This window comes from Sander vitreus, chromosome 4, assembly GCF_031162955.1.
Source record: "Sander vitreus isolate 19-12246 chromosome 4, sanVit1, whole genome shotgun sequence".
NCBI classification, from domain to species: Eukaryota; Metazoa; Chordata; class Actinopteri; order Perciformes; family Percidae; genus Sander; species Sander vitreus.
Window position 1 is genome coordinate 20,438,369 of NC_135858.1, and position 102,042 is coordinate 20,540,410.

Consider the following 102,042-nt stretch of genomic DNA (forward strand, 5'->3'; position numbering starts at 1 on the left):
AATGATTGTGTTGCTAAAAAAAAGGAATGAAGGACATGGTGGAATGGTTTTAATTAGTGTGAATTTTATTGAAAAGCTGAATAACACCAGTCATGTAAAAAGATGTGGAATATTTAAAGTTTTTTTGAAAAGCAAAATTATTGGCTTTAAAAGTTCAATAGTGCCAAAAGATGTAGAACATTGTATGGTTTGAATTCATTTTTTTGCTGAAATATGACATATGAGCATATGTCAGTAAAAGTCATAGTATAGTATGTCCAAAAAGTCATAGTATAGTATGTCGAAAAAACTGATAAAAAAGTCATGGTACAGTATGTCGAAAAAAGTCATAGTATAGTTTGACTTCTTCGATATACTATAATATGACTTTTTTCATAGTATAGCATATTGATAAAGTCATAGTATAGTATGTCAAAAAAAGTAATTAAAAGTCATAGTATAGTATGTTGAAAAAGTCATAAAAAAGCCATAGTATTTCGAAAACATCATGAATATTCGCAAACAAGCTTCTGTTTTCCAAACATTCTCTTAACAACTCGTGCTATCTGACTTGACACAGCTTTATGTTGTGGTTATATCACTCTTTTTCATTGTGTATATTTGACCTCAAAACTCACTGCAACATGTAAGGTTTGAACACACAACTTTCAGTCTTCAATACATTCTCCTAGCACCCTCAGCTATCTGACCTGACATACATGATCATGGTGTCTTTGCTATTTGACTTCTTCAGTTAAGGCTCACTGCTATTTACTATAGTAATTCATAAAAAATGTCAGTAAAAGTCATTGTATAGTATGTCCAAAAAGTCATAGTATGTCGACAAAAGTGATTAAAAAAAAGTGATAGTACAGTATGTTGAAAAAAGTCATGAATAAGTCATAGTATAGTATGTCGAAAAAGTCGGGGAAAAAGTCATAGTATAGTATGTCGAAAAATGTGATAAAAGTCATAGTATAGTATGTCGAAAAATATTATAAAAAAGTCAGTATACAGTAGTGTGTCGAAAATGCCAAAAACATCTTAAAAAGTCATAGTATATTATGTTGAAAAAAGTGATGGTCATTGTATAGTATGTCGAACAAAGTCATATTATACTATGGTGAAAAAAGTCAGTATAGTATGTCAAAAAAGCCATAGTATAGTATGTTGAAAAAAGTGTTAAAAAAGTCATAGTTTAGTATGTTGAAAAAAGTATTAAAAAAAGTCATAGTATAGCATGTTGAAAAAAGTGATAGTTATTGTAGTGATAAACCACTACAGTGATAAAAAAAAGTGATAAAAAGTCATAGTATAACATGTCAAAGGAAGTCATAGTATAGTATGTCGAAAACAATTATAAAAAATCATGGTATAGTATGTCGAAAAAAGTGATATAAAAGTCAGTATACAGTAGTATTTTGAAAATGCCAAAAACATCTTAAAAATTCATAGTATAGTATGTCGAAAAAAGTCATATTATATTATGGTGAAAAAGTCAGTATAGCATGTCAAAAAAGTGTTGAAAAAAGTGTTAAAAAAGTCATAGTATAGTATGTCGAAAAAGTCATAGTACAGTATGTTGAAAAAGTCATGAAAAAGTCATAGTATAGTATGTCGAAAAAGTCGGGAAAAAGTCATAGTATATTATGTCGAAATAAATTATAAAAAAGTATGTCCAAAAAAGTGATTAAAATCATGAAAAAGTCATAGTATAGTATGTCAAAAAATTTGTGAAAAAAGTGATAGTATAGTATGTTGAAAAATGTGATAAAAGTCATAGTATAGTATGTCGGAAAAAATTATAAAAAAGTCATAGTATAGTATGTCAAAAAAAGTGATAAAAAGTCAATATATTAGGTCGAAAAAAGTGATAGGATGGTATATCGAAAACAGTGTAGTCATTGTAAAGCATGTCGAAAAAAGTCATAGTATAGTATGTCGAAAAAGTCATAGTATAGTATGTCAAAAAATTATAAAAAAATGTCGAAAAAAAATGATCAAAAAGTCATACTATAGTATATAGAAAAGAGTCATAGTATAGTATGTCGAAAAAAGGGATATAAAAGTCATATTATAGTTTTTCGAAAAAAGGGATAAAAAAGTCATAGCATAGTATGTCGAAGAAATTGATAAAAAAAAGTCAGTATAGTATGTCAAAGAAAGTCAAACTCCAAACTCCACACATAAAGTCTAAGACACACAACACACATTATAAGCACAGCAGCAGCCTGAATAAACAGTGATAACACAAATACTGTAAAGATATCAAAAAGCTGAATGACATCTGTAGGTGAAAGTATGTGGGAGGAGTAGCATTTCAAAGAGGAAGAAGCCTGAAGAGGATTTGAAGATTGCTCCACTGACTTCAATGTAAATTTTCTTTTGAAAAAAAAGCCTAATATTTAAAAATTTGTAAAAAATAGCAGAAGAAAAGTTGAATAGTTGCCATCATGTTCTTAAGGAGCTAACCATTTTGGTATTTAAATGTTTTTTGTAGCTCAACGTATGCAGACTTTAGAGGCGACGACAAGAAGTTGAAGAATAAAGAATCAGATAACAATACTGGGAATGCTGCTGAATCAGTATTAACACAATAATAAAGCCCAACAGGGTTCCAATCCTTGGCCGGCCATTGAATGTAAATCTTGTTCTTTGATCGTATAGTTCCAGATTTGATTAAAAATGTTGCCAATTTTAGACCATTTCATTTAGGCAAAGTTGTTGTATGCCTGCTTGTGTTTTTATGAACATTTATGATTTGAGAACTTTGGCTCTTTAGAAAAACTGAAACTCTGTTAAACCCTGTCATTTGCATCGACCAATTTCCAAAGTTCTAGTCAGTCAGTGGGGTTACATAATATAATGCATCACATACTGTACATGATAAAATTCAAATCATTTATTTTTTTCTGCCAGTTCCTCCTCCCTGTCCAGCGAAGACCTTCTGAAGAAACTTGGTGACCTCCGACCTGCTTCTGTCATCTCATCTGGAAGTTTTATTATCAGGCCCTGATGTTGGTGATGCATCCCAGATGGATTGACGGAGGCTAAGAGAGAAATAGAAGGAAGTAGGTCTAACTCAGTTTCCAGGGCCAGGCTCAGGCTGGAGTTTTTGCCCAGTGCTGGGCTCTAAATAGTCTTGCTTTGACAGTCCTTCATCCACAGCGCTGCGGAGGAGGGTCTGGCTAGTCCACACAGCATTCTGGGATGGGAGAAAAACATACTCTGGTTTATTGGCATTTCTTTTAACCAATCACAATTGTCATGGGCAGTGCTAAGCACCCGGCAGAGCCACGGTGCCGCTGCAAAACAGCCTCGGGAAGGAACTTGTTTTGGTGGAACGTGTACTTTCAAAAGGTGTTCTAGTTGTGTAACAGAAAACTCAGATTTGACAGATAGTCTAGCTAGCTGTCTGGAGTTACCCAGCAGAGATCTGAGGAGCAGTTAACCATTCCCCTCATAAATCAACGTTTAAAATTCCAACACAAAGAAAGCAGAAGGACATCCGGCCGCAAAGAGAGTCAAATCTAGCTGAATTTCTGGCGGCAACGGAGCAATCCCGGAAGTGGAACGCTGTGGACATAGACTACGCTCTAAACCAACCATCCAAACAACCCAACTTTATATTGAGCAGCTTCATAATAGAACTAGTTTAGTAGAACAAGTATCTATCTTGCCAACAAGTAAGTACATCAAGTACAACAAACACATTAACTTTTAAATTAAATGGACTATTTGCAGACAGAAATGTATCATATATGTCTAGATTTAAATCATCCCATTTAAGTGGGAAGACGCTGTACTTTATATCTTTATCAGTCAGGAGCACACTGCTTTATGATTCGGAACCATTTCATCCCAAATGTGACCTCCAACCTGCAGCTGCTTCTCCTTCATGTGTCCACTTCCTCCCAGCTGTCAGCATGCACACATACTGGATAAGGAAGTGTCTCATCAGCTCACTCAGCACTGAAACACAGAGGCCGCACATGCAGCAACAGCAACTGTCTAACTATACATCGGCAGACTTATATATTTATACTACACTGTTGTATTTTCATCCTTTATGTGACTCTCAGAGTGTTATGACTTGTTTGGTAACCCTAACCTTTAAAAACATTTAAACTACCAAGAAAAGACAAAACATAATTGTCTGTTCAATAAAAACACTCTGATATTATAACTTGTGCTATGTTTTTATCATAGATGTCATTCCAACACACACTGCCAGTGTTTGGTTGTAAACAGAAACTGCTAGGGCTCCCTGCTGTCTGGGCAAAATAACATAAGGGATTTAACCTAACCTATGAGGTTTAGGAAATAATGAGTTGACTCATTTTGTCCAAGAATAGAAAAAGTATCCTCTGCTTTGCTTTGTCAACCCATCCCAAATAATACTCCCGGTTAGAAACTTAAAAAATGTTGTATTTTGAAATCAGTAGTTATGCATGTGGGTCCCTTTGCACCAATTTGCAACATTTAAACTATGATTTGTAATATAGGGTGATTTTAACGTTCATTTTGACACGTTTCACTAAAAAAATGAATCAGAACTTGCGTTTCATGCATGAGCATGAAAGAGCCCTGTAGGACTCGCAAATTGATATGCAATTTGCAAGCGGCAATCATTTGTGAAGCCTGATGCCGCTATCTGTGTGAAGGCAGTGCTCGCAAATCACTTTCGTGAAACAGGCTTTTGAGCGTTAGTTTAGTTTTTAGGAACCTTCCCCAATTTCAAAATGTGAAGTTATCACAAAGTAATGTGTCAATTCACCAGCCAGAGTCAATCCGTGTGAACTGAGGGGTAATCGTGACTTCAGGACTAGTCAATCATATTTAAAGGAAATCTAAATTGTGCATCAGGTCTGTTGATCGTCTTAGTGTACACATGAGTTATATCTTGGTGTTATATCACGTCTCTGTACTGTACCGGACCAGGCACTGTGATGATGCAATGTCTTCCAGTTAATGTATTAACAGTAATTCCTAAACTGTATAATATGCAATAACACCACATCAGTCTCCTGAACTGTCAGGTGATGTGTTTATATTATCCTGTTACATAAGCCAGTAACTGTTCACACTTCACACAAGGAGATTGATAAAAGATATGATAATGGGAAGAATAAGAGGAATCCAATAACTTGAGTTATTGGTTTATTACTCAGTACTTTTTATTTATCAGTCAGACATAACAGATTCCTTGTGAGGTGGCAATAGTTTATAATGCAATGTGTTATGTGTACACAGCCAATATTTATTGATAATTGACCTTTGGTACAAACATTTTTTTTGTCCCTTTTAAAGCAGACTTAATAGTCTGCCAAATATGTTAGTACACTGCCATCTAAAGGACAGCATGTGTCACCACAGGACTTGCAGTAATAGGTGTTAAAAGTAGCTTTTACAAGGCATCCTGGTGACCTACAGTATAGGTTAAAGGTGCTGTCCATGAACTGCATCTTTGGTTTGAATTGGTCATTCCCCTCCTAGCGGCCCTCATTTCCTGTCACATCTCTACTGTTATTTTTCAAATAAAGGCATTAAAAAGTCACGTTTGCAATGCATTGTGATACAGAGTGGCAGCTGTTTGGTGAGCATTGGAACAGGGATTTTTTTATTTTTATTATTATTATTTTTTTTTTTACATGTAGTAACAGAGAGACAGTTTTGAGTCATCCTCACATCATTCTAATCATATATTTCTTTGCCTCTTCACTGTATCAGGAAATAATATTTCAGGGATTTTATTGTGAAACAGCAACTAATAAAGGTTATAGAAGTTTAGAGATATAGAACATACAGTATATCATTTGAGCAAAAATTCAAGGGGGGGAGGGAGCTGGATGTGTGGGTTTTTATCTCCAAACTGAGTTAGTCATTGTCTGTTTGAGTCATCCAGTCCTTATGTGTGAGGATATGAGCCAGACGACCACTAATAATGGGTAATAAGCTGTGAAAGATCAGGGTCACTTATGTGGGCAGGAATGAGCTGACAGTGAAACACCTGGTTAAATACATGAGCGTGGAGTTTCAGAGGTGTGTCATAACTTTGTTTGGACTTTGTGCATCATATTATGTTACAGTTTTTAAATGTTGTTTTTGCTTGGTGCTCTACATTTTTGCCCTTTGCTAAGCTGTGTGTTATAACATAACTAGTTTGGTCATATAGTGTTTCTCTATTTTGTGGCTGCAGTTTAAACATTTATTTTTTTTAAATCAAAGTGAAGTTATCCGTATTTCAATACAATAACTTTCTGTATATGCGTAGGTGGGGGCATATATTTGTGATTATTCATTGAAATTGAAAAGATTATTGTATTTCTGTTGTTCAAAAAATGACAAGCGTATGTGTTAGTAAAGTTAAAAAAAGGTCATTATAAAGTTAAAACATAAAATATGTACTTCAATTTTGTTTTCTGGAAGAGAAAATGTAATTTAAGTCCTGAAACTGATTATATTTTCCAATGTCACTCATCATAATCTCCCTGTTTAGAAGTTTTAAATTTTACCCTTGACGTAGTTTTGAAATGAGATGAATGATACCAAAGTCAGTAACGTAAAGTAGCAATTGTTATCTTGAAAAATTACCATTCCGGCCTGTTGCATTTAGACACATTGGGGTTGGATGTAATCACTTAATAACTCTCCTATTGAACTAAATGTCAGATTACTCAGACCTTTAAATTCAGTAACGATAAAAAAAAAAAAAATCAATACTAGTGTACTCTCAACAAAAGATAAAATGTGAGTTATGCTGCCATCTAGTGAGACACGTACAGATGTGCAGATAGGCACATATATTGGTCAGTAACGGTTTATTGATGTGGGACCTAATGTTGCAACAAAAAGCCTAAAAAAATAATTTTCAGGGATATTTATATGTGAAGCAGATATATTGTAGCCTATATTCAATCTCTCCAATATTTGTGGACTTTTAATGCAGGGGCTCAACACTATGAAATGTTTTTTGTTGAATTATGAAAAACATGACTGAAACAGAAAATAAGATATGCCTTACCTCACAATGTTAATGCAGTGTGAATCTTCCCATTCAGGAACTATTTTTTCCAATTATTTTAACATCACATGAATGCAGCACAAACGCCCTATCTTGCAATGTTGACTTAAGTGAAAAAATAATTTGTGCATCCATCTCGCGAATGGGATCCGCTCCAAAGTGTAATGGGTTCTTTCTTCGCCTATGCTCAAGTCTCATGACCATTGGGCCAGTATTTTTTCCGTAATCCTGCTGATAGACAAATAAACAAACAAACTAACCATCAAACGGACAAACCAAGCCGAAAACATAACCTCTCTGGTGGAGGTAAATCTACATTTCCATGTTGGTGACAGGAGGGAGAAGAAAGACAACACGTGGTTGTTGTGGCAGATTTTAATTCTCATCTGACACTTCATAGCTGTTATAACAAATAAACTGACAGAAACTGTAAACAGCAAACAGACAGAAAAGCTCAGTTCAAAAGAATAAAAAGATAGGAACAACACAAACAGCAATGCCAAGACTTTTAAAAAATTGACCCACACAATGCCTTTTGAAATCCATCATATAATGACAACAAGGAATCATCATACAGTGTGAACAGTGCTTTCAGTTGTTGAAGCATGGTGATGATCTATGATACTGCAAAAGCCCATGTGTAGTGTCAACCAAGATCTGAGTTATGAACACCACAACAGAGCGGGCGCTTGTTATTTTTGCATTAACAGTGAGGAGAAATGATCTACAGGGTTTTTTTTTAGTTTTTTTTTAATATATAGCAGCATAAAGAGTACCACTTACAGAGGCTGGAAAAGTGACCCTTTTGGCACAAATACGTTCACCTCGGTTTGAAAACGTGACAAAATACAGAATGCAACACAAAGTATACAGATACAGCCACTTGGTGCTTCATGATTGAAAAACACATTCGTAGTTTCCACTTTATCAAAACAATGGAGGCAAATAAACACATTGTTTATTTTATACAGATAACCATAGCACACTTTGCAAGTAGTAACACACTTTTCCAAACAACAGGCGTCTATCAACTTCAAATGAACAACAATGTGGAGCAGGTAGGTATATAAACAATATTAATGCTGGAGATAAGGCCATAAACCATTTTTAATCTATTTTGTTTCAATGTTAGAATGCATTATTGCTGCCATCTTGTGACCATTTTTGAGATTATCATGATTGAGCTGCTTATTAATCGCCTATCCTTAAGCTTCAAAGTTTTTAACTGACCTCAGAAATAGTTTGACAGAACTCAGCTCAAGGTCCTCTTCATGCCTTTTGCTGAGGCATTCAACCATATCACATGGTCTTCATGAGCAGATGGAGTTTGCTCAGTTGTCATAGAGCTTGATGGCATGCTCTGTAGCTGTTATTTCATCCACAGAACTTGTCTTTTAGGACCTATTGTCCATGCTGTTTTAGAAAATTTTATGCATGTCAACATATCCGTCTCCATGACAACTAAGCAAACTCTGATCTGCAGATGAAAAAACATTATACGGTTGAAAGCTCTGGGAAAGCCGGGAGCAGGGAGGACCTTGAGTTGGGATTATTCTGTCAAACTAGCGTATTCCTGTGTATTATTATTATTATTGGCTTTCTTTTAAAGTACATTTAAAATTTAGAAATAATTATTTAAAAGGGAAACATTTTAAGTTGCCACCTCATGAACACACTGTAGTCAGCTGTGAAATAATATCTTTTCATTGATTGTTTAACTCAAGACACAAAGTGGGACAACTGAAGGCAAGCAACTTGGGCTTTGTTAGAAGTTATTGAAAGGAAAAAGAGACAGAGGATGACAAAATAAGATTTCCAGCCAAAACAAGAGTGACGGGATTCCCCTAAAACCATTTTTGTATTTGCATATTTTACCCTTTTTCTCTCGATTTTAAATATCTACAAATAATAATCAGGTTTTCATGTAGCTTTTTAGTTTCAGTTTTAGCTTAAAAAAAATTGGATTGAACATGAATTGGCTGTCTTCCTGTAATGTTCTAGGGTGGTTTGATATGATACTGGTGATCAACATTTTTGGCATTCAATACCTAAAATGCCCACTCACGCTCATGTACAATACACACATTACCTGTTTTTCATCTCCCTCTCAGCCTCTGACACTATGCGAGTAGAGGCAGCATAACAGCTGCAGCTTTTACTTATTCCTCAGAACAAAGAGTCTCACATGTATATACACAGGATCACATAGTAAAAATACTGTACGTATTTCATTACTTACTAAGGGGTTAAGGCTGGAAATATTCTCTATTTTTCCCAACAAATCTAATTAAATGACCAAAATCAACAATGATTCGATCCTCCTAACAAATATTGCCTGTGTAGACCAAAGCCTGATATAAACCTTGATAAAAACACATCAGTGAGCCACACTGGATGACATGATCTTTCATTTCATCAAAATACTCCCAAAGAACTGAAATGTTGGAGCAACATTTGTTTGACACTGCAGTGCCACAGAGAGGGTGAGAAGGTGAGACAGTTTTGAGAGACAGGCTGACACACTGCTGTGATCTTTTCATGTGATTTGTTGACACTAAGAAAAAATAGAAAATAAAGATGGCCTTATTCTTTAATCCAAAAAATAAAACCTTTACTTGTAAGTCATTTTGTGGTCAGCTGGAGGGTTATCAGGTTGAGAACTACTACTTTGTCTCACCTCAGTATTAAACCTATAAGTCATGAAGACAGTGACAGTCAGGCTCACATCTTGTAGTCAATCTCCAGTCACAAATTTTAACAGGAAGCAAAAAAAAAAAAAGCACAGTTTGGTTTGAGTCTTTGATATGATGAACAGATACAGTTTTGAAAAAAAAAGAAAAACACACTCTTTTTAGTCTCAGACACATCAAACTCACATTTGAGCGACATATTAGCAGCATCGTAGGTACTGTGACTTTTCAAATGATGCTGTAAAAATTTTTTTTTTCATTTCTTTTTTTTACCTTAAAATACTTAAGACAAACAACACATAATGCAAACGAGACCCATCAAATTCAAGTAAACAGATTAACACTTGTCTTCATCCTTCTTCAAACACATTTAAAGTGAACGAAATATTCTTTTCACTATTTCACTGCAAATTCACTTTAAATTTACTGTGAATTTCTGGTACGTTGAACAGCATCTGCTGATGTATGGATATGCTAATTGCACAATGTCTTTCAATCTTTTCCATGGTACTTGCTGTAAAACATCTGTACTGCTGTTAGAAACTATTAGAAATGCAGCGGCTCTGTCCGTATCTACAGCACATACACAACATGACGAGTGCGTGATTCTCGGTTCACATATCTACAATCGTCTATCTCCACATCATCTCTGGAGTACAGTGCTCTTCCTGTTGACCCTGTGAGATGGGACATGGTGCGTCCATAAAGGTAGGGTAACCTGCTTCGCCTTCTCCTCCTCCTCCTCTTCTTCTTCTTCTTCTTCTTCTTCTTCTTCTTCTTCTTCTTCTTCGTTTCTCTACTCCTTACTCTGTCAGCCAGAGAGTCACAGTGCAGAGACTTTGACAATGTTGGTGCCAGCTGAGCTTGTTGTGGTCTGGATGTTCAGAGCTGCAGGGTGACCTGGGGGTTGGGGTGGCCTCCTCTGTGGGGGCCCGCGGAGGCCATCGCCATCAGGGGTCAAAGCGGGGGGTGATGGGAGGCTGATGATCGCTGTGGTGATCCGGCCGCCTTTGCAGTTGATCCTGCCGCTTTCATTGGTTTTCAGGTTGAGGTTCGAACGACTAGAGGCAGAGAAAAATAGAGAAAGAGAGACTATATACAATTTTATAATATACATCTACGCAGACTTTGTGCAGTCAGTGAACGCAGCATGTAATCTCGAACACTGTCTACAAAATGAAGTACATAACAGGCATATTTTCCCCCAGACTTTTCCATTAAACACATCCCATTTGAGCTATCAACAAATAATAATAATAATAATAATGATAATAATAAAAATCACATATTCTACAATTGATTTCATTCATCTTTCCCTCAATTAAAGGAGGGTGGACAGACAACATCCTCTACTGTTCATTGAGTAAACTCACTATTCCACAGAAGCCACCTCATGGGATTTATCTCATTTCAACATTTCTAACCAAAGAAATACAGTTGAATAACCAGAGTTGGGATGTCGTTTCTGAAAAAGACACACTACTAATTAGGTTGTCAAACGTGACTTTTATGTTTCATATTCTCAAAACCTTGGCACATAAAAAAGCTTCTGCATGCTTTACAGCCCTTGGAGCCAATGAGAAAATCTGTCTTTTTGTAATTTGGGTAAACTGACCCTTTTAAGTGGAAATATTGTAAGCAGCTAAATTGTAAACTATTTCCCCCTCACTAAGTTGGCAGAATTCAGCGAACAACCGGGATACCATGTCTCCGTCTCCCCTCTGATGCTGCTGTGTGTTTCTGCTGTGCTTTACTTTTACCTGGCAGTGTGTGACGATGGGTCACCACACTGTATGTGGATGGCACTAAGCTCCTGCAGGGGGCACTGGTTTGACGGGACGGGGTAGGTGGAGGGCAGGCTGGTGTTGGGCAGAGGAGTGTTTTTCTTTACCCTGCAGCCACAGCAGGTGCCCACAGAACTGGATATGGAGGGGCTGGGTGAGGGGTAGGTCTGTAGCACTGTCTCTAAAGAGTTCTGCTCATACATCTGCTCGTCCACAAACTCATGAGCCTGGAGAGAACAAACAGGATGGTGGTTTAAATACACAGGGAGGGATTGGTGCACAGAGAAAGGTAAACAGAATAAAGACAGACTCATGGGACTTAATCAGCATATCCAAATCACTGTGCAGACTAATTATAATTAATTCATTACTTGATTAACCTCTACTTATATAAAATGTCTAGTGAAAAGTATGTAAACGTTTTGAGGCTTTTTTTGCCAAGAAGTTGTTTCTTTTTTCCAACTGATGTTAATCACAGATAAAGAGGGAAAACATTACTGTCCCAGTGATAGACATCTTGCAAATAAATTCCCTCGAGACTGTTAGATGTGCTCTGGAGGATTTGGGAGCTACAGGGTAAGTCAGTGTCAAGTACAATCTTCTGACAAGGCAACTTTTGAGAGAGATTATAAAATGTTACTCAACCCGCAAAAATACAAAAAAGAGCAATACGTTTCTTGCAGCAGGACAAAAGTTTATATAGTAATTAATAATGGGTGTGTAACGCTTGACCACATCAGACAATCAATATAGGTTCAAATGTCATAACAATATATACAAAATACAATAGAGCAATACAGATAGGAAAGTAATACAAATAATTATAACATTTTGTGGGTTGAGTATGCGGTTCCCAGTAGTGGAATGTAACCACATTTATTCAACAGCTTTAGATACTAGTTACTTTACAAATTAAGATTTTTGGACACAAAACATTTAAAAATATACAAGAACAGCTGAAACAATTAGTCGATTAATCATTTGACATAAAATGAATTGCCAACTATTCCAAACTATTACAACAAAAACATGTCATGTTTCCAGCTTCACAAATGTGAGAATTTGCTGTATTTGCTTTTTAATTATTTTAATACTTTAATTTATTTTTAATAATTTTGAGATTTTGGACTATTTGCTGGACATAACAAAGCATTGTGTGAAGGATAATTGTGACGGGCATTTATCAAATTTGAACACACCAAACAATTACTCAATTAATGGAGAAAATAATCATCAGATTAATCCATAATGTAAATAATGTTAAATGGTAGTCCTATACAAAATAGTTAATAATTAATTCCACCTCAACCAACTACAAATCAAAGTTTTTTTTGTCTTTTTCACTGGTGAAACATTATTATCATCATGATTCAATCCTTAAATGACAATTAACAAGTGTTTACAACCTCATTAATGTAGGTGGTGTGGTAGATCTTTAATGCGAAAAGTGGAATCAAAGATAGAGAAGTGTTTGAGTGTACTACCCACAGTGGTTTTCTCCAGACAGTGCAGTAGGTGGTGATGTTGGCTCTGCAACAGAGAGGTGGACTTAGTCCGCTTCTGCTCATCCTCTTCTGTGTCCTTAGTCCACACACACACACACACACACACACACACACACACACACACACACACACACACACACACACACACACACACACACACACACACACACACACATATTAAAGTTGATGAGTGTTGACAAATGATATTGTTGGCGTATCCTCTTCACTCATTAAAGCCTCTCAGTCTGAGTTCCCAAAAAGACTCATGGATATAAATTTCGTGGTCATCCGTAATGAAAAGTCCAACGTGGCTCTTTTATTCTGCTTCGTGTCTACCAATTTAAACTGGACTATTTTGGTTTGTGCTTGTTGATGTCACCCTCATTTCCATTATGAGCGGGTAGCCAACAACTCCTTCTGTTTGCTTTCAAATAACTTACCAGCCAATTAGTTACAGAGTGCACCACATATCTGCTTGGTGTGAATTGATCCCTAAACGTTAGCAAGTGGTTCATTTATAATTAATTGTCTCCATTGTGCATCCTTTGTGTACAATAGTGTAATTGCCTTTAGTTTGGTTCATTATGTAAGCAGGCTGGAAAATAACTTCCCCTTTAAGTTGACTGAACTAAAACAATTCTAAAAACTGCGTTTGTTGTCCGCTCTCTTACTTAATTATCTAAGAAGGTAACACTGAGCGTCATGTGATGCTCCAGGCAGCTGAACAGTTTGTAATGTATGAAGCTTCAGAAAGAGGAAAAAAAGAGTTGAGAAAAACAGAAACAGAAACTTATGGAACCATTTTTGGTATGTCTCCAAACAGGACTTTGTTTCAAAGCTCAAGCTCCAATAAAGCTTAGTCTCAAAGTCATCACAAATGCCAAAAAAACAAATTAATTCCCTGCCCACAGCGCACATTGTTACTTAAAGGATTTGGGTGGGTGGCGAGCCAGCCCAAGGACTCTCATTCAGATTCCAGACACATGAACAATATTGCGATGTGGGCAGGAGAAAACTACGCCTTCTGATGGTTCAATGTGTTGATCGTCCCTGTGGCACAGGCCCTATCAAATACATTGTATCTCTAGAGACTGAAATGTGTGTCAAGTTTATTTTCATGTGACCAAAGAAGGTGATTTGATACAATGCATCTGATATGTGACCCTGATAGTGTTAACCTCACTGAGGACATTTCTTATCTTGTATCTTGCATTATATCTGAAGTGAAGAAAGAAAGTCAGTTTACTCAACTGCTGATGGAGAATGACTGGCTCTTTACTTTCACCTAATAATGTGAATAGGAGCAGCTGATATGGATAAAATGTATCATGGTTTATGAAATTTACTGCAGAATTACCTCCGCCAAGTGGGCTATTTCTTTGGCTTGGTTTGTCTGTTGGTTTGTTTGTCTGTCAGCAGGATTACGGAAAATCTACTTGCCCAATGGTTATGGTGGAACGGTGCAGCATGGGCAAAAGAAAAAGCCCTTACATTTTGGAGAGGATCCGAATCATGGGGCGGATACAATTCATTAACCGGCTTTTCCCAGCTTTAAGAAGATTACCATCCAGTGAGTTTGTACTTTCTAAAGGCAAATTTTATGAATAGATCTGTGACTGAATGTTTAATTGCGATAAATAGATCCTAGATCAGTGTTATTTATCAGATATGTTGTAAATGTAAAATGAAATCCCATATTGCCATGGGTCAGGCCTGCTCATTGATTTGTAGCACTACCCACAATGAGACACAATAGGGACCTTGTTATAGAAAATGGCTGACATATTTCTATTGTCTTATGACACTTCTCATGATGTTCTGGAGCTGTTATTTCTGTGAGTGAACTTACAACAATCCATTAGGGGTGGGTGATAAGACAATATATTCTGTGAGATGATATAAATGTGGTCATACAGTGCGGTGTCATACTGTGGTACTGTAGGTTCATCTCTAGGTGTATTTAGACCCTTGTGGCAATGTTGCAAATCAATGAAGCACAACTGCTTCATAGTTGTATTGGATTTGTATATGATTCCTGTATGAATGTGTTAAATTCACTTTTATTTATCAATTAATTAATTAGCTGTATTCATCGAAAGCAGACATTCACATCAGTTTCTCAATTGATTTTCTAGAAAATGCATTACTTAATGATATACATTGATAAGTCAATATGACAAAGATCTGATTGGTTCTGTTGTCAATGAAAACAACTCAACACTTGATTAAACTGCTGGAAAAAATAATGCGATGTGGACAGTGATTGGGCATTAACCATGAGGGCATATCACAACAAATCCTGTCACTCCTGTCAAGTGAAAATTAAGTTAACAGTACCTAAAGGGATAAAGCTGTAAGGTCTTTCTATGCAAGGTTATAATAAAACTTGACAGGATTATCAATAAATCACCCTCTATGATAATGAGCCTGTGATCTGGGTAACAAATAAATGGCTTTCAGAAAATTAAAACGCCTTCAGGGGAAACTGACAAAAAACAGAACTTCTAATCCAACTATAGGCTGTGAGAGAGTCTTTTTGTCATATAAATCACCACTCACTCCCACACCAGACCCAAGCAGTGCTACCGACTGACTGACAGCAGTGACACCACCGTAATTTGATGCGGCAGGACTCTGGCAGCCTCATCACACACATGCAGAGGATGCAGAGGGATGTGGGTCGCTCAGCACTCACAGATGGCATTTATATGATAATTCTAACCAGTTCCAGACACCCATGCACTTTCACACTGGACTTGATTAAATCCAAATGCATTTTAGCAACCATCTGCAAGGAGGGGAGTGTGTCACTGAAAGCAAGAGTGATGGACTGGATGGGAAGGATATAGGCAATTTGCTCATGCATTACCAAACGCATTTTTCCATGGCAGTGATGAGTTGAAAAAACGAGTAAAAGTGGAGGAGAATGTATGGGCGGATTCTTACTTTAAAAAGTAGAAAGTTGGTTGATGTCTGTCAGTGGAGATAAAGAGGACATGTAATTCAAATGAATAGATAGAGGTGTTAAAGAATTACACTCTTTTGCTTTCTTGCAGAGATTTCGATAAGAAGATCAAGACATCTTGTCTGTGTATTAAGGCAAGGTATAGAGCTAGAGACAGGAGGTAGCTTAGCTTAGCAAAAAAACTTAAAGCGGGGGAAAACAGAGCCTGGCTCTGCCCAGAGTAAAACAAATACCTAAAAGTTAACACCTGAAATCTACTAATATTGTATCGCTGTTGTTTAATTCATACAACAGAAATATATTTAAAAAAAGTTGTGGTCTTACTCTATTTGCTGTATTATTTGTGTAGACTTACTCGTTGCTTAGCAACATAATGGTAATCATATCTAACTCCCCGTAAAACTACAACTTTAAAAAACAAAATTGTGTTTATGTACAAAATAAACATAAGATATGTTTAATAGTGCGTTAGTGAGCTAGTGAAAGGTGCTGGTATAGGCTTATTTTGGAATTTAGGAGAGAACCAGGTTAGTGGTCTCCCCTTGTTTCTAATCTGTATAAGCTAATTGCCTAGCTAAGGTTCTATACACAGACATGAGAGTGGGATCGCTCTCATTTAATTCTAAGCAAGAAAGCGAATAAGCATGCTTCTCAAAATGTTGAACAATTTCTTTAAAGTGACTTCAATGTATGTACGATACCTGCTTAGAACCAAATAGCAGACAGACAAAGTTAGGGAGCATTTAGCAGCTAAACTGCTAAAGCATTAAGCAGCTAAAGAGCCAGATATTTCCATCAGGAGAAGGTACAGACCAAAAACAGAGCTAAAAGGAGAGTGAATGTACATTACATTTGCCAGGTGGTCAGAAACATGACTTAAAAGAAATGCTAATGTAGCTTTGTGTCTGCTGGATGTGTAAATACGCAACTGATTGCTACTGTAACAAGTTCACCATATCAACTCTACATTATTCCTTACATAATATGTCAGTGTTGTGTTTACAACTTTAACAAATTACAAATTATTGCAGGTTTAAGGTATGGTCATGTTAAGACTAGAACATAACAACACTGCAGTTGTCTATAATTACAGAGAGGAGGAAAGACTGAAACATTTTGTACCTTTTGTAGGAACAGGAGTCTGTGAGTGTGGGATTTGAGTGCCCCATTGTTCACTGCTGCAGTTTTCAAGCCTCTTTTTTTAATGTGCTAACCATCTAATTATCACCAAGAGCGACACAACAAGCAAGCAAAGTAAAAAACAACCTCTGTTGTCTGACATTTCCAGTTTTACAGACGTGGATTAAATCAAGTCTATGACTGAAAGACAACTAAGAAAAGTCAATTGTGTGATTACACTGAATGCCTGCATGGGGGATTATTGGCATAACTCCTCAGCTACCACCCCTGCCCCGTATAACAACCAGGCTGTAATGACTCCAACTTCTGCCTCTAAATGACTTCTAAATTGTCCTTTGCTTAATTATAGCAGTAATTGTTTGTCATTTTGTGTTTGTGTGTGTGTTTATGTGAAGTAGCTGCTTCCAAGCTATTGAGTTGCAGTAAACTGAAATAATTAGCAGAAGGGTGTTTGACAAGGAACACAATGATTAATCTCTCATATAATGAATTACAATCTGCTGACATTTTATGTCATTTTTAATGAACACATTTGAAATTACTTCCCAGTAATCATCGCAAACACTTTGCTGTTGGTGGTTCTGCGTGGTCAGAGGGTCAGGAGTTGTTCTCACCGTCAGCTCCAGCAGTTCATTGAGCAGTCCGTTGCGTTTGTTGTGGAGGAAGGTGTTGGTGCTGCCAGACTTGGATATCCTTATCCTGGCTAGTCTGGCTTTCTGGGCGTGGGAAGAAGAAGAGGGCACAGCATTAGACAGGGGTGCTGGCGGGAGGTTACAGAAGATGACTAATGCAGTATTTATTGGTGAGCCAACTCGTCACCTAAGCTCTGCGGTAATTTTTTACAGCTACTACTGTAATTCTTTAACCATCACAATTTCAAATTTCTTTCATAAAGACTTTCTTTATGTATAAGAACAGAACTATAGATACTACTCACCAACATACATGGCCAACAGTATGTGGAAAGACAGGACTCTCGGCAGAACCTATCCCACACCTTGTTTCTAAGCGTGAGCTTTGTCATGTTGAAACAGCAAAGGGCCTTACCCAAACTGTTGTCAGGAAGGTGGAAGCAAACTATTGTCTAAAATATCTATATTATAGGATTTCGCTTATTTGTAATGGCCTAGCCCAACCCATGACAAAGAGCGCCTGACCAAAAGGTACACAAGAATACGAGGAGCTGAAACAGCTAGTCTATTAATCAATTAGTCGATCAACAGAAAATATATAAATAAAGTTCTTTTTCAAGCAAAAGCACAATATACTAACTACTATACTAACAACTTTTCCAATGTGAAAGCTTTTCTGCTTTCTGTTGTCTTGTGTTTTAGAAAACTGAATATCTTTGGGTTATAAACTGTTGGTTGCACAAAACAAGACGTTTGGAGATATCACAATGGGACTTATAAACTATAAACTTTTTTTCACTATTTTCTCACATTTTCTATACAAAACAACTAATTGAATATTCGTCAATCAGATTAATTGATCATGAAAGTAATTGTGAGCTGTAGGAGGGGGGTGTCCACATACTTTTGGCCAGATATAGTACAGAATCAGAACAAAAGCTGATTTTTCCTTCATAAACTCACTGAAACAAAATACGATTAATCTCACATAGATGTAATTAGATGTGATTTAAGATTTCTGCCTTTTCTTGTTTCATTGATACCGTGTTATTCTAAATTTCTGTTTATTACTATCAACTCCAGGAAGGGAAACAACCATTTTGTGGAACTAATGAGGGTCCAAATAAACAATAAAAAAAGAGAGCCTCTTTGAGTCCACAGTCTAAATCATTTCAGTTTGATTCTTTCAAAATAGGATAATGAAGATTTAACCTAAACCATAAACTATCAGAAAAACACAATTAAAAAACAACAACGCTAAAACTTGGAAAAATATAACTGAAAAATGAAGCAAACTCAACCAATGGATTCTGCCCATACAACAATGCACCTGTCTGCTAATTAAAAAATGTGTTCAATTTCAAAGCCTGTTTGCCAGCTCCTCTTTGTCTACAATGAAATGAAGAGGATATTGGGACAACTCTACGATATACCTCTGCCTCAAGTGCTTCTGGACATGTATGGTGTGATATTTCTTTAACCTTGGCCTGCTCTCTCTATCTCCCCGATAAATGCATTTCAGAAACAGGAGACAGGGAGAGCAATATCAGAAGCAAATCAAAAGTAATGCAATTAGTTTGGATACTTCAGAAATGATCTGTCAGACTGTATATACCTGTGAAGGTGTGAGGAATGCTGGAGACTGAGATGTAATAATAATGATTGTGTATGTACGTGCACAGTATGTGAAATGGAGAGGAAGAGAGAAAAAAAAAAAAGACAACCGTTGACTACTTCTTTCTACGTAGCTTCAGCTAAAGCGTGAATAAATTTGAAAGGGAAAGTGCTGTTGAGCGCGGTCTGCTTTTCTTATTGATCAAAAGCTTGACTTGACATGAGGAAAGAAAGTATTTTGTCTTCTCTGATGGTCCATTGAGCCCAAATGGTTGTCTAAGGAATCTTTACTCTCAGCTGATGAAATTCTGCATTTGTTTGGAGTCCAGAGGTGTGAGCACAAGTTTTAAGTTACAAGTCTAATGAAGACTGTCCTCCCCAGAAAAACAACCCCATAGGTTGTTCGTACAAGCAGCAATTATGACCCATATTTACATTTTATTGTTAGGCAAAGCCCTCTAATGGCCGTATGTAATTATGATGGAAGCAAAGCAGGAAGTAAGGTGACAAAGTATAACGGCGCCAAACTCTGTTGGTAAGGTGGCAGATTGGGGTGGTTGATGGTCAAACAAACAGGACTTTCACCCAGGACACTGGAGTTTGTGTCCTGTTTAAAAATAAAAGTAAACAGAGAGTGAGTTATTTTAACTTTACGGAACAAATGGAACTACGTCACGTTCTACGTGACATGCATAATTACTAGTTATTAGTCATGTCCATACTCACAGAAGTGAAGTAATGTACTGATTTTAACCCAAACCACAATCTTTTTCTGAACTAAACTAAGTAGGTTTGCCTAAACCTAACCAAACTGATCGTTTCACAACGTTAACAATGTGTTTAAAACCGCGACGACGGAAAACGCTCCTGTGGGTCAAATTTCCTACCACCGCTAGGGACGCTAATTTATGAAACGCTTCTGTGGGTCGTATTAGAGTTTAGGAACAACCCTTGTTCCTGGTTTGGAGGACTTGTTGATCTAATGCCAAGTAAAGTCCAGGTTCCTTTCATCCAGGCTCCGGAGCTCGAGCACCAACGAAAAATACTGAGCACCCACGTGTGCCAGACTGCCAGTAGGCTACATTCATTTAAAATTAAACATTGCAGTTGGTGCTAAGTGGAGCGTCTGTCATAGTGTGATTGGTTATGTCGCTATCAGTCCACGAAGCTGATCACGGTTACGTGTCAGTTCAACTTTTCATCTCCAATCCTATCTGTATTTGTGAGAAGTGGCGCTGTCCTGAGTTGAAAGCCTCCTTTATGGCTTTATTATCGAGTTAATAGGCATGTTTGTGTTCGTGTTGGCCGCTGTCCATTTCCTAAGGTTCTGAAATGCAAACAATTTGTGACTACTTTTGTTTTTTTTAAAGGCTGTGCACCTTTGAGCACCCACGAAGGAAAACATAAATCGGCGCCTATGTCATCAAGTCTCAAGTCAAGATTTAAAGGAGTATGGGCGAAGCTTCAAAGACGCTGGCTCATACATTTCCCATTACGTACCCATTAGCATCTTTAACTTAGATCCTTCCTGCATGGTAATTTTCCTCTTCTTTAAAACGCAGGATTATTGTTATAAACTTGTAGTCTCCCTGCATAACCCTGATGACATCACTATTTTCTGAGACTTGAGAAAACTCCCCCCAGAGCCAAATTACATTATTTAACTTTCTCCACTGGTTGAGTAGATGAGTAAACTGACCTTTATGCGTAAATCTGATGACGTTTTCCTTTTAAAATGGCTGACAAAAAGGTGAAATAATTTCGTGAAACAGCTGGGTAATTGTTACCTAGCAGGAATGAAGTGCATTTGTTGGGGACTATTTTTAGCTGTGGATTAATATACTGTAAATGTGTTGCTCTAGCAAGTACTCACGGCAGGCGAATGGTCTCTATGGGATTGACTAAAAATAAAGTGCCCATGCTCATAGTGGAAACATGTCACCAAGTGCAACTGTGTGTCATTGACGTGTTTTTTTTTTAAGTTTCTGGACAACAATTGAGGGTGATGAGGAAGTATTTCATGGCTGGAGAAAGGGAAAATTACTCTAAAATTGTGTCTGTTCAGAGACAGGCATAATGGGCCTCCTGAACACTCTGTTCAAAGCCCTGTGATCGTGGAATCTTGTTTTTTTTCAATTTTTTTTGATATTTCTATGGTCTTGGTTGACCAAGTAAATGAAGCCAATATGCTCCAACATTACCACCGACAGTCAGACAGCCAGACTGCAGCAGTACAGGGAAAAAGGCACGACATGTTCACCACCTTTACTCCCATCAGCCTTTCTCTTTCAGACCTTCTGCTTTGTGTTCTCTTTGTCTCCTTTCCCTATTCCCTCATATCAGACCTCCTTCTCTTTTTACTCTTTTGCTCCTGTCATGTTCTTTTGCCCTCACGTCTTCGGCCTTTTTTTTCCCTCGACCACCTGCCATCTCTCAGTGCGGCTCCACTTGACTTTGCTGTCCCATTACCGGTGTGACCTCAGTCCATTTATTGCCACTCAGCGACACTCTAATACTCACCGCTTTTTTTGAGCAGAAATAAAAAAGAAACCGGTCTTCTTCTTCTTCTAGCTAGTTTTCTTTTTCAACTTATCACATTCGTATCAGGGGTTGTTTCTCCCGCAAGTTATGCCATCTGTGGGTGGCTGAACACAAAGAGGAGACACTGCATTCTACACTGAGCCCCACACACACACACACACACACACACACACACACACACACACACACACACACACACACACACACACTATACAGTTAGTCGAACGACTATCATTAAATCCAATTTAGATTCTCTATTTTTTTCTGACTGTGAAGCTACAATGGGTACATGAGAAGACCTTTTTGTAAAGTAAAATCCCCAGATGACTACATAATTGTAATGGGAGCCAGGAGCAGCCTGTTGGTAGAGAAGAATGAAGATGAATAAGACCTAGAGAGAAAGGGAAGGTCAGGCGAGATGGACTAATACAAGAAGGGGAAATGATGAGCAGAGTTTATAACAAATCTTTTCTCCTTTTCTTCCTTCTTTTTCTGTTCTCAAACTTATACGATAGGAGAAAACAAGGGGCACATATGGCTATGATAGGAGTTTTCTGTGCATTAATAAAAATAGCTCACAGGTGCACAGTAAATGTGTTGGTGACTTGTGTACTTGCGTACCTTTTACAGTTGTTGGCATAAATACAAGGTAAGAACAGACAATTAGACCAATCCAGCAAATCGGCTCCTGCACGCTGAGCTCTCCAATTCAAAAACAACGTACAATGTGTTGTACCTTCCTGGGCTGGCAAAGCAGTCTCACTCTGTGAGAAGATTACAAAGAATCTAGAGAACAAAGATGCACCTTTCTGTAGTTTTAACTGCTTAAATGTAATATATTTTTCCTGCATGAATACAATTCCTTTGGGTTAAAAAATAAGTTCTACCGTTATGTATATATAGTTTACTGAAAAAGCTCTATTCTATCTATCTTAACAATGAATGCTAAAACAATTCTAGTACTTGGGTTCAAAGCTAATTGGCAGCTTTGGAAACAGCAGTTGAGAAAACCATCTCAGAACAAGGTCCATTCAGTAACTGTTCTGCAGCTTTCAATCATAGATGTTAAAATTGTTACTGTTGCTCTACCGGTTGTTTCCGAGTTCAAGAATGAACTTTGAATTTCAGCATTTATAGCAACTGTAATCAATATTTTATATTAAAGAAGTATTTCACTGCTGGGAAGATGGCCTTCTCATAAAACTGGTCTGTCTATGCAGTAGGAATTTGTGCTACATGACCAGAAAACAGAGAAAAAAGGCTGTGGCGTTCGCTTTTGCTCAAAAGGTAGAAAACCTACAACTACCAGAATGCACTGCGCCACACCACACCAATAAACGCTCCCCCTGGTTGGTGACGTAATGTGAGCTTGTCTGTTTTCATCATACAGAAAACTGTATGGCGCCCACTTCCTGTGCACAAACTCCTGTATTACTGCCAAACAGTGAACTAAAGATATGTTTCTGAAAACATTTTAGGCGAGAATTAGGTAATACAGTAACATAATCTTTGTTTGTCTTTGATCAGCTTTGCTTTTTCTTTCTTTTCTTTTTTTTACAGTTTAATCTAAGAGAGTGGCGGCTCTCTCTCGATGTGCGTTAGAAGTTACTGGATACAAAACATCTAACCACATCTAACCCATCTACGAGAGAAAAATGGTGAGAGCCCTCCTCCCCAACTACTTTATTGCTTACTGGTCAAATTAAGCCAAACTAGACCACATGAAGGTGCAAATGAGTTCACTCCATTGTGTTTGAACTGAAAAAAAAACCTCTGCTGACTCAAAGCAATATATTAATAAGGAAAGCAGCCACCTAGGATTCTTATATCACTATGGATTCAAACCAGACTTTTCCCTCCTCAATTAGCTATCAGCAGCTGCTCTCTAACCTAATAGCACTCTTATCTAGCCCGGCAGAAAGGTCAAGCCCACTGGGTGACTGTAGTGAGTGGATAGCTAAAAGTTTGTACTTGAATTTGTATGTGTGTGTGTGTGTGTGTGTGTGTGTGTGTGTGTGTGTGTGTGTGTGTGTGTGTGTGAGAGAAAGAAAGATAGATAGGGAGTGTGCATGTGCAGAAGGACGTTGAATAATGTGAGTCTGAAGGGCAAAACATTTTTTTTGTGCGATAGTTTTGAAAAGTATGGGATGATGTAAGTAAAGGACAGCGATTTGCAATGCCGACGTACAATTCCTAATTAGGGTCAGTCCTTTTCACCATCACCTTTAGTTTAGTTTGTAAAATGTCATCTGTGCTTTTGATTAAAAAAAAGAAACGTATCTTTTAACCCTCTGTCATCATTTTAATGATCTGAATATATATATATATATATAGACAATCAAGAGGTTTCTCAAGCATAACCATTAGGATCCACCCACCCAGCATTTTACTCAACACTTATAACCTCTCATTTATTCTCATTAATGTAATAACAGCTAATAATCCTGTGGTACTTTGGCCTTTTAAAAAAGCGTGCACTCCTAATGGTCCGGTAATATGTATGTGCACACGCCTCAACACAAACACACAACTCTTGAATCTCCCTGTTGGAGCAGATGGGATGAAAGAAAGACTTTTACCTTCTGAGCGCGACGTTTGTCTGCTCTTTGGTTCTGGTGGTAGATGCGACTGAAGTTGGAGACAATAACAGGGACAGGCAGAGCAATCACCAGCACGCCGCTCAGGGAGCAGATGGAGCCGAAGATCTTCCCAGCGATTGTCTTTGGCACCATATCTCCATACCTAGAAATGAGACGGATGAGAAAAGGTTAGACAAAATGCTGAAATAGATGGTGTTGACTTAGGATACAGTAGGTATGTTTCCATCCACCTGTTTGTTAGGCATTTTGTGCATGAAAAAATACCTTTGGAGAGGATAGAGTATTTGAATACACTTTGAAATTTTGGGGCCTGCTACTGTAGACAAAGCATTGCTTTTAATGCTGCCTGCCACTCATCAGAAAGGTCCAAAAATAAAGAATCAAAAGAGCGGCGGAAGCCCCCATTCCAAGTCCAGACAGGGGTTCTGGTTGCATATGAGTGTAGTGGAAGATAAAAAACACCACAGGGTCCACATGTATCAGAAGGGACAAATTAATTGCCATCATGTATCAAAGCATCAAAGCTGCTATTGCTCAATTAATTAGGTGCTTTGTAATCTGTAAGAACGTGATGACAAATTAGTTTATTTAGAAAGTAGTCAGAAGTAGCTCCCTGATCTCACTTTGGCTGTGTCTGAAAGCACTCCCTATTTTAGAGCACTATATTTACTGATTTTATTTGAATGTGTTTTTGCCAAACATCCAACCTATATTACATTAGATAAATGTGAAATTCCCACTTATGAGACACTCCACTTGTCATTGAGGGCTGCGGAATCAACATTAACACTTACATTTTTCTCTGGCCTCTTTGGCTCCTCTGAGTTTTCTCTCCACTGCGTTCTTGACACGCGACTCTTAACAGGTAAGCCCCATGCACTGTTGACCACTGTGTCTATTCAGGGCCGCTCTCTGTCCAGACGTGGGGGCTGGTTTTCCACTTTTCAGACGTTTTTTTTTTTTTGGCCCAAAGCTCTCACTCTCTATGCTGAAAAGCGCCATAATCCGGGATTACCTCCTGTTTACTACCCACAAATTGAAGAGCTGGGGGATAATCACAAACCCAGCCTTCTGCTCTGCCTGAATAACGTACGAGAGGGAAGAACGTGATGTTGCTCAAATCCTCTTTTGAAAATGACTTTTTTCTACAAAGGACAGAAGAGCTCAGATGATGCAAAAATTTGGTCTAAATCCAGTAAAAAATACCTTTAAAGGGAATATCGCGAACATTTCTTATGTTGTTTGAAAACTCATAGCAGGTAGGCTGATGTGAACTGCAAGCACAGAAGGCAGAGAGTCAGAAATATGAGGGATTATTAACAAGCAAGGAAGATTTGACCACAGGGCTTGTTGTTATTGTTGCTGAGTCCTGCTCCTGGCTGCCAGGCAATCAGACAAATCATTTCACAGTTTGCTCCACTAACTGTCTGTCAGCTGAGGAGAGATGACATTCTCCTGACTGCTTTGTTGTAATACCCAATGTGATGTGTCAAACATCATTACAACTGTGATACGGTGGAATATAAACCATGTTGCCCTTTGCAGTGAGTTAGTTCACATCAGACATGTAAATAAGTTCTGGACTTTGTTGTGTTATCCCTGACAATGTCTCATATATTTGTATTTGTTTACTGCTGTATTTGATTTTTGTCAAATAAACTGCACAAAACTAAAAAATCAGTTTCACACAGCAGTGGGCAGCTGCAGCATGAAATGTCAAGAGTTAGAAACGTTCGCTCATTTAAATTTAGGATTAATTAGGGAGAAATATAAATATTTGTGTATAAATAATACAAAACACTGAAGTTCCGGAAGGTGCTCATCTCCTAGATAAGCAAATATGGTGAATATATGGTTTGCCTTAATGACAGGACATCAGCTGTTAACCTTTTCAAATCAGAAAGGTGCTACCATGAGACAGGCCAGTAAAGAGTAAATTACGTAAACAATGAATTATTCAAGAAAAGCCTGCAAGAGTAGTTCAACGATGCAACAAGGCAACACAGCAGTAAGGCTATTTCCCCGGTAAATGGTCTTCTACAGGGAGTCATTACTTTGCTTTTTCCATCTGCCACAGTTTGAAACAGAAGCCTAAGCAGGTGGAAATATCAATTGTGAGGGGATTTATTCAGTCATGTGTTTTACCTTTCCAATCACTTGCTTGTTTTGCTATTCATTAAAAGAAAGTCTGCTGTTGCTTCCACAACACGTGGAAGTAACAGCATGCTCCTCATAGATAGTAAAACAGAATTGGATTGGACGTGCTGCATCAAAAAGGCCCAATGAAACCAAAGCAATCAATCTGGCTGAATGATTTTCGTTTATGGGAGGTAGAATTAAAAGCGGCAGAGTCAAACCAAGTCAAACGTTGTTAAAGCTGTGATGAAGAACATTAAAAACTGTTATCATGAGAGCAGCTAAAAGACAAAACTAGTTTTTTAATCATTGGGGAGGGGTTGGGGGGTGGGCTTGGGCTGTGTTACTCTGCTCAGGTGTTCAGAACTTACACTGGAATTTGTCATTTTTACTTAATTCTTGAAGATGTATCACCTGTACGTCTTGTCCAACCAACTTGAGACTGTTTTGAATATGAACTCCAATTACAAAGGTTTCAGAATGCCAAGAAAATGATCAAAATGTCAAAAAAATAAAGACCCCTGGCTGCAGTCATAGGCATAGCCACGAGGATGGATTTCAGCTTTAAACCCTGTGCCGTGTCATATTCTTGTGCATGAATTTACAGCAGTACAGCGCATTAGATGGTCAAACCACATTAGTGTTGTTTTGTTCAGTCCATGCGGTGACTTTAGCATTACTTAACTTTGTGTAAACATGTTTTAATTTGCCCTACCAGCTGGCACTTGAAATGCACAATGACCATTGGAATTATTGCTGCAGCGACGATAAGTGGGGTCAATAATAGTTCTAAAGCGTTAATTATGGATGAATCCAGAACACACAACACATGTTTTTTTTGGCCTACTTGAAAAAAATAAACAGCTGGATAAGAGCAACAGATAACATATGAAGCAGTGGAGAACGCAGCACAGCAGGCACTATGATTGAAGATGGAGGGTCACTGCCGGCTGCTGATGCTACAGCTGAAATGGGTCCCAGAGCTGATTTAATGGACTATGTGACCATTCTTAAGAAGCACTTCATAACAGAGCATAACATATTAATAAATTACACAATGCATTGGCGTGAAAGCAGGAGTATGGCAGAAAGACTGAGGATTGTAAAGTGTAAATAACATTGCGCGGGCCTCCACGGTGGCAAGAAAGCTACTACAAAAGGTATTTATGCTTAACACGTTGTTATTTGCAGTATTTCCGAAATGCCAGGGCGCGTACAAACAACATATTATATGATGAAGCAAGAAGTTAATGAGTGTTACCGAAAGAGCGGCATAGACCAAACATGCAACTCCTCAATGCTGAGGAGGAATTGTAATGAACTGTAAACTCATATCTCATACAAATATTCATGGAAATACTTAATCGCCTTTATACTTTCCATGTAAAGAAAGGTGACAAATATAGTATTTTGAAAACAAAGCAAAGTTGAATATCCTGCAAACAATTTGATTCGGCTGGCAAAATATTTACTCAAATGTAGATTTTTAAAATCTACTGTTTTTAAAGCATTTAAAATCAAATTGGCTGTCTTTCTAAAATCCTGACACAAAATTGATAGTAAAAATAATTCATTATTTTACTTTTTAATTCAAGTTGTTTGCTTTTATCGGTTTTTGACAGTCATGTCTGAAAAGGCCTGCGCGCGCAGTGGCTGCTTAGTTGACAAATATTTGGCGGTGTACTTCCAAACGCTGCAGCAACTTGCAGAGCCTTCGTGCAAAAATACGTGATGTTTGGCTCGTGCACCTACGGCGAGCATAAACCTATCTTAAGCTTCCAATGTTTTAAATCCAATTATGAACTATAACTTTTCTTGGATCCCCCCAAAAGTGAATCGTGAGTATGCTGCTGGCTGCAGTACAAGGCAAGACTTATGGGCATAATGTGAAGGGCGAAAACTTTAAGCTTACTTTGTACCAACTTTGAGGTCATTACTCTTCTTCAATTACACTTTCTCTAAAATCAAATGAAATGCTTCTTGTGTCCATCTGGTGCAATTGATTCAAAGCTGACAAACAAAATGATGGATTTATTGCTTCAAGTCATCAATGATTCTACCTACTCATGGATTGTTTTTCAGATGGATTTTGTTGACTGAAGAGAGCCTGCTTAGTCCAAATGTCCTTTATTGTACTGGTGTAAAGATATATTTGCCCAAATAAGGTTAAATTGATCTGAAAAAGCTCATTTAATTGGTTATTTATTCATCCAAGTTACAAACATAGACAAGGAAACAGTGATAAATGTAGGTGAATGCTTTGCACATGTAAAGTCTGAGACACTTTCATGTCTTTAAAGGATTAACTATAACACATTCATATAAATCTACTGAATATTTGGTAAGCTGCCAAATCCTAATTGCTTTTTGTCACGGACACACATTTGCTGTGTGACACTGCAGGTTAAATAGGAGATCTCTTTGCATGATGTTTACATAATCTGCCTTGAATCTGAATGCCTCTGCTAGTATGCTACTAGAATCAGTGTTGGATAATCCCATTGTAGATACAAGTGCAGATTTTGGAGAATGTCAATCCACTTTGCCAGGCACTCAAACAATCCCCCAAACAAAGAGGCAATGAGAGGACATTGTACTTAAAGTATCAAAAGTAAAAGTAGGCTACTCATTATGCAGAATGGCTCCTTTCAAAATGTTCTATTATTATAGAACATATATTATTTTGTTTTCATTACAAACAAATAGTATTTTTTATTTGCGTTTTAATGTTTGTGGAACCAATTTTAGATACTTTGTCTACTACTGGGTAGATTAGTAGTATAGTACTGCATCATATCACTGAAACATAACAAAAAACTGTGTCAAATGTGTCAAATAAATGAAGTGAAGTAAAAAGTACAATATTTCTATCTGACATGTAGCTGGGTAGAAGTATAAAGTAGCAAAAAAATTGAGTAAATAAGCTCCATAAAAAGAAAAAAAAAATCTGGACCTAACTAATTTCTAAACCCTTTGCTACAGCCCTGCGAGGGATGTGAGATATTAGTTTGTGTGACCTGCTGCCACTGAGAAGAAAGCCCCATCCATCATGACCTATGTGAGCTCCTGTTTAAATTAGAGGCTGGTCTATCTCAACAGGGAGAGTTAACATCAAGAGCAAACTAACCTGCCACAGAGGGCAGTTTAGAACATGACCTTAACAGCAGTGGGTTTATTTAAAAGCATGAATAAAGCTGGTGTATCTGAGGTTAATTGTTGGCCAAAGCATGATGTATGAGAGACCAACAGCTGCACAAAAGCAGAAAATAAAAACAGTGAATAAAGGCTGTTCTTCTTATCCTTTATGTACCCAGGGAAGGTTTCCCAAGCAAGCATTGTCCTTTTCAACTCCCTGCTTAATATTCATACAGCTATGCTGCCAAGTACAGCCACTGTCCTCTTCTGGGGGATTAATTTTTTTCTCCCCATTAGGTTTTTTTCTGCTGGTCTGAAGATTTCAAACAAATTGTCCTTTAATATAACATGGTGATCTGGTGATCAGGTCTGTACTGCGAGTCATGTACAAATAGGTCTGCCAAGGGGAAAATACTTGTTTGACTTATTGCCTTAATTTGAATTAAGTTGAAGTTTACTTTTTTTTTTTTTATAGATCTTAATGGCATGAGTGTTTTTTCAGCATGGCAACTATTTAGAAGTTGCCTCAGGGTCTTTATGCAAGTCTTAATTGCACCAACAGTATAACATCATGGAATATAAATATAACCATTTCTCATCCATCCCCTGCCTCCTATTTAAGACGTGCACCGTTTTGTTTTAGCAACACATTTTTGGCATCTCACTTTATATCAAACTATTCTGTCTTTATCTCTGTCAGCGTACGGGTCTGTGGGGACACAGCGCTGACAGCTGTAGATATGTTTTCTGATTTTTTTCCCTGCCACCTAATATGACTGCTGACACTGCTAAATATGTTATGTTTCTTCTGCTGATTTCCAGCAGCAGGCCTTTTAGCTCTGCAGTAGAACATTTTTATAGTTGGGGTGACCATGAATGTTGCCCACAAATGGAACAGGATGACTGACATTTTATGGGACCCATTTTATGGGTGTTGTTGATCATTTGCATAAATGATCAAATGTCATGTGTGCCAGCTGCTCATGAACAAGTGGTATTCCCAGTGGTGGAAAAAGTACTTAGATCATTTACTTAAGTAAAAGTACCAATACATACACATACTCCACTCCACTAAGAGTAAAAGTAATATACTTAAGTATCAAAAGTAAAAACTTTGCATGCCTATGTGACTTTAATCCAATCATTCCCAATCAACGGGTCGGTCCCCTCTAAAGGGTAAAGGGTAAAATGAATTAGGGAGGTCGTGAGATGATTAACAGGAAGAAAAGAACAAAAACAATGATCTGCTACACAGAATTAAATAGTATCCAACATTTCACAAAAAAATATTTAAAGAAGTTGAGAAGCTTGAAAAGTTGAGAGAAGAAATGTCTCTTGGGTGAAATGGCTAACAACTCCAATATCTGAAACGGGACAAAGGGGTCCAAATAGACGCATTTTTTAAGGGGTCAAAAGCTAAAAGGTTGGAAACTACCGGTTTAACTTTTGACATTGTCCTGTGTTCTATACGCTTATCATATTTTAATGTAAAATCTTAATCTGGAAATTAACTATTAACTAAATTATATCGGTCAAATAAATATAGTGGAGTAAAAAGCAAATTTGTGCCGTTACTTTCAGGCTTTGCTGAATCCGACAGAAGTACAATAAGAGAAAACCTGACAGAAAAATAATATATTGGATAAGTATACAAAAAAATGTCTGTTAACAACTGTTAATAAAATGATCAAAAGATATTCCGACAACTTTAAATCAGTATAATGCTGCATTTATTTTCATTCCACCTCCCTACCATGGATGATTATTCTGAATCCCTGCTCACAGTTCTTTGCTTCTGTTTGTCAAGGCAGCCTGGGCTTCTTCATGGAGTATCTCTCTATGCTGTCAGACAGGTTTCATTGACAATTTCAGCTATGCAATCATCGGAAGTAATGAAGCATAGTGTCCCAAGGATGTGACAGGAAATTCACATTTGTCTTTTGTGTTTCATTCGTCTGCAGAGATGTAGCAGCGTTTGCAGCTCAGAGAAGTGCTGGGGCAGCAGAACATTCAGAAACAATTGTGTATCAGTGCTGAGCCATGCAACAGACAATAAAACATTAAGCCTGCTAAATCTTGCATTTCAAACCTTGCATTTAAGTGGATGAGGACAATAACAATTATTGCCAGAGTCAATTACAAACAAAGCTATAAAATACAGCATCGAGCATTAGGCTTTGTTCTATATCACATTCTTCCTCCTGGTGAACAGAGGATTTACGGTGTTGTATTATATGACTGCAGTGAATGGCAGACGGACTTATCCGGGCTGAATAATTAACATTCCTGCGTGCTTGGAATGTTTCAAAATGATGAAATACTGAGTAATAAACGACCAAATGTTTGCAAAGACTAAGTAAGTGTATTAATCAGGAACTGAAAACCCTTTCTGTATAAACCTTCTTTACCCTGTTGATGAATAAGACCCATTGTTAATGATCTTCTTTGTACTGTGTCATTCAATTCAAATACATACTGCAGCACCCACCTCTTAAGAATTACCCAGATTACTTGGCTCAATAGTTGGGGACTTGATAGCCCATATTTGGCATGAGTACTAAACTCAGAGTATTATTAGTGTAAAGGCTATCATTTCATTTGGCTTCAGTGTAAACATCTTTGTGTCACTGCAAAGAATGCACTGTTTAACGGTCTCACACATTTTTCGTCGTAAATCATCGTAAAACAAAAAAAAATATACATTTTAAGTATGAACTCTGGTTCCCAATTACCATTCTTGTATTTAGTGCATACACACAGAAAACTTTTCCACCTTAAATGTCCCTACAGTCAAGTATTCAGACTGCTAAATTGTTGTGGACTCTACCTTTTAATTTGTGTTCACTATGAACTTTCCAACACGAGAATATGTGACATCTGGTGAGTCTAATGTTGGACAAGAGAATTCATCATTTGAGCCAAGGATTTAACCCACAACCAATTAGTTTCTCATCTCTGCTTCTCTTCCTCCTGGCCATAATCTCTGTCACCAGGGGTGTATCCAGTGGAGCTCTTGATCAGTGGTTCTAAAATGTCCTCAACCATGATGTGATGGAATGCGACATAATTAGTGGTGGATCTGGTGAACTTGCCTCCTGTGTTGTATTGGGTGCAAGGAAATGAAAATGTGGCAATTAAAAAGCAGGAAGTGCTGTCCATTCCCTCCCTAATGGGCCAATCTGGTAATTCTGTGATTGAGCTCCATCACTGGAGCAATAACAAACTCTGCACAGACTGTGCAGGAACCAGATTAAATTGACATTATATCAAAGGACAGCTGGATATGACATGCCAACCCACTGTCCTACAAATTGCTTTGATATGCAAGTATTTTGCATTAGCAATTGCATTTTGAGGGATAACCTATTGTCAGCCAGAATGCCTGTAAGTGTGACATAGCTCAAACAACTCTGTCTCTGTTTATGTGTTTGCATGGATCATTTGTCATATTAAGAGCCATCCCAAACCAGCTGTGTGGAGTCGATATGGATAATAAAACCCTCCAAAAGTGTGGCACTGGCAATGTTGACTTAGTTATCCTCCACTGCCCATAATCAGAAGCATGAAGACTGGATACTTGAGAAAACGTTGTGTCATGCAGAACGCCAAAATATTTTCTACACTTTCCTTGCACTGCTTTTTCCTAGTGGTTTTACAATTGTAGTGAACCCTGTTTATTCATGCTTCAGTCAATTAAAATACATGACAGGGAGTCTACAGCCATGTTAGCAGCTCTGTGCGGCAATAGATAGGCAGAGTTGCACTTTAAGTTAAATGTTGATAACAGCATGTGAGCTAACATGCTCACAGTGGCAAAGCCAACATGCTGATGTTTAGCAGGTTTGATGTTTACTGTGCTCACCATCTTAGTTTAGAATATTAGCATGTTTACATTTGCTTATTAGCATTAAACACAAAATACAACTGAAGCTGATCCAAACAAACCAAAATATTGAACAAATAAAAAGCTTAACATTTCATTAAAGTTATTTCTATTCGTCCTGAGGGGGCACATTTCACTAAAAACTAAAAATGTCAGCCTTATGGTGATGATAGGGAAAAGTCAGTGGATCACCACCATCCTGTGAGTGTCATCAATATTTATACCAAGTCATGGTAATCAATCCAATAGTTGTTGAGAGAACAACTGAGGCGTCTATTACATAGTAACAAATGTTTCTTTGTTATGGCGAAGAGTAGCGAGTTTATTTGGGTATGAAAGCGTTTGTCTTACGCACAACTAGGAATGTTTGGAGGTAAGGTGCTCCTGTTCTGTTGGCCATGATTCACTACAGGACAGCTGTGGGTTCAGTGCCTTGTTGGGGATGAGTTATTTATTAAATTCACCCTTTTCTAAGCCAATTGAAATAGTTAAAGCAACAACCTTCCACTTTTCTCTAAGACAGGTTGCAATGATACTCTTCAAAAGGACATCCCATTATCTACCGTCTTCTGGTCTCTGGGTGAAACTTTGCAATGGTGTTTCTACAGTTTCAATTTTCAATTATCAAGCTTCTCTTTTAAAAATACTATTCTTGTGCCACTGCCACACTACTGCCAGACAGCCATTGCAGCTGCATTAATACAAGATAAACACAACACAGACGACTCATGGGGTAGAGAAGTAATGGCAGGAAAAACAAAAAAAGAAATGACGATGCGAGTCAGAGAGTAGGGACCTGTAATCTGCCACAGAAGGTCAACAAGATGCAGCTGATCACTAGGCATGGGCCGGTTACCGGTTTCAAGGTATACCGCGGTTTGAGAAAGTAACGGTTTCGAAAAGTAACGGTTTCAAAACCACTAACATTTTCTGTCATACCGTTCCTAAGTTATGAGCTGTTTTTTATAAGACTTTAAAGGTGCTGTAGGTAGGATTGCGAAGATCCAGGACTTTTTGAACATCAACTTCTCAGTCCCTCCCCCCTTTCCGCTAAAGGGAAGGGAGAATGGATGCGTGTGCATGAGCAGTGATTGACACACAGTTAGACACCCTCCCTGGCAATGATTGGTGCATCTGAACAGGGAGCTATGGATTTTTGAAAATTGCACTACAGGCTGTAGGTGGTGCCAGAGGAGCCGGATTCTTTTTTTATTTAATTACCTGCTTCATGTAGTTCTACTGGAACATAGGGTCAGTTTCAGCAAATATGACAGAAAGTTAGTTTTATAAGTCTTACCTACTGCACCTTTAAGGACAGAAAGTGCAGTTTAGAAATCCCTCTCCCTGCCAGTGTGCAGTGTGTTTCAAAATAAAATACATAGTGTTCAATGGAAAAAGTAGTTTTTTTACCCAGACATTCAAAATTAATAAATTTATAGCTGTAATTGCAAAACCGTAATACCGTAAAACCGTGGTATTTTTGCTGAAGTTTATCATACCGTCAGAATCTCATACCAGCCCATTCCTACTGATTACTAGTGAGTAGGAAGTGGTTTACTGGATTATAGACACCCTTCTGGACCAGACCCTCCAAAACAGCTGCTCAAGAACATTTCTTCTTCAAATTACAGGATTCTGAACTAGGGCTGTCAAACGATTAATTTTTTTTAAATCGCGATTAATCGCATATTTTATCACATGATTAACATTTTATTATTTTGCATTTCAGAACTGTTTTTAAGTACATATTAACAATGGAAAGCGATTCATACCAGTGTATCTTGATTGGGAATCAATTGAATGCAAAAAAAGTTACTTTATGAACTTTACTTTAAGATTTGTATTTGTTATTATTTATTTACTGTAAACAAAAGAAAAATCTGAATGAATCTGTCATTATTGCACAATTCCTCCAAGTACCTAACTAAAAAACTAAAAATCCCTATCCTTACTAGAGTCAATATAGTGTTTAGTAACTCCTAAATCATTTAGATTACTCACTGACGTCCAGTGATCATCTGTTAATGAGACAGCGTTTGCAGCACCTTGCAGCAGTTCCAGTTGGGCTGCTTTCTCCGTGTCGTACAGGCTGTGTATCCGTGAAACTACTGTCCCCTTGACGGAAATGAGACAGGTCAGAACATGCCAACCATAGTACGTCTTTAAGACCCGAGTCTTCTACAATGCTGACAGGTCTCCAGTTAGTTGTCACCCGTTTCGCAAGAGCTGTAGTAATTTTTTGGGATTTGGTTTCATCCACAGGTCGGCGAGTAGCACTCTCCAAAATAGTGCTTTGCCTGAGTGGGTAGCATGCTAGTGGGTAGCAACAACCTGAGTCACGTTAATTAGCTCGTAGGTGGTAGCTCAAGCTTGACGTGCTTCGGTGATATTTTAATTCGGCTTCACACAATGTGCATATGGCTTTCGACTTGTCTACTGAGCCATCCGGGAGTTTTGGAAAATATAAAGCGCCATTCAGAACTGTGTTGCTGCTGTCTTTCTCCATCATGCCTGCAGCCTGCAGCAGGAGGAAGTATCACAGCTTGATGATAAGTAACAGTGCGGCAAAGGGTAAAAATAGTAGCCTGTTAGGTACGACGCGAAGCCGAGTGAAGTGTAAAATAAATTAATAAATGCCGGCATGCAATTAATGCGATTAAAAAAAATTAACGCGTTATGATCGGCCCTTAATCGCATCGCGATTAACGCGTTAATGCTGACAGCCCTATTCTGAACATAACCTAGAATGTTAAGGGGCCATTTCAACAAACCTTAACAGCGTTTGTCTATTGTGATAGCAAACAGTTGTAAGGTGACAGGCAATGAAAGGAACAAAAGAATCACTAAGACTTGAACAAGACTGTTGGTTTATTAAAACCCACAATGTTGCAAAAATGTTGTTAAACTGCCAAGATATAACGATAGAAAGTGGCTTTACAGAAGATGAGACATCTGGTTTAGTGAGTTTGTCGAAGACTTGTTGCAGAGGTGTGAATTAGTGCTACTATTACTGATAGCAACCTGAGGCAGCATCTGCACAATGCTTTGGTTTCACAAATTACACTTAATACACAGTGAGACATAATAAGACAAACACTGTTTATTTCACACCTTATTTGACTTCCAGTTGGTTGACAGATTCCTAGCAGAGAGCCACTGCTGTTTGCATTTACATTTCAACTGTCCATCACACACCTCCACTAACCACCTTCCCACGTGTCTACCTTCTCTTATGGTATATCCCTCCGCATGTCCAACCACCAATCAGCGGTCTTTCCATCCTTCTCCATTAGAGAGCTTGAGATGAGAACAGAAATTAAAAAGCTTTCTTTGGGATCTGTTAAAAAAGCCTCCTAAGTAGGTTACAGAAGAAAGTAGGCTGCCAGAAAGGCTCGGGAGACCCAAGGAGCTACTGCTGTATCACTCAAGAGGAGTGGCATCCCACTTCAGGAGTCCGCATGAAGAGACGGATACAAATGTGGTATTTGTGATGCAGCCAGTAGAGAGTAATTGGCATCTAACTTTGTCAGCCTTTACAGCTAAAAGCTACTTTAATATTCCAACAAGTGGGAGAAGCACCTGATTATGAATCTCTTTTATCCTTCTTTTTATGTCTTAAAACAAACATCTCTCAGACACCTTTAAATTTGTAGCATTTCATTTCTACTGTGGCATGTTTCACCAATTTGATTTCCTTGTTATATGAGAGGAAGTAGTCTAGCTTTGCCAGACCTTCCTCCACACGCTGCGGAGGAGGGTCTGGCTAGTCCACACAGCATTCTGGGATAGGAGAAAAACGTGCTTTAGTTTATTGGCATTTCTTTAAACCAGGGGTCTTCAACGTTTTTTAAACCAAGGACCCCTTAACTGAAAGAGAGACGGAGCAGGGACCCCATACTAAATATTGTATAAAATGAGGTTGCATATTAAACTGGGCCTAAAGTAATGTGTAGGGCAGCCTCAAGCCTTTATACACACAATTTTTGCATAGAATACTAAGCTTTTAAAAAAGCTAATTGTTGGCATGATTTTATGCCAGCACAGTAACAGTAACAGCACAAACAATGGTGGCTTTATAGAAAGAAAAAAAAAACTGCATTTTTACTTATTAAACCCTTGTTCAGACATGGTTCCACTAAAATTTTATAAAACCAAAGGCAACAAAATAACATGAAAGATATGTTGTTAAAAAAATACATCTGGTCTTTGGGTCCACTAATGCAGTGAAAAAAGGGAAGAAAAAGGAAATACTATTCTTACTGAATGCAAAATATCACTAAGCGAGTTTCTTTTTCAAAAGTTGTCAAAAAAGTGTTGCTGGAAATTTCATCAGAAAGTTATCCTCGAGCATACTATATATATATATATATAGTATTTCAGTCCTTTTTCATTTAATATTATAAAACAGATTTGCATCAAACACCACAAAAAAAACAGTAATATAAAAAACAAGTGGTTCAAAGATATTCAGCTATCGGTATCTTTTACTGCCTAATGAGATATTTGGACAATGGCATGTGTAATTATCCAGAGTATGAAAAAAATATTTTCTGACGTGTGTGGAACAAATTCTTTTTTCATCACTGGCTTAATAAAGATCCATATCCCACACACAGGCATCCATTCAGCTCATTCACAACAGCTATGACTTTCTCTCCTCTGTTGTTCCTAATTAAGGCATCTTTGTTTTCCCTTGTTGGTTCAGTAAATCGTGCCCCCAGGCTGATTGAATTCATACTGTACCAAGATGACAAAAAACAACAGGGCCTCCACACCTTGCATAATTCTTTTGATCAAGAAGACAAAAGTGGTAGCAGATTCAGTTCCAGCAAACAACAAAGATATTGCCTCTCTGACACATTGAATATAATACTCCTTTCACCTCTGTGGTGTGTAATAGAGATTTTTCTTCTTTTCTTATAAGGTATTGTAGTCTATGAGATACACAGCGCAACAAAGCTTTCATTTACAGACCTTCAATCTGGAGAACCAAATAAAAAAGAAATGTATCCATGCCTTTCAGCTTCACAACATGCTTTTTCCACATTATATTTATCATATGTTTAGTCTGCATACATTTATGTTTGTACTCGTGGGGCTGCATGATATACGGAAAATATGTGATATGCGATACATTTTGCGATAACGATACAACTTGCGATAAATATACAAATATTGAAGTGTGCTCAGTTCTTCCTTCTACAGCTTTTAGTATACTGCTAAAATACAACAAATCACTTGTTGAATTAAAATTATTTCCAACATTCTTTTATTGAACAAATGGAAGCAAGCTTGTGACCGGAAGGTCGTCGGTTCAATCCCCCAGACCGGCAAGATCAATCTGGGTGGGGAAAGTGAAAAGCAGCACTTACTCCTCCCAAAATTACCACCAATGAGGTGCTCTTGAGCAAGGCCTGTAATGCCAACTGCTCCAGCGGAGCTGCTCAGTGGCCAACACGTCAGACGAACCAGGTGTGAATGTGTCACTATGTGACTTATGGTGCGTTCATGCCACCTGGGAATATCAGGGACCGCCCCCGTGATTACGTTGTTTTTCCGACTGCCAGCGTTCACATGGTCGTGATCGGTCGGGATGAGTGTTCTTCTTCTTCTGTTATATTGGCGTTTGGCATAACAACTTCTTGCATGACTGCCACCAACTGTTGGCCATAGCCTAGAGCATCAGGTGTGTGAAAACATGGAGGCCACAATAACAAAAGATTTGCTGCTGTTTTCTTATGCGAGCATAGAAACAGCACATGGACAGGTGTTTGTTTGTGTTATCTGCAGGACAACGAACGGGAAAGGACACGGATAAGGTGTTTTTTTATATACATAGGCCTATTTATGAATAATTTGAAACATGTTATGTCTGTGTATGTTTTTTTGGCAGAGGCATTTGTGCACAATAAACAGTTTGTCATTGAAATATTTTCAGTGAACCAAAGTCGCCTACATCAAACGTCAGTTGTCAACAACGCGTCACCAACTGGGAAACTCTGTTAGCAAAATCTAGCCCCAGTTTCCCACCTCTGATTCCCATATGAAGTGACGTCAATGATGACGTTTTCACTGGGAAATTTTTTTTCCGATGTCTATGAACGCACAGAAAGTTCTTGAGCATTGCATTCTTGAGAGCATTGCTCTCAGTGAAACACCCCCCTGAATAAATAAAGGTGAAAAAAAAACAATTGAATTCAAGACAAAAGGCACTATTAAAAAAGAACGATAGTTACATTTTAAAGTGCAGTTTTCTATCAATACTCTCTTTCAACAGTCTTTAGAGTTATGTTTATCTCGCAAGTTGACATTGCGATGACGATGATTAAAACTATATATCGTGTAGCCCTATACCCAGGTTTATGGATCTTTATTTTCTGTATATAATATTATATATATGTTGATATATAGGCCTTTATTTATATAATTATACTTACCTACATACTGTGCGTTTTCCCTTTTACAAAAATGTAACTGAAATATTTACAAATGTGAGGAAATCTACACCCCTTCACAAGGGCATAATTTGCATTGATTGATTGGGGGGGGACATTGTCAACATCTTATTTTTGTCCCCCTCACTAAAACCTCTCTAAACATTGTCCTCTGATTGTCCACCTTTTCTGGGATTACAGATTTATTTTACGCTACTGTTGAATATGTTGTTGACAAAACTTAACATAACCGTTATAAGTGCTCTACTATTACTTACTTATTTTTATCATCTCATTATTTTATTGAAACTACTCTACTCTTTGGACTAATAGATTTATTCTACTGTTGCATTTTCACTTTTCCTGATATAATCTATGTAATCTACCCCACGGATAACAATGAAGTCCTACCTTTTCTTAGAAACACATCCTTAGACAATCTATAGCTAAATTAGTAGCTCCATGAAGCTCAATAAACATGCAGAAAACTAAATTGTTGGATTGAAAATGTTCTAGTGCCACTTTACAAATGTAAACTGTTGTACAGGACATTTAACGATTCATATGAATTATTTGGACATGTAGTGTCAACTGACTCTTATGTTTGTACGTGAGGATAAAAGAGAATGAGATGTAGTAGACGTCTGGGTTTACCTGGACCCCCACAGGATTTTGTCTCTTTGAACTGGTGTTTGCTATGAAATCTTGGGGTGTCAGCACTTTAGCTTTAAGCTGGTCTATATGCCAGGGCACAGATGGGAGTGACTAACTTCCTCTCATGCTTGAAGAGTGAGGGTGAATGTGATGATGGATGGTCTGGCTAATTTCTATCAATGGGGGCATGTTGCACTCAAGCAGAAAACTATAGGCACCAGCCAGGGTTGCCAATTTATTACCCAGCAAAAACAAATGCAGTCTGGGAAAACAACATGCTATAAATCCTACCTTGATGAAGGTTATAATGTTTTTGTTTTAGAGAGGTGTCAATGGGCAAAGGTTCAATGTTATGGCCAATTTGTAGGCTTTATTTTGTGGTGCTGTTGAATTGTCAAGTAGAACTTTATTTGTCCCCAAAGGGGCAATTGGTTTTGCAGCAGTGACAAGTACACAAGAGCACATTGTATTACGTTATACTGTGTTTCTAATATTTTGTCCATGTCCCACCTACATGTTATGTACCATTTTACAGTTATTATTAGTGTTCAAATTAATAGTTCAGAGCAATTAATAGTTCAGAGCAATTAAACTAACAAAACTAGTTGCGGAAGTATTTGTTTGACAGAGTTTGGGTGCATGTAATGCAATTCTTTGAACATTTCTTTGAATATTTTAATGACGGCAGTTCGAGCAGTGTAATACTTCATAGATAGACTACTCAGCTGAACCTGCACTGTCAGATGAGGTCAGTTGGCAGAGATAGCAGCAGACATTTTAAATCAGTAACAAAGGCATTATCAGTTAAATGTGAGGCAGAACAACTGCACCCCAGACAAGGATTTTGTTATGATGTCAGCTTTAGGCGTACGTTTAGGTAATTCCAAGACTATTACCATTTGTTTGCGCATGTCTCTCTGTGTACTAGGCCTTTAAACAAACAATATTTATTATGCCTTTTCCCTGGGCAAACATCTGCTCAGCTGCGATAGGTTTTAAATATTATGCATCAAAGCTTCCCCAAGCTATACCTGGAAGTGGCAGATTAAATTATATTTGACATTTTCCATGGGGGTGATAATGCAGGGATTCTGTGCCAGCAGAAAACATTGTTTATTTTCTTGTGTTATTTGCATGCTGGTTGACCCTTTTTTTGCTCAGCTATACATGATGTGTGCATCTTACAACTCAATTGTGGATAAATGAACACAAAAATAAATACAGGCTTGTGGGTTTCCTATTAGTGTCCCTGTGATTTTCACCATATCTGTTAACATAGTCTCTCACCTTGTATTTCATTTCACAATCTCTCTTTCCCTATGAGTCCCTCCAACTGTGAGCAGACGTGTGAGCAATATGTAATAGTATGGAAATGTAAGCAAGAAAAGAAGATATGAATTTGATCTTGTACATGTGTAGAATCAAGATGGCCTCCTGTCTCTGGTTTTGCTTCATGTATCTATCTCTCTATTTATGTAGGCTACATACATTATGGGCAGCTTCAAGATTTATAATTTGGTAATGTGCTAATATGCTTTTACTGCTAACATGCTAAACATTTGTAGCAACATGTTACCTTTTAGCATGTTACTGTGCTAATATATTAATATTATTTAGTGTGTATCGTTTAACATATTATCATAGTCTACATACAGTGCATGCTTACATGGTAAGATTTAGCTACAAAACATGTTAGCTAAAGTGACCAGATACTCCCCTGTAAGAACATACTGTGTATTTTAATGTTTAAATGCATCAATCTGGTGCACTTTGAAAAGAAATTCAGAGGTTAGACTTGATTATTCATATATCTATGGAAACTCTTCACTCAACACATGCATCAGTACAACAAGCGGTCCCTGATCAATCTGTTATATATATATATATATATATATGTGTGTATATTAGTGCTGTCAGTTAAACGCATTATCAACGGCGTTAACGCAAACCCATTTTAACAGCGTCAATTTTTTTGTCGCGAGATTAACGTTCTTTTTGGCATAGCAAACTTTGTAGTTTTTTTCACATGCTGTTGCAACAACTACTAACGTTAGAAAAACTACAACACCACACCGGATCTAGCTAGACTGGAAACAAAACAGGCACGCTGCACACACTTGTTTGGGCTTGCGAGCCGGCCAAAGAGTTGTAGGCTAACGTTACGTTTTGAGTGGATGGCGAGCACGAGACGCCGAAATGGATGCCAATAAGATTCTGAATGGAAAGTTTACTTTAAAAAAGTTGCCAAATGGTTCCGTCAGCACGTCCAGTCTGAAATACCACTTGATGGCCAAGCACACAGCTGATGCTAATTCTCCGCCCCCTCGTCAAAGCCAGGCGACAAAAGCACAAAGCAAGTCGATCCACTTTTCCATGTTGATAAGAGCATTAAAATGAGAAAAAATAAATTGGACAAAAAGAAATCTAGGGACATTTAGAATAGATAAAAATGTGCGATTAATTGCTAGTTGACTATGACATTAATAACGATTAATCGCGATTAAATATTTTAATCGTTTGACAGCATTAATATATATATATATATATATATGTACTTGTTTACTTAACTCGTTGTTGTGTGAACCTCCCTTCTTTGTTATGCTCTTGATTCCCATCATTCACAGAACAGCAGTGCTGGGCACTCAGCATTTGCTCTTTTCTTTACTCACAGAACAATGGTCAGTCCCTCCAGGATTTCACGGTGACGCGATCGCGCCAATTCACGCAAATTCAACCAATCACGTGACTTTGATGCAACTCGCAATTTTGATCAATCACTGCAAATTTGACCAATAACTGGAGTTTCCCGCAACTTCAACCAATCCCAGCAGTCCTACGTGCCAGACTTCACGACAGTATAATGTGACTCTGAGAGCCACTGACAAAGCAGGAGTGAAAGAGAGCTTGTTTCTGATATGAAGACGAGACTCGAACATCTCACATTTACCAACAAAACATACAGCGAAAGACCGTGCAAAACATTTCAGACCGTCCTGCCAAACTGTAGAGATTTTAACATCAATGTACGCTGTAATGTTTTTTCACTCTAAAGTCAGCGGCTGCTGTTTCAATCCTGTCAGCTTTCTGCAGCAGGTGGGGCTGCTCAGTTCCCCCCGCTACTGACGCACAAACACACACACACACACACACACACACACACACACACACACACACACACACACACACGGTGGATGCAGGAAAAACCGGAGATGAGACGACACAGTGACCTAAATTGAGGACAGCTACGCTCGTTATTGTAAGTGCAATGATAAGTTAAAGTTCAATAAGTACTTTATCAAACCGAATGTGTGTCCCAGGCCAGGTTAGGAAATTAACAATGTAAAGATCAACAAGCCACTGACACATATGTTCATATTTGATTCATTCAATAAATTATTATTTTTTGTCTTAAATCCACCAGCCATTTTCATATTATACCAACATTTGCAGCATCCTGAGCCTTTTTGGTAAGATTTCTAGGAAATCTCAGCCCAGAGTAGTTTTATTCTCCCCGAAACAAGTTTCCTTTTTATTTTTAAAGAACTATAAAAAAAAAAATCACAACTTTTTCTGCAACTTTCACTGTCTCCCGCGACATCATTGCAACAAACATACAAAAGACATCACAACTTTTATCGCAATTTTTTACAAAAGCTCCCGCAAAATCAGGCATTTTGGGCCACAACAATCTCAAAAAAAGGCCGTGAAATCCTGGAGGGACTGAATGGTCAGGTAATGATGGTCCCTGGGTTGAGATTAGAGCGTGAAAACCTACATGCTCTGTAGTTTCCACCAAGTCATTGAAATGTGGTTGAAACTCTTGAAGACATCCTGCAGGCTATCATTATAGTTCTGAGGTAATTGTGAGGAGAAAAAAAAAACTACTTTTTTTCAGGTACCATCCTGCCAGGCTCCTGTTTTGATGTGTGACAGAGAACAAGGTGTCAGTTCCCATCCCTTGAGATCAGTCCTAACTCGCTGAAGTTAATAACTGGAAGGCAATGCAGGTGATGCTTTATGGCGAGATGGGGCTAAAACAAAAAGTGAATAATAAAACTAGATTAACAGCTGGAGGCATAAGGAGATGAGATGATAGAAATGACAAATAGGAAAAAATAAGTGGAACGTCTACGCCTTTCAATGTATAACGTAAAAAGGGAAAAAGTTGCACATGTGAATGCAAGGCTCTGCCCGACTGCCAAGAATAAAAACAAAAGCAAACAAAAATCACTCACATTTCATTCAACAGTAATACTTTTATCGATACTTTTAAAGCTCCTTATTCCCCCTCACGTCACGTCGTGCCCATCATCCCCCCGTTTTCATCTCATAGAGGCTGAGGTTGAGAGAGAACAGAACACGGTCGAGCTATTCAGAGCTCTCCACCCACTGTGGTCCTCAGCAGGGGAGTCTACAGCCTAACTTATCCCCCCAGTCCCACTCCCACTTTGAGGATCCACCTTATGACCTTTCAAACTGACCTCAACCTTTAGCAGCCAGCGGAAAAAGCACGAGGAGGAGGAGACCAGCTCCCTGTATCTCTGCATTTTCACTAAGCAGTCAATAAAAGCAGTGGGTCAGTCCTGGCAATGGGAGGTTAAACAAAGCTAAGGTACAGTCATGCTAGCAGTTCTGTAAGTCTGTACTAAGGTACAGCAGTGCTTTGAGCTAAATGTTATTGTCACACAATGTCTCACAATGATGTGTTAACATGCTAACAATTAGCAGGAATGTTTACCATGTTTAACGTCTTAGATTAGCATGTTAGCAAGCTAAACGTAGCTAATTAGCAATAGCCACAAAGTTAGGTTGACCAGATTTCCCGTACCTGAAACGGGGACACTTTGTGCGTGACCGTAGTGCTCGTGCACGCACACGCTTTTTAACGTAAACATGTGCCAGCCCAGGTCAGACATAGACACACACAGATTAGACACAATTTTGCCAACAGCACACGTAGGCCTACTGCTCACAACATAATGGGGTATCTCAGTTAATATTCATAAATGTTCTTGGTATGTAGCCTACATATCTAAGAAATAAAATTAAAAGACATTGAGTGAGTTTCGTATGTGGGACCAACTTTATTTTTCAGAATTAAAGCATTCTTTTGGAAAATGCACCCACTGAACTTGTGAAAAACTTTGTGAAAAGGTATTTTTCATTGCATGGCACTAAACGAAATATTTGGAACTGCTGCCACAGGCTTGAACTACATTTACGGTAACACTTTATGGTAAGGGTATTTCATAATGGAATTATGAATTCATGCATGAATTAATTCGTGATTTGTTCATGGGATATTAAGGAATGCAGTAATACATCATTAATTACATAATGCATAATAAATAATACATACATCAATTAATTCATGCATGAATTCATAATAATTCATGTACTCTTACCGTAAAGTGTTACCAGTGTTATTCTTACCAACAACACACACACACACACACACACACACACACACACACACACACACACAAATGTAATCTCATTTGATAGAGCAGATAGCTTCCCTATTGGAAACATTCATTCCGTATATTTGTTAGAGGAGTGAATTTGTTCAAGAAGCAATTTGTTGGCTGAAAGCCTACTGTGAAATTGTGCACAGGTGTCAGCAAAATTGGCCCGTGTGACAAGTAGCGCCTTTAAGGTGGGAATGGTCATGCGGTTCCTTTCGTCAGTCCATGTGTTGTTCATGAGCGAAAAGATACGCTCAACGGGAGCATTTGTGCCCGGTAGACACATGGCAAACTGACAAAGGAGACCTACATTTTTGAACGGAATCTCCTTGCTTTTTGAAATTCATTTCCACCCAGCGCTCGTCCGCTGACTTGCCGTCGGCGCTCCACTGAGCGACCATCCCAGTTGCGTACGCCATCACTGATGAGGTCTCGTCGAACAGCTGGCTCTCGTCGATGTTGCATTGGTTTAATTTTGATGACACATACTGCAGGGACGATTCAACCTCATCCCATTCAGGGACTCTGTTGAGCAGGGTCCAGGAGAGAACCTCCATCTCCTTAAACGATGCTCCCCATTCCCGTATGTATGAAGAACAACAGTCGTAAAAGGTGCAGACAGTTTTGAGAAAATCCTCTGCCTTCTGTGGATCATCAAGGGCGCTCAGAAGATTTTTCACCTTTAAAAGCAATTTACAAACAATTGTATAATATAGCTTCAAGTTTATTGCCACACAAAAAAATTTAATAAATTTGAGTCGCCACATACAGGGTGGTTCATTTCCTTAAGGCTTTTGCAGTCCATGTACTTTTGCGTTCAGTCATTATTCCATTTTGGAAGTGAATTTGAAAATGAAAAAAAAAAGAAGTGGTATCTGATTTTTTGAAGTTATATAGTCACTTGCTAAATGAAAATGATATCATATGTTTGCATTCAGTTGGTCCCACGTCTCCCTTTTTTACAGAAATAACCCTGTTTCCCCATTCAAAAAAGAAAAAAACATTACTGTTTTTGTACCTGTTTCAACTTGTAGAAGACGTTATTCACCCCTACCCTTGCTTTTCTGCCAAAGTTGGTGTTGGTGTTGTCAGCACAAAACTACTTTGTCCATCAAATTAAATGATCGGAGGCTGCGACTGACTTCTCCAACTAAAATATCAGACGTCTCACCTGGAATGGATGTGAAATCCAGGATTTTCACCTGTACCCCCTCTGTATCCTTGAAGTAACAGATCACAATGGAAATCAGCTTCACAGCCTTGTGGTTGGAAGCATCAACAGCCACAGATACATGCTGAACTGCTGTTAGGTCAGCCTTTACCAGATCCATGGCATGGGATGCGATAACATTGGTCACGATTGCTTCAGCCTTGGTTCATGTACAAGTGAAGCGCTCATCGTAAAATTTTCTTATCAGACCCGCGGTGCAGTCCACGGACCTGAAGCTTTGGTTGTGGGTCACCAGATGCTACGCAAACGTCCCCTCCTCAGCAGCCCGCTTGAGCTTGGCACTTCCAGCACTAACGTTGCTAAAGTAGGTGGCCACACTGCTAGCTCCTGCCTCTACCCACCGTTTATGTTTTGCTGTTTTAACATGGTCTTTCACATCTGCGCTACCACCGTGGCTTACAGAAAATAAGGTTTTGCGGTGTGTGCAGAACGCTGCATAATCATCGCCCTGGACTTCGCGGAGGAAGGGGTAAGCCCTTTGCAAATCTTTAGTGAATGCTGACTTTCTCTTCGGCATTTCGTAGTGTAGCCTAGCTTGCCATTGATATAGCCTAACCGTTAAAACGAGAAAAAAGAAAGCGGCATTGCAACAGTGTTTACAAATATACATTGTAACGCTGGCTGCACACAGCCTATGCAGATGCAGACCGCTACGACTGACTGACACACACACACACACATTAAAATCATACACTGGTCTTTCTACATGGGTTTAGTTAATAATCGGGCTATAATAAGACCACCTCGGTTATGCAATTGCAGACAACCGGGACAATTTCAGAGTGGTTGGTGAAAACTGGGACATTTTAGCGTCACGACAGCCTTTTCGGGACGCGTAACTGAAAATCGGGACTGTCCCGGTCAAACCGGGACGTCTGGTCACCCTACACAAAGTACAGCTGAGGCTCATGGGAATGTCATTAGTTTTACAAGTATATAGTCAACCAAAGTGTTGGACAAATTGAAATTCTGATCAGATGATGATGAAATGTGACAGGATCACCAAAGTTATTAACATTCATCCTGAGAGTAACATGAGTATATATATCAATTTCATTGCAATCCATCCAATAATTGTTGAGACATTTCCCAAATAAACACAAAGTGATCCTTATGGTGGCATGGAGGAAAAGTCAGGGGATCACCAAAGTCATTAAGGTTCATTCTCTTGGCACCATTGATACCTGTCCCAGATATGATGGCATCCATCCAGTTGTCAGGATATTTAACTAACAAACCTCATAGTTGTGCTTAAGGAAAATTCAGAGGATCAGTAAAGTAAGATTCCGAATCTACAGTACGTACCATGTCTGTATAAAGGTTAATGGCAATCTATCTAAACATTTCTGAGATATTTCAATCTGAACCAAAGTGGTGGACAACTGACTGACAGACGTCATCCATAGAGCCTAAAAATGCAACTATTACCCAAGTTACCCAATTGGTAGTTCAGGCTGAACAACTGGTCAATTTTCCTATCAAATTCAGGCTTTGATACAAATGCACAAACACAGAGAGAGACCCTTTCCGACACAATGTAAAGGACTTAGCATTGTAACAAAGGCAATGACATCCAATAAAAGCATTGAAGTTTGTTCTCTTGTGCTCAATTGAGAGGCAAGCGGCTACCCCCAAAATCAAATAACGCAATCAGCCTTTGCCACCACTCACGGTTACTGAGTGCAATTCACATAGAACAAAGCCCTGTTATTTACAAATCACTTTTGTTTTGCTGTCTGGGGGCGTCTTTGGTGTCCAGCTGTCAGTGACTGAAAGAGACGTTTGTTTACCGCAATAAAAAAGAGCGTGCAGAAGCACTGCAGATTCTACAAATTACATCTAGCCACTTAGCTGCACCTCTCTCTCCATTTGGCAGGGGAAAAACTCTGCAACATGCCATACTGAGATCAAGGCTCTAGTGGATGCAGATGATGTTAACTTATTTGTTGTTGTATACACAAGGAAACAGAAATTAGTCTCTGGACATATTGTACAGAGGAGGGAGAAATCATAGGGGAAATTATCTTTCCATGTCCTCTCAGAATTCAATTAATTCTTTCTTTTAATACAAGATATGCCCCAGTGGAATGTGGTGGTCAAAATTATTCATTTTCTGAAACTATTCTTTCTCCAATATCTCCAAATTCGGCCTCAGAGCTGTGCAGTGATAGTCCTTCAAACTCATTGATCTGTTACTCAAACTGGTATTGCCTCGAGATCATTTAATGTCTCACCAGTACCTGGAATAACATATTAGCTGGGTACTTTCCATAGGCGGAAGCCATCACATCAAGACTTTCAAAAAACAGTGTAGTAGTTTATGACTAGACCACACTTCATGTTAAGAAATCAAACAATAAAAATATCATCAAAAGACACATTTGAGTTTTGTCTTTTCTGTTTTGTAGAATCTAGGGGGTTACTATTCTCCAGGGTTCCTCACCAAGTTTTCTTCTTTCTTCCTCAAGTTTTCTCCAAGTATTGATTTGCACTATACTGTTGCAAGCAACTTCAGATTAGATATTCTACAGTATTCGGAAATTCTCAAAACAGAAAAGTTTGCACTCACTGGTCATTTCCAATATTTGTTCTGAGCTCATACCTAATGTACAGCTAGTGCATTTCCACCCTGACATTTGTCTTTCTGTGGTAAATAATACATAAGAATATAATAATACAAACTATAATTATACATATAATAATAATAATAATAATAGTGCAGAAGAAAAATTACAGAGCAGCCTGCTATCTGTTCACACATGGTGCAAAAACACAGATTTTTGGTTTTGGACTTCAGCCTGGCATATTCATTATTCAAAAGCTGGGGATAACTTCCACTAGCCTGTAGCGCACAGTGTTTTCTGCATCAGATTACACAGAATATCTGAGACTGTTACTGAATATCTTTCCTTTTTTGGTCAGAAGCCGTGCGCAAATATTTCACAGATTCGGTTACATTTGTCTTTATTGTCTGAAGTATGTGCAGCTGTACTGTGATATTACCTACAAGAACACAGGACTATACACCAATTTATTTTTAAACATAACATTTGGTGTCAATCACGGGGAGTTTGTGAGGAGTCTCAGCAGTCACTGATGACTGCACACTGAAACTCTGACCACATTGAACTCATGTGAACTCAAGTGTTCATGGAGGTCTCTGGAGGAGCACCGAGCAGAGTGATCAGGCACTCATCTGGCTCAGCCTCTGCCTGCAGCCCAGGGGAACCAAGCCTTGTGTTAACATCATGATAGTGTATGTACACTCCACTACCACACAGTTAAAATCACATTAACAGATGGCCTATTTGGGTGCAGCACTTTAATTAACACCAATGAGGCTTTTGGTTTCCATTAAGTTTGATGTTGTATCATCACTCCATTAACTACATTTCAGTATCTTTTGTTGTCATATGGAAGGTTGTTTTGCAGCTGCTTATGGGTGATTCCAAATATGGCCCCTGAGATTGTATTTATCTCTTTGACCTGGTGGAATTCAAGATGAGTTTTGATTTGCTGCAACTGCACAGCCATTTCATAATGAAAACGAGGGCACATATGGCGTGTTATTATTTCATTTCCTATTATCAGAAAAAGTAATCACCATATCAGTGCAGTACTAACTACTACACTGCTTTTGTACTAAAATCCATTGTCAATTGTATTTACATAAAAATAACACATAATTAAATTGCAGGTAAAATAATTCATGCAGTTTCCCACAATATGCATCTTGTTATCATGAACAAATTATTTAAAGTAAGCCTTTTGCAAATTGCACGTATCAAACATAAAAAATGGCAATTTACTGAGCTGATTATTTCTTCTGCATATCCACACATCTTTGGAAATCTCTTATTATTATAGTGACGAGCCTAAATATTTTAGTTTTTTGGTAAAATCTGTAATAAAGTAGATCATGTATTTCACCTGTCTACAGATTTATCTACATTCTTCAGGCAGTAACTGATTTTACATTTTCTGTTCAGAGCATTAGATATTCAACATTGCTGCAGTAAAAGTTCTGTACACTGTATGATACTGTATATATCAGTGGTCTATTATAAGTGGAGAAAGTGGATTGTGAAAAAAGCAGTCGGGACCCATCGAACAGTGAGGAGCCTGCTTGTACTCTGATGGTACCAGAGACGAAGAGGAGGCTTGCTAACTCCACAACTGCCACATACTATATAAGTATACTTAAGTATACAATCCAGCTTGGCTTCTAAACAACTTCTCCTGCTGTTTATCATTTTTCAGCAAAGCAATTGCTCTATATACCTGTGTTATTGTTATTATTGGGCAAATTAACTTGGAAACCTGAATTAGTTCAAATTGCAGTTGCAGTGTTTGGCTGTTTTAAGCACTGATTGCACTTTATTTCTTGTTTTATTTTACAAGTACCACAGTACTGAAATACAATGTGCCTTGGCACTCTCGCAGCACCAATCAATAGTAACAATTATAAATAACATAAATAGCATTTAAAAACATCTAGAATATCCAAGCACAGTAGACATAGTGACTAAGTTCAGACCACAGCCCTCCTTCCTGCTGTGCTATCATTCAGTAACCTTATTACCTGGGGGTAAAAACTATCCCTAAAACGTGATGTGCACGTTGGGATGCTCTGCAAACGTCTCACTGATGGAAGGTGGGAAAAGAGATTGTGTGCAGGATGACTAGAATCCTGCATAATACCTAGTGCCTTCTTGGTGCTGCGTTTCCAGTAAATGTTCAAGTGGAACCCCAATGATTTTAGATGCAGTTTTGACCACCTTTCTCAGAAGATTAAAGTCATGTAAGTAATAATACAGCCTCTGATGTGCTTTCTTAATGGCACACCTGATATGGAACGACCATGTGAGGGAGTCTGAAATGTGGATGCCTAAGAACTTGTTGACAATTTCAACTGGAGAGTTGTTAATATAGACAGGTTTATGTGTGGGTTTGTTCTTTCTGAAATGTATGATGACCTCCTTAGTTTTCCCCACATTGAGGGACAGGTTTAAAACCCCAAATGCACACAACATGTTTTTTGTGAAATAAAATTCAAAAGGTGTTAGGTTTCCCTGTGTGTGGACCTTGATGACTAAGGAGAAATGTGAACCCTGAGGTAATAAACACTGCCATACACTTTATATCCGAAATTACAAATTATATCCTAAGCCTTAAATTAAGTATATTCACTCTCAAATCAAATGGTGCAGCAGTAAACAACACACACATTTTTAGCTAAGCCCCGATGGTATCTGCTCATCTACAGAAGTCTCTGAATCAACGCAACAAAACTGCCTGAAGGTCACAGACTTAATTTCTTCTCTTGGCGTTGACAACTGCCGGTGCTCTTTAGGTGGTCCTATTTTTTGTGTTGTGTGGTTGGAACTTCAGTTTTAGGGCTGTACTGTTGATTTATGATGAGTTTTTTTTGAACAAATACACAGTATATCTAATTTTATAGAAATGGCTTTTTCATAGACACTGCAATGCAAACTGAATATTAGCGAGCAAACATGTTATTGATGAGGCTGTGATAGCTAAGCCGGCAGAATGCCACCTGTGTGGATGTGGATGGACATCCATCAACGACATTCAGAATCATTATCATTCAAGTCCTTTTCTCCCTTCACTGGATCACTGTTTTAATGCAATGACATCAGACATTGTCAAGTTTAACTCTTCCCCAAAGTAGAATCACATTAGCATTTCATGACATACAATACATACTCAGGGCTCAAGGGAGTATTGGCTCTGTGCCTGATCCCTGCAGCACATAGGCAATGGTCTGGAGTGAATACAAATCCTGCAACGATCACTTTGATCTACAACTGCGACTACAGGAGTCCTTCTGAGAGCTGTAGCAGCTAACATCACTGCTGTTTGCTTGTTTTAAACTCTGTAGTTTCATGGAAGACTAAATGTCAGATCTAATGGGTTTCTGAACATCAGCTGCTTTATCTTTTCACCTGTTTGCTATGGGAGTCTGTTGCACTGCTGGCTCATCAAGGATGAGAGTAACTTTAATTGGGTCTAATTGCAGATTTAGGAGTGGAAGGAATGGGAAGGAGGAAGAAGGACAGAAAGACCGACTAAGATGTGTGAAGAGTTGGAGTTGGTGGGCTCAGCGAGTTCATTTGAAAGCCTTTAACAGCCATGGCGCTTGAGTGGTCATCTTGTGGCTTACTTTTAAAAGGGTCAAGCCGTAATCATCAACAACTCAACCATTAAGCACCAGATACTAAAGGTAAGGTCTAATGTATCAAATGAGATGGCACAATGAAGGACATAAAGCATATGAAAGCTTTAAATTGTTACTCTGTTAACAACAAAACAACAACAAACATGTGTGACCCTGCTAATGTAGCCTGGATGCTGCATGCTCCATTGAGTGCTCTAATTATGTAGAAATTTGCAGTATTTGCAGCCCTACTGAATTAAATTAAAAATGAACTTTCTCACTTTGTAATGAACCACAAATTAAGATTCAAAGCTATCAGGAGTCACTAACATTTGTTGAGGCAAAAGAGCATGATTTGTTGGTACAATTTCATTGTTTAGTTTAAATGCTTTTAATTTAGGTTTCTAACAATTTGTATTTGTTGTTTATGTCAAAGAATATTTAAAGAAAATAATATTTCAGTAAATTAAAAGATGCTTTATAAAGTTACTTTAGCAGTAGCTCTTCACTTAGCACCACAAAACAGCAATCTTTTATTTTCATTTTACCTGTCTGTTTCTTTCAGTGGCCTCCTGCTTGTATTTTTCCTTGTTCTGTAATAATCTAATCAAATAAGTTTTACAAAAAAAAATCTCCCATATAGGTCTATTGTTAAGCTGACATGAGGTTATTGAGCTATTCAATTAAATATAGCCCTCCTCTTGTATGATGAATACATACTTTCAATTCCACAACCAAAAGTGGTTTTAGTTTACAACCAATATTGCAGTTCAGTAGCAGAAAACACATAATTTTAACCTCCAGATAAACTGCTGTTGGGCTCATTTACAGTCTTGGTAAAAACCCTTCTAAAGTACAATAACAATTGCATTGACAAAACATTGCACCACTGACCCATAATTTGTATCAGGTCTGCCTAATATCCCCCAGAGTTTCATTGATGGCCATCAACACATGAACATGGCACAAAGAGAAGCCTTTTATGATCTTCTGGTGAAATTAATGGTGGTGGAATGGTGTGTAGAGAAAGGATGGCTCATTTTGCAGCTCACTCTTGATGAGGTAGCCTACTGTCAACATTATGGCTTGATACACTGACAGGATCAAGCCAGACATCACAAAAAGCAGTTTCTTAAATTGTTAGCCCTAAAGCTGACCATATTCATATAGTAAAATATAGACATAACATGTTTGGACGAATCACTTCCTGTCATATTTACCAGATAATTGTCAATCTTTTGTTAAAAATGTATGTCTAAAAGAGCATTTCTTATGGCAATGGTGATACTGTATCTGAGCCAAAGATCCCACAACCACAAGGTTTTCAGGACGAGCACCAAACAAGACAGCCTGTCTATTGTGTTGAGGACAGTAGAGAAACACATTGCTGACAGCTCAAGGGAATGAAGCATTGTGCTGCCGCTTCGTCTGAAGAGACAATGACAGAAGAGTAAAGGCCACAGGAAACAATCTAGACTGAGTCGACTGGTTCGTCTCCATGGCGACTTCTCACTTTGAAGAGCTGCCCTGGTTCTTCCAGTCTGACTTGGTGCAAACAAGATATTTTTAATAACAACTCACAATGATGAGGTCTTATTGGGTTAACCATGAGTTACTGGTACTTTTAAAATCATGGGCAATTAAACTTAAAGGCCTTACACCCCAATCCAGTTTATTTTGGCTGAGTAGACTTCTCCTCAGAGCGTTGTGGGCATGAACAGGCTGTTCTTGTTCGACATCTCCCTATTATCTTCCTGAAGGCTCGCTCCCTCCCGACGTGTACACGAACAGCTGCGGATACCACAGACGCGTAGTAGTTCTGTTTACTATCTGCTTGGAGGACAGGTTTTACACATGCACAGTAGATCGCTACGCTACCACTTGAAGCGGAGTAGCTGTGCGGACTTGTCCAGCGAAGTCCGTGCTTTCACAACAAATTGGGGGTATGCGGATGTCCGCACAGAGCCTTCGCGTACACCCTCTGATGACGTCATTAACACCAGGTGGACCCTAGAGCACTTGCACACACGGAAAGTATAATTTTGGCTTAAGCCTGCCAGGTTTACCAATATGGCACTGCACATATGCAGATGTAGGCTACCTCTCCAAGTTTGTGATCATTTTTGCAATAGGTTGTTGAGTTCAGATTGTCAGACAAAAGCGACTGTCGCTGGCAGATTTTTCTTAGAAGTAGCTCAACCTTGGAAAATAAACATGTGAGAGATGATTGTACAATAATGCAGTTGTCATATTGTTTAAATGTTTAAAGTTATTGTTTTCCCATGACTACGATATGGCAGTTCTGACAAAAGACACCATCAGCTGTCATACAGTTTATCACAGCAACTGAGGATGACAAAGACCTTAAAAAAAGACCTTTTCATGATTCAACCCTAAGTATTTGCAACTGACTTTATCATGGGATTGTGGACAAAGATGTGTGGCACTGGGAGGAATACATTCTTAAAGAATTAGTCATGAGCGTTCCTCTCTTTCAAAGAGAACTCTGTGACTTCTCCCAAGATGAAAGTAATGTCCTTGTGCAGTCTTTTTTCCACATGTACAACACCTTGAATGAAATGACCTTGGGAGGAAATAACACATTTGGTTACCTTATTTCTGTGGTCCGCGAAGAGTGATTGCCCAGTGAAAGAAATGGTTCAGTGGTATATAAAGAGAGCATTCATTAATGTGCACACTGACAGCTCTACTGTATGTTCATGTGTGTTTAGTTTTCCTATATTCTATTGACTTTTTCTCCACTCTTTAAATCCTATATGTTATCTCTGTCCAAAATGTGTACAAGTCTGTCCTCAAAGAAGTATCTACTGTTTTTTTTTTTTTTTTTTAACCATGCTAGCAATTTCTCTCTGTGGATGGCAATGGCAATCTTTTTGGTATAGATATTCATGTTTCCTATAGTATGAATAAGTTTGGAGAATACCAGTCTTTTTATTTCGCACAATCATCAGGTACATTTTTTAATTTGTCCCATATATTGGTTTATGACAAAATACCTGCAAAACTGATGACATTTCCATCAGCGGCATCTGTACTTGTAGCGCTATGTAGCACATCACCATGCTAATGTGCTAAACTAAGATGGTGAACATGCTAAGCATTATACCTACAAAACATCAGCATGTTAGCATAGGATGCCTATATTTTCAAACCCCCGAACCGGGACTCTTAGTCTTAGACTTTAAGTATACCGCACGTCCATACACACACAATAGGCTTTTTCATCAGGATGGGGCACAATTATTATTTCAGTGCTTAGCACACTTACAGAGCGCACCTTTCAACAGCATGGACAGCGCCTACAAAAAACTATATTTTTGACTTGGACTGTTTGTTCTGTTTGGACAGAACATGATCCACGTCTATGCAGAAGCTGAAAAAGACTAATATTATTATTTAAAATAGGGTGAAAAAGTGTTTTGCAAATATTTGTCATGCCTCGGGACACCCAGCTTGAAACAAAGACAGGGTCACTGTATGGTAGCATTGTCACTGTGACGACCATGTTGCCATGCAACCGTTAGCATTTAGCTCAAAGCACAGATTTGCCCAAGTACAGCCTTACATAGCGGCTAGCATGTCTATATCTATATATACTCTCAGCCTTGTTTTCTGGATCTTCGTTCTGTTTTAAAGCATGAAGCAAAACTTTATAAAGACACATTTTTGGTAGCTACAAGCTTTTAAAGATTACCAGGGATGTTGGTTCCGCTTGTCTATGGTCACACTGCAGTCAGCACACACTCTGCCCAATGGGGAAGGTTTCCAATAACAGTCAGCTTGTGGACTAGCGAGTGAATCTGGCTCAGGGAGACAACTTCACTTGTGCATAGTCCTACTAGTGCCAGGAAAGAGCAAACAGCAATAAGATGTGTTAAATTCTTTGGTACATGTATGTACTAACTACTGCATGGCCCCATTTAATTGAAAATTTGAGCCTTAAGTGAGTATGAAACAGATGTAGGGAATGGTTTGAAAGTTGATGTCTCTAAGAGGACAATGGGTGAATATAAGTTAGGATGCTTCAGGATGAAATAAACTGTTGCTACAATAGACTTTTAATCCTTAGAGTACGTATTTATCAGAAGAGCTTTTTTGTCCCCACAGCTGGAGAAAGCACTCTGCTTCTGAAAATGCTGTTTATGTAATTTAATTCTGTCAGCCCAACAGACTTGTCATAATAGCATCAGCTAAATATAGAGGTGAGTGAAGCTCTCATGTAACCTCATAAAAGGATGTCAAGGATTTCCAGGATGAAGGAGCAAAGCCACTGAGGAGAACAGGATGAGGAAGAAAGATATTTTAAGAAACAATATTAAGAATTTTTCACAGGTCACTGTTTCAACAGGTGGTGCCCTGTAAATAATGCATATCACCCAGACTTTCTTCTATGACATGTAAACAGTACACTATATTGAGCAGATTGTTTAAATGACATACATATTATTTAAGAAGATCCTAAGTCTTATCTAAGCAATGTTTAATGGTTGATTGCACCTCACAATTCTATATATTAGAATATATTATTTTATATATTAGAGCATAGCATCCTATACTCTCTAAATGAGACTGTAGTTTTACCATAATTTGCCCAATAAAGGCCAATTTGACTAAGTTGTGAGCGCATTGTTTTAGATGTGTTCTACCCCTTCTGTGTGTGTCATTTATCAAACAGACACACTAGTCTGGAAGCACAGTTGGCGAGACATCTGAGGCACACTTTGTGTGCTATCAGTGAAGTGCACATATATTCCTTTTTGCATAGGCACTCAAGAGAAGGTTGTACAAATTACAGGAGAGGATATCATGAGTGCAGTTAATTACACATTCCACTAGATTTATGTGTGTGTGTGTTTGTGTGTCTCCTACACGCGCAGTACATCAGCGGGGTCGGACGGCTCATTGATTGCGGTTCTGCTACGAACCCTGGTCTTCTGGGTGAAAGTCCTGTGCTGTTTGACAAGTCCACTACCCCAAACTTCCTCCTTACGTGGATTTTTGGTCTTTAATACTCTATTATTACCGCTCTTCATACTACGTAATCTTACAGCGCAGTGGCCGAGCTGCTGCTCTGGTCGGTGCCTCCCATACAGACGCTAAAGGGTGCCTTTTGCGTCGGTATCTGATGTTGAGAGCCACTGACCGAAGTACAGTACAGGTGGCACTAGAGGAAAAGTCAGGGGATCACCAATATCATTAGTATTTCAGCCATTGTATAGCAATCTATCCAATAGTTAACATATCGCAGTAAAAATGTAAATGTCAACTTGCTTACTGGCACTATAGGCAGTGTCAGGGGATTACCAAAGTCAATAAGAGTCATCATCTCTGTACAAAATGTCATGACTATCCATCTGATAGATGTTGAGATATTTCAATCTGGACCAGTGGTGGACCGACTGACATTGCCATTCCAAAAGTAATGCATTTCTTAAAAAAAACTTCCCTAGTGCATTTAATGCTTGCTGGAAAGTAGAAAAAGGTTTTTATTGAAATTCATGCAGTTCAATGTCTTATTGTGCTCTGAAATAAAAGAATAGAACAAATAAATAATTGAAGTTAAAAAAGAAATCATGGAATCAATTTATAAACCAAATATTTTCTGTCCAGTTCATCCCAAACCAGCTCAATGGGGTTTAAGTCTGGTGACTGTGCTGGCCACTCCATGTTTTTAAGCTTACCATCTTGTTCTTTTTTGCTAAGGTAGTTTTGGCATAGCTTGGACTTATTTTTTGGGTCATTATCTTGCTGTAGGATGAACCCCTGACCAACTAGGCGCATACCAGAGGGTACTGCATGGCGCTGCAAAATGCTGTGGTAGCCGTTTTGGTTCAGGGTGCCTTTCACTCTGTACAAATCACCGACCCTGGATCCAGCAAAACAGCCCCAGACCATCACGCTTCCGCCTCCATGTTTGACAGTTGATGTCACACACTGAGGAAACATCCTTTCGCCTACTCGACGGCGTACAAAAATCCTGCGTGATGAACCGAAGATTTCAAATTTGATTTGATTCATCAGTCCATAGCACCTTCTTCCAGTCTTCAGTAGTCCATTGACGATGTTTCTTGGCCCAGGCATGCCTCTTTTTCTTATTCTGACGTCTTAGCAATGGCTTTCTTACTGCAACTCGACCTATCAAACCTGCAGCTTGAAGTCTTCTCTTTACAGTTGAAACTGAGACTTGCTTATTACGACCACTATTAAGCTGTGCTTGAAGCTGTTGTCCTGTGAGCCGCCCATCACGCAAGCTGTTGACTCTCAGAAACTTGTCTTCTGATTCTGTTGTGGCTTTGGGTCTGCCAGACCTCTTCCACTCAGAGTTTCCCCCAGTTTCTAAGTGCCTTTTGATGGTGAAGAATACTGTACTCACTGACACCTTGACTTTCTTTGCAAATTCTCTGTAGGAAAGACCAACATTCTTAAGTGTTATGATGGTCTGTCTCTCTTCCATTGTTAATTGCCTTTTACCCGCCATTTTTATGGCAACACACTACTTTCTGCAGTACAATACTGTTCAAATAATGCCCACGGGGGTATGGTACCACAGTGTGTTCCAACAATACTTTTATACAAACAGAGGGGTTTGTAAGTAATCCAGACAAGTTGGAACACTTGCGGGAATTGGTAGCACCAACTTTCAAAGCTTGATCAACCTCCATTGCTGCAGAACAGCTTTACGTTAACCAATGTTAATTTCGTTGACAAAGACTATGACGAAAAATATTCGTCAACAAACCTTTTTCATGGACGAAAACTAAATAAAAACTAAATAAAAAGTCAGATATGATGACGAAGACTATGACAAAATATAACAGACACTTTAGTCAACAAATAAAAATGAGACGAAAATGTTAGGGAGGGACGAATGGAGAAGAGATCCAATCAGAACCACTCTTTTTTGTGGAACAAGTTGGGAAGAAATCCAATCAGAGCGAATCGTTGAGAGTAGGTTGATCTATGCGGAAGCAGCAGAGCCATTTTAAAAAGCCGCGGCACATGCAGGCGCAACAGCTAAACAAACGCAGCAGCAGTTACACAGGAGGACGAGTTTGCAGAACTTTGCACAGTTTCGAGGACGTTTTCACAACAGTTAGGTTGTTTACATTATACTTAGTTGTGTTTAGTTGCACAGTCTTAGTTAAACAGCTTTGGCTGATTTCAGTTGACTTCGCTCGTTAGCAACACGCTAACGTTTTTCAGTGCACCCGGTTGAAGGGCAATGACATGTCTCATGAAATTACTGAATTATCATGAAAAACTGAATTATTTTTATTTTTACTTTTTTTTTTTTTTTTACCTCAGGCAGTTCACCACGTACCTTTGTACCATTTCAAGCTATTCATTGGACTTGAACTGCTAAAATTTCAATAAAAAACTAGAAAAATTGGGGTATTCTAAAACTTTTGACCAGTAGTGTACATTTCTGATTAATTCCACAATTATTAGCACATTAATTATTTACATGTACTTATGAGTGAGACATTGGTGTGTGTCTGATATCTCTTCACTGGTGTCTGTGACACTCATGTCACAGGCCTGCTGAGCTGAGTCCATTCTCTGACTACATTGAATAACATGTGGAACACCTTTTGTCTACAGAAGATCTACAATTGCAATAGCCATTCAGTGTAATTATGACTGAAACCTTAAGGATTTTAACTTAAAAGTGAAGGATGACAAAAACAATCAAACTCATAACCTATTTGATACTCTTTCATAAGACTGAGTGACATCTGCCAGAGACTATGATTATTACATTATTATTATTATTATTATTATTATTATTACTTACATTATTAAAACAAGAAAAAGGTTGAGATAGGCCTACAACAAGAAGAGATGAGCTCACCTGAGGATGGAAAAACTCAAATCAATAGTGGCAATCACTGTTAGATTTGACGACTGTGTGGAAAACAAATCTATGCAATCTCCTGAAAAGTTTTATGAAGAATTGACAATCAGTAATTTTGTCTGTGCAAAATAAATGGAAGTAAAACAGGCTTGCACATGCACAATGTCATGAGCAGCAGCGGGGCACTCTGTGCACTCTGTGAGCTCTTTATATTTGACCCTTTGCCACTAAGAAGTGCCATTTTATTAAGCCAAAAGTGCAACTGACATCAGTGCCTCATTATGGGCCACTTAACAAAATTCAGGAAGCACAGTGGTGTCCCAACAAGCAAATTAAGAATACACAATAATATAATGAGACCAATAATAAGTGTAATGGCCCTGAAAGCAAACGCCTGAAACTAATATGGAAGTCATACCATCTTCTCTACTCTATTTACCAGTTCAATGCTGAACTTCTGTATTCAAATGAGACAGAAGTGTACAGCTGTGGCAAGAATACAGCTGAAACAGTACACAATGCAAGTTATGGAAAAGGCATATAGGATGGTTTACTGAAAACATCCGATGGTTTTAATTATATAAATACTGTATTAAGATTTTGTAATGGGAAACATGGAATTAGCAGTTAGCTATGTTTCATTTTATTCTAACCTCAATAACATTGTCTATTTTTCTATTGCTGGATGTTAGGAGTAAAAAAACAACTATAAATCATTAGCACAGCAAATAATCTATGTTTAAAGTGTTATGTGACAACATTGGGTGAAATAAAGAAGAAACTCCATAGCCAATGTGTGATGGGAAGATTATTGATGTACTCCCCAGAAAACAGAAAAGAGAGGAAGGATGCTTTGAAAATGTCAACCTCTTAAGATGAACAACTGACCTGATGTCATCATCAGCATCAAAAACAGCTCAGTCAAACAGAAGTAGAACAGCATATTATACACAGCAGCATGCACTGCTACAAAAATCTCATTACAACATTGAAACTAAATAGGAACTTACTTCGGAAAAACTAACAATTGCTCATGTAATGTACTAATCCAAAGAATGCAATATAACAACTTTATGTGTAAATGTGTTGAACAGTCCATCAGAAAGGGTGACTTTCTAAAATACTGCTGCTGAAACCTATTTGTCATGACCCTTGGCGTCAGATACCGACTCACAGGCACTCACGTGCACTCCCGGCCGGTCCTGCTAGCAGAACGGAAAAACGGAGAAGCTTTCAGAAGAAACACTACGCACAGAGAGTGTGACTTCATTATATGCTCAGAATGCAATTACTACATATATATTTTAGGGCTGTCAAAATAACGTGTTCATTTCGATTAATTAATCTGAAAAAAAATAACGCAGATTAATCCATTCCATATTGACGTTTGACCCGGAGCCGTTCTAGCCACCATTCGACTGTAAAATGAAGGAGGGAGACGAGAATGTGCTGCCTGGATCATTGATTGGAACATTTACTTGTAAAAATCTTCTTCCTGAATAGGGTTGGCTACCGAAATCTGGTGCCACTGATATGTCTGCGCTTCTCTGTGATGCTCTGAAACAGACAATACAGGCAACACAAACACCGCTGCACATGACGCTAGTTAACACTATACTTGATAGCAGCTAATGTTAGCCTACCGCTAGCTAGTAGCTGGATTAAACATGGTTAAAATGCTGACAGCTAACGCTAAACGGTGTAAAGTGTGACTGTATTTTACTGTAGAGGATTCAACACCGGGATGTAACAATCTGCAGCTGCCGTTGTCGGAAAAACAACACAGACGGTGCGTTCAATGAAACTAGTAAACTACAGTCTCGTGGTGCATTCAAAGTTATTGTTAAATGTCCTTTTCCCATCTGGTGGTTGTTTTTGTCGTTCAACAGCAATTTACTAGTGAAATAAGTTATTGTTATAGTTATTACATTATTATTAAATAATTTCATTTTGACCATATGGCCTTAGCAATAAACAAGCCGTTCTTTAATGTCACCGACTGTTATTTAGTACCCTTTTTTTACTTTCTTAAAAAGTATTGGTTCAGGCACCGTTAATTATGTATGCGATTAATTTCGATTAATTAATCACAGAGTATGTAATTAATTAGATTACATTTTTCAATCGATTGACAGCCCTAACATATTTACATAGCAAATATTTATTTGCTGCTATATTAATGTTCTTAATATTGAATATTCGAATACATGTTCCAAAATTCTTTTTATTTGCTCTCTCAGTTACACAACCTCAGTTACAGTCTGTATAAACACATATAGATAATATGACTTATTATTGGAAAGTTAACATAATAATTGGTTGTCATATTTTTTAGTTAAATCATTTGGAAAATGCTTTTTCTCTATTGCTGTGATATGTAATTCTGTCTATTTCCTTATTTACAGTATACAAAAATAATAATATGGATTGTTATGGCACTGCTCCAACATAGAGTAATGTTAAGCCAAAATGAAAAAAAGATCAAGTAGCTAATGGCAAAATAAAGTATATTATTATAAAGCATAAAAAGTATATATAAAATAATTATATCAGACGTTAACACTGGATCCTTTTATTGTGTAATAATTGATTATCATGCAACGTTTCAGACATTCTGTTACATGTCCATCACGATACAGCTCTCTGCAGCCAAATAGAAATCCATCAGTGTCATGAGATGTGTGAAAACCTGTTGTATTATAGTTGGCTTCTGATATTGGAATTAATGCACTGGACAGTCATTGAACATGAATATTCTGTTGCTCACAGGAGAACCAATCTGCCGGCCCAAGCTGCTATTTATTATGAACTGCTCAGAAATGGAGGCAGCTCTTTTAAATCCAAAGTTGATATGCACTTCACTCGGTCAATTTACTCCTCCAGTTGGTTTGTCATTATGTCCTGTCACCGCACAATTATATTTTAATGGCGTTGAAAGGGTTGTCGTTTTTTTTTTTCAAAATATATCTCTACATTTGTGGAGCTAAGTTATTGAGATGGAAAACGTAAGTTCACACCTATTGAAACGGACACAAAAATGTTTTCTTGATAAACAACCTCAATAAACGTTGCAGGGCAAAGTATTAGTGGAGTAAAAAAAAATTCTTTGCTGTGGTTATAAGGCAACAGAAGAGACAGCAGAAAAGCTAAAACACATGAGAACATGGAAGTGAACAGCATTCATGGGCTGTCATTTCCACAAGTAAACCCAAGCTCAACCTAGTGTGGGAATTCAGCACAGACGAGTGATGAAGGTGGCTCACAGTGCAGCATAAAACATTTTTCTGCTGTAAAGATGTGCCATTTGGTATTATCCGTGGTATGTGCTGGGAGAGGACTGCCTGTGGGAGATTTAATATCCCTCTTGCTACCTTTTTTCAGCTTTACAGCTTGACATTCAAACTATCCAAATTGATTTAATAAAGTTACCAGGCTAAATTCAATAGATACAATTTATTACTTGTCAAAGGTTTGGTCATCAGAGAAATGTAAGCATGTGTGCATCGCTATCCATCCCCTCCTGAGAAGATCTATTTTTTTTCTTCTGATATCTCTAGACATCGTAAGGGCCAACAACAAACTCAAATCATCTGTAGTGCTTCAAAAGATGGTCATAAACCCTTCCAACACACACCTGTCCAACATCAGATTAGAAGTAGTTATGTTCCAACATTACCTGGCCCTAAGAAACCTTTGAAGATTGTGCTTGCCTAAACAGATTACACAAATTAGCTCAAACTGCTTTAAACACATCTTTTATCACTACATTATATTTATATTACAGTATGGAGCTACTGTATAAGGGGGACGTATAGGGGCAACACATCAGCAACAAGCATCTTAAGGTGTGACTTCTTGCCACAGCTGCATCTGCTTGAGGCTCAACAACAATATGGCATCTATGCCTAAATATGGTATGTTTAGATATAATCTCACTCTGTGTCAAAGGCCCTGGTCATAAGAATCCTTGACAATTAGTAACTGACACTAGATTTAAATATAATCAATGTTTATAATACCCTAGAAAGAGATTAATGGCTGTTCTGTTCAACATGCATACAGTATAGGCAGAGAATAATAAAAAAATGCAATCAAAATGATGGATCTCTGAGTTCTGCCATAATTACATTGTGTGAGTCATCGCCTTCTCAACAAATAAGTGGTTAACCGTTGTATTAAGTGTCCTTGACAGGGGGTTTACATCCATAACTTTTTAAGACCATGCTGTCCAGCTAAAATGAAAACACCTACAAATGAATACAGGTTTCACGAAACTGCACAAACCCGTCCAGAAAACCATTTTTGGACATGAGTAATTTACATAAAAATCCAATAAAAGGACTTTCAGATGTTGAGCAACTAGGGATAAGGTTATTTCAATACTGCTAGATTGAAGGATAATATCCTAATATCCTAATAAATGTATTCCTTCGTATAATATTGTAAACCTTCTGTAAAACTAGCAGCTTGTCACCATAACAACTTTACAGAATTTTATGGGTTAGGGTCTGAGTGTGTGTGATCTGTGTAGATGTCCACCTACAGTACTGCACAAAATTTTGGCAACTCAATTCTGAGATAAATGTATCATGAAAAATAGGCAAAGAACTAAAACCTCACATATCAATATTTCATCTGTGCAGTGTGCACCAAATATGAACCCTAACCCACATGACTAAATGGTTTCCAGATGACTGTGTGGAGTGTAAAAACATTAAGATTAATACCGTTTCTTCTGCGTCTTTATAGTGAACAAGTTTTTAGAGCTGTTTTTTATTCAGTAACAATGGTTGTGCACCTGGCTTCACCAGAGCCAAAAGCCAGAGCAAAAGCACACGTGAACTGGGCTCATGTGAGGATAACGAGCCTTGGAGAGGCTTCTTATTTTGGGAATACACAAAGAGGTAATCCTAGCCCCGAGATGTCAACATAATTGGCATCCACAGCTGTTGATATACTTCAAGAGAGATGTGTTATGTGGGGCTGCAGGCCTGTTTGATGGAGGATAACGATAGTTACGTTATTGTAACTCCGGATTCTACGAGTATAGGCGTAGCCCTCTAAGCCACTCTATGGGTTTATCCCTTCGTGCATGCGCAGTCGTGAAGATTTTCTTTCCCGCCCTTGCGTACCGCTCGGGCTTCAACTACGTCCGCAAATACTGTATATAAACAGACCCGTGGACCCGTTGCTCTGCTCCCAACATAAGCTTTTTCTTCAGCTAATGTAACTGGAGCAGGTGGCCCGGATCTTAGAGGGCTACGCCTATACTCATAGAATCTGGAGTTACAATAACGTAACTATCATTCTATTTCATATAGGCTTCGCCCTCTAAGCCACACTTTGGGTTAGGGCGAAGCTGATGTAGTCAATGCCACCTGCAACCCAGAGCCCACAAGTGGAACATAGACTAAACTTTTTTCCCCTCACTGTCTCTCTCTCTCTCTCATGCACTGACAGGAGACTGTATCAGATAAGACGTTATCTAGGTAATGGAGCCTGCCATGGTAATGATTTGGCCTAGCTGGCTGTAAGGCCCAAGCCGAGAGTGCAGGCATGCATGATTGGTGAGGGTAATACATGATTGATAATTATGGGACGCGCGAGTTCCTCCCAGCCACCCAGAGGGGGGAGGACCCCAGGCAGTACACATGCACCGGCACATATCATGATTGTAGGCGTGCGTGGTAGTGAGAGAGGATGTGTGATAGTGACAAGACAAAAAAATATATATATATATATATATATATATATATATATATATATATATTATATATATTATATATATATATATATATATATATATATATATATATATATATATATATATATATATATACATAGGCTATACATATATGTGGGACGCCGCTCTCCTCCCGGCACCCGGCAGCAGACAGAACACACATACGACGGGGCATCATTCGCTGTTGAGTGAGGATAGGACCGAGTGGGTCAGAGAGGGCTCGGACATATCCTGCAAATAGAAACGGATGAAAGGGCATGGGGATGCCCAAGAGGCCGCTGCACAGATGTCGGCTACTGACATGCCTCTGAACAGAGCCGCTGATGCCGATAGTGCCCTTGTAGAATGTGCCCGGATGCCCTGGGGGAGCTCCGCCCCCTACGTGTTATAGGCCTGGGTGATAGCCTCGCACAACCAGTGAGACAGACGCTGTTTTGACAGGGCCGCTCCTTGGGAGTGCTCCCTATAATGAACAAACAGCTGCTGTGTCCGCCTTATGTCCGCCGTGCGTAAAACGTACTGTGATAACGCACGCACCGGGCACAATTGGTGGGAAACCTCCTCCGCGTCATTGTTATGAGGCGGGGGGGAAAAAACCCTGGAGGGAAAAAACCCTTGACCGAAAGGAATTTGTTAAAATTTTCGGTGTGAAAGAAGGGTTAGGCTGTAGGGTGGCTGTGCTCCCGTCCCCTCTAATGGAAAGACAGGACGGCGAAACTGACAGCACGCATAAGTCGCTCACTCGCTTGGCTGACGTCAGGGCAAGGAGAAGCGCCGTTTTTAGAGACCGCAACCTGAGAGGGGCTTGTGCCAAGGGCTCGAAAGGAGGCTTCCCCAGAGCTCGAAGCACCAGGGCCAGATCCCATTGGGGTGTGAGAGATCGCACAGCGGGTTTCTGTCGTCTGACCCCTTTCAAAAAACGCTTTACTAGGGGGTGCGCAAAAGCCGTTCTCTCTCCATAGCCTTCGTGGCAGGATAAAATGGCCGCTGCGTAGGCTTTGACTGTGGACGGAGCCAAGTCGTTATCTACCAATGTTTGGAGATAAGTCAACACGAGAGGCAGGGGACACGATATAGGGTCTGTTTCCCTCTCCGTGCACCAGCGTTGGAAAGGGGACCAACGCTCTGAATAGTGCGCACCACGGCAAGAGGCAAGCCTAACCTCTGCAAGCGTTCCCGCTCAGCAGCCAGCCCCACAGTCGCTGGGTTATCACCGGGGGGTGGGATATCGCGGCGTCCAGCTGTGACAGGGCGTCCTCGCGCCACGCCAATTGCCAGGGGGGACCTGCCAGCAGCTGGACCAGCATCGGGAACCAGGATGCGCTCGTGCGCTCCGGTGCCACCAGGATGACCGACAGATTCTCCTCCTGGATGCGTTCCAGGAGACGAGGGATCAGAGGGACCGGGGGAAAAGCGTACAGGAGGGTTCTGGGCCAGGGATGGTGGGAGAAAGCGTCTACGCGAGGGGTGGATAGTCCCGTGTGCTCAAGGAAAACCACAGAGCGCACTGTGTGTTTTCTCGTGAGGCGAGCAGATCCACCTCCGCTTCTCCGAACCTGCTCCACCCATAAACCCATAGCGTGGCTTAGAGAGCGAAGCCTATACGAAATAGAACAATTCTGAATGGAGCTTTTCAGGGAGGCATTAGCTCTGTCCCAATTCAGGGGGCTGCCTTCGGAGTTTAATTTGAGATTTGATTTCTCGCCTAAAATATTCTCAGAACTGAATTTAATGATAAAATAGCAGACGAAATGTGTAAAAGAAACGTACTGTAGTTGACCTGTTTCTTTGCTGCTTTCTTCTTTTTTTTTACATTTTAAACTGCACACACACTTTTCATGAGATGAAAGGCTATATGGAACTAAATAAGTGTTGTCTGTATTGTGGTCCTGTTCAAAGGTACATGCCAGCCACAGCCACAACCAAATACTCAGCTGCTGAACCACACAAAGAACATGGCAACGGCTTATTGCTACACTAACACTACTTCAACGTTACCTTTGAATTTCATCAAACATTGTGTAATTCAATCCATGTACTGGTCCACATTCAAGGTAGCCAAGTGTTTTTGCAATCATCACATTCAGCATCAAAACATCAAGAGACACATCTGTTTCATTCTTCAGTACCTTTTCACTTGTCAGTGCTTTCACATTGAAAAAACAGCGTCATTGTACTGTTCAATCTGGCAAACAGAGGGTTAGACTTTTTTTGTTTGTTTTTTACACAGCACAGCTGGAGACAAAAAAACTTCAAATTCAGGTCAGGCAGTCATCTTACATAGCTTCTATGGCAACTAATAAGTGCAGCTTGTGTGTCAAAAAGCTTGTTCATGACGTAAATTGTTACATGAGCACGTTTTTGAACAGTGCAATTTGTCATATTCATTATTACATTTATTAAAGAGTTTGCACATTCATGCTTTCTCCTATTAGGTGCAGTAATATGTTTTTTGTCTGAGAGCTGTCAACATTTACATATTTTGGTGCCTTAAACATTATAATATCAGTTTACCTTGGGATATTTTCCAGGCGATACACTGTGTTGTGATATAGGATGCATGAAGAACACATCCATGTGTATGCTTTTGACATACAACTTTAAAGGTAAAATGTAGGAGGTATCGCTTACTGTTTCCTACCTTTCAAAGAGCTGTTGAAACAGCTATACAAAAAAACACAACACTTCCTTAATTAATATAAAAGTTGCCAATCTATAAATAAGATATTTGTATAATATTATAATTTGTAGTTAATTCAACGCTGGGCTTTTGTAACTCCTTATTATCAGGTTGCTCAAATAAGTCCCTTAGAACTCTCCAATTGATCCAGAAGGTTACAGCGTGTGACTGACAAGAACTAGGAAGAGAGATCATATTTCTCTCGTATTAACTTCTCTGCATTGGCTTCCTGCAAAATCCAGAATATAATTTAAATCCTTCTCCTGACCTACAAAGCTGTTAATGGTCAGTCACCATCATATCTTAAAGAGCTCATAGCACACAGAATGCAGAGCTACTTGTGGTTCCTAGTCTCGTAAAGTAGAATGGGAGCCAGAGCCCTCAGCTATCAGGCTCCCAGTTTCGGTTCGGGAGGCAGACACCGTCTCCACATCTAAGAGTAAGCTTAAAACTCCTCTTTGATAAAGTTTGTAGTTAGGGCTGGCTCAGGTTTGCCTTGGAACAGCAATTAGTTATGCTACTATAGTGTTAGACTGCTGGGGGACTTCCTATGACACACAGAGCTCCTCTCTCCTCTCTCTGAGATAACTTCTGTTATGATTTGACACTATAAATAAAATAGAATTGAATTTAACTAAGTTATATACTAATATAATATTTGTATAATATTATAATTTGTAGACTAAGTCATATACAAATGACTCTCTTTGCAAGTCTGGGGAAGAGAGAGATACTGCTCTCTGCAGTACACGCCACATAAATTAGGATATGGTATCAAGATGAACATGGCTACTGAACACTCACAGCTGAACTCCACAAAAGATTTCCCCCATTTATCAAACCAGAACTGATAATAATTTTTACCTGTACCTGTTTTTTTATTCTGACTCTTATTATGATATGACAACTTCAGAACATTGCTGTGTTTTATGATGCCAGTGTAATGCAGAAATAACACTAATAATGACTGTTATCGCTCCAAATGGCTGCTGAAGTCAGTCAAACAATCACTGTAACCTTTCTGTTGTATGTAATTCCCTGATGATGACACAATATCAATGTAACACCCTCCGTAAATGTGATTGCACTGTGTGCCTTTATTACAACACACTTACAATTGTTGATTGCTTTTGCCGTCCAATCAGAAAGCTCATTTTGGTTAATGGATCTTATCTCTTGCTTCATGAATGTTTAAATGAAATATAGCCACATCGTCACTTTCAGTTGTGATATTGGAGGGAAATAAAATACTTGATTCATGTAATATATGTAAGAAAACCTACATTTTACATGTAACATCTGAGGAACTCTGGCTGCATATACATTAATATTTATAGGTGAGGTGAAGAGGGAGACACAATACTATATCCCGGAGCTGCATTTGAGACCATAATGGAAAACATAAACATGCTGGGTATTGTTTATAATGTCATATGCACCCCTAAGGACTTATATACAGGCATTGAAACATGCACTCACATGTGATTTGATATCAATTTGGAATTTGTTTGGACAAAACAGAACAATCAAAAGTTTCTTTGTTTCTCTTTCTGTTTTATGCACTTCATTTCATTTTCATTATACGGACAAATTAACCTTGACTGTCCTCTCAGAAACTGTAACAGTTCCACTCCTCGTCTGTATCCTCCTTCACAGCACATTGAAGGTTATTAGTGCAGTTTCTTTACCTTTCTCTGAGCTAAACCCTTGCCAGCTGTGTAGTGAGATAAGGGCCAAGTATCTAAAAATAACCTGCTCAATCGGGGTACAGAGCATCCCGTGTCATTCATGGTTCTCCTTTGTGCCCCGATACAAACATCTTGAGATAGCATTTTGGAAACTGTATAAGATAGCATCACGTCTTCTGTCAACCTTTTCTTATTAAATTTGACATTCACTCACTTCCTTTTCACCTTCCTCCTACTACTCGCTTGCCTTTCTTTATTTACCACTATCTCTTTCCATTTCCTCCCACTATCATATTACGTTCATTTTATATCATATATCACGTTCTATGCTTTTGTTCTTTTTGACTTTGCCTAACTCTACGTTTCACATCCTCTCCATTCACTTCTCCTCACTTTGTCGACCTTACCGTTCCTCATTCAATCACACAAACGCACCCAGACACACACTCATCTCAGACTCTGTGCTTCGCTCCAAGGCCACTCTGCTAACAGCCCACTACTACTTCTTCTAAGGGTGATGTCAAACATTAGACTGAAAAATGTCATGGACAACTTCAGATATCTGTAAAGCAGGCAACCAAACAGCTTTTACTTTATATTACCAAACAACATGACATAAAAAGCAGCATGTTTAAAAGGTGCTAAATGTGTAAATTTGTGGTTTCTTGAAATACAATTTCCTATTGTTTCTTTTCACAAAAAAGTTGGCATTCCCCGCCAAACACACAACGGCAGATCTGTCTCTGTGTTTGATGTGGAAAGCAAGAAGAAAGATCAAAGTCACTAACAGCGCTTGATTACAGCAGAAAGACTTCAGCAGGTAAGCTGACATGAAACAAAATCCAACCCATTTGCAAAAAATGTCAAGGCTGCTAGTCTTCTCACCATTAGTTTTGTTTACATGACAGAATCAGAATTTAAAAGGACCACTAAGTGATTTGTTAGGGTAAAAAAAAGAAAAGATTTTTACTTTACTTTTACAGGTTTATTATAAGCTCTTTTTATTTTTTTTACAAAGCACAGATCCACTGTCTGACAGCTGCCATGTCAGACTATGTGAAGAAAACATACTGTACTTGTTTAAGCTGCTGGTGTTTACTGTACAGGCTGCATTGTTATGTGTGTTGTGTTTTGTTATCGCAAGTCAGGTATGAAAAACAAGCATTATACCTTACTGGCAAAACAATTAGGGCTAGAAAGCGAAAAAGAAAAATTGGAGTCAAGTGACAGCAGAAAACAGGAGTGAACAGTTTGGCCTTTTCAAGCTGGATTGCTCTGAAGATGGATAAAGGATTGTCAAGTAATTGTAAGTTATGAAATCGATGGTGTGAAACCTCAACTTTTTAGATGGTAAGGGAAAAAACCTTCAGAGAAGATCTACTGGCAAATCAGTTGCAATTTAACTATTTCTATAAACAGCAGTTTTAAAGCTGCACTAATAAATATATTTATATTAACATTGTATATGACTATGTGATGTTTAAGGTGTCACTGGTAGTGACGAAGCCCTTAAAACAAATTATCATCCAAGGCTTTTTTAGCATCTCCAGCTCATTGTTTAGGTTTTATGGCCCACAACTTTACTGTTTTGGTTGAGCTTTCTGTTCTCATCAGCATTGCTTCCTGTCACAGAAGGCAGCAGTTACCTGCTGAGCACCAAACATCAGACCGATAAAGTTAGTGACTAGCTAGTGAACATAGTTGGGCATTCAATAGCTAAAGAGACAGATTTTTTCCCTCAGGAGTTGGTAGAGATCAAAACAGAGCGAAATGGAGAGTGAATATTGGACTGGCATTCATCAGGTGACCAGAAGCACAATTCCAAATAAATGCTTATGTTGCTTCATGTCTGCTGAATATGTAAATGCAAACACTATAACAACTTTATAAGGTATAATGTCAGTTTGGTGTTTACAGTGTGTTCTGCTGCCCCCAAGTGGTGAAAAACCAAGGAATAGTGCTTTAAAGCTATAGTGCTTAGTTTCGGTCTTCCCCATGAGGAATTCTAAGTAATGACAACAAAACTGTTGACGCATTCACATTAGAGTCCGGATTTCTGTCCTAGCCCGGCTTGCGTCCGACAGAGTCATGACCGAACCCGGCCCGAGCCCAACAGTCATCAAGAAATTTGTGTCCGAGCCCGACCCGAGCCTGACAGTTAAAATCTCATTTTTTTCTCACACTAATGACACATGTACGTTTGTTTGTGTGGAAAGCCCGCTTTTATTAAGCAACTGTAGGAAGGCATTCGGAAATGTCAACAGATGAGCGCAGTGGATATGACACATACCTTTGGTGTGGGAGATCCGCGTTCGATTCCCACTGCGATACATCAACCAATGTGGCTCCCTGAGCAATGTAATGTCATTGCAACATGTAATACAACAAGCGCATGTTAATAAGCTGTTAAAATGTTTGATGTGCTAACCTTTCGTGATTGCTTCGTTTCCGACCGTGGTCAGAAAGCCAGGGGAGACATGTTACCTCCAGGGCCGACGTTATAAAATGAATAACGTCAGGGTTAAAATCCTGTTTCTGGTGAGCAAATAAATGAACTTGGCTTTCAGTCCGGGGTTTATCTCGGACACCGCATACACTGTGTACAAAACATAAACTTATTCCACCAACTCTGCTCCGGTCGCATCTACATGTCTGCTTCCTCTTTCTCTATCTCTCTTCTGCCCACTTTACTACGCACTGAGCTCTCTTAAAGGAGCTGCAGCACCATTTTACAACAAATTATTTTAAAGCAGATTTTAAATTACATTGTAACAATTTAACAATTCGCCCTTATGAAATCCAATCGCGGCACGGCTGGCTTGGAACGCAATAGACAGACGTGGCAGAATGCCCCGACACTTAAATTCAACTAAAATGGAACAGTGAACAGTCAGTCTGTTGAGATGCCTCTCCAAACGCAGAAACGAAGCGCAGTTACACCATAAAACGTTAAGACACGTTGAGGAAAAAAAGATCCGTATTTTGCTGTAATCCAATGACACGGGGGAAAAAAAGTTATCCACAGTGATCAGTAGATCCACAAACAGAGTCACAGTGTATCCAGCAAGGCCGATACGAGCGTCACATTCACCAGCCAGCTCCAAAAAGGTGAACGAGGCCTCTCCACTTCGCCGTTTAAACAAAGTGGAATAAACGTATAAAAGTCCAAATCTACACAAAACCCACAATCATATTTTATATTATATATTTATTTATATACATGGCATTTAGGAAACCTTTATTGCAAGGTTGGCACGGCAAGATGTCCAGACATAATGCAACAGTAACTTTCGTTTTTTTGCGTCCTGCTGCTCCCATCGTCAGCCAGGTAATATTTTTTTTACTAAAGCAGTATATGAAACTGATGTATTACCTACCACCATTTAGTTGTTTTGTGTTATTTAAGATATTTATAAAATATCTGGTCATGCCAGATGTAATTATTCCACTCATTTTTTAAACAATGCAATTACCCGTTTCAGCCACCAGGGGGGCAGTGCTCCCCTTGCCCCCCCAGCAAACTCATGGGTCAGACCCATCTGGTAGCGAAGGAGGGCCAAGACTAAGAGCTACATGGAAAAAAATTGCACAAAAAAAATGCACCAAACAAGCCACTTTGAAATTTTGCTGTTTTCATGAATACAAAAGTTGGGTGACCCCCCCCACATCCTAAATAATGTTGGGTGACCCTCCCCTCAACAAAGAATAAAAAGACATGACCCTCCCCTACTTTCCTCCGGTGGTCCACTCCATAAATACCGAACGGTCCCTTACTGCCATCAAACTTTAGGTCAGCATGCAGTATGAATGTGCATGTGTGCATGTTAGAGAAATGTGTGTGTGTGAATGGTACACTGGGATGAAGCTTTGGTCATTTTACCACACCATTAATACAGAGAGCGAGAGAGAAATAGTGAGAAAGAACAGAGGTTTTTAAGCTTTCCAGACACCACTATCCTTTGCAAGTTTAATTCTTTTTGAATGAGTTTAGGTGTTAAATGAACCCGTGTTGGAGCTAAATTAAATTCCACAGCTAACATTAGAAAGGTTTCTATTAAAGAGCCTTGGCTCCAAGAGCATCTTGGCCCGATAAAGGCAGGAATATTTATAATTTCCTACAAGCTGCACTCGTTTTGACCCCAGGGGTTCAGCAAGGCAGCCAAATAGCCCATTAATTCTATCTGAAAACATGGTGCAATAGAAAAACACCACAATATGCAACCTCTGATGATTTGTTTGAAGGAACATTCTTACTTACAAACTGTGCAGCTCGACATCCCAGTTCTGTCTCAGCGTGGGGCAAAGCTTCTGAATTATTAACATGTATGTATCACAATGTCAATCCAGAATTAATTGACATTGAAAGTCTTTACTTCTGTTACAAATTTTTCATTATTAACTGTAATCACAACACATCCAGCACACAAATCCTAGGAAAACAGAAAATGATTTGCATATCAAGGAAGGAAATCAGAAGGCAAAAACCAATGAATCATTTTTTTTCTCACACACTGCGATATATTTTAATCAAAAAAGGCAAAGGACACTTTAGATATTACATGTACGCTTTAAAAACTAAAAAACTCAAACAAACTTTTGATTTAACTCCCAACATGAGATGCTTTGTTCTATCCAGTGTTAATTAATCTTTTTACACAGAGCCGGGTGCCGAGCTTAGAATGCAGTTAAGAATATCTTTCATATCAAAACCAGGCCTGAGATTATAGCTTCCTTTGTTGTCACCAAACTCACTGCTCCAGACTTTCTTATTGTAGTTCCACAGTGCCATGGAGACCAGTGATCAAGTCAGACAATTAACCTAATTTACTAAAATATTAATGAGGAACACAAACTTGAAGACACAGAACTTAGCTTATCAGTTGTTGAAATAGGCCAGTTGCCAAAGGTTTGAATTAAACAACAGCAATGTTGATGCACAAGATTAAATAAAAAGTCTGTGTGTGTCTATGTTGGTATACTTTTGAATGCATTTAAGCTCATACATGTCTACGCGTGTTTTAGTTCATGTCAATTGACATGAACTAAAACCACAATCATTTTTATAATTAAGTTTTGTTGCTTTTTTCAGTTTCATATTCATTTGATGCTGTAAATTAAATGCCTTTTGGTTTTGGATGGTTGTTTAAATAAAACAATTTATTTTTTTTAATTTTTTTTTTACTATTTCTGAACATTGATGGAGATTGATTAAAGTGCTCATATTATGCTTTTTGACATTTTCCCTTTCCTTTATTGTGTTATTTATCTTTTCTGTGCATGTAATAGGTTTACAAAGTGAATTATGAACCTGAAAATTAGCATAATATGAGCACTTTAAATGGTTATTACTCCAAAACAGACTCGGACAGGGTTCTGTTCAAGAGGTCCTTCAAATTATATGACACTTTGAAGTGTTTTTCTAAACTGACACCTCTATCAGCAGGAACACATTATATCTTAGTCCCTTCCAAAACTCTAAACAAATTACTACAAAAACATCACATTTATTCCTGCTTTGTCACCGATGGACAAAGTCATAATTGCAAATACCACTTGTCACTTAAATGTAAAACATGTCGGTTTTAGGCATTTGCTAAAATAATTGATGCCATTTTTTGTCTCTTCTGTTGACGTGTTAAGGGAGACCTATTATGCTTTTTTGGTTTTAGGACAGAGACAGCCGGAGACTGACTGAAATGGAAATAAAATACAAGTATGAACCTGAAAACGAGGATAATAGGTCTCCTTTAAGACATACAGTATATTACCCTAGCAGACATGGGCAGATGACAGAATTTACATAATGTAGACCCTTGTGGCTACACAGACATCAGAAGTATAATTTGAACTCAAAATTTGAAAAATTCATTGCTAGATTAATCGATTATAAAAATGATCATTAGTTTCAGCATGTGCATACAGGATGACAGTGTAGTTCATGAATGTGGACACTGTAACAACACTGAAGCAAGAGTCAAGTTTTGTTTTGCCTTCTCACTTCCCCAATTACTCCTCATTTCGACCAACCCTGCACCACAGAGTTCTTATGAACTCACACGACTCATCTGACCTCCCTCTCCTCTCTCCTTTGGCCCCTAGGTCCAGGCCACAGTGTCTAATAGAGATGTTGAGCAGAGAACGCAGAGGGGAGCAAGCTAAAAGTCTCTCTGAAGAAAGAAGCAGATTATATATAGCCACTGATTAAGGCAGAGATTGGAACATGACCTACATGCATAACAACATTTTCTCTCACTCTCTGCTACAGAACAAGCCTCTGTCCAGGACCAGGACTCTACAACTGGGAGAATTACTCTAATTATAACACCAGAGTCAAATTTCAATGCATACCTCATTAATATTTCTATCATTATTGGGTTAATAATGTTTTTTTTAAGGCGTGAAAGACTTGGGAGAGCCAGTGGCATGCCAGCGAACCTTTGCTTCCAGTGCACCTGTCATGCAGATAAAAAACAATGCTCTCATCCATTGTGTCTGTATCGTGTATCAGATTATAGTTAAAACAGATAACTCCCTGTCACACACAGGGCGTGTTCTCAAAATAGCTGTTCCCCTGGGTGACTCATGGGGGATGAGCGGAGGAAGGAGGGAGAGAAAGAGAGAGGGCTTTCTCCTTCCTCATCAATCTTTTGGATCCCGTCCCACTGATGCCAATGGCCGCTATTCCACTTGGCTCAGCGGCGAAGTGGCAAGCACCGGCAGGCAGCCGCAGGGAGCACACCTTGCTGAGACTTAATCCAGATTCTTTCATCAGCCACCTGGGGTTGATTTCACACCCCTGTTCCTGGACAGTGAAAGTGGCTGATTATACAGCCAGTCAGTCCCCTTCATCTCCCTCAGCTTCAGCCCATTACCCAGAACTGCTGCGCTGCACTGTCTGGGCTCATGCAGACACGGAGAGGACGCAGAGCGGCAGGTCATAAAGGCGAGACAAGATCAAAGGCAATAATTTATATTTTTATGTCCTACTGGCATATAACAATTTTCTGTTTTCAGGAGTTATTAATTTGTTTGTTTGTTTGTGTGTTTGTTTGTTTGTTTGTGTGTGTGTGTGTGTGTGTGTGTGTGTGTGTGTGTGTGTGTGTGTGTGTATGTGTTGGCTTCTGCCAGAGGACGCATTTGGACACAAATTATGGACTACATACCAATTCGATGACAGCTTCTCTAACTGCCTTGCTGAGGAGTTGGAGGTGTGCAGCCTGTCACCTTTAACTCTTCGTCCAACTGCTCACAGTGTCCGTTTCTTCTTCTTCTATTATAATATTATGCCCATGTCTTGTTTTGTAAAAGCATTTTTGATAACCGGTCCCTGTGACAAATGCATTGCATTTCCTGTGACTGCTTCACAATAAAAGCCACCTTGTGTTTTGCCACCCAAAGGCAGTTTGTAAAGAGTATCAAAAATGGGGCTTAATTTCATGAAAATCTTATTTTAACTTTTCAACAATACTAGTCTATATCCACGATGTTCCACTTCCGGGATTCCTCCGTTGTCAACGGAAACTTTGCCCGATTTTCCTCATTTAGGCCGGATATCCGTTACCTTCCGCTTTCTTTGTGTTGGCATTTTAAACTCCAGTAGATTCATGAGAACTATGGTTAACTGCTCCTCAGATCTCTGCAGGGTAAATCCAGACAGCTAGCTAGACTATCTGTCCAATCTAAGTTTTCTGTTGCACAACTAAAATAAGTTCCTTCCTGAGGCTATTTAGCAGAGGCGCCTTTGCGCTTAGCGCTGCCCAAGACGATTGTGATTGCTTTAAAGAAATGCCAATAAACCAGAGCACGTTTTTCTCCCATCCCGGGAATGCTGTATGCTGTATACCGCAGCGCTGTGGAGGAAGGTCTGGCAATGCGAGACTATAACAACTAAACTAAATACTAACATGCCCATATGTACATTAACCTGAAGAGTCAGATGGTTTGTTAACACAGAACCGTCTGAGAAGAAAACTGTGAAAAGGCTAGGCACTTTAAAAAAAAAATACCTGGCAGGTGATCAGATGAACCATCTGTCTATCATGTCTGCCACCATTGTTTTGAATGAACAGTCGCGGCCATCACACATCCCTAAACCGCGCCAGTAGCTGCCAGTAGCTCCTCACTGAGGCTGATTGGTTTACTGCGCTGCTGTTCAGACACAAACACTTTTAATTGAAGCCTGACATGATGGATTTTCGTGTGATATGTGATCCCACAATTCTCATGGGATTCTGTGATATCGCAACAATCCAGCTGCCATGCAAGGTAATATGTACATGGGGTTTTTGCCATAATTGTGCTCAAATTGCTTTATGGGAATCTAGTGATGTTTTTTTTTAGCTCAAGCTCAACAGAGCCCCACTTTAATTAAAGTGCAATAGCCTACTTAAATCAGTGGCGTAACCCTTTACTAAGCTTAGACAATGGTTAGAGTAGTGTATAAGTTTGGTAATGCATCAGCTGGAGTTGGGGTTACAATGATGGATAGACAATGCAAAGTGTTCTACAGTAAATTGGTGTGCAGTGAATGTATTAGTGTTTTTCACTAAATGCTTTGGATTTTCTGAAAATTAATATTAAAAAATATGGTGAGCCAATAACATATTTTAGTATATTTTGTACATCAATATAACATCTGCATCTTGCAGCTTTTTGTGATATGGAAGTAAAAACAGATTTTTGAGAATTTCCCTGCGTGGCTTTTTATGTGCATTGACAGATTAGTAGTCTCTCTTTGCCAGACCATCCACACGCTGCAGAGCGGAAGAAGGTCTGGCTAGTCCACACAGCATTCCGGGATGGGAGAAAAACATGCTCTGGTTTATTGGCATTTCTTTAACCAATCACAATCGTCTTGGGCGGTGCTAAGTAGCCTCGGGAAGGAACTTGATTTGGTGGGCATGGGCGGCACTAAGCTCCGCACGCAGCCACTGAAAAATAGTCGTGCGAGAGAAAACTCAGATTGGACAGATAGTCTAGCTAGCTGTCTGGATTTACCCTGCAGAGATCTGAGGAGCAGTTTAAAATTCCAACACAAAGAAAGTGGAAGGTAACGGACATCGGCGAAAATAAATGCATCCGGCGGAATTTCCTGTGGCACCGGAGCAATCCCGGAAGTGGAACGTTGTGGATAAATATAGATGTTATTAGTGACCTCATCACCTGAGCATATGTCAGTTCAGCATGTCAACAGATCGACAGGCGACAGTACTTGTATTTGTAATTATGCAGAGATTAGCCTCTCTTACGGCACATTAAAGAGGAGATTTCAGGGTGCACATAATGCACTAAGCACCAGTATCTGAATTTATTTTATTTCCACATATTTACTTTTGTTTTGTTTGAGTGGGTTGAACTTCTACATAACAAAAACTGTACCTGTTTGTTTTTCTCTTTTACATATTTCTTATTCTAAGTTTGTGGGGGGAGAAGATGATTTTAGCTGTTTTGATCAAAGGAGGTTACAGTGCTTGGTGCTACAGAGACAAATCCTAGAATGAGATAATAACAATTTTTTGTGTAAATTTAAAATATCCCTATTTATGTTTTCATGTTTAAAATCTCAAACATTCTGAATTCTTGGAGTAAGAAATCAGGACTCAAAGAAATGTGAAAGATTTTAGATATGTGATCGGGTACAAAAATATGTCTAACAACATCTGTTGGCTTCATCATTTCCCATAAAGGTAGTAGACCTGTGTCGCTGTATAGAGAGAATATGTTAACACTCACAACATGATTTTTAATCGTATTCTATTGAGAATGTGATGATGTATTAAAAGCATTTTAAATAATGTTTCTTAAAGACGAGTGCCTTGGGTTCTTCCTTAATGTCTATTGGACTCACAAAATGATTTTGTGTGCCTTGAACATGCCTCAATTGATAGTTTTACACATTGTATTTGACTGTCCTTGGTTAGCTATGAGGATCACTTCTCTCGGAGCTGTGGACTAGTGCTGCTGCCTATTGTGTATCGGACATAATGGCTGCACATTGTTCAGGGTTCACAATTTACATAATGCTTTCACCTTGGCATTTCTATCCTTTTGTATGTGCGATACAAAAGATCTGCTTATAACTATTACAAAAAACTCAAACACACTGTAGCACAGGTTGGTAAAGTAGCCTTTTAAGCAATTAGAGAGACTAAAAGAGCTATTCTGGTCCAGAGATCCATGCATGACTTTTCTTTTGGTTTCCATTTCTTCATTTTTGAAAGTTTGAGGTCTGCCTGCCAAACATGTCACTCACATCAAGGAAACATTTTGTTGGGAAATGGTAAGGGTACAGATTCAATTATTGGCAATTTATCAAAGATGTTTTATCAATATTAGTAAAGTTATGAATATGTGTATTAATAACTTTACTAAATTGACAAACAATCAAAACAGGGCACCACCCTGGAATCAGGGACCAATAACTGAACTGTGAAACAGTCTCATAGGTGGTGTTCTCTTTAAAATACAAATCTTAATTAATTTGATTCATGTATCTGGTATCTTTGAAAGGAACAAAAGAAGTGTGAAATTCAAGCACTGACCTGTTCCAACAGCTGTTAATACAATAGATATACAAATAATCACAAAAAACTGCTCTTTAAAGTATACTAGAATTTATTTAACTTCCAAAGTATTAATTGTCAATCAATAGTTCTTCAATCAATAAACCCCTATATACTTGTTACAAACTACAACAAAGCAAAACAAACAGACATGTAGCAGACTGTGTGTGTGTGTGTGTGTGTGTGTGTGTGTGTGTGTGTGTGTGTGTGTGTGTGTGTGCGTGTGTGTGGGGCTCTAAGTGAGGCAAACAAAATGCAATGAGTATTTGTGCTGGTAGATAAATGCCACACTTCCGCCCATTACTCACACTGGCAGCCCCAAATAAGTTGCAGCGAACTGAAGTATGTGGGCAGGCTGGCTTAATGCTCATTTGAAATTCAAAGTGGTTTTCATAAATTATTTAAATTTCTCAAAAAAAAAAAAAAAAAAAAAAAAAGAAAATCACAAAAATGCATCTAGTGGATTAAAGGACAATTCCGGCGCAAAACGAACCTAAGGGTTAATAACGGATGTGTACCCACTCTGTCGTTCTCTGGGACATGTTTTCATGCTAATTGATTGTGTTTGTAGCTTGAATGACGCTAGCGCGGACCGCTGGTTAGCTTACAACGCTAGTACTGGGGGCACAGGGAAAGTAAAAACAAATTGCTATTTATACCACTAAAAAGGCTCAAAATATCACCAAACTTCAACGGTAGCATAGTGAGGGTCCCTACATGTTCCCTGAAGCATTGAGAACTTTGTAAGTGTACCGACAGTTTATTGAACAAAGAGCTGCGGGAGCTCCGTGAAAGGGCTACGAGAGAGAGAGAGAGCTATGCCGCAACAGAGCCTCGTACTTCGGAAAACCAGTCATGACTTACAGCTGGCGATGCCAACTAAAATCAAAAGCAATTCGCTCAATATATCTGAAATAATCGCCCCGATGTAAAACATAACTTGTCTAGTTTACTTACTCAGTGGATAACTGTCCATCTGGTCCCTCCGGTCTGGGTTGCCTTCTCCAATTTATTTTCGGGACATGGAAAAAAGTTTCCCTGTTCATCAGAGAGGGGGAATCTTCAGACTGTACAAAACACTGCGTCTCCTGGGTGTTGCGACGCAACAGGTCCCACTCCGTGCAACACAGATATTCCTGTTCGGTGGCCATAGCTTCACAATGTCCGCAGGTACACCATCAGTTTCCCGAAGTACGAGGCTCTGTTGCGGCATTGACTACCGGTAGCTCTCTCTCTCTCGTAGCCCTTTCACGGAGCTCCCGCAGCTCTTCGTTCAATAAACTCTCGGTACACTTACAAAGTTCTCAATGCTTCGGTTAACATGTAGGGACCCTCACTATGCTACCATTGAATTTTGGTGATATTTTGAGCCTTTTTAGTGGTATAATAGCAATTTGTTTTTACTTTCTCTGTGCCCCGAATACTAGCGTTGTAAGCTAACCAGCGGTCCGCTCTAGCGTCGTTCAAGCTACAAACACAATCAATTAGCATGAAAACATGTCCCAGAGAACGACAGAGTGGGTACACATCCGCTATTAACCCCTAGGTTCGTTTTGCGCCGGAATTGTCCTTTAACATCAGAAAAAAAAATCGTGTATTTAACAAATACAAATACAGTGTAGCAATAGGAGAGATACAGGATGCTTACAGTGGGTACGATGTATTGTATTACAATGTGTATGTATTACCTGTGTCTGTATATATATATATATATATATATGTATATGTATATGTGTGTGTGTGTGTGTGTGTGTGTGTGTGTGTGTGTGTGTGTGTGTGTGTGTGTGTGTGCATATCTCTACTACTCACCCCAACGTCGTCATGGTGACAATAGTGTACCAGAAGGAAGCTGGGATGCTGGTGAACTTGGTGGAGCTGGAACCCTTCTCTGCGTAGAACATGACCGTGGCGAAGATGATGATGGCCATGGTGAGTGAGAAGAGGAGGAACCCCAGCTCTGAAGCACAACTCTTCAGTGTATAACCCAGGATCCGCAGGCCCTGCGAGTGACGGGAGAACTTGAAGATACGAAACACTCGAAACACGCGCAGCGTCACAAAGGCGCCGCTCACGTCCTCGTTGTTGGACATCACCAGGCCGATGTAGTAGGGCAAGATAGCCACCACATCGATGATGCTCATCACTGAACGCATGAAAAGGTAGCGGCTAGGCGCGGCAAACAGGCGCATTAGATACTCCACTGTAAATATCATGACGCAGGCGGTGTCCATGCAAAAGAACGCCACTGTGTAGCGTTCACCACATGGCATGTCTTTCTGGTTGGCTGTGGAACCACAGGGCACCGTCTCCACAACATTTGTGATTACCGAGATGGCGATGAAGAAACCAGTGACATAGTAGAAGACCAGAGCCATGGTGGAGGTGTGGGGGTTCTCAAAGGCCCGCCACATGGTCTCCCTGAAGTTCATGTGGGGCAGCTTCATGTCCTTGTTCTCCTCCTGATCATCCTGCAGCCGCTCTACATTCTCCCTCTTTCTGTCCTTGTACTCTTCGTAGCAGCAGTCGCCAATGATCTCAGGGATGATGCCAAAAAAGATCAACTCCTCATCATAGGCTGAGATGCACTGTTGGCGGGGATAGTGGAGCTTCCCTGTTCGGTAGAAGTTGAGGATGCTCCTGAAGGCATCAGGGTCTCTGTCAAAGAAGTACTCCTTGATGTCCTCATTGTAAAAGAAGTCTTTTTCAGAGCTGCCCAGCAGGGTGTCAGGGTAGCGGTCCAGAGTGGTTCTCCAGGTCTGAAAGCGACGGCCGCTGACATTGAGAATGATCAGCTCGTCCTGTCTCTTACTGTTGTCCATCGGTGAAACAGGCATGGGGCAGTTGGCAACAGGCATCCAGCCAATGGCTGCTGCCCTGGCAAAAGGGAGCCACGCTGCTGTCGCCATCGTGAAGCAGAGTCTTCAAAAGTAGTCCTCCTCACCTTCAGAGTCGAACTGACATCTGAGGGAGAAATGCCAACAAACAAAAGGAAACATAAAGCTGAAAACAGCAGCACACTAGATGATCAATCAAATGATCAGTGTTCGTCATCATGGCACCAAAAGAGGCCAGCATGAAGCTGGTGACATTTTGAGATCCAAATGAGTTTTCCTTTCTATTAAAATTTTAGTCACTCTCCATTCCTGCTTTCAGTCCAAATTCACCCCAAATGTCATCCAATTTCAAGGACAAAGCTGATATATGTCAACAACTAAAGCACAACCAGACAGGCAGCACACAGGTAAAGGTGGAGTCTAGTCAGTCAGTTCAGCACACAACCTCAACGTAATGTTTATACAAAATGTGTATTTCTACTGATATCTACAGCCTGCAAAAACTGTGACAAATTTGTTTAATTGCATTTGTAAACCAGATGACTTCTGCGTTGGACCTGAGCCTATATTGGCTTCAGACATGAATAACTGTACAGGTAGATGTAGGCTAAAGTGATGCAGGGAATCAGTTAAACTAACAACATCAGCAGCATCAGTAAACACACAAGCACAAACCTATCTATCCTGAGCTGAGCAGCATCATTAACTGACCGACAGGGAGACCACTGACTGTCAGGGACTGAAACAAACCTGTTGCATCGGAATAAGGAGGTGACTGCTCCGGATCTATCTACGTGGAGATATTACACCCTTTTTCGGTGGGTTAATTTAAATGTTTAGAACAGCCTATAAGTGACCTGAAATCGTTTTTGAAATAACCTACATCACGTCAGTTAATTTTTCATTTGAATTAAATTGCCTGTTTACACATATCTGAAAACATATTCAAACGTGGCAAAAGCCCTACATTTTGTACACTGAAAATATTTTCCCCATGCACTAGCTGACTAACTTCAACTCGAAATGCACCTAACATATGCTACTTTTGAAACGCACCTCAACATATTCTCAGACAGAGAAACTCACCGATAAAAATGGAGGGGGAAACAAAAAACAGAATCGGACTTTCTGTAAAGACCGAGTCCCCTGTTAACAAGTGAGAGAAGAAGAGCTCGAGTCCATTCAGCGGGATGAAGCAGCGAACACCTCTCCTCGTCGGTCGGCACTCGGCAGACTCCGGCACCGAGCAGTCTGTGGGACCACAAAACTCAGAAGAAACGGTTTGTAGCGGGATTTGTAAACGTCTTTTTCGGATTTATTTATTTTTACATCCTGGCTTCGTTATTTTCCCGTCAGTGTGTGGAAAGGGAAATGTGATGGAGAGGAGCAGCGCGCCTTCTTTTTCTCCAGCACAAAGTACCATGCGCGTCTCTCTCACTGTACCAGCTCTGTGTCATCAGCCCTCCTTCCCTCGCCTCATTTTACCATCATATGTGCTATGTGACCCCAGTCACTTTGGCTACATTCAATACTGTGTTGCTGCATTGCTTACTAAAGCAGAAAATACCTATGTATTGTAATGGTGGAGACAGTGATGCAGTACAGGAGATTAAAAAAGTCACTGCAGTAGGCTATAGTAAATTGCACTATAGTGCACTTGAATATTATAGTAACTTAAGGGTGCAGAGTTACTGCCTTATCTTGTAAACTAATACTTTATGAAGGATAACAATGTGTCCCTCATATTCAACATTATTTCCATTTTAAGGATTTTAACATGACCGGATTGAAGTTCTTAAGGGGCTCAGGACAAAAATTAGCTGCTGGGCCCCCAATAATCCCCCATTCCTCCCACTCTGTGCAACATGTACAGTTTTTGTCTAGGTTAGAATACTATATTTGTTAGAATAGAAGAGGACCATAATTATAGCCTGTTATTTAGAGCTGATTTGGCAGAAGGCCCAAAGCAGAGCTTCTATTATTTTAAAGTCTTGTTTCTGAGGCCAGACAGTGATGTAGTAAGAAGTGAGGATTGAGTGAGGGATCAGTATAATTTGCTATTGAGTTTGAGTGTTATGCCACGATTGCTCTGCTGTCTGAGAGGTCGGGTATAGGGAGGCTAATCATTTTGAAGGCCATTAACAAACACTGGGCCTCATTCACCAATATCTTCCTAAGTTTTCTCTTAAATATGTTCTTAAGAAAGTCCCTAAGAAAAGTCTACGTCGGATTCATGACGTGTTCTTAAACAGCTGAATTGTTCGCACCTGTGTTCTTAGGATTGATGAATCCCACAATCTCGTAATTGAAAGTGCGTGCCAGTTGTTCCTAATTAGCATAAGAAAACGCCCCACAAATTCCCATATAAGGACATGACACTTCCTGTGCACCTCCTATGAAGCGGGAGACCGCCTTCAAGAGATGGTTGTCAGAGTTGCAGATTACTTACATTGCAGTGGTTATTTGTCTCTGGTTATTTGTAAAAGTACAAATAACCAGAGACATATTCACTTTAGTAAAAGTAGAAGTACCACAATGACAACCCTAGTTAAGTAAAAGTAAAAAAGTACCTAATTTTAAATGTACTTTAAGTATTAAAAGTAAAAGTACTTGCCTAACGAGTTATTCTCTTAATCTTATTTGCATATTACCATTTTAAATGGTAATATATCCACTACCACAAACAAGGCCTGGCTATTAAAAAAAAGTTCCTATCATAACCAGCATAAAATGGAAATATGTTGTTAGAATCGGAATGAGGTTGGTTTTATTTATGGATGTATTTTAAGACGGTTTTATTTCCTTTAACCATGGGAGCGTGGGTGTGAAGCAGCAAACACGGTGAGGCAGATGTGAAGAGGTCCAGCCAAATAAATAAGATATGAACACGTCTCGCCTGGCGGAGAAGTAAACGACGCTGTGAAGAGAAATAGATGGCAACTATGATTTAAAAACGTGAATAATAAAAAACAAACATTTTCATTTTCACTTTTACCAGATGTATTGTACTGTATTACCGAGGGTCAGCGGCGCTGCGCCCAGGCTCTGGAGCACCGGAGCCGGCTTGGAAGCAAGGATCAGCGATGCCCCATATGGCAACCAAACTTCACTGGTGAGACAAACGTGTGATGGTACGTTGTAAAAATGTAGTGGAGTAGAAAGTATAGATAATTGCTGCAAAATGTAACGAAGTAAAAGTAATTGTACTAGGTTACATTCCACCACTGCATTTTGGCTCTATAAATAGCACGATCAGTCACCAAATAACGCAGGATTTAATCAGTTTAATTGCTGATGTAAATTGCAGTGTTAGTGTTTCTTTGCATACTATGATTTTTTTTTCTTCAACAAATGATCAGAAATACATTACATTACTATCATTGTAAACAACTGTAGAATTAAATAAAATGCAGTAACCAATTATTTGGAGCAAACTGGAGTCATCACTCAAATGTGCGTAAGAGTGCTCTTGAGTGTTCGTAGATTTTGTTCTTAGCTAAGAACAAATCCAAGATAAGAAAACATTAGTGAATGTCAGAATCTAAAAAGTGAGTAAGTGGGATTTAAGAACACAATTCTTCGTAAGAACGGTTGGTGAATGAGGCCCACTGTCTGCTGTTGTAAAAAAGGTTAATGTGTTGTCCTCGAATATAATACAACCCTCACTTTTTCAATTGTAATATCCAGAAAAAGAATATTGTCTTTCATTCATAAAATGGAAATCATTTTGGCCTTAAAACTAGATTGCAAAACAGTGAGGTCCTGTTAAGATTAGATAATAATGCAAGACTCACTTTAAGGCCCTTATCATTTCATTTATCTTATTTCATGCAAATTAATAACCATCTGATTTGGAAACAAAATGAATCCCTACCAACTTTTTCCAGAGTTTGAGCTCAACTGCAAAATTGTAATTAGTAAGAGATACTTTTAAAACTTGTTTTTGTATGAATAGCTAGCCACAAAGAGCCTTATACAAGTGCTAAGTATCATTATTAAACCAGTACTAAAAGACGCCATCCGCCATCATTTTTCTCAAACAAGCCTTCATCATCAAACTCGAGCAAAGCAGAGAGTGGGTGTCAAAGGAAGCCCTATAGAACCTCATCTTCAGAGAGGAAGACGCAACATGCCCCACTGGCTCTCCCTCCTATCTCACACTTTAATCCCAGGCAGCATGGTCTGTACATAGGCCCCTCGGGGGACTGCTGTGACTGGATGAGGAGGCTCTTTGAATGGATGGCCTTGTGTGTGGCCGTTAGAGGAGAGACAGAAGCAAAGTGAGAGACAGAAAGGCAAAGAGAGAGTGAGACTGTGGGGCCTGGGTGTTAAGACAGATAGGCTATTGATGGACTCCAGTACATTCAGATGTTCAGATGAAGTTCTGGCACACTGTGTGAAATATTCATGAATTGAGTCTTTGAAAAAAATTTTAAGCAGCAGGGAGTCTTACACAAAGAGGCTTGCTTTTGTTTCATCCGTGGTCTTTCAACGCCGTGGAGTCTAAGAATGAAACTATTTTTAGGTATGTTTTTCTCTTTTTCCCCTTTAAAACTGTGTATTTTTTCTGCTGTGTACCACTTCTTTTTCAGTAAGCACTGAATACACTTGATGCATGGACCCACTGACACCATATCATTAATGAAGAAATCTGAAGACACAAATGTATACAATTACCGAGGATATCTTTAGTTACATCACTGCCTTCCCTGCGTACACACATTTAATATAAATAATAATTAATACAGATGAAGTAAGATGAAATGATAGTTTAGATTTTTGACATTTCCATCATTGTCTTCATTCATTGTCTTGTGATTTTAACGTATCACCTAAATCTGCCAAATGTATACCTATATAATACTGTCTTTGCTGTGAATAATTTTTCCCACTCTTACTTCTTTTTTCTGACATGTTCAAACCTCTGGGGTGGCAGTTTAACTGTAGAGAAGAACACTTACGGGAAATGTTATCCATCTCATAATTTGCATGAGATAGTGGCAGTAGGGGCTTTCAAATATGAAAAAAGGAGGATATCTTTAGAGAACAAATATGGGAAAAATAGAGAGACAGACTAAAATGCTTTCCAGAGAAATAACCAACCAAATAATTATGTCAACCAGTTTTGAAATGCAATGTCTTTCGAGGTAAACGCCTAAAATGAGAATGTGACGTTACGTCACGGACTAAGGTCCCTAAAACTCGGTTAATTTCGAAATGATAGTTCACTTTTGGCTCAAACAAACACAGGACTTTCACCCAGGAGAAATAAAAAAGTAAAAGTAAAACTTTTTTTTTTTACTTTGCGAACATTATGTTCAGCGTCACATGTGGAACTGGAAGTTACACACGTGACGCTGCACGTACGTCTGAGTTTAACCTAAACCGCAAACTTTTTCTAAACTTAACTAAGCTTTTGTGCCTAAACATAACCAAACTGCGACAGTTTTACAATGTTAAAATTGCAATCTTTATGTTCAAAACCGCGGCCAACGTTCTCCGATGGAAATGATCCTGTGGGTTCTATTAGAGGATAGGGACAAACGACCCATACTGGAGGACTTGTTGTTTCTTAACTACTTGCTAAACCATCAACCATCAACTTGCCAACTTTATCTCAAGCTATATTTCCTCAAGTGTGAAAAAAAAAAGATGTTGGTTGGTGCTCATTTACAATAAATTATTGTACGTATGGGTTTTCAGTGTATTTAAATGTTGAGTCTTATTTAGCTCCAATTTCCACTGATAAAAAAGGCAAGCAAATAAAAGTTAATGTTCTAACATACATCATCCAAATATGCAGTGATAAGGGCAAATGTAATCTTTGCAGGGCATTGGCATTTCAATCACTGTTTAATATGTATTTAAATCTTACACAGCAATTGGGATCCTTTCTGTAATAATTCAACATTCAATTTCTGTTGACCAGAGCTGAAGCAACAGCTGAGATTTTAAGGTGTTTTCATCTGGCTGTCCTGCACCTGGGGTCGCTGCATGCTGATTGGATGAAAGCCAAATTTGATGAATTATAGCCCCCTGCACATAGACCAACTCCATTAGAGTACAGATCTTCTTCTACAGGCTTCATCTGCTGCCATTTATGTGAGCTGTTTTTTATTTTGACTGGGGCATTTGAATTAGATTAGAGCTCTACATCTACATCTCGTATCTTATATTTAGTTTGATCATCATTGTATTATTAGCGTTATGTCCAGCCTCTCTTCATGGTTTTCATGGTCTTAGGAACAAACTTTTTTTCTTTTCTCTGCACTTCAGTTGTGGCTGTTCAGTCCACAGAGAAAATAATCAACAAAGACTTAAAAGCATAAAGAGATGGTTTATGTGTAGAAATATAAACCAATGAGAAATCTTGATCTCACAGTAAGCGTGCTCACATTTTTTTTCAAACCCTCAGAGCCAGAATAAATTTCCAGTAAATGGGTAATGACATCTCTTGGTCTGTGCTGCATGATACCTTTTCTGTACCTGTGAATTGTCATCGTTCATAGCTGACATTGACATTTTTCAGCAAGAAACACATTAGGCTACTGTACAGCGGGCTAATGTTGTGTTTGAATCAAAAGAAACTCAAGTTTTTAAAGCTGCAATAATCAATATCTTTTATAACAACGGATGAAATGACTTTGTGTAATGTGAACACACCAGAACTTAAAGCGAACTGTTGGCTGGGGAGTTGCATTGTGGGTAAAGTAGGCACCAAGGAAGGCCCACAAGGAGGAAAAAGAATGCATGGAGTAAAATGGATGATATCTCTGGTTCTTTGGTTTTTAAACTCACCCATTGTGAGTCCAACAATGTCAAAGAAGTGCAATGGTAAATCAGTGTTGTACTCTTTTAAAGTATTGGATCTTCTCTCCTAAATGTAGGAGTTGTGATGCTGATCAAATGCTGAACAAAAACAGTGAACAGCTATTTTTCTCTACTAAACTGACCCTTCTCACATTTTAAATCCTTTTTCATGCTAAGGTGAAAACGAAAAACTTCCAACAACTTCAAACAAAGTTTCATAAATTACACTGCATCATCTCACACTGCATAACTTTTATATAAAAAAGCCCCCACTATGTGACCCATGATGATGGTTTAGTATCCTGAAATCTTTTTGCCAATCTCCGGTCTGGTGACCATTTATCATGAGCAGGAATGTTTTAAACATAAAGGGTTTGATGTCCTCCCTCATATGGTTAGAATCAGTCTACAGGTATTATATATTACCCATCAGTAAAACATGCTTTAATATTGCAATTCAAGATAGATACAGTGTAGAGTCAACGGGGAATGAAGGCAGATGTCACTTCTTTGTTAAATCATATAATGCAATGAATTCCATCTTAACAATCACATAGAAAGAAAGATAGAGAAACAGATAGATAGATAATATATAGAGAGAAAGGAAAGAACATAGCGGTCAAGAAAAAGAGGTGAAAGGTAGTCAGGTGGACATGGGCCACAGGTGTCCTCCTCTGAACAATTACAGAGCATGAATAGCTGGTGAAGCAGTGGGTCTGAGAGGCTATAAGAAAAATAACAAAATAAAGAGCTAATAGAAAAGCGGTGATGTCTGAATCAAAGGGAGTATGGAAAATCACAGGTATAAACAGGGAAGTGTACAAATCAGCCCATCAGTCTGACAGACTATAGACCCAGAGAGATAGTGTGGGTGTGGATAAATGAGTTCAGATGAAAGAGTGCATTGATTGTGTTTGAGCAGTCATGACTCACTTCATTATCCAAAACACAAACCCCACCACAGTTTAGCATCAATGAATCCTGTTAATCCGACCTGTTGTGGCGATGCAGAGAAATTGCACAGAGACAAAAGACAGATTGACTGCAATGTTGACCACGCCATCAGGCTGGTTGCTGTGTGAAGCAGCTGCTGGAAGCCCTCCAAAAAATAGAGAAATTATTTTGACTCTGGGAACCTCTTAAGCTTTGAGCTGCAGAGCAAATAAACACCACGCAAAATCCTTTCTTAAATTCATACGCAAACACAGTCAAGTCAGGAGTAGAATGAGGAATTTGAATTTATGGCAGTTTTAAAACTCATTTGTCAACAGTAAATGGACCCAAAAAAGCAGGTGCATTGAACTTACCAATTGCACATTAAAACGGTGATGCTACTACACTCCAATGTATATGATTATTTCTGAAAGTTGTTTGTTTATGGAATCTTTGACATATCTGCTGGTACAATAAGCCTTTAAAGTACATTAGCATACAGAAAATATAAATGAGTGATCTAAATGTTCACCACAGTGTCCTTCACTGAATACCAATACATTTAATTGAGCTGTAATATCACACAGGCCTTTAAATGATCCAATTACATTGTTTGAAGGTAGGGCTGCACAATATTGAAAAAACTGACATTACCATATATTTTTTTCCTACGATATATATTCTGATATTCTTATGTGAACCATCCTTTGTTGAACTTTAATGCTTTACAAACACCAAAGCAAGTATAAGAGCTGTCACTACTGTTATATTAGGTAGTCAAATACACTGTTTGACTGACACGACACCATTGTATTCATATGATACTATCAATTTAGGCAATGTCAATGATATTAATACACATGCATGTTGCTTCCTCTAAATTTCAGGTTGTGCTCGACTAGTGTGGCCTGCTTTGTTTGTTTGATCAATTGATTGATTGTGATTGGTGGCTGTGCATGCAGAGCCTGCATGTCACGCACTAGCAACAAACTGTGCGTCAAAGAACACTTAAATCAGTGTAAATTACGTTATATCAGACATGGAGTTCTGTTGTAGTGCTACGTTTCCAGCTTTGGGGCTCCGAGCCGAGTTGGGACAGACCCCTTGTTTCTTAAGGCTAACTATATTAGCTTTAGCCTGGCTGGTAGCAGCTTTCTGGCAACTCTGTGGTGAAAAATGGACGGGAGATGTCGTGATAACGTTGCATTAATCAGGTGATTTATTTTGTCTTTGCAGCGAACATAAAACATTGACTACTGTAGGTTCACTACCCATGGAAAAGCATGTGCATCACTGTGTCTGCTGCAGCTGCCACTTACGCAGTGGTGTAGTCTACGTGGTACGCAGGTATATGCCGTACACACCCTAGGAAAGGTAAAGGGTTACCCACTTACAGGGGTATGGGTACGTAACAATGATTGTTTTGTGACAGAACTTTTACACTTCATAAATTCACCGTCTGTATTGTGAGTCACAGAGGAACAACAACAGAGTTGGCAGTCATTCTCTGCGCAAATTTGAAATGAACTAATGTGATCACTATAGACTAAAAAACAAAAGCGAGGTCAAAATACACTCTTTCAGTGTTTTCGTAAGCCTGCCTCTGAAGCTACTACCGCTTCGAGTGACACTGCAGCAGACGTTAACGTTACGTTGAGTCTTGCATTGCCAGACCTTCCTCCACAGCGCTGCGGAGAGTCCACACAGAAATCCGGGATGGGAGAAAAACATGCTCTGATTTATTGGCATTTCTTTAAACACATCACAATCGTTTTGGGCTGTGCGCTGCTGGAGCAACATCCCCTCTGCTAAATAGCCTCGGGAAGGAACTTGTTTTGGTGGAACGTGGAACGTTCAAAGGTTGTTTTAGTCGTGTAACAGAAAATTTAGATTGTACAGATAGTCTAGCTATCTGTCTGGATTTACCTTGCAGAGATCTGAGGAGCAGTTAACCATAGTCCTCATAAATCCATCGGAGTTTAAAATTACAACACAAAGAAAGAGGAAGGTAACGGACATCCCACCGAATGAGACACATCCCGTGGAATTTCAAGCACCACCAGAGTAATCCTGGAAATGGAACATTGTGGATATATATATATATATATATATATATATATACACACACTACAGAAAATGAGCCAGATGAGGCTGATGCTATACGCGTTAACGTTACAAAATACGCATGGGGTAACGCTCTGGGAAAAATGAAGGGCTAAATATGTGAATATGGACACAAAATGAAGATTTAAACCTCTAGACCTTACGTGTTGATTTTACTTTTATTGTCAAATGTAGTGATACCTTAAACTGTACAATGAAAAAAAGATAACATTTTTCCCATTTATTGCCCTTAAGAAAATAGCAACATTATCATAGTTCAGTGTTTTAATTAAAACTCTAATGAGCGCAGTGAATGGTCCAAAGGACTCCAAGGCTGATTTAGGACAAAGTAATAAATGACATACAGTAATGAATATTTTCAATTAGAGAGTTCCTGGCTGACAAAATCATTCACCTCAATGGGCTCAAATGTGACAAACGTCATCCTGTAACAGCTCAAGATTGGATTTGATGTGGGACCCAGAAGTGTTTTTTTCCCATTACAGTTGGATGCAAATGAATGACCCCCATACACATGGACACAATGCTATGCTGATATATGGCAATGTGACAACAGGAGGATGTAAAAGCCTAACTCGGTTTCCCCTGTTATGACCTAGTTACCGTATAATGGTTTACATCATTGTCTGCAACACACACACACACACACACACACACACACACACACACACACACCTCGTCCTCGGAGGAAGGCAGGCTGAACAAGTTCCACAAAAACATCTAAATAAATTATATTGTGTTGAATAGGTGAGTTGATTAACTGATCAGTCAAATGACAGACATTTGATTTGCAACAATTCTAATAAAGTACTGGACAAATAAAACACAATAAAAATGTGAGCCAATGTTGGCGAAGGAAAAGTCAGGGGATCACCTAAGTAATAAGTATTCATCTTCTGGCCACCACAGATATTATAATATAATTTAATGGACCAAAGTGGATTTGTCGACAGACAGATATTTCCATTTCGGAAGGTCTGAACCTGATTGGCTTTAAAAGTCACAAACAACACAAAGTCAAAAACAATTTCAATCTTCTTTAGTGCCAACGCAGGAACTGACCATTCAGTAAACTCTGGCCCTGAACAGTGACTATCCAATCATAGCTTTACAACCATAACTAGACACAGCAAGCTTGTCAACTTTTGCATTTCTCAACATGCCGAAGCAGTGTGCATAGAACTGTAGGTAAGACCAATATACGAAGATACAAAAGATACAAAAATGAAAGAACATACAAATCAAAGAAACTGGTATAGTAGGAGGTACCTGGGTGTGAACACAGTGACAAATCAGCCAAGGGTCAGTGACCACACACACACACACACACACACACACACACACACACTCTGAACCTGATTGGCTTTAAAAGTCACAAACACAAAAACAATTTCAATCTTCTACTTTGATAACAGTCTACAATTGACAGTGTGGGTTTCGGACATCCTCTATTCAACACGTAGCGCAAGTTGTTACATTTCTGTCACTGGTGAAGGAATTGATTCAATGGACTATATTTAAAAGTCTTCGCTCTGTCAAAAAAGACTCACAGCCTTAATGGGCATTTATGTGCGGTTATTCTATAAAGGAAGTAAATGTTTTCAGATTTATCTATGACTGTATATAAAACACACACACACACACACACACACACACACACACACACATATTGTACATATAATTGACATTTCTAACAGAAACAATTACACAAACTTGACATTCCTCTGTCTAGGGGTATTTTACCTTCCGTATGACTTGGTAATCCTAAAACTGACTTGATCATATCATTACATCCAATTTTCTTTGGCTATTATTATACCTCATTTATAAAAGCTCCGTCACTAATCTTATTCTGGGGCTTTAATTTCCAACTCAATTAGATCAGAGTGTATGACTGAGTACTTAAAATTCTTAAGCAGCGGAATTGAGACATTTTTGGCTGTGTCCAACTTCCTCCCTGGCAAGGTATGAGTGTGAGACGGGGGAAATACCTTTTCTAAATACCTACATCCGTTTGGCATTTGTGTTTGATTGTTTTTTTGTTTTTTTTTCAAAGCCTCGTCTTATCCCTTCTCTGCTATGATGCTTGAATTCTTTTAAACTCAGTTCAAATCTGTTCAAAAACCTTTTCTCCTCCTTTTTCAAGTTTCTCTTAGCTGTTCCAAATGCTGCACTTTGTTTGTCATCTCAGAGTTTCCAATGTTCTTTTCTTAACTGATGAAAATGACAGAATTTGGTCCTTATTTTGAGGATCTTTGCCACAGTTTCTCACTGTGGCATTTTCCCCCAAGACTGAAAGAAGGAATTGCACAAATAAAGGCCGCAGCCAGAGAGACGTATAAACAAACAATCTACTTCAACTGGTCCGATTAGGCCTTTGAATCAATCTGTCTGGTGCGTGATGAGGACAAAGCTGGAGGTAAACACTGCACTATATGAGCAGTCACAGCTGTGATTTCACATCAGAGAGAGAATTATTTCACTTACCTGCAAAGTCAAAAATGTGTTATTTAAGTCCAGCAGCAGATCAGCTTGATTATGTTTAGCACACAGAGTTTGATTAGTTCAGTACAAACTTACTTTGCTCACAAATAATTGCCTTCTATTTAGACTGTGTTTGCTACCTGCTGCTCTAGACAGTTACTGAACAAAAGAATGTATCACATCATCTTGGAGTATTTGCTCAGATTTTGGTTTTCTTACAGGAATACACCCGCAAATCTCTTCAAACAGGTCTTGGATACAAAGGGTGTGTAGAGGTGCTTTGAAAGCCCTCACCATCTCTGAATCGATAGTGCCACCATTTCAACATGAAAGTGAAAAGTGCTTGGCTTTCAGAACAGCACCAGCTGAATAACACCCCGCCACGCTTTGTCCTATCCGATAGTAATCTATCCTTTCAGTATTGATTATTTACAGCCAAAAGTTGAAAGGACTACTGAATGTATTGTATGTTCACTGGGGAGATAAACATCCACATTAAAGAGAACAACCTAGAGTGACTGATACTGTACAGGTAATTACACTTACTATTATATAGGAACAGCCCATGAATAATGTCCATATTGGGCAATTCCGCACTTTACACTTAATGTTCAGTGCCAACGCAGGAACTGACCATTCCTCTGACCCTGAACAGTGACTCTCCAATCATAGCTTAGCAACCATAACTAGGCATGGCAGGCCAGTCAACTTTTGCATTTCTCAACGTGCCGAAGCGGTGTGCACAGGACTGTAGTAAGACCAATATATAAAGAATTTGGAGGCTGCAGTCTTTTGTAACTATAAAAAAGGGTTACAAGCATATACACTGTGCAGTCTTCCCTTACTGTGTGAAAGTCCATCGTGGAAGCTAACAGAGCAGCTCTGTCCCTTATTTGATTTGGGATTATACTCCAGCAACCCCCGTCAGTGTTACCTGAGATAGAGCTGTGTTTGCCAAACACATCAGTTTTTCCTCATCCTAAAAGTCTTTTCTCTTTTAAAAAACTAAAATGTACCAGTATGTAAGCTCAGTAGCTAAACAGGATTATGTTGGACAGTTTGATCTTCTTATAAAACTTTTTATTATACTAGGAGGACCCGCTAGCTTTACTCTGCAACACAATGCCGAACAATGCCGTTTCTTTATTTACATGTCCTCTACATGGATTATCGAGTACCTGTCTTTTAACACAAAATCGTGCAACCACCATATTCATATTTAGGACTATTTAAACAAGTTGTTAAAACGTTAAACATTTAAGTCAGTTGTAATAGCACATTAATTAGCTAGCTAAGTATAGCTAATGAAATATACCAGCAATGTTAATTATTTCAGCCAAAATTAATGGTCGCCAGCTAGAAATCACAAAAGCAAGTAGCAAACTGCCAAGTACTGTAACCACAGGCTCAGGAGATGGAAATGAAGGGTGTGGAGGTCGGTGTGGTGGATGGGCATGTAACAAGTCTGACTTTTTTTTGCAGGGGGCTGGATCTCAACTCGTGTCACAGACCTGCAATCAATGTTTGCATTTTAATTAACCAGGATTTTTCCCTAACCGGAACCATTCCGTACTGTAGTTGCCATGCGCAAATATTGCAGGACACAATAATTAAAAAATGTTAACATTGTACGTATACTCCGCAGTTTTGCAGAATCCAACAATGATATTTCTTACCTGGCGATAGAGTTGAATATGAAAGTTTATTTTGTAGTTCTGTGCAGACAGTGCCAAATGAGGAGTGTCGCAGATAGACTTATTAAACTTTACATCAACAACCAATACTGAATGGACTCATCACTCCGTTCACCTTTAGAAGACTTAATGACATTAAATAAAGAAAGTCACAAAATCATCTGTCTCTTTGTATACTCTATAGCTCTGCAGATAAATACTTAAATGTCCATTGTAAAGCCAGAGAAGAAATGATAAAGAGCCTCTTTTGAGTTCATATAACTAAGATATTTCTTATGAAGTAGATAATCTAATTCAGTTTTGTAACAGTGTTCATATCAGGCATTCACATCCTTGCGCTCTCCTTTGAGTTATTATATTAAATCTGTTGGAGATCATTTTCTATTAGTCAAGAACAGTCTAAATGAAATAAAACAATTGTCCTCAATAGCCATCAAATTCACGCTGCATACTTGTTACTGAGGAGCAGACACAAGGAATTAGACTTTTGGAGAGTGTAGGAGCCATTATGTGATTAAATTACCATTCATAATTTTGCTATCTGGTGTTTTTAGCCTGGATGGTTTCCTGGATAAACAAGCCGCATCTGAGAGCTATGCGTGTTCTGTATTGTGCCATTATTTATTCAAATAGAGTGTTTTTAGACAGTACTTTGAGTATCATTTTGGAGCAGGACAGATATCTTTAGACTGCCACATTGTCCCTTAATGTTTATGCCTTTGATGATTTTAATAGTTGTCTGCATGTGTGGTATTGATCATGTTATATTGCCATGCAGCTGCAGAGAAGAAACTTCTGACCCTTTCTTAGAGTCAGAGAGATTGGGCCAAGTATTGAAGTGAAGTATTGAGTCCAGGAAACTTGTTTTAGCTCAGCTGTTTTTTATGAGAGAAAACAATTATCCTTTTCATTTCTTTTGTCAACATCTTAAAAGACTCAATCAAGGTTTTGACGCAACTTAGGTTGAGAAGTATTTCACTTTCAGATGGCAGTCATTTCTTTTTGTAAGTGACATTAAATCAAACAAAATCTCGAAGCCGTCTAAACTCAGCCGATGTATTTCTTCCTGCATAGTTTACAAAAACAACTCACCTTCAGGAAAATGAGCTGAGGTGTATTCAGTTAAGACAGGGTCATAAAACTCTCCAAGCCCCGTGCTGATCAATGCATTCTTGGTTTATAACTCACAAGCCTTGATAACAAAGACTGCGGCGAACATCCAAATTGATGGGGTTGGTTGGTCTGGTTGGGGAGAAAAGACCTTCGTCAAAAAAGTTGATTCAAATGTCACCCATGCAGATAAATCACATCTAACACGCCAAACCTCCACTTCTATTGTGAGCCAGAGATTTGTAGTGGGCTCCATTTTTGTCAGCTCATACCTATGTGGGTTATAGTTTGTCTAAGCTCGGAGACATCTTGTTGTCTCAACAACAGCTTTATGTCTTTTTCAGTTAATCCATCCAGATATCATGTTCATCTTTTGGTGATTGAAGTCAAAATACACTTTTATATATATATATGATATAACAGGGAGCTTGTTTAGTGTGCACAGTTTTTAGGGTCCAATCAATGCCTTATATCAAAGCATTGTAAGTAAGCAACTTGCCTACAGTGAATACATAAATAACAAAGCAGTTGTTTGATATTAAATTCCACATCCAGCTGCTTCCCCAATGATTACAAACAAATACATTGGTAACAGTGACACAGTCTGCTGCTTGAAGACACATTACCACTTAGGAGATATGCAAATGACTAATCAGGACTGCTTCAAGGTCAGACACTCAAGCAATTTACATTTAACATGGCCACTGGCAAAACAAATCAATTTCCCAACCTCATCCTCTTTCACAGCTCCACATCCAATCAGGTGAGCACAGTACCCATGTGTGTATTACTGACAGATTGACTCACTGGGGGGTATTGAGAGGTTACATCCTCCCACACTCTTGAGTGCATTTTCTGTACGGCGATTCAAATGCAAAAGAAGTGACAGATATGGAGCAATAGACAAATAACTAAAACCCCCACAGAAATGGGTGCCAGGCAACAGATGCTGATAACTGCCTCAGATTAGGTCCTAGATTGCCGTCGCCTCGTGCCAAGACTCTGATGCTATATTTACCGCTCCCTCTCCATCCCTTCTTTGATCGAGTCTGTGCCACCATGGTGTGTTATCTTCACATTATGTCTGGCATCTAGAATGAAGTGTCAGCTGTGCAACAGAGATGAAATATTCATTCTGGATGCCAGAATACTTTCACTTAAGCAGGGAATGATATAGCACAAGTAGGAGAGATTGAAGTTTTGAAGTATAGTCATTCAACGCTTGATAGGAGCCCCAGATGATAGGGGTTAAGGCTTTTGCTGTTTTTAAGGAAACTTTTGGAAATATTCTTCATCAATCAAGCAGCTATTTTGAAAATCAGAGTGTACTTTTTTCATGATGCTCCATCGATGCTGTGCTAAATGTGATTGTTCTGTTTAGACTTGGATTTAGGAACTCACTGAAAGCCAGGACACCTTTGGAAAAATGAGCTATGGACTTGACAAAAACACCCAAGTCAGCAATTTTTGGTGTGAAAATGTACAAAAGAACAAAAAGAATTTGTGCACAACAGCAACAGCATTTTGACTTGCAGGTCTTTCTTTTGAAGATGATTTGTCAGACTGCAGGGTTTCAGCATTCAATTATTTTCTTATCCATATTAATAATAGAAATTATTTGTGAGAAATACACAAAACAGTGGTGGAGAAAGTATTCAGTTAAAAAAAGCAATGATGTAATATAAAATTACTCCATTACAAGTTAAGGTCCTGCATGAAAAATGTCACTTAAGTTAGGTAAAAGTATGAAATAGCAAAATGTACCCAGTATATGAAAAATATTCATATTTCATGAGTGAGTGTTATAATATATTATCACTACTAATGCATTAATGTGTAAGTAACATTTTCCTGTTGTAGTTGGATGAGGTGGAGCCAATTTTCAATATTATAAATATTAAATAAATAGTTGAG

The 102,042-nt window shown here is 38.8% G+C and overlaps 1 protein-coding gene across 1 annotated transcript; it reads right to left on the bottom strand.

Moving 5' to 3' along the window:
• Positions 1-10,516: 10,516 nt before the first annotated feature.
• Positions 10,517-85,045, bottom strand: LOC144517095 (A-type voltage-gated potassium channel KCND3-like). Its single transcript, XM_078248947.1, has 6 exons — positions 83,949-85,045; positions 24,454-24,616; positions 17,702-17,803; positions 12,966-13,058; positions 11,454-11,704; positions 10,517-10,754 (listed from the first exon to the last, which is right to left on the bottom strand). Exons 1-6 carry the CDS (start codon positions 85,043-85,045, stop codon positions 10,517-10,519), a joined length of 1,944 nt encoding a protein of 647 aa, XP_078105073.1.
• Positions 85,046-102,042: the final 16,997 nt, after the last annotated feature.

What these genes read in the sequence shown, in the direction of transcription:
- LOC144517095 (XM_078248947.1), bottom strand. Translation starts at nt 85,045, where the DNA reads ATGGCGACAGCAGCGTGGCTCCCTTTTGCCAGGGCAGCAGCCATTGGC. An exon ending in ACAAACGTCGCGCTCAGAAG is followed by an intron (nt 17,804 to 24,453) that starts GTAAAAGTCTTT and finishes TCCCACGCCCAG; the next exon opens with AAAGCCAGACTAGCCAGGAT. An exon ending in ATGAACTGCTGGAGCTGACG is followed by an intron (nt 13,059 to 17,701) that starts GTGAGAACAACT and finishes GTGTGGACTAAG; the next exon opens with GACACAGAAGAGGATGAGCA.